The 144,179-nt window shown below is 44.1% G+C and overlaps 1 protein-coding gene across 5 annotated transcripts; it reads left to right on the forward strand.

Annotated features, from left to right (window-relative positions):
* Nucleotides 1-102,347: 102,347 nt before the first annotated feature.
* LOC127312432 (uncharacterized) lies at nucleotides 102,348-106,728 on the forward strand. Of its 5 annotated transcripts, none has more exons than XM_071819783.1 (8): nucleotides 102,348-102,839; nucleotides 102,986-103,037; nucleotides 103,179-103,205; nucleotides 103,436-103,543; nucleotides 103,666-103,844; nucleotides 104,446-104,489; nucleotides 104,842-104,903; nucleotides 106,151-106,728. In XM_071819783.1, the coding sequence occupies exons 1-4, from the start codon at nucleotides 102,509-102,511 to the stop codon at nucleotides 103,446-103,448; spliced, it is 423 nt and encodes a 140-aa protein (XP_071675884.1). In that variant the 5' UTR covers nucleotides 102,348-102,508; the 3' UTR covers nucleotides 103,449-103,543; nucleotides 103,666-103,844; nucleotides 104,446-104,489; nucleotides 104,842-104,903; nucleotides 106,151-106,728. The 5 variants fall into 5 exon arrangements, with proteins under 5 accessions (XP_071675884.1, XP_071675891.1, XP_071675886.1 ...); XM_071819790.1 differs by having other exon boundaries at nucleotides 106,154-106,728; XM_071819785.1 differs by having other exon boundaries at nucleotides 103,671-103,844.
* The last annotated feature ends 37,451 nt before the right edge of the window (nucleotides 106,729-144,179 follow it).

The following is a 144,179-nucleotide window of genomic DNA, read 5'->3' on the forward strand; positions in this document are numbered from 1 at the left end:
AACCTTTCTAACATTTGATCAATAAAAGGTAAAGGGTAATGATCTTTCTTAGTAACCTTATTAACTTTTCGATAATCAATGCACATTCTATACCCTACAACTACTCTTTGAGGGATGAGCTCATCATTATCATTAGGTACAACAGTCATTCCTCCTTTCTTAGGAACACAATGTACAGGACTAACCCATCTACTATCAGCAATAGGATATATAATACCAGCTTCAAGAAGTTTTAATACCTCATTTCTTACCACATCCTTCATCTTAGGAATTAGACGACGCTGATGTTCAACAACAGGCTTTGCATCATCCTCCATATTAATGGCATGTTGGCAAATAGAGGGAGAAATCCCCTTCAAGTCATCAAGAGTGTAGCCAATAGCTCCTCGGTGTTTCTTCAATATTTTCAATAACCTTTCTTCCTCGAACTCTGAAAGCTTAGAACTAATAATAACAGGATATATTTTCTTATCATCAATATGAGCATATTTAAGATTATCAGGCAATGGTTTTAAATCAAAAACAGGATCTTCCTTTGGTGGTGGTACTGTACCTAGATCTTCTATCGGTAAATCATGCTTAAGAATAGGTTGACGAAGGAAATTTCATCAAGATCATTTCTTTCTTTCCTAAAAACTTCACTCTCACTATTCTCCAAATGTTGCTGCAAAGGATTACTAGGAGCAAGAGCAATAGATGCACACTGTTCAACTTTAAAATCATTATTAGGCAAATCAGTTTTATAAGGAGTTTTGGCAAATTTAGAGAAATTAAACTCATAAGATTCACCAGCAAATTTAGTCAAAATTTTCTCTTTCTTGCAATCTATAACAGCTCCACAAGTATTTAGAAAAGGTCTACCAAAAATGATATGACAATACTTACTAGCAGCAGAACCAAGTACCAAAAAGTCAGCAGGATATTTAATCTTACCACATAGAACTTCCACATATCGAACAATACCAATTGGAGAGATAGTTTCTCTATTAGCTAGCCGAATAACCACATCAATATCTTCAAGTTCACAAGAACCAATTTCATGCATGATCTCTGATACGTCTCCGACGTATCGATAATTTCTTATGTTCCATGCCACATTATTGATGTTATCTACATGTTTTATGCACACTTTATGTCATATTCGTGCATTTTCTGGAACTAACCTATTAACAAGATGCCGAAGTGCCAGTTGCTGTTTTCTGCTGTTTTTGGTTTCAGAAATCCTAGTAACGAAATATTCTCGGAATTGGACGAAATCAACACCCAGGGGCCTATTTTTCCACGAAGCTTCCAGAAGTCCGAAGAGGAGACGAAGTGGGGCCACGAGGCGCCCAAACCCTAGGGCGGCGCGGCCTGCCCCTTGGCCGCGCCGACCTGTGGTGTGGGGCCCTCGTGTGGCCCCCTGACCTGCCCTTCCGCCTACTTAAAGCCTCCGTGACGAAACCCCCAGTACCGAGAGCCACGATACGGAAAACCATACTGAGACGCCGCCACCGCCGATCCCATCTCGGGGGATCCAGGAGATCGCCTCCGGCACCCTGCCGGAGAGGGGATTCATCTCCCGGAGGACTCTACACCGCCATGGTCGCCTCCGGAGTGATGAGTGAGTAGTCTACCCCTGGACTATGGGTCCATAGCAGTAGCTAGATGGTTGTCTTCTCCCCATTGTGCTATCATTGTTGGATCTTGTGAGCTGCCTAACATGATCAAGATCATCTATCTGTAATTCTATATGTTGCGTTTGTTGGGATCCGATGAATAGAGAATACTTGTTATGTTGATTATCAAAGTTATATCTACGTGTTGTTTATGATCTTGCATGCTTTCCGTTACTAGTAGATGCTCTGGCCAAGTAGATGCTTGTAACTCCAAGAGGGAGTATTTATGCTCGATAGTGGGTTCATGCCTGCATTGACACTGGGACAAGGACAGAAAGTTCTAAGGTTGTGTTGTGCTGTTGCCACTAGGGATAAAACATTGATGCTATGTCTAAGGATGTAGTTGTTGATTACATTACGCACCATACTTAATGCAATTGTCTGTTGCTTTGCAACTTAATACTGGAGGGGGATCGGATGATAACCTGAAGGTGGACTTTTTAGGCATAGATGCAGTTGGATGGCGGTCTATGTACTTTGTCGTAATGCCCAATTAAATCTCACTATACTCATCATGATATGTATGTGCATGGTCATGCTCTCTTTATTTGTCAATTGCCCAACTGTAATTTGTTCACCCAACATGCTGTTCGTCTTATGGGAGAGACACCTCTAGTGAACTGTGGACCCCGGTCCAATTCTCTTTATCGAAATACACCCATCTACTGCAATACTTGTTCTACTCGTTTTCTGCAAACAATCATCTTCCACACAATACGGTTAATCCTTTGTTACAGCAAGCCGGTGAGATTGACAACCTCACTGTTTCGTTGGGGCAAAGTACTTTGGTTGTGTTGTGCAGGTTCCACGTTGGCGCCGGAATCCCTGGTGTTGCGCCGCACTACATCCCGCCGCCATCAACCTTCAACGTGCTTCTTGACTCCTACTGGTCCGATTAAACCTTAGTTTCTTACTGAGGGAAACTTGCCGCTGTGCGCATCACACCTTCCTCTTGGGGTTCCCAACGGACGTGCCAACCACACGCATCAAGCAAATTTCTCGGCGCCGTTGTCGGGAGATCAAGACACGTTGCAAGGGGAGTCTCCACATCGCAATCTCTTTACTTTGTTTTTGTCTTGCTTTATTTTATTTACTACTTTGTTTGCTGCATTATATCAAAATACAAAAAAATTAGTTGCTAGTTTTACTTTATTTACTATCTTGTTCTCCATATTAAAAACACAAAAAAATTAGTTACTTGTTTTACTTTACTTAATATCATGCATGTTTTTATTTCACTAGTTAAGCATAATGGAAAACAACAAAAATATGAGAGATCTTTATGAACTTTATCTTGAATTAGGACATGATGTGTTTGAAGAGAGAATTAAAAAACCCATGGAACTTTATATGCATGTTAATGGGAATGTTATTACTATGAATGCTTTGAACACCATTGTTGCTAATGCTATGGAAAATTCTAAGCTTGGGGAAGCTGGCTCTGATGAGCATGATCTTTTTAGTCCCCCAAGCATTGAGGAGAAAATTTTCTTTTATGATTAAAATATGCCTCCTATATATGATGATAGCCACTTTGTTGAATTTGCTCCCACTACAACTAATAAAATTGATTATGCTTATGTGGAGAGTAATAATTTTATGCATGAGACTCATGATAAGAATGCTTTATGTGATAGTTATATTGTTGAGTTTGCTTATGATAATACTGAAAGTTATTATGAGAGAGGAAAATATGGTTGTAGAAATCTTCATGTTACTAAAATGCCTCTCTATATGCTGAAATTTTTGAAGCTACACTTGTTTTATCTTCCTATGCTTGTCACTTTGCTCTTCATGAACTTATTTATTTACAAGATTCCTATGCATAGGAAGCATATTAGACTTAAATGTGTTTTGAATTTGCCGCTTGATGCTCTCTTTTGCTTCAAATACTACTTCTTGCGAGTGCATCATTAAAACTGCTGAGCCCATCTTAATGGCTATAAAGAAAGCACTTCTTGGGAGATAACCCATGTGTTATTTTGCTACAGTACTTTGTTTTTATTTTGTGTCTTGGAAGTTGTTTACTACTGTAGCAACCTCTCCTTATCTTAGTTTTGTGTTTTGTTGTGCCAAGTTAAGCCGTTGATAGAAAAGTAAGTACTAGATTTGGATTACTGCGCAGTTCCAGATTTCTTTGCTGTCACGAATCTGGGCAAAATCCCTCTGTAGGTAACTCAGAAAATTATGCCAATTTACGTGAGTGATCCTCAGATATGTACGCAACTTTCATTCAATTTGAGCATTTTCATTTGAGCAAGTCTGGTGCCATTTTAAAATTCTTCAATACGAACTGTTCTGTTTTGACAGATTCTGCCTTTTATTTCGCATTGCCTCTTTTGCTATGTTGGATGAATTTCTTTGATCCACTAATGTCCAGTAGCATTATGCAATGTCCAGAAGTGTTAAGAATGATTGTGTCACCTCTGAATATGTCAATTTATATTGTGCACTAACCCTCTAATGAGTTGTTTCGAGTTTGGTGTGGAGGAAGTTTTCAAGGATCAAGAGAGGAGTATGATGCAACATGATCAAGGAGAGTGAAAGCTCTAAGCTTGGGGATGCCCCGGTGGTTCACCCCTGCATATATTAAGAAGACTCAAGCGTCTAAGCTTGGGGATGCCCAAGGCATCCCCTTCTTCATCGACAACATTATCAGGTTCCTCCTCTGAAACTATATTTTTATTCCATCACATCTTATGTGCTTTTTCTTGGAGCGTCGGTTTGTTTTTTTTTTGTTTTGTTTGAATAAAATGGATCCTAGCATTCACTTTATGGGAGAGAGACACGCTCCGCTGTAGAATATGGACAAGTATGTCCTTGGTTTCTACTCATAGTATTCATGGCGAAGTTTCTCCTTCGTTAAATTGTTATATGGTTGGAATTGAAAAATGATACATGTAGTAATTGCTATAAATGTCTTGGGTAATGTGATACTTGGCAATTGTTGTGCTCATGATTAAGCTCTTGCATCATATGCTTTGCACCCATTAATGAAGAAATACATAGAGCATGCTAAAATTTGGTTTGCATATTTGGTTTCTCTAAGGTCTAGATAATTTCTAGTATTGAGTTTGAACAACAAGGAAGACGATGTAGATTCTTATAATGTTTTCAATATGTCTTTTATGTGAGTTTTGCTGCACCGGTTCATCCTTGTGTTTGTTTCAAATAAACCTTGCTAGCCTAAACCTTGTATCGAGAGGGAATACTTCTCATGCATCCAAAATACTTGAGCCAACCACTATGCCATTTGTGTCCACCATACCTACCTACTACATGGTATTTTTTCCGCCATTCCAAAGTAAATTGCTTGAGTGCTACCTTTAAAATTCCATTCTTCACCTTTGCAATATATAGCTCATAGGACAAATAGCTTAAAAACTATTGTGGTATTGAATATGTAATTATGCACTTTATCTCTTATTAAGTTGCTTGTTGTGCGATAACCATGTTTACTGGGGACGCCATCAACTATTCATTGTTGAATTTCATGTGAGTTGCTATGCATGTTCGTCTTGTCTGAAGTAAGAGCGATCTACCACCTTATGGTTAAGCATGCATATGTTAGAGAAGAACATTGGGCCGCTAACTAAAGCCATGATCCATGGTGGAAGTTTCAGTTTTGGACATATATCCTCAATCTCAAATGAGAAAATTATTAATTGTTGTTACATGCTTATGCATAAAAGAGGAGTCCATTATCTGTTGTCTATGTTGTCCCGGTATGGATGTCTAAGTTGAAGAATAATCAATAGCGAGAAATCCAATGCGAGCTTTCTCCTTAGACCTTTGTACAGGCGGCATAGAGGTACCCCTTTGTGACACTTGGTAAAAACAGTGCATTGTGATGATCCGGTAGTCCAAGCTAATTAGGACAAGGTGCGGGCACTATTAGTATACTATGCATGAGGCTTGCAACTTGTAGGATATAATTTACATAACTCATATGCTTTATTACTACCGTTGACAAAATTGTTTCATGTTTTCAAAATCAAAGCTCTAGCACAAATATAGCAATCGATGCTTTTCCTCTATGGAGGACCATTCTTTTACTTTCAATGTTGAGTCAGTTCACCTATTTCTCTCCACCTCAAGAAGCAAACACTTGTGTGAACTATGCATTGATTCCTACATACTTGCTTATTGCACTTATTATATTACTCTATGTTGACAATATCCATGAGATATACGTGTTACAAGTTGAAAGCAACCGCTGAAACTTAATCTTCTTTTGTGTTGCTTCAATGCTTTTACTATGAATTGTTGCTTTATGAGTTAACTCGTATGCAAGACTTATTGATGCTTGTCTTGAAGTGCTATTCATGAAAAGTCTTTGCTTTATGATTCACTTGTTTACTCATGTCATATACATTGTTTTGATCGTTGCATTCACTACATATGCTTTACAAATAGTATGATCAAGATTATGATGGCATGTCACTTCAGAAATTATCTGTGTTATCGTTTTACCTGCTCGGGACGAGCAGAACTAAGCTTGGGGATGCTGATACGTCTCCGACGTATCGATAATTTCTTATGTTCCATGCCACATTATTGATGTTATCTACATGTTTTATGCACACTTTATGTCATATTCGTGCATTTTCTGGAACTAACCTATTAACAAGATGCCGAAGTGCCGCTTGCTTTGTTTCTGCTGTTTTTGGTTTCAGAAATCCTAGTAACGAAATATTCTCGGAATTGGACGAAATCAACGCCCAGGGGCCTATTTTTCCACGAAGCTTCCAGAAGTCCGAAGAGGAGACGAAGTGGGGCCACGAGGCGCCCAAACCCTAGGGCGGCGCGGCCTGCCCCTTGGCCGCGCCGACCTGTGGTGTGGGGCCCTCGTGTGGCCCCCTGACCTGCCCTTCCGCCTACTTAAAGCCTCCGTGACGAAACCCCCAGTACCGAGAGCCACGATACGGAAAACCATACTGAGACGCCGCCACCGCCGATCCCATCTCGGGGGATCCAGGAGATCGCCTCCCGCACCTCGCCGGGAGAGGGGATTCATCTCCTGAGGACTCTACACCGCCATGGTCGCCTCCGGAGTGATGAGTGAGTAGTCTACCCCTGGACTATGGGTCCATAGCAGTAGCTAGATGGTTGTCTTCTCCCCATTGTGCTATCATTGTTGGATCTTGTGAGCTGCCTAACATGATCAAGATCATCTATCTGTAATTCTATATGTTGCGTTTGTTGGGATCCGATGAATAGAGAATACTTGTTATGTTGATTATCAAAGTTATATCTATGTGTTGTTTATGATCTTGCATGCTTTCCGTTACTAGTAGATGCTCTGGCCAAGTAGATGCTTGTAACTCCAAGAGGGAGTATTTATGCTCGATAGTGGGTTCATGCTCGCATTGACACTGGGCAAAGGATGAAAAGTTCTAAGGTTCTGTTGTGCTGTTGCCACTAGGGATAAAACATTGATGCTATGTCTAAGGATGTAGTTATTGATTACATTACGCACCATACTTAATGCAATTGTCTGTTGCTTTGCAACTTAATACTGGAGGGGGTTCGGATGATAACCTGAAGGTGGACTTTTTAGGCATAGATGCAGTTGGATGGCGGTCTATGTACTTTGTCGTAATGCCCAATTAAATCTCACTATACTCATCATGATATGTATGTGCATGGTCATGCTCTCTTTATTTGTCAATTGCCCAACTGTAATTTGTTCACCCAACATGCTGTTCGTCTTATGGGAGAGACACCTCTAGTGAACTGTGGACCCCGGTCCAATTCTCTTTACTTGAAATACAATCATCGCAATACTTGTTCTATCGTTTTCTCGCAAACAATCATCTTCCACACAATACGGTTAATCCTTTGTTACAGCAAGCCGGTGAGATTGACAACCTCACTGTTTCGTTGGGGCAAAGTACTTTGGTTGTGTTGTGCAGGTTCCACGTTGGCGCCGGAATCCCTGGTGTTGCGCCGCACTACATCCCGCCGCCATCAACCTTCAACGTGCTTCTTGACTCCTACTGGTCCGATTAAACCTTGGTTTCTTACTGAGGGAAACTTGCCGCTGTGCGCATCACACCTTCCTCTTGGGGTTCCCAACGGACGTGCCAACCACACACATCAATCTCCGTGTAAAGCTCATAAGGAATAGCACTAATAGTTGCACCAATATCACATAAACCATAATAGCAATGATCACCAATTCTAACAGAAAGCATAGGAACACTGGTTTTCCTAGAATTATTAGGATGCGAAACAATATTAGAAGCATCTTCACAGAAAATAATATGACCATCTTCCACATTTTCAGTCACAAGATCTTTAACTATTGCAATAGCAGTTTCAACTTTTATTTGCTCTTCAGGTTCTATAGGTTTCTTTTCACTTTTATTAACCGCACTATTTATAACAGAATACTCCTTCATTTTAGCAGGGAAAGGAGTTTTTTCAATATAAGCTTCAGGAATAACATGATCCACAGTTTCAATTACAACACATTTATTTATAGATGAATCAATTTTATCTTTATACGGTTCATGAAACTTATCAAAATTCTTCTTAGGCAATTCATAATAAGAGGCAAAAGCTTTATAAAGATTTGCAGCGACTTGAGAATCAAGACCATAAGTAGCACTCATATTACGAAATTTATCAGTATCCATAAAAGCTTCAATGCATTTATAATCATAATTTATACCTGACTCTCTATCTTTGTCGTTCTCCCATCCTTCAGTATTCTCCTGAATCCGATCAAGAAGGTCCCTCTTAAACTCTTCTTTGTTGCGTGTAAATGATCCAGAACAAGAAGTATCCAGAAAGGTCTTGTCTTGAAAAGAAAGTCTTGCATAGAAATTATCAATAATAATATTACCAGGAAGCTCATGAATGGGGCATTTGAGCATTAAATACTTCAATCTCCCCCATGCTTGGGCAATACTCTCTCCATCATGAGGCCAGAAATTATATATGCGGTTCCGATCCTTGGGAATTTCACTTGGAGGATAGAATTCAGAATAAAATAGGGGCACAATATCATTCCATTCAAGAGAATCCCCATTATTCAGTAATTTATACCAATGCGCCGCTTTACCAGACAGCGATAAAGAGAATAGCTTCTTCCTCACTTCATCCATAGCAATACCTGCACACTTGAATAAACCGCATAATTCATGTAAGAACAGTAAATGATCTCCAGGATGGACAGTTCCATCCCCTTCATAATGGTTATCCACAACACGTTCAATAATTTTCATAGGTATTTTGTATGGAACCTCTTCCTCACCTGGCGCCTCATCCACTACCTTTGCAGTAGTAGTAGATTTTCCAAATAAAAATTCAAGAGAAGATCTCTCCATAATGAATTATAGCAGCAGGCAGAAATAAAATCAGCACAAACAGTAAAAGTTTCCCTTACCAATTCCACTTACCAATAGCGCTTCACTCCCCGGCAACGGCGCCAGAAAATAGTCTTGATGACCCACAAGTATAGGGGTTGTATCGTAGTATTTTCGATAAGTAAGAATGTCGATCCCAACGAGGAGAAGAAGGTGTTGACAAGCAGTTTCGATGAAGGATTGACTATAAATGCTCACAGACAAGTATTCAGGGGGTTTTAATGTAGCAGATGAATAAAGTACGAGTAAGTAAAGTGCGAGAGAAATAATTGCAGCGAGTGGCCCAATCCTTTTTAGCACAAAGGACAAGCCGGTTTGTTTACTTATAATGACCAAACGTTCTTGAGGACACACGGGAATTTAGTCTAGTGCTTTCGCTTCATATAGCTGATTAATCTTCATTGTTTTGATAAGTGTTGTGTTGGTGAACCTATGCTAATGCACCGCCCTTCCTAGGACTAATACATACTTGTGATTATACCCCTTGCAAGCATCCGCAACTACAAGAAAGTAATTAAGATAAATCTAACCACAGCCTTAAACTCTGAGATCCTGCTATCCCTCCTGCATCGATATACCAACGGGGGTTCAGGTTTCTGTCACTCCGGCAACCCCGCAATTAGAAAACGAGTACAAGATGTATTCCCCTAGGCCCATAAAGGTGAAGTATCATGTAGTCAACATTCACATGACACCACTAGAAGAATAACACCACAACTTAAATATCATAACATTGAATATTACCCAACATAATTCACTACTAACATTTAGACTTCACCCATGTCCTCAAGAACTAAACGAACTACTCACGAGACATCATATGGAACATGATCAGAGGTGGTATGATGATGAATAACAATCTGAACATAAACCTTGGTTCAATGGTTTCACTCAATAGCATCAATAAAAAGTAGAAATCAATACCGGGAGAGTTTCCCCTATCAAACAATCAAGACCCAACCCTAATTGTTACAACGGTGACGAGGTGCAGCGGTGGAGATGGTGGTGATGATGATGGAGATGATGACGATGATGGTGCAGATGATGTCCAGCTCGATGTCGGTGATGATGGCGTCGATTTCCCCCTCCGGGAGGGAATTTCCCCGGCAGATTTCAGCCTGCCGGAGAGCTCTTTTCTCTCTGGTGTTTTTCGCCCCGCAGAGGCGGCTGTGACTCTTTGCGACTATCCTCTGGAGCTTAGGTTTTCGGTACGAAGAAGTACGCGAAGGGAAGGAGGCCAGAGGGGGCTGTGGGCCCTCTCCCCACATGGCGGCGAGGCCAGGGCAGGGCCCGCGCCGGCCTGTGAGGGGGGCCCATGGCGGCCCTCCTCGGCTCCCCCTTTTGGCTCCCTTCGTCTTCTGGAAAAATAGGTTTTTTCATATAAATTCCGTCAATTGTTGATCTTCCGAAATATTGCATTCTGACGGCGCTTTTTCCAGCAGAATCCTGACTCCGGTGCGCGATCCTCCAATAATCATGAAACATGCAAAATAGATGAAATAACATAAGCATTACCTCTAAATATGAAATATATCAATGAATAACAGTAAATTATGATATAAAATAGTGATGCAAAATGGACGTATCAACCGCTTAAGAAGGTTGACAAGCGTGACCAAAAACCAATTTGGTTTCATGCCTGGGAGGTCTACCATGGAAGCCATCTTCTTGGTACGACAGCTGAGGGAGAGATACAGGGAGCAAAAGAAGGGCCTTCATATGGTGTTCATTGATTTGGAGAAGGCCTATGACAAGATACCTCGGAATATCATGTGGTGGGCCTTGGAGAAACACAAAGTCCCAATAAAGTACATTACCCTCATCAAGGATATGTATGATAATGTTGTGACAAGTGTTCGAACAAGTGATGGCGACACTGATGACTTTCCAATTAGAATAGGGCTACACCAAGGGTCAGCTTTGAGCCCTTATCTTTTTGATTTGGTGATGGATGATGTCACAAGGGATATACAAGGAGATATCCCATGGTGTATGCTCTTTGCGGATGATGTGGTGCTAGTCAGTGATAACCAAACGGGGGTTAATAGAAAGTTAGAGTTGTGGAGGCGAACTCTAGAATCGAAAGGTTTTAGGCTTAGTAGAACTAAAACTAAATACATGAGGTGCAGTTTCAGTTCTACTAGGCAAGAGGAGGGAGAGGTTAGCCTTGATGGGCAGGTGGTACCGGAGAGAGACACTTTTCGATATTTGGGGTCCATGCTGCAGAAAGATGGCGATATCGATGAAGATGTGGGCCACCGAATCAAGGCTGGTTGGATGAAGTGGCGCCAAGCTTCTGGCGTACTCTGTGACAAGAGAGTGCCACAAAAGCTAAAAGGCAGGTTTTATAGGACAGCTATCTGACCTGCGATGCTGTATGGCACGGAGTGTTGGCCAACGAAGAGACGACATATCCAACAGTTAAGTGTAGCAGAGATGCACATGTTGAGATGGATATGTGGCCACACAAGAAAGGATCGGGTACGGAACGACGATATACGGGAGAGAGTTGGGGTAGCACCGATTGAAGAGAAGCTGGTCCAACATCGTCTCAGATGGTTTGGACATATCCAACGGAGGCCTCCGGAAGCGCCAGTGCATAGCCGATAGATAATGCGTCTGGAGAATGTTAAGAAGGGTCGTGGTAGACCAAACTTGACATGGGAGGAGTCCGTTAAGAGAGACCTAAAGGTTTGGAATATCAACAAAGATTTAGCCATGGACAGGGGTGCGTGGAAGTTAGCTATCCACGTTCTGGAACCATGACTTGGCTTCGAGATCTTATGGGTTCAACTCTAGCCTACCCCAACTTGTTTGGGACTGAAAGGCTTGGTTGTTGTTGTTGTAGTGGGTTCATGCCTCTAGTTTTCTGGAAGAGTGACAATAACTTCTAAGATTGTAGATATGTTGTTTCTACTAGGGAGAAAACAACAATGTTTTGTCTAAGGATAATTCTATTGTTTACTTTACACACATTGCTTAATGCGATAGTCTGTTGGTTGCAACTTAATACTAGAAGGGGTTCGGATGATAACCTGAAGGTGGATTATTAGTCATAGACGCAGTTGGATTACGGTCTATGTATTATGTTGTAATGTCCAATTAAATACTATAGTAACCTTTATCTTATCATAGCATGCATTGTCATGCCCTCACAATTATCAATTGCCCAACTATAATTTGTTCACCCAACACATGTTATTTGGAGAGCTACCACTAGTGTAGATAGCTGGGAACCCCAGTCCTTCTGTCATCATCATTGCTCTACAGTCAACTCCGCACTGGAATATTTTCTGCTGCCATCTCCTCTGTGCTACTGCTGCTGTGTTACTATTGCCATTTCTCTCATATTACCGATACTTTCACATCACCCCTGTTACCAGTGCTTTTCCAGGTGCAGCTGAATTGACAACTCCGCCGTTAAGACTTATAAGTATTCATTACCTCCCATTGTGTCGAATCAATAAATTTGGGTTTTACTTCCCTCGAATACTGTTGCGATCCCCTATACTTGTGGGTCATCAAGACTATTTTCTAGCACCGTTGCCGGGGAGGCATAGCTCTACTCTTAAGTTCACCTAGGGAGTACACTTTACCCGTCTCTATGTTTTTATTTTATTTTATTTTTTCTTGTCTAGTTTATTTGTGCTTAGTTTATTTCTGTTTAGTTGTGTTTTGTTTAGTTTACTTTTGTCTAGTTTATTTTTGTCTTGTTTTATTTTTCTTATATACCCAAAAATGCATAAAAATTTGAAAAACCGAAAATCTAAAAAATTCTTGTTATGGAAGAACATGCTGGACCCTCTATGGAACATTTTATAAAATATAGAGAATCATATAAGGGTAAAGTCATGAGAGGCCCATTAAAAAGGTTGGATCAAATTGCTAAATTTTTTCTTAAACTCCATGATATAAACTGTTGCTCTGAACAGGATACTAAATGTTGTGGGTATATTTCATGGGTGTACCATCGACAGTGCCTAGATCCGGCAAGCCCGGGTGGCCCATAGACGGTGATGGTGGCATGAGGCCCATCGGGCGGCCCAGTTGTTGTAGATCAAGATGGATGAAGTCTAGCCCAGGAAGAAGGAGCCGGATCCACCGACTAACCCTGGAAGTCGGATCCGGCCTGGCCCATTAAGGGTAGCCAGATCCGGGACGACGTAGAAGGGAAGGCAGATCCTTGACGTACACGGCAAGATATTGTACCGAAGTTAGGCAACTTGTATTCCAGCTAGGACTGTTATGTAAACCCTAGATCCGTGCGCCTATATAAGCCGGATCCTGGGAGCCCTAAGGGGCAGAACAACAACTCATTGTAATCACGCGAAAGCGCCCAGATAATTCCAGACAAGCAGCAGTAGGCCTTGCCATTGTGCAGGGGTTCCGAAACTGGGTAAATCGGGTACCACCATCCCTAGGACTCTCCGCCCTATGGCCCCTACTTCTTCTCCCCCTCGTGAGGATCCCTCCTCCGAGGTATCGTCGAATAGGTAACGACAGTTGGCGCCCACCGTGGGGCCTGAGGCGTCTGGAGGCCGGAAAAGGGAGGGTTCCGCCATGGGAAGCTACGATGACACCATTGCTGTGGGGCGTGTCCTTTACACCGGAAATCTTCTGATCATCCCTCCGGATGAGTGCTGGATTCCGGCTAAGACCGACCCCGTCAAGCTCTCTATCGTCCTGATCGGCGGCATTCACATCTTCATCGGCGAAACCGTCGATTCTAATGGAAACTCCCTGGTAAGTCATGCTGGCGCGACCGCCGCTTAGCAGGACGCTGTCGCAAAGATCCGATCTGAGATGCTGGAGCTTCCTAAGGAAGATTCCGCCTTAGACCCGGAAAATTCAAAACCCACCCAATCCGCCCCTGAGCAGGAAATTACGGTGGAAGACCTATGAAGATCCGCCTGGGTCTCCCAGGTGTTAGAGAAGCAAAGGTGTCACTCCGTGCACTTCCTCGGTCATACTGCAGGAATCGCCCCTCCTCAGGAAGGAGCGGGACCCATGCAGGTTGAGGCTACCGGAGACAGCGACGCCCCGGATCAGCAGGAGGCTGCCGGAGACAGCGAAGCAACGGATCAGCAAGAGGATGCCGGAGAAGAATCAATCCTGGGCAACCTTAGCCCAACATCATATGATGTTTCAACCTTGAACTCAGACGAATTCAAAAAAGCTTTCAAGGATTTGGCAGAAGAGGAAGCTGCTGAAGCGGAATCCGCTCCGCCTAAGGAGGTCTTCGCGACCATAACTGGGCTGGAGCAGGACGCTGACGAAGATGAAACTCCAACTGACGTCGGACTCCTAGGCCCATCCACTTCGGAAACTCCACCTTTGCGTCCTCGATATCGCACGGTGCCGAATTCCGGAGAAGGATACGCTTCTGGGAGCCAGGAATTTCTGATCGCCGAAGAGCTTGTTGAACAAGCAGGCCAAGGCGCCATTGCGCACTCGGAAATCCTCAACAAACCAATAACCCCGGAAGAGGCCGCAGATCCCGAAGCTTTAGGAAAAAAGGAAGGAGTTGCTGGCTGCCGCCAAGGTGTTTGCTAACACTGCAGCGGCAATGCTGGAAGAAAGAAAGGAAGCCGGAGCCGTGATGGAAGGTTTCCTCAAGAGAGAACGCGAAGCCGCTAAATGTCTGGCAGAGGCTAAGAGGCTCCGAAATCAACGGGAAACCATGATGGAGAACGCTGATAAGGAAGCAGATAGAATCCACCGGGAAGCCATCCCCCCGGAAGATTAACTTTGCAACACCCTCAAACCAGCAGCCACTCGCCACTCCAAAGGACAACATGAAGAAGGCCGCGGAAATATTGGCAAAGAAAGACGACAAAATCGACATCGCACACCTCCGTACGCTAGTAGCTTCAGTAATGAAGCAGCAAAGCAAGGCAGACACTTCGCGCCGGTTAGAATCTAACTCGGAACACTGTGTGTCCACAACGCAGAAGGAAGCCTCCGGAAAACAGCATCGCGACGATGAATCGCGCACTGGATCATCGGAGCGCAGAAGGAAAATAGCCAGAGAACATCCAAATCCAATCCCGGTTCCCTCGAAAACACCTCCGACAGACCCAAAGAAGGGAAAGGATCTGATGTATCCTGGAAGAGACAAACACCGGAACCCGTCGCCTCCACCCAAAGGATACCCACGTCCTCCTCCGCCTCGCCGCCGTAGTCCTGCCAGAAACACTAGGCCCCATGGTCCTGGTGGAATCAACATCCCGACAACGCAGTGCCTCAGCGGAACAGGGATCGTACGCCGGAACATGAGCCCCGCAGAAGCCGGAAAAGCGGCGGCGATCACCATCATGGAGAAGGCAGCCACCGCAGCCGGAGTCAGCACAAGGAAGGACGCGGAGAATCTGAAGGCGGAAGCAAGAAGTCCCAGATGCCCCCTCACAGATCTCCTTCTCCACCACTGATGGCGTGTAACTCACACGTTCGTTGGGAACCCCAAGAGGAAGGTATGATGTCGTATAGCAGCAGGTTTTCCCTCAGTAAGAAACCAAGGTTTATCGAACCAGTAGGAGCCAAGAAGCACGTTGAAGGTTGATGGCGTCGAGATGTAGTGCGGCGCAACACCAGGGATTCCGGCGCCAACGTGGAACCTGCACAACACAACCAAAGTACTTTGCCCCAACGAAACAGTGAGGTTGTCAATCTCACCGGCTTGCTGTAACAAAGGATTAGATGTATAGTGTGGATGATGATTGTTTGCAGAAAACAGTAGAAACAGTATTGCAGTAGATTGTATTCGATGTAAAAGAATGGACCGGGGTCCACAGTTCACTAGAGGTGTCTCTCCCATAAGAAATAGCTTATTGGGTAAACAAATTACAGTTGGGCAATTGACAAATAGAGAGGGCATGACAATGCACATACATGACATGATGAGTATTGTGAGATTCAATTGGGCATTACGACAACGTACATAGACCGCTATCCAGCATGCATCTATGACTAAAAAGTCCACTTTCAGGTTATCATCCGAACCCCTTCCGGCATTAAGTTGCAAGCAACAGACAATTGCATTAAGTATGGTGCGTAATGTAATCAATAACTACATCCTCGGACATAGCATCAATGTTTTATCCCTAGTAGCAACAGCACATCCACAACCTTAGAACTTTCTATCACTGTCCCAGATTTAATGGAGGCATGAACCCACTATCGAGCATAAATACTCCCTCTTGGAGTTACTAGCAATAACTTGGCCAGAGCCTCTACTAACAACGGAGAGCATGCAAGATCATAAACAAAACATAGATTGATAATCAACATAACATAGTATTCTCTATTCATCGGATCCCAACAAACACACATGTAGCATTACAGATAAATGATCTTGATCATGATAGGCAGCTCACAAGATCAGACAATGATAGCACAATGGGGAGAAGACAACCATCTAGCTACTGCTATGGACCCGTAGTCCAGGGGTGAACTACTCACACATCAATCCGGAGGTGACCATGGCGGTGTAGAGTCCCCCGGGAGATGATTCCCCTCTCCGGCAGGGTGCCGGAGGTGATCTCCAGAATCCCCCGAGATGGGATTGGCGGCGACGGCGTCTCAGTATGTTTTCTCGTATCGTGGCTCTCGGTACTGGGGGTTTCTCGACGAAGGCTATTTGTAGGCGGAAGGGCAACGCGGGGGGCCACACGAGGGGCCCACACCATAGGTCGGCGCGGCCAGGGCCTGGGCCGCGCCGCCCTGGTGTGTGGCCACCTCGTGGCCCCACTTCCTTTCCCCCTCGGTCTTCTGGAAGCTTCGTCCAAAAATAGGACCCTGGGCGTTGATTTCGTCCAATTCCGAGAATATTTCCTTACTAGGATTTCTGAAACCAAAAATAGCAGAAAACAGCAACTGGCTCTTCGGCATCTCGTTAATAGGTTAGTGCCGGAAAATGCATAATAATGACATATAATGTGTATAAAACATGTGAGTATCATCATAAAAGTAGCATGGAACATAAGAAATTATAGATACGTTTGAGACGTATCAACCACCTAGTGGCGGAGGCGGAGGCGGAGGCCGGAGATCCAGCTCGCGCTCAAAATCTCCGCACAACGGTTCGCGTGATGCGAGGGAACGCCTTAATGAGTACAGATCTGAGTATATTGGCCCAAAATGCTTTGGAAGGATGATCCGAGAGGAGCCTTATCCAAAGGGCTTGAACCTTAAGCTACCTGGAAATCTGAAGCACTATGATGGCAGTGAAAGACCTGACACCTGGATCGAGGATTACTTCAATGCAGTAAGCTTTGCCGGAGGAAATCATAGAATCACCTGCCGCATGATTCAGTTGTACCTTATTGGTCTAGCTCGTACCTGGCTTAGCGACCTCCCGAAGAACTCCATCTTTTGTTGGTTTGACATGAAGATTGCCTTCGAAAAGCACTTCAGGGGCACCTACAAGAGACCTGCCACAACAAGTGACCTGCAAGCATGTATTCAGAAGAAAGGAGAAACATCACGCAACTTCCTCACTCGATGGTTAGCAACCAGGAACGAGTGTGAGAACGTTGACAAGCGCACAGCTATGCACGCCTTTATCGGTGGACTGCAAAGAGAAGGATTGCTCCGGCATAAGCTTACTTGCCTGATCAACGAAAACAAATTAACTTTGGACGACATGATCGGCATTGCAAGCACTCACTCTGCCGCTGATGACAACGCAGGAGGAGAGTTAGCCGCTATACCCCTACACCAGCAGAAGAAAAACCGCGATAACGGTGGTAATAGCAGCAACAAGCGGAAGAACCCCTCCGACGACCTGAGGCCCGTCGGATCCGACATGGTAGCCATGGCATTCCAATGCGGAGGTCAAGGAGGCGGAAGAGGCCGCGGTCATGGAGGCGGAGCCGGCAGGGGCCAGCAGCGCGCTGACGAGGTCATAGCTGCCGGAACCCGCGCTCCCCAAACTTACAAGGAATACAGAGACATGCCATGCTTAGCCCACATAGATCCGGCTACTGGCAAGTCCTCCCACACCAACCGCAACTGCAAGTGGGTCAATGATCTCAAGACTGACCCGGAAGCACCGCCCACACGGCAAAGGAGGCAAGGGCAAGAACAAGGAAAAAGACGAGGACAGTTCTGAGGCAATGGACAAGGATGACGCTTTGCCGGATCCCAAAGAGACTCCCGCAGCAAACAAATCCAACCCCTTCGTTAAATAGAGTGCTGGTGCCTACCACACTGATAGCGTGTAAACACACGTCCGTTGGGAACCCCAAGAGGAAGGTGTGATGCGCACAGCAGCAAGTTTTCCCTCAGAAAGAAACCAAGGTTTATCGAACCAGTACGAGCCAAGAAGCACGTTGAAGGTTGATGGCGGTGAGATGTAGTGCGGCGCAACACCAGGGATTCCGGCGCCAACGTGGAACCTGCACAACACAACCAAAGTACTTTGCCCCAACGAAACAGTGAGGTTGTCAATCTCACCGGCTTGCTGTAACAAAGGATTAGATGTATAGTGTGGATGATGATTGTTTGCAGAAAACAGTAGAACAAGTATTGCAGTAGATTGTATTCGATTAAAAGAATTGACCGGGGTCCACAGTTCACTAGAGGTGTCTCTCCCATAAGATAAATAGCATGTTGGGTGAACAAATTACAGTTGGGCAATTGACAAATAGAGAGGGCATGACAATGCACATACATGACATGATGAGTATTGTGAGATTTAATTGGGCATTACGACAAAGTACATAGACCGCTATCCAGCATGCATCTATGCCTAAAAAGTCCACTTTCAGGTTATCATCCGAACCCCTTCCAGTATTAAGTTGCAAACAACAGACAATTGCATTAAGTATGGTGCGTAATGTAATCAATAACTACATCCTCGGACATAGCATCAATGTTTTATCCCTAGTGGCAACAAGACATCCACAACCTTAGAACTTTCTCACATCGTCCCAGATTTAATGGAGGCATGAACCCACTATCGAGCATAAATACTCCCTCTTGGAGTTAAGAGTAAAAACTTGGCCAGAGCCTCTACTAATAACGGAGAGCATGCAAGATCATAAACAACACATAGGTAATAGATTGATAATCAACATAACATAGTATTCTCTATCCATTGGATCCCAACAAACACAACATATAGCATTACAGATAGATGATCTTGATCATGTTAGGCAGCTCACAAGATCCGACAATGAAGCACATGAGGAGAAGATGACCATCTAGCTACTGCTATGGACCCATAGTCCAGGGGTGAACTACTCACACATAAATCCGGAGGCGACCATGGCGGTGTAGAGTCCTCCGGGAGATGATTCCCCTCTCCGGCAGGGTGCCGGAGGCGATCTCCTGAATCCCCCGAGATGGGATTAGCGGCGGCGGCGTCTCTGGAAGGTTTTCCGTATCGTGGCTCTCGGTACTGGGGCTATTATCGACGGAGGCTTAAGTAGGCGGAAGGGTAGGTCAAGGGGCGTCACGAGGGGCCCAGACGCCAGGGCCGCGCGGCCAGGGTCCAGGCCGCGCCGCCCTGTTGTCTAGCCGCCTCGTGGCCCCACTTCGTTTCTCCCTCGGTCTTCTGGAAGCTTCGTGGAAAAATAGGACCCTGGGCGTTGATTTCGTCCAATTCTGAGAATATTTCCTTACTAGGATTTCTGAAACCAAAAACAGCAGAAAACAAAGAATCGGCTCTTCGGCATCTCGTTAATAGGTTAGTGCCGGAAAATTCATAATAATGACATATAATGTGTATAAAACATGTGAGTATCATCATAAAAGTAGCATGGAACATAAGAAATTATAGATACGTTTGAGACGTATCAAGCATCCCCAAGTGTCACAAAGGGGTACCTCTATGCCGCCTGTACAAAGGTCTAAGGAGAAAGCTCGCATTGGATTTCTCGCTTTTGGTTATTCTCAACTTAGACATCCATACCGGGACAACATAGACAACAGATAATGGACTCCTCTTTAATGCATAAGCATTCAACAACAGATAATATTCTCATAAGAGATTGAGGTTTGTTGTCCAAACTGAAACTTCCACCATGGATCATGGCTTTAGTTAGCGGTCCAATGTTCTTCTCTAACAATATGCATACTCAAACCATTTGATCATGATAAATCACTCTTACTTCAGACAAGACGAACATGCATAGCAACTCACATGATATTCAACAAAGAGTAGTTGATGGCGTCCCCAGGAACATGGTTATCGCTCAACAAGCAACTTAATAAGAGATAAAGTGCATAAGTACATATTCAATACCACAATAGTTTTTAAGGCTATTCGTCCCATGAGCTATATATTGCAAAGATAAAGAATAGAAATTTTTAAGGTAGCCCTCAAGCAATTTACTTTGGAATGGCGGAGAAATACCATGTAGTAGGTAGGTATGGTGGACACAAATGGCATAGTGGTTGGCTCAAGGATTTTGGATGCATGAGAAGTATTCCCTCTCGATACAAGGCTTAGGCTAGCAAGGTTGTTTGAAACAAACACAAGGATGAAGCGGTGCAGCAAAACTCACATAAAAGACATATTGTAAACATTATAAGACTCTATACCGTCTTCCTTGTTGTTCAAACTCAATACTATAAATTATCTAGACCTTAGAGAAACCAAACATGCAAATCAGATTTTAGCATGCTCTATGTATTTCTTCATTAATAGGTGCAAAGTATATGATGCAAGAGCTTAAATATGAGCACAACAATTGCCAAGTATCACATTATTCAAGATATTATACCAATTACCACATATATCATTTTCCAATTCCAACCATATAACAATTTAACGAAGAAGAAACTTTCGCCATGAATACTATGAGTAAAGCCTAAGGACATATTTGTCCATATGCAACAGCGGAGCGTGTCTCTCTCCCACACAATGAATGCTAGGATCCATTTTATTCAAACAAAACAAAAACAAAAACAAACAGACGCTCCAAGCAAAGTACATAAGATGTGACGGAATAAAAATATAGTTTCAGGGGAGGAACCTGATAATGTTGTCGATGAAGAAGGGGATGCCTTGGGCATCCCCAAGCTTAGACTCTTGAGTCTTCTTGATATATGCAGGGGTGAACCACCGGGGCATCCCCAAGCTTAGAGCTTTCACTCTCCTTGATCATGTTGTATCATCCTCCTCTCTTGATCCTTGAAAACTTCCTCCACACCAAACTCGAAACAAACTCATTAGAGGGTTAGTGCACATTTAAAATTCACATATTCAGAGGTGACACAACCATTATTTACACTTCTGGACATTGCACAAAGCTACTGAAAGACAATGGAATCGAAAAATCCATCAAGCATGACAAAACAGGCAATGCAAAATAAAAGGCAGAATCTGTCAAAACAGAACAGTTCGTAAAGACGTATTTTTAACAGGCACCAGACTTGCTCAGATGAGAAAACTTAAAACTAATGAAAGTTGCTTACATATCAGAGGATCACTCACGTAAATTGGCATAATTTTCTGAGTTACCTACAGAGAATTAGACCCAGATTCGTGACAGCAAAGAAAACTGTTTCTGCGCACTAATCCAAATCTAGTATCATCCTTCTATTAGAGACTTTACTTGGCACAACAATGCAATAAAACTAAGATAAGAAGAGGTTGCTACAGTAGTAAACAACTTCCAAGACTCAAATATAAAACAAAAGTACTGTAGTAAAAACATGGGTTGTCTCCCATAAGCGCTTTTCTTTAACGCCTTTCAGCTAGGCGCAGAAAGTGTGTATCAAGTATTATCAAGAGATGAAGCATCAACATCATAATTTGTTCTAATAATAGAATCAAAAGGTAACTTCATTCTATTTCTAGGGAAGTGTTCCATACCTTTCTTGAGAGGAAATTGATATTTAATATTACCTTCCTTCATATCAATGATAGCACCAACAGTTCGAAGAAAAGGTCTTCCCAATATAATGGGACAAGATGCATTGCATTCAATATCCAAGACAACAAAATTAACGGGGACAAGGTTATTGTTAACAGTAATGCAAATATTATCAACTCTCCCCAAAGGTTTCTTCGTAGAGTTATCAGCAAGATTAATATCCAAATAACAGTTTTTCAATGGTGGCAAGTCAAGCATATTATAGATTTTCTTAGGTATAACAGAAATACTTGCACCAAGATCACATAAAGCATTACAACCAAAGTCATTGACCTTCATCTTAATGATGGGCTCCCAACCATCCTCTAGCTTCCTAGGAATAGAAGTTTCGCGTTCTAGTTTCTCTTCTCTAGCTTTTATGAGAGCATTTGTAATATGTTTCGTGAAAGCCAAATTTATAGCACTAGAATTAGGACTTTTAGCAAGTTTTTGTAAGAACTTTAAAACTTCAGAGATGTGGCAATCATAAAAATCTAAACCATTATGATCTAAAGCAATGGGATCATTGTCCCCAATGTTGGAAAAAATTTCAGCAGTTTTATCGCAGGCAGTTTAATGATTTTAGTGATTTGTGCAGTTTTTCGCGCTTTGCATTAGAAGTGGAAATATTGCCTACACTAATTCTTTTACCATTATTAGTAGGAGGTGCAGCAACATGTGTAGCATTAGCATTGCTAGTGGTAGTAATAGTCCAAACTTTAGCTACATTATTCTCTTTAGCTAGTTTTTCATTTTCTTCTCTTTCCCACCTAGCATGCAGTTCAGCCATTAATCTTATATTCTCATTAATTCTAACTTGGATGGCATTTGCTGTAGTAACAATTTTATTTTCATTATCCCTATTAGGCATAACTTTCAATTTCAAAAGATCAACATCAGCAGCAAGACTATCAACTTTAGAAGCAAGTATATCAATTTTCCCAAGCTTTTCTTCAACAGATTTGTTAAAAGCAGTTTGTGTACTAATAAATTCTTTAAGCATGGCTTCAAGTCCAGGGGGTGTATTATTATTATTGTTGTAAGAATTCCCATAAGAATTACCATAACCGTTACCATTATTATAAGGATATGGCCTATAGTTGTTACTAGAATTGTTCCGATAAGCATTGTTGTTGAAATTATTATTTTTAATAAAGTTCACATCAACATGTTCTTCTTGAGAAACCAATGAAGCTAATGGAACATTATTAGGATCAACATTAGTCCTACCACTCACAAGCATAGACATAATAGCATCAATCTTATCACTCAAGGAAGAGGTTTCTTCGACAGAATTTACCTTCTTACCTTGTGGAGCTCTTTCCGTGTGCCATTCAGAGTAATTAATCATCATATTATCAAGAAGCTTTGTTGCTTCACCAAGAGTGATGGACATAAAGGTACCTCCAGCAGCTGAATCCAATAGGTTCCGCGAAGAAAAATTCAGTCCTGCATAAAAGGTTTGGATGATCATCCAAGTAGTCAGTCCATGGGTTGGGCAATTTTTAACCAAAGATTTCATTCTTTCCCATGCTTGTGCAACATGCTCAGTATCTAATTGTTTAAAATTCATTATGCTACTCCTCAAAGATATAATTTTAGCAGGGGGATAATATCTACCAATAAAAGCATCCTTGCATTTAGTCCATGAATCAATACTATTCTTAGGCAGAGATAGCAACCAATCTTTAGCTCTTCCTCTTAGTGAGAAAAGGAACAATTTTAATTTTATTATGTCACCATCTACATCTTTATACTTTTGCATTTCACAAAGTTCAACAAAATTATTGAGATGGGCAGCAGCATCATCAGAACTAACACCAGAAAATTGCTCTCGCATAACAAGATTTAGTAAAGCAGGTTTAATTTCAAAGAATTCCGCTGTAGTAGCGGGTGGAGCAATAGGTGTGCATAAGAAATCATTATTATTTGTGGTTGTGAAGTCACATAACTTAGTATTTTCAGGAGTACCCATTTTAGCAACAGTAAATAAAGTAAACTAGATAAAGTAAATGCAAGTAACTATTTTTTTTTGTGTTTTTGATATAGCAAACAAGATAGTAAATAAAGTAAAACTAGCAACTAATTTTTTTGTGTTTTGTTTTAGTGCAGCAAACAAAGTAGTAAATAAAATAAAGCAAGACAAAAACAAAGTAAAGAGATTGGATTGTGAAGACTCCCCTTGCAACGTGTCTTGATCTCCCCGGCAACGGCGCCAGAAAAAGAGCTTGATAGCGTGTAAACACACGTCCGTTGGGAACCCCAAGAGGAAGGTGTGATGCGCACAGCAGCAAGTTTTCCCTCAGAAAGAAACCAAGGTTTATCGAACCAGTAGGAGCCAAGAAGCACGTTGAAGGTTGATGTCGGCGAGATGTAGTGCGGCACAACACCAGGGATTCCGGCGCCAACGTGGAACCTGCACAACACAACCAAAGTACTTTGCCCCAACGAAACAGTGAGGTTGTCAATCTCACCGGCTTGCTGTAACAAAGGATTAGATGTATAGTGTGGATGATGATTGTTTGCAGAAAACAGTAGAACAAGTATTGCAGTAGATTGTATTCTATTAAAAGAATGGACCGGGGTCCACAGTTCACTAGAGGTGTCTCTCCCATAAGATAAATAGCATGTTGGGTGAACAAATTACAGTTGGGCAATTGACAAATAGAGAGGGCATGACAATGCACATACATGACATGATGAGTATTGTGAGATTTAATTGGGCATTACGACAAAGTACATAGACCGCTATCCAGCATGCATCTATGCCTAAAAAGTCCAGTTTCAGGTTATCATCCGAACCCCTTCCAGTATTAAGTTGCAAACAACAGACAATTGCATTAAGTATGGTGCGTAATGTAATCAATAACTACATCCTCGGACATAGCATCAATGTTTTATCCCTAGTGGTAACAGCACATCCACAACCTTAGAACTTTCTGTCACTGTCCCAGATTTAATGGAGGCATGAACCCACTATCGAGCATAAATACTCCCTCTTGGAGTTAAGAGTAAAAACTTGGCCAGAGCCTCTACTAATAACGGAGAACATGCAAGATCATAAACAACACATAGGTAATAGATTGATAATCAACATAACATAGTCTTCTCTATCCATCGGATCCCAACAAACACAACATATAGCATTACAGATAGATGATCTTGATCATGTTAGGCAGCTCACAAGATCCGACAATGAAGCACATGAGGAGAAGACGACCATCTAGCTACTGCTATGGACCCATAGTCCAGGGGTGAACTACTCACACATCAATCCGGAGGCGACCATGGCGGTGTAGAGTCCTCCGGGAGATGATTCCCCTCTCTGGCAGGGTGCCGGACGCGATCTCCTGAATCCCCCGAGATGGGATTGGCGGCGGCGGCGTCTCTGGAAGGTTTTCCGTATCGTGGCTCTCGGTACTGGGGCTATAATCGACGGAGGCTTAAGTAGGCGGAAGGGTAGGTCAAGGGGCGTCACGAGGGGCCCAGACGCCGGGGCCGCGCGGCCAGGGTCCAGGCCGCGCCGCCCTGTTGTCTGGCCGCCTCGTGGCCCCACTTCGTTTCTCCCTCGGTCTTCTGGAAGCTTCATGGAAAAATAGGACCCTGGGCGTTGATTTCGTCCAATTCCGAGAATATTTCCTTACTAGGATTTCTGAAACCAAAAACAGCAGAAAACAGCAACTGGCTCTTCGGCATCTCGTTAATAGGTTAGTGCCGGAAAATGCATAATAATGACATATAATGTGTATAAAACATGTGAGTATCATCATAAAAGTAGCATGGAACATAAGAAATTATAGATACGTTTGAGACGAATCACACACCTTCCTCGGAATACCAACAATCCGCCCGAGCAAGTCAGCTCTCCGGACCCTGAACGCCACAGTTCCGGCTGTGCTGCAGTATGTCAGGTGGTTGGAAACTTCATGTACGTTTGATAGGGCGAATCACCCCACCATCATTCCGAAGGAGTGCTACGCCTTGGTTGTAAGTCCCCGCATCGATGGGTATGACTTCTGCAAGTGCCTCATGGATGGCGGAGCCAGCTTGAACATCATGTACCTGGAGGCTCTGGAGAAAATGCAGCTAACCAAGGAACAGCTGAAACACAGCAACGTCGAATTCCACGGCATGGTTCCGGGTAAAAAAGCAAACTCCTTAGGCAGCATCAGACTTCCTGTGGCCTTCGGCGATGTCCATAATTTCCGCGAAGAGATGATCACGTTTGAGGTCGTGCCTTTTAAAAGCTCCTAGCACGTCATCTTCGGCAGGCCCACCTACCACAAGGTCCACGCAAGGGCGTGCTACATCTACAACAAGCTCAAGATTCCGGGTCCCAATGGTATGATCACCGTATCCGGAGATTATAATAAAGCTCATGAGTGCGAAATTGGCAAAACCGCCTTCGCAGAATCTGTGATATCCGAAAAAGGAGCTGCAAGGCTACAGAGCCGCAGTGGATCCCACAGAGATGCAAACCACCAAGAAGCAGATCTCCAAACAGAAAAACTCGTTCAGGGCCACGATAGACACCAAAAAAGTCGACCTCAAGGCAGGAGACAACTCCAAGCAGGTGTCGGTCGGAGCCAACATGGACCCCAAATAGGAAGACGCGCTCGTCGAGTTCCTCCGCGCTAACATGGATATCTTCGCATGGCAACCTTCTGACATGTCCGGAGTACCAAGGGAACTCGTCGAGCACTACCTCAACATAAATCTGGGTGCAAAACCGGTGAAGTAAGCTATGCGATGCTTTGGAGATAAGAAGCGCCGCGCCATTGGAATGGAATTAGCAAAGTTACTAGAGGCAGGTTTTGTAGTAGAAGTTATCCATACCGATTGGGTCGCAAACCCCATCCTTGTACCCAAAAAGAATTCTAAAATACTAAGAATGTGCATCGATTACTCCGGCTTGAATAAGCACTGTCCGAAGGATCCGTTCCCCTTGCCTCGCATTGACCAAGTCATTGATTCGACAGCAGGGGCAGAACTTCTGTGTTTTCTTGACACATATTTCGGGTATCACCAGATCCGGATGAAGAAGTCCGACCAAAAGGCGACCTCGTTCATCACACCTTTCGACACTTATTGCTATGTTACCATGCCTTTTGGTTTGAAAAATGTAGGTGCCACCTACCAGCGTACGATGCAGCGGTGCTTGAAGGACCAGATTGGCCGGAACGTACACGCTTACATCGACGACATTGCGGTCATGACCTGGAAAGGATCCGACTTGATTAGAGACCTCACAGAAACCTTTGAAAATATCCGACGGTACAAGATGATGTTAAATCCGTTGAAGTCCGTCTTTGGCGTGCCAGCCGGAAAACTCCTTGGCTTCATCGTCTCTCATAGGGGCATTGAAGTAAACCCGGAAAAAATCAAGGCAATCCTGTGCATCAAAAGGCCAACTTGTCTCAAATATGTGCAATGACTAACTGGTTGTGTCGTAGCAATCAATAGGTTTGTAAGCCGTCTTGGCGAGAAGGCACTACCTTTGTATAAGCTGCTGAAGAAAACAGACAAATTTGTCTGGGACGATGCAGCGGATACAACACTTCAGGGGCTGAAGGAAATACTCACCTCCCCACCTATTCTCGCAGCTCTGGAAGATTTAGAGCCCATGCTCCTCTATCTGGCAGCTTCCAACAAGGTCGTCAGCCTCGTCATCGTGGTGGAGCGCAAGGAAGAAGGCCATGAGTATGGAGTCCAAAGACCAGTCTACTATGTTAGCGAAGTTCTGATGGATTCCAAACAAAGATACCCTCACTTTCAGAAGCTAGCCTACGGTGTGTTCCTAGGAAGCCGAAAGTTGAGACACTACTTTCAAGAGCACCCCATGACGGTTGTGAGCAAAGCTCCACTGTTAATGATTCTTCACAACGCTGACGCAACAGGACGCATAGCAAAGTGGGGCATAGAATTGTCTGCCTTCGACATCAATTACAAAGCCAGAACTGCGGTTAAATCCCAAATTCTGGCGGATTTTGTCGCTGATTGGACAGAAGCTCCGGATACTGAACTTGAGCCAGAACCAGACACCTGGGTCATGCACTTTGACGGATCCAAGCAACATCAAGGCTCGGGAGCAGGAGTCACCTTGAAGTCCCCTACCGGAGAAGAACTGCAGTACGTCTTGCAGATTCACTTCGAAGCTACAAACAATATGGCGGAATATGAGGCTCTACTACACGGTCTGCGCATCGCTAAGGGGATTGGGATCAAGCACATGATATGCTGTGGAGATTCCGACCTGGTGGCAGAACAAGTAGCCAGAACCTGGAACGCCAGAAACTCCATCACGGCGACTTACAGAGACGGTCGACGAGATCGCCAAGTGCTTCCTCGGATTCAAAGTCAAGTACGTCAGGAGAGATGACAACACAGCGGCAGATATGCTATCCAAGCTTGGATCTGGCAGGAAACCCATTCCTCCCGGAATTTTCCTTGAGCATCTGCGAATACCCTCGGTGAAGGGCGCTAACCCGGAAAACCCATATGGGGCAGTTTCTCCGGCCAGAGAGGTGATGGTAATCACTCCGGCTTGGACCCAGCCTTTCCTGGATTACCTCATGGACCGGGATAAGTTGCCAGAAGACAAAACCCTCTCACGGCAAATCATCAGACGAGCAAGATCCTACACAATAGTTGATGGACAGCTCTATAAACGAAGCGCAAATGGGATATTTCTGAAATGCGTCTCAAATCAAGATGGCATTGAAATCCTCAGAGAGATCCACGCAGGTGATTGCGGGCATCACGCCGCTCCCAGATCCCTCATCGCAAAAGCTTTTCGGTTAGGTTTTTATTGGCTCACAGCTAAAGAAGACGCTGAGAAGACAGTCAAAACCTGCCGAGGTTGCCAGTACTACGCTACTCAACCAACCGCTCCAGCTCAGGAGCTGAAAACCATCCCTATTACCTGGCCGTTCGCGGTCTTGGGGCTCGATATGGTTGGAAAACTGAAAAAATCATCTCCTGGCGGTTTTGAGTACCTCTTGGTCGCTATTGACAAGTTCAGTAAATGGATCGAGGCCAAGCCAGTGAAGAAAGCCGATGGTGCTACGGCACTAAAATTCGTCTGCAACCTCGTAGTGAGATACAGCATCCCACACAGCATAATCACAGATAATGGCACAAACTTCACACAGGGAGAATTGAAGGATTATTGTCACAACCTGGGGATCCGGCTTGACCTAGCATCTGTTGGACATCCACAGTCCAATGGACAGGTTGAGCGAGCCAATGGCCTCATATTAGCCGGAGTCAAACCTCACCATGAAGAACCGCTGCGATGCGCAGCCGGAGCTTGGGCGGAGGAGTTGGATTCTGTTATGTGGAGTGTGCGAACTACCCCTAACAGGTCAATAGGGTTCGCCCCCTTCTTCCTGGTATATGGATATGAAGCCGTGCTTCCATCTGACATCATCCACGATTCACCGCGAGTTTCCGCCTACAACGAAGATACAGCAGACGAAGCCAGACATCTATTTGTGGACCTGATCGAAGAAGCTCGGAACTTAGCTGACTAGCGTTCCACCATCTACTAGCAGAAACTCCGGCGATACCACAGCCGTCAAGTTCAGAATCGCTCGTTTACGACAGGTGACCTGGTCCTCCGCCTTCGGCAGGTGAAAGAGCATAAGTTGCAATCTCCATGGGAAGGACCCTTCGTCATCAGCAAAGTGCTGCACAACGGATCTTATTACCTTGTCGATTTCCGAGAATTACGAGACATGCCTGATAATTGGCACCGGAAACGAAAGAGGGAGGATCCGGGTGACATATACGATGAAACAGATCCCCTTGGAATATAGCACAGTTACGTCCTTTCCACACTTAGCAATTTCCGCATTACATATTTTGTAATAGTTATACATGATCAATGAAATAAAGCATATGGTTCACTCTTTGAGTCTTTTACCTCCTTTAGTTTTTCATTTTTGGATCATGTATGTTTTTCGACTAAAACCGCAGAGCTGGATCTTTCCGCCTAGGCGTGTATAAAGGTTGTGATTTTCCAAAATCATCCTTTAGGACGTAAGCTTAAGTTTTCTGGTGGAAAAGTTTTCTCGTTGCAAATTCATGGATTCCTAGTAGCGACTTCCGGCACCTCGGCTGGGGGCTTGTTTCCGCGGTTATTGACGGACCGCCATGGACTTCTGTTGGCGTCAGAAACCCACCGGCGAGCAGCGACGGGCAACACAGTAGAGCCGGGAACAACCTAGGGCTGCGGCTGGCCCTGGTCCCTCCGAGCGACGGCCCGCAAGTCTTCTGGAACGCACGCGCCGATGCTGGTGCAAGGGCGTGCCACCTGACCGTATACCTAGCCAGGAAGGTGATGGATGATGCCTCGCTTAGTTCCTGCATGGCATACACGTAAACATTAAATACGAGCCTCGATCGGCTCTCAGGTTATCCTGCGAATCGGCTCAAAGAGCCGATACACACATGATTCGTACGAGGTGCACGAATATATGGTGGTCCTGCTTGATCGAAATAAAGCTAAAACGATCTACTACGATTTAGGGTTTTCACCGCATAATCGGAACATCCTACTCGTGATTGAGCCTCGCGGCCACGCACGGTGATCGTAAGCCGACCCTAGACAAGTCCTAAAAACCAACACAAGGTTGATCCTCGGAACATCCTGTCTAGGGCTAGCAAACTACACCCTACGCGCCACTGGATCCTTCAACCCGTTTGTAAGGCCTAACGATGCAGATATTAAACTAATCCTTGCAGAACAAGGAGCAATCATGACGGATCGGATCTACTGAATAACGATCAAGCGGGGTGCCGCCCCTACACCTAAGATAGGTGTAAGGGCGGCTAGACGTCTCAGGGTTGCACGATGATAGCATATGATATGAAGAACAATGCTAACCCTAACACGTCTAACATAACTACGTTGCTCGCCATCAAAAAGGCTTCAGCACGAGCAACACATGGATACGAATAAACTTGTACTGCCTATATCGCAAGAAGCGATCTAGGCAGCATGATGCTTACCCGGAAGAAACCCTCGAGTTGGGGGAGTTGGCGATGCGCCGAGATTGGTTTGTGGTGAACGTTGGTTGTTGTTTATTTCGTAAACCCTAGATACATATTTATAGTCCGTAGACTTTCTAATGTGGGAATAGTCCCAACCGGGCACGGGCCCAACTCTAACTAATCGACACGTATCCTACTATGTTACAGATACAGGGGCAAACTTGCCCAAACTTGCTATTCAAGGCCGATTCACGTATATTCTCCAATGTATAATCTTCAAGCCCATCTTGATCGCGGCCCACCTCTGACTTGGTCAAATTCTGGTGATAACACATGCCCCCCTGGTTTTGGAATTGATAATTCCAAAATCACTCTGTCCTTCCTTCGTCGGGTCATGTCGTAGCAGAGCAGAACCACCACAGCATCTTTCATCATGACGCCTTGCCTTCTCAGCTTCCCGCTTGATTTGACAATTCTGTGGTACTACTTCCTCGGAAATTGCTGTGGCATTAAACCTCCGCTATATCCCCTTTATTTAACCGTACCGAACAGTTCGTCTCTTCATCCCCTTGCTCTGTCCTGGCCATCGGCACCCAAAAATCCCCAATCCAGAGCAATGTCTTCCTCATCTTCTCCCTCCGGCTCGTCGGATCTCTCTTCCCAATCCTACTCTTCCTCTTCCAGCTCGTCGGTATTCTTCGACTCCTCCTCGTCTCGTGAGCCGACGCCGGAGTGGGACCCGGTGGCTGCTCAGATGAGGGCGCACAATAGGCGCGCCCCAAAAGAGTGGGACCAGGAGGACCACGCCTCCTCCGTTTGGTCCGAGGACGACAAGTCCTTGACCAGCGGAGATGAAGAGCTCCAATTCCTCGCCGACGGGGAACTGGAATCAGAGAGTGAGGATGACTCGTTCTCCTGGGACGAGTATACCTCCTCCGAAGAAGAGGAGGAGGAAGACGACGACCCCGACTCCCTCGAGGATTACCCGCCGGCGGAGCGGTTCCGTGCCGGGTCAGATGATGATGATGACGATGATGACGACGTTGACGACGAAGATGACGAGGCCCCCCCTGGGGGCCACTGGAGCAGTGACGAGGAGCCCGCCGGCAGCAGCGCCGACGAGAGCTCCGACGATAACGACGAGGGCAGCAACGGCCCGTAGACTAGGACCTAGTAGCATAGGCCTAGCAGCAGTAGTAAATCGACCAATAGGCCTTTCTTTTGTTCTTCCTTCCTTGAGCAATCGGCTCCGTCCTTGTAAGAAATCCCTTCATTAATGAAGAAATATTCCCCCGTTAACTTTGCTTTCTTGTTAATTTTGCCGATTGTCAAACGAAGCTGCTGCACAAAAGAGCCGATGGCAGGGCATTGGCTTGCGATAATCGCCCATCCACACGGTCAAACAGGCCTCATCCATGTCCACGTCATCTGTTCAATGAGCTGATGATAATGCATCGGTCCCTTACAATCCATCCTTCATCCTCCCAATGACGACTTTAAGGTCTGATGTACAAAGGGTCAATGATGATGGAACCCCTTTCAGATTCCTTCCAGCAGCTCTGATGGTCTTCTTCTGTAACAATCCACCGCCTTTGAAGAAGGTTATGATGCAGGGCCAGCCGATTACCCTCCAATCGGCTCCCAAAACAGAGTGTCTACCAGATTAGCTGCCCCCCGAGCCTCAGTCAAAGCGAGGATAAAGGTGGAAACGTTCAGATCAGCCCAAACTTGCCCCCATCGATCGTCTCTCCTTCCGTCAAAAACCGATATCACTGACGGCTTAATGAGCGACGACCAACATGTCTCTGACAGTACTGCTGAACTGGCGATCTTGAAAATAGGGGTTGGAAATCCTTGAACTGAAGACCAACTTAGTGAACACGCGGCCGGTGGACCCTGTGTAATCTGTGCTAGAGTCGATGCTTTGTTCCTTAGTTCTAGAGTCGATGTCCGTGCATCGGCTGTACATCTATGACAATTTTTTTTACGGGCCGATTTTCTATCGGCCCCCAATATCTCACTTCGCATGTATCACACATGTTCATCCAATCAGGTGCCCCCCGAGCCGAATCTGCCAGGTTACTGCGGATATCGGCTCTGTAGTTAGCCAAGGCACTGTTTTTGAACATCGGCTCCGGTAGAAACTAATGTTGACTCTCATCAGCCGACGTAAAACCGCTGCCCATTAGATCAACGTTGAACACAGGCAGCACGTATGTTGAGGATAATTTTGGCCGATTGCTAGAATCGGCCTCCACGTTGATTGCACCGCTCAATGAAGGCTTGCAATGTTCCTCCATAGATCCTTGGGGCCGATCCCAACGATCGGCCTCGCCATGTTTGTTCACAGGTTTGCTCTTGCTATATTGTCAGGCCGGTGGCTAAGACCAGCCTAACCCCGTCCTTCGTGACGTCAATGCGCTCACAGTCTTCCAGATTGATGCCTGAGAGCGGCTCTTGGCCTGCTGCCTCCCAAACGTTCATGTCAGCCGTTGAAATCTCGGCTGAGTCATCTGCATGGACGACCTCTACTTCATCTCCATCCCACTGTATTACGCATTGGTGCATTGTGGATGGAATGCAACAGTTAGCGTGGATCCAATCTCTTCCTAGCAGAACAGCATAGGTGCTCTTGCTGTCGACAATAAAGAATGTCGTAGGGATAGTTTTCCTTCCTACGGTCAGATCCACGTTTAGAACACCTTGTGCGTCAGATGCTTGGCCGTTGAAATCGCTCAATGTCACATTGGTCTTGATCAGATCCAGGCTAGAGCGTCCCAACCGACGTAGCATGGAGTATGGCATTATGTTGACTGCCGCTCCGGTGTCCACCAGCATCTTGTTGACAGGCTGGCCATCGATGTAACCTCGCAGGTATAGGGCCTTCAGATGCCTGTAGCTTCTTTCTCGTGGCTTCTCAAAGATAACCGGCCGTGGGCCGCAGTCAAGTTGTGCCACAGGTGCTTCGTCTAATCCTAGAGCGCTAAACTCTGTCGGAAGGATGAACACCATATTTGTGCCAGCCGATGTTTCATCATCGGCTTTCCTTTGTCTGGGACGCCACTCTTTCTTTTGTGGCCGACCTTCTTCGTCCAGGGTTCGATGAATTTTAGCGGCCAGGTCAGGCCGCGCCTTCCTCAATGTGTGCAGGTATAACCTTTCGGCTTCCTCCAGACCACGTAGTCGCTGAACCCTACGCTTTTGGGAACGGCTGAGTCCGTCAGGGCACCACCTTGGCCGGTGGCACTTATCTTCTTCTTCATCATTGTCTTCCCATTCCTCGAGATCTTCCTCTCGAGAGGACTCAGCGTTCTTGTTCCGAGGCGGGAGAGGCCCCAGACGCTTGAACACGGACACGTTAGCTGCATCCTTTTTCTTCTGTCTACATTCTGGGCAGTTGCCGATTGTAGGCAATCGGCTCATTCCTGAATCCCAGCAGTGCTTAAAGAAGGGACAGTCCCAGTGCCTGTCAACGTCGTCTTGCTCTCTCGCCTTTTCCTTGGCGTGGCGCTCATATCTCTCCTCGTCGCACTCCCGCCGACAGTGCCTCCTGGCGTCCCTAGCCAGGCGATCCCTTTCATCATCGTCGCTGTATCGTCGGCGTTGGTCGTATTGACTCACGTATTTGTTGAGGAGGTGATCAGAGAGAGGTCGTTGGTATAGTATATTCTTCACTTCTCCCTCTGTGACGTAGCGCTTGCCATCATGCCGGAGCCGATCGCGTGGAGCGGCTCCCTCTGTGTCCTTGCTACGAGAGCAGCTGCCCTCGTCTCCATCCTTACCAGATTGGTGTCCAGATCCTACCATGTTGATACTGAGCGAGAATCCTGGCTGGCACCCTCCTGGGTAAGTGTACTCCACCATGTTAATGGCGGGGAAGGGGTGTGTGTCGACTTTCATGGCGTACTGGCTGAAGATTAGACGCCCTTGTTCTATCGCCATTTGAATCTGCTGACGCCACACCCTGCAGTCGTTGGTGGGATGGGTGAACGTGTTATGCCATTTGCAGTATGGCTTCCCGTTCAGCTCCTGCGCCGTGGGGATCTTGTGGCCTTCGGGTACCTTTAGCTGCTTCTCCTTGAGTAAGAGGTCGAAAATCTGCTCAGCTTTGGTAACGTCGAAGTCAAATCCTCTGGGAGGCCCTTGTGGTTTAACCCACTTGCAGGGCACGGGGTTTGCCCCCCCGAGTCCATTCAGCCACTGCTACCTCCTAATCTCTTGCAGAGCCTTCGTCTTCATCTGCCCCAACCAGGACCACCGCGCGCTTGAATTTGTCCTGGTATACGTCTGGGTGGCGCTGTTCATATGCTGACAGCTTCTGCACCATGTGAGCCAGTGAAGGGTAGTCTGCTTGGGAGGCCACGTCCTTGATCGATGATGCGAGACCCACCACCGCCAATTCGACTGCTTCTTTTTCAGTCACACGAGCCGAATAGCATCGGTTCCTAACGGTCCTGAAGCGCTGGACGTATTCTGACACTGTTTCCCCGCGCTTCTGACGTACTTGTGCTAAATCGGCTATGCCGACCTCGGAAGCTTCTGAGTGATACTGTACGTGGAACTGCTCTTCCAACTGCTTCCAAGTCCGGATCGAGTCTGGCGGTAGTGACGTGTACCACCCGAAAGCCGATCCTGTGAGGGACTGTGCGAAAAATCTCACACGCAGCTCATCTGACGCTGAGATGATGCCCAGTTGTGCCAAATATCGGCTCACATGCTCGATGGGGCTAGAACCATCTGATCCATTAAACTTGGAGAAGTCCGGGAGCCGATACTTGGGTGGTAGCGGGATCAGTTCGTACGCGTTGGGGTACGGCTTGGAATAGCCGATTGTCCTCCTTTTCGGCACCATGCCGAACTGGTCTCTCAAGATGGTACTGATCTGATCCACAGTGCTGGCTGTCGGGTTCGAACTCTGAAGATTCGCCGGAGTGGCATACTTAGCCAGCCATGCTTGCTTTTCCAGCTCTGAGCGAACTGCAGGAGCTGCGCTCTGGAGGTTTGTCGGAGTGGCATACTTAGCTAGCCACGTCTGCTTCTCAAGATCTGTTCCCGAAGCCCCTCCTATTGTTCCAGAAGTCCCTGCTGTTGCAGTCTGGTTTGTGAGTGCCCGATTCTGCGGTGCACGGCACGTATGTGCACGTGTATCCGTGAGGGATCTCCTTAGGCGCCTCATGCAAGAATTGGTAGTCACTAGGGTCACCACCGATCTTGTAGACGACGTATGCCGGTGAATCCGGCACTTCCAGTGCTGCCAGCGCAAATGGCAGCGGTGGACGGGACTGCATTGGTATCTCTCCTTGGTGAGTCCCGAGAGCTGGTCCTGACGGAGAGTACTGATGCCTCATGATTTCCTGGATCACCCGAAGAGCGACACGCTCCAAAGTGTTCACCAGGCTCTCAGAATGGCGGTGTAGCGAGTGGGCTACCATGTAGTTAATCTCCTGACGCAGGGACCTGGTGCGTTCTTCTGACGGGGCGGACAGGTCCACTCCATCGAGCGCGCCTTCAGGGTTGAACCCTTTCCACCTGACGCCGTGCGAGCGGGTTCTATGAAAAGAGCCGATGAGGTCGGCTTCGAGGAGTGCTTTGACCTCGTCGTACTTCTTCTTGAGCTCCTCGGCCAGGTCGTCGTACGTGACTGGCGTGCCTTCCGCCATCTCAGATGTAGATGGCGATGGGGTTGATGTCGAAGATTGTCCCACCGGGCGTGCCAGAATGTGTTGGCGTCAGAAACCCACCGGCGAGCAGCGACGGGCAACACAGTAGAGCCGGGAACAACCTAGGGCTGCGGCTGGCCCTGGTCCCTCCGAGCGACGGCCCGCAAGTCTTCTGGAACGCACGCGCCGATGCTGGTGCAAGGGCATGCCACCTGACCGTATACCTGGCCAGGAAGGTGATGGATGATGCCTCGCTTAGTTCCTGCATGGCATACACGTAAACATTAAATACGAGCCTCGATCGGCTCTCAGGTTATCCTGCGAATCGGCTCAAAGAGCCGATACACCCATGATTCGTACGAGGTGCACGGATATATGGTGGTCCTGCTTGATCGAAATAAAGCTAAAACGATCTACTACGATTTAGGGTTTGCACCGCATAATCGGAACATCCTACTCGTGATTGAGCCTCGTGGCCACGCACGGTGATCGTAAGCCGACCCTAGACAAGGCCTAAAAACCAACACAAGGTTGATCCTCGGAACATCCTGTCTAGGGCTAGCAAACTACACCCTACGCGCCACTGGATCCTTCAACCCGTTTGTAAGGCCTAACGATGCAGATATTAAACTAATCCTTGCAGAACAAGGAGCAATCATGACGGATCGGATCTACTGAATAACGATCAAGCGGGGTGCCGCCCCTACACCTAAGATAGGTGTAAGGGCGGCTAGACGTCTCAGGGTTGCACGACGATAGCATATGATATGAAGAACAATGGTAACCCTAACACGTCTAAGATAACTACGTTGCTCGCCATCAAAAAGGCTTCAGCACGAGCAACGCATGGATACGAATAAACTTGTACTGCCTAGATCGCAAGAAGCGATCTAGGCAGCATGATGCTTACCCAGAAGAAACCCTCGAGTTGGGGAAGTTGGCGATGCGCCGAGATTGGTTTGTGGTGAACGTTGGTTGTTGTTTATTTCGTAAACCCTAGATACATATTTATAGTCCGTAGACTTTCTAATGTGGGAATAGTCCCAACCGGGCACGGGCCCAACTCTAACTAATCGACACGTATCCTACTATGTTACAGATACAAGGGCAAACTTGCCCAAACTTGCTATTCAAGGCCGATTCACGTATATTCTCCAATGTATAATCTTCAAGCCCATCTTGATCGCGGCCCACCTCTGACTTGGTCAAATTCTGGTGATAACAGCTTCGTCGCCGCTGGTGAGCATTTTCCGGCTAAAGATCTTCCGGCTCGTGGAAGGTCAAGTGAGCAAGCCGAAAACTTAGAAACTAGCACTTGCTTTTTCAGCGAACGAAACATGCATTCATAATCATAAGGATAGAAGGAACATAAGTTTTCCACCCACATGCATTCGTTTCATCCCTAGCTACTCAAGAATATTTAAGTTAGGGATTTCTATTTTCGTGCCCTCGGTTCCTTAGTTGTGCTCAGTTTTCCCCAGCTCCTTAGTTTTTCCTCAGTTTTCCCCAAGACCTTGTCTGAAACCATCACAGATGCTGTAACGGCCGGTTGCCCGATGGTTGACCGTTATCTTCTGACTAGTGGGGCCACGTAGAGCCCGCAAAGACACGTCAGACCATCCATCTTTGTTTGACCGTAAGCACCGCTGTATCCCTGACCAAAACACGCACGAGTGGGGCTTCGGTATATCGAATGACAAGTGGGCCATGGCGCTGATACAAGGGGCAATACACGGGTAGGAATAGATTTTTAAACGGAGCTCTACAGCGATGGCACGGAGGAGGTGGCCTGCGGGGTGCCGAGATGAGATCGACGTCCACAAAGAACTGCATGAGGCGAGACCATACGCATTAGATAGATATGAACTAGACGCGTTTAACCAAGCAAAGAAGAGAAGAAATGGTCGACGACATCGACGACTACCTCAAAACTTTGACTGACCGTGTCCGACACGAACGCGAGCAATGTAGAGAAAACTAGTGTCTCTCCTTTCTGGCGTGTATAGATGGGTGCTAGAAGAGTGTGGTGGCGAAGGGAAAGACCTCGCGGTGGTCTGTGGCGTCCAGCATAGCGGGGCGGCATGGCCGTGCCCACATCGGCGTGGATGCATGTTCGGCATTGGCATCAGCATGTACGTTCGTCATTGGCCTCGGCGGTATCTCTGGTGTGTCAGTGATCGAATGAGGGGACGGGATTGAGGGTGCATCCCGACGGTGACCTAGCAGTGGCATCGAGCATAGCCGTTCTGACCATGCCGATATCGGCATCAGCAAAGTTTGGAGGCTGTGGTGCTCGAATCAAGGAGGGATTTGTTTCTTGTACGCCAAAAGTGATTTGAAACAAGTTTCGTGTTGAAGGTTAGGTAACGAAAGTTTGTAACTAAGCCAAAAATTATACTAGCGCCATGGTGAGGTTCTTTTTGATAGAGCTATACGGTTGGGCAAACTTTTTTGACACTTTTTAGATAGGGTTCCTTGTTGTTACACGTATGGCATCATGTATGGCAAATTTGGGATCATTTGGAGATGTTCGAAAAAATCACTTTGCTTAAACGCATGCCGTTTCGTCTCACTGAAACCAGCTTTTCTAACAAGGTGATTTATTCTACCTCCTCTAAATGACCTAAAATTTCATACAGCTGATCTTCTATACATAGATAGATAGATTGTTTCGTTTTTATATTTTTCGAACTTTTTATTTCCCTTTATAATATCCAATTGATTTTCAGGTCAAAACCTCGAAAAACAGCATCATGTATGGCATCATTTTCGCCATAAATTTCAAATTTTGTGAAACTTTCCCTTTTAGATATTCCTTGTTGTTATAGATATGGCATAATGTATGCCAAATTTGGTTAGGTTTCACTAAACCAGCTTTTGTAACAAGTTAGGTTTTTTCGACCTTCTCAAAAGAGATTTTTTTCTACCTTCTCTAAATGACCTCAAAAATCATACAGACGATCTTCTATACAAAGATAGGTAGATTGTTTCGTTTTTACATTTTTTTGAACTTTTATTTCCCTTTATAATACCCATTTGTTTTCAGGTCAAAACCTCGAAAGTTAACATAACTAGATGGTGAACCCTTCCAAACTTCAAATACAGAGATAGATAGATTGGTTCGTTTATCATTTTTACCGTTAATAGTAATGGCTACAAGAAATCGGTGATGGTCTATCTTTTTTTGCATGAAAAGTAATGGATACAACAAATCGGTGATGGTTTATCATTTTTTGCGTGAAAATTAATGGCTACAACAAATCGGTGATGGTTTATCATTTGGGATTTTCGTGAAAATTAATGGCTACAACAAATCGGTGACGGTTTATCATTTTTTGCGTGAAAATTTATGGCTACAACAAATCGGTGATGGTTTATCATTTTTTGCGTGAAAAGTAATGCCTAAAAGAGTTTATAATTTTTAGCGCGTGAAAATAAATACAGAAAATCGCCCTTTAGCATACTTAGAGAGTGGAAGGTAACCGCCGATAGAGAGAGAGAGAGGGGTTATCCTGCCCGTTAGATCATACGATCAACGGTCGGCGGGCACGATCCGCGTGACATGGGCTAGACCAATCAGGGCAATGTTGCACGTGTGAGAGAATTTGTGGAGGGAGAGGGCAAAACTGAGTAGTATCAAGAAACCAAGGGCACCTATGTAATAAACAGACTAAGGGATTCAAATATGAGATTTAAAAAATGGAAAATGCGTGTTTTGTACAATAAAACCCATCTTGGCCTATCTCAAACTATTTGCAATACAAATATACATGAGTGTGAGAATTGTGGCCTCATTTAGACAAAGTATGTTTTGGGGAAAGCTGTTTTGGGAAGGGCTTATTGTGGAAAACCATGCACCTTCATAGCTACTAGGTGATTTGAGAAGGCCTTTGAGAAGTGGCAATTTGTGGTAAAACTTGATTTATCTATGACTTATCTATGTTTTGAGAACTGGCAATTTGTGGTAAAGACTCCATGAGTATGTGCCACTATTTTTCGGAATTTTTTGCACATTAAATGACTCATTTAACTAGTTAATCCCATTTGTTGACTGTCTGTTGACCAGCTACTTGAGGGTAAAACTGAGCATATTGCACTAGCCAGTATTAGCACTCAAGGGGAAAACTGAGCACACAAAAAATGCTAGTATAATGCTCGAGGTTATACCTGAGTATATCTAAATTTCCAGGGTTAGACTCGAGGACGCGTGTTGCGGTGCAGAAATGAAAGAGGTGCAATTGTTGACGCGTAGATGCCGGTCGCGGTGCAGAAGTCGAAGACGTGCAATCGTGGACGCGTGGCGCATTGCAGAAGTCCAAGACGTGCAGACGTGCAGCGGTGGACGCGTAGGACGCGGGTCGCATTAATCACCCCTTGCCTTTATAGACGCCTCCTCCCACTATCTCTGTCACTGTCACTCGCCTACGCAACGCCGCCTCTCTCACGTCCCATCATCTTCTCCGAAGCAAAAAACCCTCTCCCTCTCCCTCTCCTCTGCCGGCGAGATGGACAAGGAGAATGCCAATCCCATCGCCCACGGCGCCGTCGGCTCCAAGCGCGACGCCTCCCTCTTCGACGCCGTCCCCTCAACGGACGTCGCCGCCGTCCCCTCAACGGACGTCGCCGCCGCCTCCGCCGGTGCATCGGAGGCTGCTGCCGCCCGTCGCGGTCAGATCCCGCCGGGATGGGACCCCTACGAGCCGGTGCCGTACGTCCCGCCCCCGAACCGCTACGACACCTCCATAGAGGACCCATGGAACGAGGTAACTACGGTTTGCTTCCTTTTTTGTTCCCCATTCCTTTTTGAACCCTATTTGTGCTGGTGTAGATGGATCTGTGGATGGATGAGTATTGGGCTAATATTTGCGCCAATTTTATTCCATTTTGCTTTGATCCCTCCTTGATTTCTTTTAAGATTTGGGGTTCGGCCGTTCGGTTAATTTATGCAAGTAATAATGGGATCTCAATCAGTTAATTTATGCAAGTAATCATAGGATCTCAATCAGTTATTTTATGCACGAATCAAAAGATATCAACCGTTTAATTTTGCAAATAATCTGGAATGTGTTCAAGTTCAGATCTGGAATCTGTTTCTTTGCCTATGATGAATCGGTGGGCACAGATTTTTACAGGGAGGGTTCAGCGAACCATTTCTGTGTACTAATCTGTTGTGCATGAGCTTTGGTTCGCTTACACCGTACCTGTAGACATATAATCGTGTCCACTCTAACTGAGGCTGCCTCTGTTTTCCTAACTTTGTTATCATGCACGTTTGAAACTCATTCACTAATAAATTCCCGTTTGATATGGATCAGCTGTCTGGCAGCGACGTCGGCAGCGACGACGAGCACCATGACGTCAAGACTCGCCAGGTGCTGCGGAGGCTGCAGGTCGGCCAGTACGTCTCCTACCTCGACATCGCCAAGGGTGTCTACAGGTGCCCCTTTTGCACTAGGAGGCTCGGCGGCACTGACTTCAACTGCGTCCTCACGCATGCCGAGAACATCGGCCACACCAACCCCAAGGTCGGCGCGTCGGTGAACCCCAACTCCTTCCGCGCCAAGCACTTGGCGCTCGGCATGCACCTCCGCAGCATCCAGCGGGTGGAGATCTCCGGCGGGCGCATGCCTCCGCTCAAGCCCAAGGCTCCCAAGGGGAGCAACAAGTGGAGGTAGAGGCAGATGGGGTAGACGGAGTCCTGGACGTGTGCTGCTGCTGCCTCCTCCATTTTGTTGTTGGGATCCCTTTGTTGTTAGCTAGGGATCCCTCGTTGTTATGTTGTTAGTATGATGGTGCTGTACTGCTGTGAAGAACCTCGAACCCTACTATGTTTGGCTTCTGAATGCAGCTTATTATCTATATTATCTATCCCTATTCTACTATATGACCTTGTGAATTTATCGTACATTCCCTGTAGATTTGCTTCTAGATTTAACTACATACATATGGACCAGATGGAGTACTAGATTGGGCTCCCTACTAGATTTGCTGCCATATTGGGCAAACAACGAGGGCCAAAAGGCACAAAAAATAATTGAAGAAAGACAGAAATGCAAGCTTCTCTAGATTTGATACTAATTAGGTGAAAAAAGGCAGAGAGAAGGAGGCAGAAAAGGTACTCTTAAAAGGGAAATGCCAATGGCCGAGAGAGACAAAACCCAGCTCCTGCTCACGTGCAACCAAACGCTATCTCGTCCTGTCCCACGCGGTCCCTTTCTACCAGCCCCACGCGACGCGGGCCCACACGACATGGCCCCACACGTCAACTCCTGCTCACGTGCAACCAAACGCTATCTCGTCCTGTCCCACGCGGTCGCTTTCTACCAGCCCCACGCGACGCGGGCCCACACGACGCGGCCCCACACGTCAGCACGGAGCGGTCAACTTAACGGGAATCCTGCCGTCTGAGCTGCCTTCTGCGGGTTTCAGACAAGCACTTGGGGAAAACTGAGGAAAAACTAAAGAGCTGGGGAAAACTGAGCACAACTAAGGAACTGAGGGCACGAAAATAGAAATCCCTTTAAGTTATATATTACAAACCCTCGATGGGGCCAAAAGTGATGCATCTCATTGTTTTTTCCAGGATCTACTCGGAGGAATGTGCATCTTCCGAGGCTTGGTATGAATCATCCTTGCCGGAGTCTTCGCCAGATTCATCGTCAGACCGGTGCGCGCTGGACCTGGAACCCTCCTCATCACCTTCTTCATCTTCGTCTTCCTCGTCGTCGGAGAAGCCAGGGGTAGCGTTCTTCTTGTACCAGAACGAGTGATCCACTCGCCTAGCGAACATTGCATCAAACCCCTTGGTTTCCGTGAGGAGCGCCTTCATGTTGGTACCCTTGGGAACTCCGCGCACGATGGACTCGAAGCTCATGGTTGGGAAGTGCGCTTTGCACATCGCCAAGGCAATGGAGGCAGCTCCGCGCGCCGAAGAACCTTCCCAATCCCTGATCAGCTCCGGGACAAACCGCATGAGCTTGGTCGTCCTGTCGATGATAGAGGTGCGAGCTTTCTTCAGGCACAAGGATTCGGCAATTCCCCGACAAGCCTCAAAGAGGTCATCGATAGAATTCCGCGCTTCCTCATACGCTTCAGCCCTGGTAAGCGGAGATTCCGACGGCCATTCAAATCCAAGACATGCTGTTGAATGATTGGCATGGTCAGTTTTCGGATAACCGCGGGAATGAATGCAGTAAGGAAGGCAGAAGAAGAAGAAGAAATGAAGTTCTTACAAAAAATCATCTTGTCGATATTTTCCGCCTCTGTCTCATAAGCTTTGGATTTTGACACCAGAGTTTTGATCCTCTGGTTGCTTGTCTTAATCTTACCAGCAAGATCCGATATGTCCTTGGCGTGCTTCTCTTCGCGCTCTCTCTTCGCCTTGTTTTCCTTCTTGGAAGATTCCTTGATGAAGTTTTGGAGAGAGGAATGCTCGGGTTTTAGCACTTCGAGCTCCGCGGAGAGGGCGTCAATGGATGGACGTTTATCTACAAGGCGGAAAGAAAGAAAGAACAAGTTAGTAGACGAATAATGTTCGGAAAACGTGAGTGACAGCCAGAGGCAAGTCGGAATCTTAACCTTCATGCTCTTTCAGACGGGTCTCCAAGGTGAAGATCGCCTTTTGGCTCTCCGCGTCTCTTATGTGCAGTGCCTCAATCTCCGCCTTCTGTTCCAGCACTAGCACGCGCAGGTCATCGTGCAGCTTGCGAGTGTTCTGAGAAACAAAAGGTTAGCTGGAAAATTATAATCCGGGGGCTGGACACGGAGTTAAAGATTCTTGTGCTAGGAAAATTTAAGTTTTCCGCTAAGATATATGTTGAAGATGATACAGTTCAAGCATCAGTTCACACGCTACTCGGAGAAGTCTAAACTAATGCTTGGGGGCTGGTATCACCTGGCGCAGATGCTTGTGCTTAGAGAAGAAGACCCGGAGTTCTCCTTCGAGGTCAAAGAGGTCTTTGTGCTCAGTTTCCGGCTTCCCCCATACTTCGTTCATCAGCTTGGTCACATCCACGTGACGCTGGGCGAGGGGAACCTTGGTAAGAACCAGAAAATGATGCAGATGCAACAGAGGATTGACAGTCGCACCGCTTAGCTGTAACTTCGTTTTGACATCTTCAGCCGGAGCCTCGGCCGAAGTGATGTCCGGTTCTTCCGGCAGATGTTTAGACGAAGAAGCGCCTTTGCCGGATTCCATGAGTGGCTCCTCAGGAAGGTCATCGATGTTGATGATGTCCTTCGGGTCTACGGCAGGAGTGCTGGTGGCCTGTGTCGGAATCTCCACCTCCGGGGTAATAGGAATCAAAGCAGGGGAAGGCTTTGCTTTCTTCTTTGGATTCTTTGTGGGGTTGCTTCTGGAACTTTGTCTGTTCATTAGAAGGAATTGTTTAGCTAAGGCGGAACTCAAGCAAAATTAAGTTCATTTAAGTTGGAATGCAAGCACTTGCGCGGAAGGAGCAAAGAACCGTGAGATGCTTTGCTGGGATTGTTTGCTCGTCTCGATAAGCTGAAGGCGCTGTTTCTCCTTCTCCATCTTCCGGGTAGCCGCGGCACTTGGTGCCTCGCGGGCACGCTTAGGGGCTGGGCCGGAGGGCGTGGCTCTCTTGCGCTTGGCGGAGTCTGGAGCCTCGGGGGCTTCCGTGTCAGACACGGCCTCGGGATCTGTGGTTCCGGATTGAGGAACTCTGATCAAATTTCTGAGGTCCTTCTCCTCGAGGGCTTCGAGCTAAAGCAAACAACGGTTAAAGTCCTTAGAATTTTTTTAGGCAAGCAAGTAAAAAATCAGCTAGAAAGCAGTAGAGACTTACCGCTATTCCGGATCCATTCATAAGAATGTCCTTGTTGCACACATGAACTCGGAGTTCACGCGAAACCTTGATCAGCACCCGGATCCGTTTGTCCAAGGCGTCGGGGAAAGGTTGTCTTTGGAGGCATGCATCGGATCATCGCGACCCGTGTAGTGGAACATCAAGCGGTCCCTATGTTGCAGTGGTTGGATCCGCTTGGTGAACCAGGACATTGTCAGGTCCTTGCCTGTCGGGCCTTCCTCCCTGAGTTTACAGATCTGCCGAACCGCCCTTGATAGTTCAGGCGACTCGAAAACGTGAGGGCACTAGGTCCATGCAGGCATTTCGATGGCGGGGCCGCCCTTGAACTCCGGCAACACTCTTGAGTTCGCCGGGTCGGAGGTGTCCTTCAGGAAGAAGAAGCCTCCGGACCAGTACCGAACCGACTCATGGCGGTCAGTTGGCGGATACATGCAGCCAGGGCGGAGCTTAAACGTGATGCTTCCACAAGTTGCTAGAGTGGAGGTATGGGAAACCTTCTCCTTTTTGACGGAGAAGAAGTACAGAAATAACTGAAGTTCGGGGTTACCCGGAGGTGCCCTCGCATAGTGTAACGTGGTTGCTGATGGCTAGGATGCTGTTGGGCGAGATGTTGTGCGGTTGTAGCTGATATGCCTTGAGGATTTCCGTGAAGAAATCACTCGGTGGCAGTGAGAACCCGCGCTTGATTAGCGCCTTGGTCACCACCCGTTCTCCGACTTCAGGAGTGGGAGCCAATGCACCCGGAGTTGTTCGCCAGGAGCCCAGACGCAGGAATCCCTCCGCCTCGAGGTTGCGGAGTTCAGCTTCAGTGGTGGTGCATGGCCACCATTTTCCCTTAGACTCGCTGTCGCGAGCCCGGGTCTTGGATTTCTTGGCGGCAGCTTCTTCCGCCTTCTTTTCCATTTGATCCTTCTCGGAAGTTTCCTCCGAGTTGGTTGACGTTCCTTCAGTATCCTTAGCCGAATCCTTTGAGGGATTCAGCTGGACGGGGACGAAGGGCGGAGGTGCAGAAGAGATGGGAGTCACTGCGATGGGCTCGGATGTTGGCGGAAGCGGAGTTGAGGAAGAGATCCGCGAGATAATTAACTTTAGCCGGATCCAATTTCATACCCTACTCATCCCTACCAACTACGGCGAAAGAGCTGAAGCTCGAGATGCTTACCGGAATGGTTTCCGCGGTAGTCGGAGTCGTCGGTGGTGAGGTTTTGTTGCGGTGGCTCACCGAACTTAAGAACTCGATGAACACGAAGAACACAGTGCGGCGGCGCTGAGCTCCGCGAACTTCCGGTGAGATTCCGGCACGGTGGAGGAGAAGCTTTGAGGCGGCGCTGCGCTGAGATGTTGAAAGGGGGGTGAATGGGAGATTAGGGTGTGGACGGTTGGATATTTATAGGACGAGGGAGGAGATTCGTGCTCCGCACCCTGTGGTCGGAACGCGAGCATCGCGCCGTTGGATGGACGACACGTGTCGAAAACCCTAACAGTAAAAATGGCTAAGATAAGTTACCGCTCAAATCGCCCGAAAATGGCGCCAAGATTGGAGGAACCGTTTGAACCTTTCAAGGTTCCATGTAAAGAATCAAAAACGATTAACCGTCATTTCTGCAGGGGATAACCCGGAAACATGATGTCGATGGATGAAGTCCCGCAGTATGAAGGTTATTTCCGGCAAGAAAGCTGGAAAGGAAGAATCATAAAGTTGGAGTTCTTCAAGTTTCCCCATGTTACCGAGAGGATTGACGGAGGCAAAGATGATTCAGCAAGGCGGAAAAAAGAGGTGAATCTCGCAGAATTCTGGGGGCTACTGTTGTGGGTATACTTCATGGGTGTTCCATCGACAGTGCCTGGATCCGCCAAGCCCGGGTGGCCCATAGAAGGTGGTGGTGGCATGAGGCCTATCGGGCGGCCTAGTTGTTGTAGATCAAGACGGATGAAGTACAGCACAGGAACAAGGAGCCGGATCCCCCGACTGGAAGTCGGATCCGGCCTGGCCCATTAAGGGTAGCCGGATCCGGGACGACGTAGAAGGGAAGGCGGATCCTTGACGTACACGGCAAGATATTGTAACGTAGTTAGGCAACTTGTATTCCGGCTAGGACTCCCCTGTAAATCCTAGATCCGTGCGCCTATATAAGCCGGATCCTGGGAGCCCTAAGGGGCATAACAACAACTCATTGTAATCACGCGAAAGCGCCCAGATAATTCCAGACAAGCAGCAGTAGGCCTTGCCATCGTGCAGGGGTTCCGAAGCTGGGTAAATCGCGTACCACCGTCCCGAGGACTCTCCGCCCTATGGCCCCTACTTCTTCTCCCCCTCGTGAGGATCCCTCCTCCGAGGTACCATCGAATAGGCAACGACACTAAACATCTTAAATTCCAATTTGGCTTTAGTAAAGAAGTTCAAAATTATGAACTATCATTGGAATAACTATATTCATCTTGGATTTGAAGAAGTAGAACTATTTGTTTTGTTTATGGGAGCTTCTGAAGTGGAATCCTTCATGTCTAAAAATTATGAAACCTGTGTTGCTTGTAAATACCTTAAAGATTTGGTCTCTTCTATCCTTGATTATTGCATAGAAAATTTCAGTAATAATTGTTATATCATTGATTATAAAGAGAGACTCAGTCATGCACAAGAATGTATCCACAATTTGCAGTAACATGTGGAAGAAGAAATTGCTGAATCTCTAAGCTAATTAGATGAAAAAGAGGAGGAGAGTGATGAATAAAAGGAGGACGAATGGATTAGCTACCCATGCCTACCTTCTAATGAGAGTAACTATTTATCCCTTACATTATTTGATTGTCCCCCATGCTTACCAAAGGAGGATGAATGTTATGTTCCTGTGGATTCTCTTGAAATATCTACTATGAATAAAACTTGTGATAATAATTATGCTCCTGTTATCTATGATAATCCATACTATTTTGATAAATCTTATGATAATCCTTTATTTGTGCCTAATTTCGAAATGCATGGTACTAAAGAGTTTTCTTAGAAAATGTTTATGATAAAGCTCTAGATGATGGTTCTATATTGGTTGATTATATTAATTGTACTACTGTTCAAAATGAGGTTGGAGGGGTCTTGACTTTATCTTGGAGCCCCATACCTCTTGAGAATGATCAATCATTTTGTTATAAAACTGTTAAAAGTGGGTTTGAATGTTTTAATCCCACTATTTTTGAGCTTGATAAAAATTATGTGTTTGTAGATCATGAAAAGCATGCTTTATGTGATAGTTATATGAGTTCATTCATGATGCTACTGAAAATTATTATGAGAGAGGAAAATATGGTTGTATAAGTTTTCATCGTACTAAAACACCTCCCTATATGCTAAAAGTTTTGAAGTTACTCTTGTTTTATCTTCCTATGCTTGTCACTTTGTTCTTTGTGAAATTATTTGTGTACAAGATTCCTATGCATAGCAAGTGGGTTAGACTTAAATATGTTTTGAATTTTCTTCTTGATGCGCTTATGAGAGACAACTCGCTGTTTTATTTCTGTAATTTTTATTTTATGTTGAGTCTTGGAAGTTGTTACCTCTGTAATAACCTCTCTTTATCATTTTTATTTCGTTTTTTTGCCAAGAATAGCCTCTTATAGGAAGAAAGTAAGATTTGGGGAAGTTGCTGTCTTGAAAATAGATTCTGTGTTGTCACCATAAAAATTCGTATGAACAGCCAGAGCGGAATGTTGAGCTGCCATTTTTTTTGCATAATCCCCAGGTTATTATCTAACTTTCGTTAGTTCACCACTTTTCTATCTGAGCAACATAAGATTTTCGAAAAAATAGATCTTTACCTACTGTTCTGTTTTGACAGATTTCTATCACCATTTGCATTTGCCGCTTGATCTATTTCTTATTTTTTGAGTTCTTTTGAGAGAAGGAGCTTTTCAAAGAAATTTCTACAGTAGCTAAATGTTTTAATGGATGTTTTATTTATGTTATAACTGAGCCAAGTGGATTTGTTATTTTAATTGCACTAATGCTGCTAATGAGAATTGTGTGAAGTTTTGTATGGAGGAAGTTTTCAAGTGTAGGGAGAGAAGAATGATGTGATGAGATGAAATATGGACAAAAGCTCAAGCTGGGGGATGCCCATGTCACCCCAAGAAATATCCAAGAGATACAAGCGTCAAAGCTTGGGGATGCCCAAGGCATCCCCTTCTTCATCAACAAAAATATCAGGTCATTTTTCAAGACACTACATTTTTATTGCTTCATATGTTATGTGTTGTTCTTGGAGAGTCTTTGTTTGTGTTTTTAGTTTTATTTTGTTTTGTTTACTGTAGCATATGGTTGGACCCCAACATATTTGTTTTGGAGAGATATACACTCCGTTTTCATTGCAAAGAACACTTTAGTTTTCACTCTTATTGTTATGTGGGTGTTCTAGTTTGCTAGTACTACGTTTAGATCTTGTTATTTCACTCAAATTATGTTCATATCTCATTAGTATTATTTATTTATGTATGATTAGCTCGCTGGTTCATATTGATTTTCATCTCTGAGAGCTATTTCAAATAAGTTGATTGGTGTTGGAGACGAGTAAAATGTTTCATGTCTATAGTGATGCAAAAGGAAGCTTGTTTAGACTGTGGCATAGACTTTGGCATGTCATGTTGGATGTTATACTTATCATATGATTAGTAATTATTGTTGTAGCATGACTTGTCTCAAATATCTGAGAGTGCTTAATGCGCCATTGAAAAAATCATGTGTTGTTTACATCATACAAAAGCATAATATTGTGGTATTCTCCTTTGATGCTGTTATTTGGGTCGACTTGGCACATGCTTACACCATGTTATGACTACGAACCAGTCACCTAAAGCCTCTATGATCATTTAGTTTTTGACTTGTAATATCACTTTGTGCTTTGATTAATAATGTTTTGTCGCTATGCATGATTATGGCCATTATTGCTCTTTTAGTTGGTTGCTCCCAGTCTTTTGCTAGCCTTCGCCTCTACTGAGTATGAGCTCTACTCGTGCATCCAACTACCAAAAACCAAAGTTTTCCAATTGTGTCGACCATACCTGCCTATATGTGGTATTTCACCGCCACTCCAAAGTGAATTGCTTGTGTGCTACCTTTAAACCTTCAAAATTACTACATGTTTTGTGTTTTGTTTTAGCTCACGAGGAAGTATTGAATGGTTTATTGTCTTTTCATGACTTCACACCTTGACTAGCATGCATAATGTGCTAAAGTCCTTAATATTGCAAAAAGAGCAAGGCAACCGGGTGCCCATCCCAAATAAAATATAAAATAAACAAATAAACAAATAATGCTCCGCACATTATGTACTGAAGAGATCCTAAATAATGGTGTGCAATGGAGAAGTACATGGGAGCCGCTCTTGAGTCACTATATGAAAGGATGATAGATTTTTTGATGCCATTCGTTGACATAGATGTGCATACCTCTCAAAAAATATATTTTCAACATTCCTATTGCATTCAAAATAAAAAGCTCTAGCACATGTGTAATTTTGCTTCCCTCTGCGCAGGGCCTTTCTTTTAGTTTTATGTTGAGTCTTCATCTTCTTACTTTATGCACCACTAAGAGAGCATAGTTGTCATTCCGAGTATAATGTGCATAGTCCCCAAATTTATTATTGATTGATACATGATTATGACTTGTCGTTGCTTATTTGACGGTACCTCGGAGGAGGGATCCTCACGAGGGGGAGAAGAAGTGGGGGCATAGGGCGGAGAGTCCTCGGGACGGTGGTACGCGATTTACCCAGCTTCGGAACACCTGCTCGAAGACAGGGCCTACTGCTGCTTGTCTGGAATTATCTGGGCGCTTTCGCGTGGTTACAATGACTTGTGGTTGTGCCCCTTAGGGCTCCCAGGATTTGACTTATAAAGACACACGGATCTAGGGTTTACATTGGAGAGTCCTACCCGGATTACATGTTGTGTAACTACGGCACAATATCTTGCCGTGTATGTCAAGGATCCGCCTTCCATCTATGTCGTAATGGATCCAGGTTCCTCATGGGCCTCCATGGATCCGGCCTCCTTCGTAGGTCGGTTGGGATCCGGCTCCCTGATCCTGGGCTGGACTTCATCCTTCATGATCAACATCAATTGGGCTGCCTGATGGGCCATACGCCACATCACCGTCTGTGGGCCACCCAGGCTTGCCGGATCTAGGCACTGTCGATGGTACACCCATGAAGTATACCCACAACAGTAGCCCCCAGAGTTCTCCGAGATTCACCTCTGGATTCCACCTTGGTAAAACTTCATGTCTTCCAACATTCTTCTTGGCAACATGGGGAAACTTGAAGAACTCCAAATTCACTTTTTCTTCTTTCCAACTTTTAGTCGGAAAATTCCTTTACCCCGCGGGGATTCATCCATCGACAACATTGTTACAACGTGTCTCCGGGTTACTTCCCTGCTGAGATAATGGTTAAGAATTTTTAAACTTCTACCCGGAACCTCGAAAAGTTCAAACAGTTCCGCCAATCTTGGCGCCACTTTCGGGCGATTTGAGCGGTAACTTATCCTTAGCTATTTTCACTGCTTAGAGTTTACGACACGTGTCAGCCATCCAACGGCGCGACGCTTGCGTTCCGACTACAGGATGCGGAGCACGAATCTCCTCCTATCGGCCTATAAATATCCGCCGTTCACCCTAATCCTCATTCACCCCCCAATTCACCCTCTCCTCACAGCGCCACCCGAGAGCTCTCACCGAAATCTCTCCGGAGTCACACCGGAGTTTCGCCGGAGCACAGCGCCACCGCATGGAGTTCGTCCTGTTCTTAAGTCCGGCAAGCCACCGCGCCAAAACCTCACCACCGACGTCTCTGACCACCGTGACGGCCATTCCGGTAAGCCTCTCGAGCTTCAACTTTTCTTCGCCTCAGTTGGTAGGGATGACCTAGGTGTTAGTTAGGTTCCGGCTTAAACTGAAAAACTTCACATCTCATTCGTAGATGTCTTCCTCGACTCCACCTTCCTCGCAAGCCGATCCCATCGCAGCAGTTCCCATCTCTTCCGCCCCTCCGCCATTCCAAGCGGTCTAGCTGGAGCCTTCTAAGGACTCCGGCAAGAACATCGAAAGCTCCTCCGCCAACACGGAAGAAAACATCAGGGTGGAGCAAATGCAAAAGAAGGCGAAAGAAGCAGCCGCTAAAAAATCTAAGGCTCGCCCTCGCGACGACGACGCCAAAGGCAAGTAGTGGCCCTACACCACCACAGAGGCAGAACTCCGCAATCTCGAGGCGGAGGGATTCCTCCAACCTGGATCCTGGAGGGTGGCTCCAGGTGAGCTTACTCCAGCCCCCGAGGCGGGCGAATGGGTGATGACCAAGGCGCTGGTCGAGCGGGGACTGTCGCTTCCTCCAAGTGACTTTTTCTCGAAAATCCTCAGTGCCTACAAGCTTCAACCCCACAACATCTGCCCCTACAGCATTCTCGCCATCAGCAACCATGTCACGCTCTGTGAAGGCCTTCTCCGGGTGACCCCGGATCTTCCACTTTTTCAATATTACTTCTCCGTGAAGAAGGAGAAGACTGCCCAGACCTCCACTCTGGCGACCTGCGGTGGCATTACGTTCAAGCTCTGCCAAGGCCGCAGCTATCCTCCATGAGTCCGTCCGGTACTGGTCCGGCGGATTTTTCTACGTTAAGGACGTCTCCGCCCCGGCGAGCTCAAGGAAGGTGCCGGAGTTCAAAGATAGCCCGGCCAGCGAGATTTCGGCCTGGTCCCGGTGCCCTCAGGTCTCCGAGTGGCCCAAATTATCGAGGGCGGTTCGGCGGATCTGCAAGCTGACCGATGAGGGTCTAACAGGCAAGGACTTAACAATGTCCTGGTTCACCAAGCGGATCCAGCCCCTGCAACACAGGGACCGCTTGATGTTCCACTACGCGGGGCGCGACGACCCCATGCGCGCCTCGAAAGACAACCTCTCCGCCGACGCCCTGGACAAGCGGATTCGGTGCTAATCAAAGTTCCGCGTGAACTTCATGTTCACGTGTGCAACATCGACATCCACACCAACGGGTCCGGAACCGTAGTAAGTTTTCTTTCTGCACCAACTGAGAGTCCATCTTTTCATGTGAAATAGCCTAAGGACTTTCTGCCTCTCTCTTGTTTAGCTTGAAGCCCTCGAGGAGAAAGACCTCGGAACCCTACTCAAGGTCCCCCAAGCCGGAACCGCTGACCCTGAAGCCGCATTCGACGCGGAGGCACCCGAGGCTCCAGTCTCGGCGAAACGCAAACGAACCGCGCCTTCATCCTCCGCCCAGAAGTGCGCCCGCGAGGCAGCAAGTGCCGCGGCACCTTCCGCCCCCGCTTCCAAACGCACCCACGAAGCGCCGAGCGCTGCGGCGACCCGGAAGCTAGAAAAAGAGAAACAACGCTTGAAGCTTATCGACACCAGCAGAAGGGCTAAGCCTGACATCGCGCAGTTCTTCGCTCCCTCCGCGTAATTTCCTTTACTCCAAACTTTATTATACGTGCATTCCGGATTGGCTAACTTCTTCCTTGTAATACGCAGTCAAAGTTCCGGAAGCAAGCCTCCAAGGGCCAAGAAAACAAAACCTTCTCCGGCTACCATGCCAGTCACTCCAGAGGTGGAGATTCCTCCCAAGGCCACCACAGCTCCCGCTGAGGATCCCAAGGACATCATCAACGTTGATGACCTTCCTGAGGATCCCATCGCGGATTCCGGCAAGGGCGCATCTTCCTCTCAAACTCCCGCTGAGGAAACTGGTGCCACTTCGGCACAAGTTCCAACTTCAGACATGGAGAAGAAGCTACAAATGTATACCTCCGGCTTCGGCATGCCTCCGCCGCAGCCTCAACAGCCTCCGACCACCACCCAAGTTCCTCTAGCGGAGCGCTACATCAAGATATCCGAGATGATGGGCAAGGTGTGGGGCGATGCGACAACTGAGAAGAAGGATCTCTCCGTCCTCGAAGAAGACCTGAAGCAATTCTTTGCGTCCCACCTTCACTTGCGCCAGGTAACACTAGCCCCCAAGCATCAGTTTAGATTATTCCGAGTCGAAAGTGTGAACTGATGCTTTGAACCGTATCAGCACTCGAAGAACTTAAGCCTGGATTTCCAGCTAAGATTGTTATCTACCTTTTCAGCAAACTCGCAAACTACACGAGGACTTGCGCGTGCATATCCTGGAGCAAAAAACAGAGATCGAACTGCTGCGCAAGAGGGACGCGGAGAGCCAAAAAGCTATCGCTATGTTGGAGGCTCGGGCTAAGGAGAATGAAGGTGAGTGCTCCGACTTGCATCAGCTCTCCTGCTATTTTTCCGACTAGCTGGCCATTTGGTATATGACTAATTTACTTTGTTGTTCCGCCTTACAGACAACTTGCCAAGCGCCCCTCCATAGACAAACTCACAGCGGAGCTGGAGGTGCTAAAAGCGGAGCACACCTCCCTTAAGGAATTCCTCAAGGAAACTTCCGAGAAGGAAACCAAGGAGATGATGGAGCTTGAGGAGAAACATGCCCAGGAGATGGCGGAGCTGACCGAGGAGCTTAAAACAAACAAACACCGGGTCAAGACTCTGTTGGCCAAATCGAAAACCTACACCGTCGAGGTGGAGGCAATCGACAAAATTATATTTCGTAAGGACCTCTTTTTCCTCCGTCTTATTTTACTGAATTTGCCCTGATGCATACCCGGAATTGACAACTTCATTTCCTTCGCAGCGTGCTTAGGATTCGAATGGTCACCAGAGTCTCCGCCAAGCAGGGTCGAAGCGTACACGGAAGTGCGGGACTCCATCGACGACATCTTCGAGGCATGTCGAGGGATTTCCCAAAGCCTCTCCCTGAAGAAGGCCCGCACAACCGTCATTGACACGATGACCAAATTGATGCGAGTTGTGTCGGAGCTGATCCGTGACTGGCAAGCCTCCTCAGCGCGCGGAGCCGCTTCCATTGCTCTGGCAATGTGTAAAGTGCACTTCCCCAGCATGAACTTCTCCTCTATCGTGTGCGGAGCCCCCAAGGGCACCAACCTCAAGGCCATCCTCGCGGAAACCAAAGGGTTTGACCATATGTTTGCCAAGCGAGTTGACCACTCGTTCTGGTACAAGAAGAGCGCGCCTCCCCTTGGGTTCTCCGACGCCGAAGATGAGGACGAAGAAGAAGACGAAGAAGGCTCCGGGTCCAGCGCACCCCGTTCTGATGAAGAATCTGGCGATGGCTCCGAGAAGGATGACACCTACAACGCCTCTGAAGACGATGCTCAGTCCTCCGAGTAGATCCTAGGAGAAAACAGTGCAACATGTCATTTTGGCCCCTTTGAGGGTTGAAAGTGCATGGAGCCCCCATGTGTGGTTTTGGTAATTAATGACAATCCCTATGGACTAATGTTTGCATTGAGTTATATTTGTAGGTGTTGTCCATAGGCAATGCTTGAACCATTTGTTGACTTCAAGGTTGCTATAAGAAGAAATTGATGAAGGATATCAAGTGTCAAGTATGTCTTTAAGATGAAGATGAAGTGAGCCCTCAAGTTACTTCAAGACATCAACATGATGAAGAATGAAGAAATGGAGTGCAAGTTCAAGATGAGACAACTCGAAGAGATTATATGCTTGAAGCTTGCCATCCATATGGTGATCATGGATATGAGAATTGCGCCGAAGAAGATGCTCTCCCATGGTGGATTATGGGGGAGCAATCCTCAAGACTTCGTCAAGCAAGCTCAATCAAGAAAGGCGTTCCATCTTGTTGCGGTCAAGACCGTCATCATCAAGCTCAAGTGGATCGCGCAAGGTTAAGGTTTGCTCTTGATAGGGTTTCTTTCTCACCGGTCTCATAGTGTAGTTGGAGACCGGTTTATAGTTTAGTTGCCGTGCTATCAAGAGGGCTCTCAAGTGAGTAACTCGATCGTATCATTCGGAGAGAGCTCAAACCTTTGCATCCTTGCATCATCTTTCTTGGTTGTTATTTGGACCTTATCCATGTGATGTTTTAGAGCTTGTGCTTACTCTCACGACAAGCTCTAGTTCATCGAAAACGGATTTTGCATAGATCACTTGTTGCGTTTTCGGTTTTGGTGATTTTCTCAGTTTCTCATGTTGAGGTATTGCACCTCTAAAAATCATAGAAAATCACCCCACTGATTTCTCATGTTGGGTAGCTCTTGTCGTCCTCTTTCCAACAAAATTGGTTTCACCTAAATCCGAGTTTCCTAACTCAACTTATTGCATTTTCGAGGTTGAAGTTTTTGGTTGCTGGTCGGAAGTTCCGGCGAAGAAGGCCGGAAGTTCCGGTCAGCGGAACTTCCGCCCAAGTTCCGGGCAAGTTCTGGAAACATCGTTTTTACTCGCAGATGGTTCCAGTATGGTTTTCGCGCTTTTCCGGAAGTAGGCCGGAACTTGGCCGGAACTTCCGGTTACCTGAAATTCCGCCCTAGTTCCGCCCACAGTCAGTCCATCAGCTGCACAGGTGCGAAGGGATACAGCCGGAACTTCCGGCCCCTGTGGCCAGAACTTCCGGTGTTACACAAAAACGTGCATAATGGTCAGTTTTGGAGCGAAAGCTTCCAGCCGGAACTTCCGGCCCTTGTGGCCGGAACTTCCGGTGTTACACGAAAACTTGCTCAACGGTCAGTTTTGGAGACCTACTCATATAAATAGCTTTCTTCCCCATTGGAACTGTGTGCTTCTCTCACTCTCTCTCCTCCATTGTTGAACTAGAGAAGCTTGCTCTATCTCTCAATCCCTCCATGATTCTTGCCCCCATTTGAGGGAAAAGAGAGAGCAGATCTAGATCTACCTTTCTACCAATCAAATCCATCTCTTTGTGAGTGGAACTCTCTAGATCTTGATCTTGGTGTTCTTTGTGAATTCCTTTGTTCTTCCTCTCTTATTCCCCCAATAGCTTTTGTAGCTTTGTTGGAATTTGAGAGAGAAGGACTTGAGCATCTTTGTGGTGTTCTTGCCATTGCATTTGGTGCATCGGTTTGAGTTCTCCACGGTGATTCGTGGTGGTGAAAACAAGAAGGTTGTTACTCTTGGGTCTTTGGACCCTAGACAGCTTAGTGGCCTTTGTGGCATCTTTGTGGTGTTCTTGGGGACTCCAATTAAGTTGTGGAGAATCTTCAAGGGCAAGGCCTTTGTGGCATCTTAGTGGTGTTCTTGGGGACTCCAATTAAGTTGTGGAGATTCTTCAAGGGCAAGGCCTTTGTGGCAATTTGTTGGGAGCCTCCAATTAAGTTGTGGAGATAGCCCCAAGCTTTGTGCGGGTTCGGTAACCTCCCTAAGGTTACATAGTGGTTCGAGGACATTCCTCTTGGTGGGAATTCTCGAGGAGAATACGGTGGCCCTCGTGCATTTGGAGTGACTTGTCCTCCACACCGCTCCAACTGAGAGTAGCACTCGCAAGAGTGTGAACTTCGGGCTACATCGTCGTCTCCCGCGTGCCTCGGTTATCTCTATACCCGAGCTCTTTACTTATGCACTTTACCTTGTGATAGCCATCGTGCTTGAAGTTATATATATCTTGCTATCACATACTTGGTTGTATTGCTTAGCATAGGTTGTTGGTGCACATAGGTGAACCATAGTATATAGGCTTTGGGCTTGACAAAGTTAACGCTAGTTTTATTCCGCATTTGTTAAGCCCATCTCGTAAAAGTTTAAATCGCCTATTCACCCCCCCCCTCTAGGCGACATCCGTGTCCTTTCAAGGGTTTGTAAGATATAACTTAAGTATTCTTAAGTAGTTAGGGACGAAACAATGGCATATGAGCGGAAAAAACTTATCCTGCGATCCTTATGATTATTGATGCATGTTTCGTTCATTTTGAGAAAGCAAGTGCTAGTTTCAAAGTGTTCCGGCTTGCCCACTTGACCTTCCACAAGCCGGAAGACCTTTAGCCGGAAACGCTCGCCTGCGGCGACGAAGCCCAGTGGAAATCTGTCAATAACTGCGGAAACAAGCCCCCAGCCAAGGTGCCGGTCGCAACCAGGAATCCATGAGTTCGCAATAGAAAACTTATCCACCAGAAAACTTAAGCTTACGTCCTAAAGGACGATTTTTGAAAATCACAACTTTCATACACGCCTAGGCGGAAAGATCCAGCTCTGCGGTTTATTCGGAAAAAAACATACACGATCCAGAAATGAAAAATTAAAGGAGGTAAAAGACTCAAAGAGTGAACCATATACTTTATTTCATTGATCATGTAAAATGTTACAGAATATGTAATGCGGAAATTGCCAAGTGTGGAAAGGACGTAGCTGTGCTATATTCCAAGGGTGATCTGTTTCGTTGTATATGTCACCCGGATCCTCTCTCTTTCTCTTCCGGTGCCAATTATCAGTCCTGTCTCGTAACTCCCGGAAATCGACGAGGTAGTAAGATCCGTTGTGCAGCACTTTGCTGATGACGAAGGGTCCTTCCCAAGGAGATTGCAACTTATGCTCTCTCACATGTCGAAGGCGGAGGACCAGGTCACCAGTCGTAAACGAGCGATTCCGAACTCGACGGCTATGGTATCTCCGGAGTTTTTGCTGGTAGATGGTGGAGCGCTGGTCAGCTAAATTCCGAGCTTCTTCGATCAGGTCCATAGATAGCTGTCTGGCTTCGTCAGTTGTATCTTCGTCGTAGGCGGAAACTCGCGGTGAATCATGGATGATGTCGGAGGGAAGCACGGCTTCAGATCCGTAAACCAGGAAGAAAGGGGTGAACCCTGTTGATCTGTTAGGGCTAGTTCGTAAACTCCATAGAACAGAATCTAACTTCTCTGCCCAAGCTCCGGCTGCGCGTCGCAGCGGTTCTTCGAGACGAGGCTTGACTCCGGCTAGGATGAGGCCATTGGCTCGCTCAACCTGTCCATTGGACTGCGGGTGCACCAACGATGCTAGGTCGAGGCGGATCCCAAGGTTGTGACAGTAATCCTTCAGTTCTCCTTGTGCAAAGTTTGTGCCATTGTCCGTGATTATGCTGTGTGGGATGCCGTATCTCACTACGAGGCTGCAGACGAATTTTAGTGCCGTAGCACCATTGGCTTTTCTCACTGGCTTGGCCTCGATCCACTTACTGAACTTATCAATAGCGACCAGGAGGTAATCAAAACCACTAGGAGTCGATTTTTTCAGTTTTCCAACCATATCGAGCCCCCAGACCGCAAACGGCCAGGTGATAGGGATGGTTTTCAGCTCCTGAGCTGGAGCAGTTGGTTGAGTTGCGTAGTACTGGCAACCTCGGCAGGTTTTGACTATCTTATCAGCATCTTCTTTAGCTGTGAGCCAATAAAACCCTAACCGAAAAGCTTTTGCGACGAGAGATCTGGGAGCGGCGTGATGCCCGCAATCACCTGCGTGAATCTCTCTGAGGATTTCAATGCCATCTTGATTTGAGACGCATTTCAGAAATACCCCATTTGCGCTTCGTTTGTAGAGCTGTCCATCAACTATTGTGTAGGATCTTTCTCGTCTGATGATTTCCCGTGCGAGGGTTTCGTCTTCCGGCAGTTTATTCCGGTCCATAAGGTAACCCAGGAAAGGATGGGTCCAGGCTAGAGTGATTACCATCACTTCTCTGGCTGGAGAAAGTGCCACATCTGGGTTTTCCGGGTTAGCGCCCTTCACCGAGGGTATCCGGAGGTGCTCAAGGAAAATTCCGAGTGGAATGGGTTTCCTGCCGGATCCGAGTTTGGATAGCATATCTGCCGGTGTGTTTTCATCTCTCCTGATGTACTTGACTTCTTATCAGAGGAAGCATTTGGTGATCTTGTCGACTTCGTCTCTGTAAGCCGCCATAACGGAGTTTCTGGCGTTCCAGGTTCCGGCTACTTGTTGTGCCACCAGGTCGGAATGTCCGCATCATATGATGTGCTTGATCCCAATTTCCCTAGCGATGCGCAGACCGTGTAGTAGAGCCTCGTATTCCGCCATATTGTTTGTAGCTTCGAAGTGAATCTTCAGAACGTACTGCAATTCTTCTCCGGTGGGGGACTTCAGGGTGACTCCGGCTCCTAAACCTTGATGTTGCTTGGATCCGTCAAAGTGCATCACCCATGTATCTGGTTCCGGCTCGAGTGCTGTATCCGGAGCTTCTGTCCAATCAGCGACGAAATCTGCCAGAATTTGGGATTTGACCGCAGTTCTAGCTTTGTAGTTGATATCGAAGGCGGATAATTCAATGCCCCACTTTTCTATGCGTCCTGTTGCGTCAACGTTGTGAAGAATCATTGACATTGGAGCTTTGCTCACAACCGTCACGGGGTGCTGTTGAAAGTAGTGTCTCAGTTTCCTGCTTCCTAGGAACACACCATAGGCTAACTTCTGGAAGTGAGGGTATCTTTGCTTGGAATCCATCAAAACTTCGCTAACGTAGTAGACTGGTCTTTGGACTCCATACTCATGGCCTTCTTCCTTGCGTTCCACCACGATGATGAGGCTGACAACCTTGTTGGAAGCTGCCAGGTAGAGGAGCATAGGCTCTGACTCTTCTGGAGCTGCGAGAATAGGAGGGGAGGTAAGTATTTCCTTCAACCCTCGAAGCGCTGTATCGGCTGCGTCGTCCCAGACAAATTGGTCTATTTTCTTCAACAGCTTGTACAGAGGTAGTGCCTTCTCGCCAAGACGGCTTACAAACCTACTGATTGTTGCAACACAACCAATTAGTCGTTGCACATCTTTGAGACAAGTTAGCCTTTTGATGCACAGGATTGCCTTGATTTTTTCCAGGTTTACTTCAATGCCTCTATGAGAGACGATGAAGCCAAGGAATTTTCCGGCTGGCACGCCAAAGACGCACTTCAATGGATTCAACATCATCTTGTATCGTCGGAGATTCTCAAAGGTTTCTCTGAGGTCGCTGATCAAGTCGGATCCTTTCCGGGTCATGACCGCGATGTCGTCGACGTAAGCGTGTACATTTCGGCCAATCTGGTCCTTCAAGCACCGCTGCATCGTACGCTGGTAAGTTGCACCTGCATTTTTCAAACCAAAAGGCATGGTAACAAAGCAGTAGGTACCGAAAGGTGTGATGAACGAGGTCGCCTTTTGGTCAGACTTCTTCATCCGGATCTGATGGTACCCGGAATATGCGTCAAGAAAACACAGAAGTTCCGCCCCCGCCGTCGAATCAATGACTTGGTCAATGCGCGGCAAGGGGAACGGATCCTTCGGATAGTGCTTGTTCAAGCCGGAGTAATCGATGCACATTCTTAGTATTTCAGAATTCGTTTTGGGTACAAGGACGGGATTTGCAACCCAATCAGTATGGATAACTTCTACTACAAAACCTGCCTCTAGTAACTTTGCTAGTTCCATTCCAATGGCGCGGCGCTTCTTGTCTCCAAAGCGTCGGATAGCTTGCTTCACCGGTCTTGCTCCCGGATTTATGTTGAGGTAGTGTGATACGTCCAAAACGTATCTACTTTCCCGAACACTTTTGCTATTGTTTTGCGTCTAATTTGTGTATTTTGGATACAACTAACACGGACTAACGATGTTTTCAGCAGAATTGCTCTGGTGTCTCGTTTTTGTGCAGAAATTCAACTTTCAGGAAAATCACCAGAATTTATGTCGAAGGTCTTATTTTTCCGGAAGAATTACGGAGCCAGAAGGGCAAGCCAGGTGGAGGCCCGAGGCCCCCACACACTAGGCCGGCGCGACCCAGGAGGGGGGCGCGCCGCCCTACTGTGTGGCCGCCTCGGCAGGCCTCCGACGCCCTACTCTGGACTACTTAAGGGGTTTCGACCTAAAAAACAGGGGAGAGAAGTCGAAGTCGCCAGAAACCATCCAGAACGCCGCCACCATCGCGAAACTCCGTCTCGGGACCAGAAACTCCGTTCTGGCACTCCGCCGGGACGGGGAATTGGAGGAGATCATCGCCATCATCACCACCGACGCCTCTCCATCGACCAGCCATGTTTCCCCCATCCATGTGTGAGTAATTCCCCCGCTGTAGGCTGAAGGGGATGGTAGGGATTGGATGACATTGGTCATGTAATAGCATAAGATTGTTAGGGCATAGTGCCTAGTGTCCGTAATTGGTACTTTGATGATATTGTTGCAACTTGTTATGCTTAATGCTTGTCACTAGGGCCCGAGTGCCATGATCTCAGATCTGAACATGTTATTGTTTCATGATGATATTCATTGTTTTATGATCTTACCTGCAAGTTGTATACACATGTCGCTGTCCGGAACCCGAGGCCCCGAAGTGAAAGAAATCGGGACAACCGAAGGGGAAGGCAGTGATGATCACATGTGTTCACGGAGTGTTAATGCTTTGCTCCGGTGCTCTATTAAAAGGAGTACCTTAATTTCCAGTAGATTCCCTAAAGGCCCAACTGCCACCAGCTGGTAGGACAAAAGATGTTGTGCAAGTTTCTCATTGCGAGCACGTACGACTAAATATGGAACACATGCCTATGGATTGTTTAGTACTTGGATACCGTTTTATTATTATCTGCAAATGCCCTGCTTTGATTGTTACATGAGTTTCTCTCATCCATACTACGCCCGTTCATCCATCCCTGTGCCTACAGTATTTTAATCCTGTTGTTTACTATAATCACTACTGCTGTCTTTGTTACACTGCTGCTGATATTTCACTACTGCTACTGCTATAAAACAGTTACTACTGATAAACTCTTGCGAGCAAGTCTGCTTCCAGGTGCAGCTGAATTGACAACTCCGCTGTTAAGGCTTTCAAGTATTCTTTGTCTCCCCTTGTGTCGAATCAATAAATTGGGTTTTACTTCCCGCGAAGACTGTTGTGATCCCCTATACTTGTGGGTCATCAAGACTATTTTCTGGCGCCGTTGCCGGGGAGCATAGCTTTATTTGGAAGTTCACTTGGATTGATATTGTTCGCTGCAATTTCTCCATCATGGGTAAATCTCGCGATCCTAAAGTCGCCATATTACCATCCACTACAAGAAAAGGTACAACTCTGAGTACCTCTGCTGCTCTTGATTCACCATCTGTGATAAGTCAACTTGTTTCTCCACCACAAGCTGCACATGCTGGTACTTCTGCTGAATCTGAAAACTCTTATAATTTTGATAATGCTTCTGTTGTGCTTGATGATAGTGGTTCATTGGGATCTTTTCTAGATGCTACAATTGCTAGGTCTAGACAAATTGAAAATGCTGAAACTCCTAATGAAAATACTGTTACACCTGTTAATTCACCTTGAGTCTGTTGAATACTCTAGTGATGATCCTGATGAGGATTATGTGGAACTTGATGATGATTTTATTGATAAATGCAATGCTACTACTGATGTAAGAAAAATTAAAAAGGTGCTTGCACAACATACTGTTAGATATAAGCTGTCTCCTAATCCTAAATTTGCCACATCTCCTATAAACATTAAGGATAAAGATTATGATTTTTCTCTTGATCTATCTCATATAGCTATTGTTGAGAAAACACCGTTTTGTGGTACTGAAAAAGAAAGTGCTGTAGAACACATGATTGAGTTGTCTACTCTGAGTAGCTTGTTTTCTGATGATATCAAGATGCGTACTTATTTTGTCGCTAAATTTTTTCCTTTCTCATTAAAGGATGATGCTAAAACTTGGTATAATAATTTGCCTCCTAATTCTATTGGAAGTCCAACTGGTTTGCGTGATGTTTTCTTTCGAAAATATTTTCCTGCTAGTGCTCAACATATTGCTTTGCAGAGAATTTATGATTTTGACCAGGAAGATGGAGAGAAATTGCCTGAAGCTTGGGCAAGATTTTGCTCTCTTATCAGAGCTCGACCTGGACATGATCTGGAAAAGAATGATCTACTTGATATATTTTATAGTGGACTAACCATTGAGTCTAGGGCATATTTGGATAGTTGTGCTGGTTGTGTTTTCAGGAAAAGAACTCCAGACGAAGCTGAAGAATTATTGGCTAAAATAGGCTGGAATCATGATGATTGGTCTACACCTGAACCAGCCCCGACACCGATATTGAAGAAGAGGGGTTTGATTAAATTAAATGATGAAGATATGAGGGAAGCCAAGAAATCTCTTAAGGAGAAAGGTATTAAATCTGAAGATGTGAAGAACTTGCCTCCCATAGAAGATCTATGTAAGATAACTTCCCCTTCATCCATGATTGAGGTAAATTCTCTTCAACGCTTTACTAGGGAAGATATTCCGTATTAAAAACTTCCTTCTCAATGCTTAGATGAGTTTGATAATTATATTGTTAAGCAAGAAAATTTTAATATGAGAGTAGAGAATCATTTAATGGAAAATTCTCAAGCTATTAGTGAATTGCATGGTATTATGGAGAGAACCTCCACTGATGTTAAGATGATTGTTAAACATTTTCATATGATTCAAACTCAAATTGATCAACTCACTAAAGTGCAAAATGACTTGTTAAAAAATAATTCTAAAGAAAAACATACTTATGAAGTAACAACTAGAGGCGGTGTTTCTACTCAGGATCCTCTATATCCTGAAGGGCATTCCAAAAGAGTAGAACAAGATTCTCAACGAACTAAAGAAATTAGTGCACCTTCAAAGAAAAAGAAGAAGAAACATAAAAATGTTGTAGAATCCTCTGAACCTATTAATGATCCTAATAGTATTTCTATTTCTGATGCTGAAACTGAAAGTGGTAATGAACATGATAAAGATAATGATAAGAATGATGCTTCTGATAAAGAAGAGGTTGAAGATGAACCTGAAAAGCATGCTAAAATAAAAAATATACTAAAGAAGATTTTATTGCTAAGAAACATGGTAATGAAAGAGAACCATGGGTTCAAAAGCAAATGTCTTTTCCTGCTAAGAAACTAAAATCAAAGGAAGAAGAACACTATAATAAATTTTGCGATTGGATGAAACCTTTATTCTTGCAAATCCCTTTGACTGATGCTATTAAATTGCCTCCTTATTCAAAGTATATGAAAGATATTGTCACTAACAAAAGGAAAATTCCTAATGAGGAGATTTCCACCATGCTTGCTAATTACTCTTTCAATGGAAAAGTTCCAAAGAAGTTAGGCGACCCAGGTATACCTACTATTCCTTGTTCTATTAAGAATAATTATGTTAGAACTGCTCTATGTGATTTGGGAGCAGGTGTTAGTGTTATGCCTTTTTCTCTTTACAAGAGACTTTACTTAGACAAGTTGATACCTACTGATATATCTTTGCAAATGGCTGATAAATCTAGTGCTATTCCTGTTGGTATATGTGAGGATGTTCCTGTTCAAGTTACTAATAACTGCTTGATATTAACTGATTTTGTTGTGTTGGAAATGCCTGAAGATGATAATATGTCTATTATTCTTGGGAGACCTTTTCTTAACACCGCAGGGGCTGATATTGATTGCAATAAAGGAAAGGTTACTTTCAATGTTGATGACAAGGAACATACCGTTTATTTCCCCAAGAGGATTGATAAAGTATGTGGAGTTAATACAATTTCTAATGTGAGAACTATCAAAGTGGGAGCTATTGATTGTCCTATATATGAGCCTAAAGAAGGATATCAAAATATTATGTTTGGATCCATATCAATTCAATACAAGGTAACATGACTGATTTGAGGTTTATTTCTTCATATGTTATGTAAAATTTATTTGGTGGCAAGACTTGATCAACCTTGTTAACAAATTCATTTTATATGCATAGAGGAGCTAAACAATATTTCTTTCTTCTTTCACTTGTTTTACTTACTGTAGCAATACCTTTGTATATTTACTTTATTGCGTTATTGTGCCAAGTAAAGTCTCTAATAGAAAGTTGATGCTAGATTTGGATTTCTGCGCAGAAACAGATTTTTAGCTGTCATGAATTTGAGTTTTTCTCTCTATAGGAGAATCTAAAAATTCTGTAAAAATTCACGTGTGATCCTCAGATATGTACGCAACTTTCATTAGTTTTAAGTTTTCTGATTTGAGCAACGGAAGTACCTCTTAAAAATTCGTCTTTACTGGCTATTCTGTTTTGGCAGATTCTGTCTCTGTTTTTTTGCATTGTCTCTTGTGGACTTTAAGCAAGGCTCTCTAGACTTGGAGAGCTATAGCTAATGTTTTATTGAGTTCTTGCAATGTGTCACTACAGGACTAAAGTGGATAATTTTTTTTTTGAGTACTAACCCCTCTAATGAAGTTTATGAGAAGTTTGGTGTGGCAGAAGTTTTCAAGGGTCAAGAGAGAAGGGTGATATAATGTGATAAAGAAGAGCCAAAAGCCTAAGCTTGGGGGGAGGTATACCGGCATCACTCATTCTTTGCATATTATGATTTCTGGATACTTGTATATACTTGTTTAGCTTCTTCAAGTGGTTTTCTAATAAGAGGGAGATGATATTTGGGGAAGTGCTGATTGAAAACAGATTCTGGACTGATACCATAAAAATTCTCAAAAACAGCCAGAACGTTATTTTGCGAAGCCAATTTTTGAGCATGTTCCCCAGGTTGTTATCTAACTTTCATTAGTTGAACACTTTTCGAGCTGGGCAGCGGAAGAATTTCGAAAAAATCGATTACTGTACTGCTGTCAAGTTTGACGAATTCCTGCTGCTTTGTGTTTATGTGACTCTTCTAGTTTTCATTTTCTTGTTTTTGCTTTGTTTCTTTCCTAAAAATACAAAAAGACCAAAAATATTTCTTTTGTTTCTTTTCACCATTTTCTTATTTTGGTTTCTTGCTTTTATTTTGCTTTATTTGCTATCGTTGGTTTGCTATAAGAAAATCCAAAAAGATTTTAGTTTGTTTGCTTGTTTCCTTTTGTTCTTGTTTCCAATTCGAAAACACCAAAAATATTTGCTGTTTTTCTTTGGTTTTGTAAAGTTCATTATGGATTTCAATGGTATTCGGTGGCTGGAGCGTGGTTTTCATTCCATATTATTCAAGCTACACAAGTGAAAGGCAATAATGACGATCTACGACAATTCGACTGTGGTGAGAGGCTGGTATGAACTCTATTTGTTTTCATTTTTGTACATATACTCATCCATGTGAGCATGCTTAGTTGGTTCATGTGAGGTATATGTCATTTAAGAAAGTCTAGTAGTTCATGATCTCTCATGTTTAGCTCCAATTTATTAATATGAGTAGCATGTCATAAATATTTGCTTACATTGTTTTATTCATAAATAGGTATGACATTGTGGTATCCTCCTCTGAATAATTCATTCGAATCGACTTGGCACATGCTCACGCATGCATATGACTGAACAAAGGTCAACTAAGCCTTGATGATTTAATTTGCTTCAGAGTTCTTGTATCACTTTTATGCCCCCGTTAATTTATTTTGCCGCAAGCATGATTATGACAGTTACTGCTCTCTTGATTGTCGCTTCCCAGTCTATTGCTAGCCTTCACTTGTACTGAGCGGGAACGCTGCTCGTGCTTCCAAACCCCTGAAAACCAAGTTATTCCAAAGTGTCCACCATAAATACCTATGCATGGCATTTCAAACCATTCCAAGTAAATTCTCATGCGCTACCTTTAAAACCTTCGAAATGCTTCTCAATTTGTGTCAATGTTTTATAGCTCATGAGGAAGTATGTGGTGTTTATCTTTCAACCTTGTCATTTACTTTTGACATACTTTCATAATAAGAGCTGGCAACGGGGTGCCCAGCCCCAAATTAATCAAACTAAATTCTCTTCACATGTTTTGCCCTGATTCATCAGTAAGCAACTTAATTTTGCAAATAGACACTCCTCCATGGTATGAGATTGATTGGAAGGCACCCGAGGATTCGGTTAGCCATGGCTTGTGTAAGCAAAGGTTTGGGGGAGTGTCACCCATAATAGAACTAAAATACGTGTGTAAACAAAAGAGAAGACGGATGATCTACCTTGCTGGTAGAAATAACGTCCTTCATGGGAGCCGCTCTTGAAAGTCTGGTTGATGAGGTAGTTGGTGTACCCATTACCATTCGTTGACAACAACAAACACCTCTCAAAATAATTTTTACTCTTGTTTAAAAAAATGAAAAGCTCTAGCGCATGTTAATCCCTGCTTCCCTCTGCGAAGGGTAAATCTTTTACTTTTATGTTGAGTCACCATCCTTTCTTTGAGCACTTTCTTGAGAGCACTACTGTCATTCTTAGTATAATATGCTTGTCCCAAAATGTGATTAATTGTGGTATAACTTTGATGCTTTTATCTTTGACAATCTCTACTTCTAGTCTTTCCATGAACTTCAGAGGTTCCTGAGCATTTATGTTTTGCTATTCAAATACGGGCAAGCGAGATACCACTCTATCATATCCTTTTATGAACATTGCAATCCTGCTGATAGACATGATTCATGATGCTTATTATTAATTTGTTGGTACCTTTCCATGATTGACATAGCTATTGGATGATCTTATTTGCATGTATCTTATTATGAATTGCCTAAGTACTTGTCCATATCATGAGAATATTTACATCATATGAACAAATGTGTTCATGAAAGTTCTTTTATCGCACTCAGTTGTTAACTAAATTGCTTGAGGACAAGCAATAAGCTAAGCTTGGGGGGAATTGATACGTCCAAAACGTATCTACTTTCCCGAACACTTTTGCTATTGTTTTGCCTCTAATTTGTGTATTTTGGATACAACTAACACGGACTAACGCTGTTTTCAGCAGAATTGCTCTGGTGTCTCGTTTTTGTGCAGAAATTCAACTTTCAGGAAAATCCCCGGAATTTATGTCGAAGGTCTTATTTTTCCGGAAGAATTACGGAGCCAGAAGGGCAAGCCAGGTGGAGGCCCGAGGCCCCCACACACTAGGTCGGCGCGGCCCAGGAGGGGGGCGCGCCGCCCTACTGTGTGGCCGCCTCGGTAGGCCTCCGACGCCCTACTCTGGACTACTTAAGGGGTTTCGACCTAAAAAACAGGGGAGAGAAGTCGAAGTCGCCAGAAACCATCCAGAACGCCGCCACCATCGCGAAACTCCGTCTCGAGACCAGAAACTCCGTTCTGGCACTCCGGCGGGACGGGGAATTGGAGGAGATCATCACCATCATCACCACCGGCGCCTCTCCATCGACCAGCCATGTTTCCCCCATCCATGTGTGAGTAATTGCCCCGCTGTAGGCTGAAGGGGATGGTAGGGATTGGATGAGATTGGTCATGTAATAGCATAAGACTGTTAGGGCATAGTGCCTAGTGTCCGTAATTGGTACTTTGATGATATTGTTGCAACTTGTTATGCTTAATGCTTGTCACTAGGGCCCGAGTGCCATGATCTCAGATCTGAACATGTTATTGTTTCATCATGATATTCATTGTTTTATGATCTTACCTGCAAGTTGTATACACATGTCGCTGTCCGGAACCCGAGGCCCCGAAGTGACAGAAATCGGGACAACCGAAGGGGAAGGCAGTGATGTGAGGATCACATGTGTTCACGGAGTGTTAATGCTTTGCTCCGGTGCTCTATTAAAAGGAGTACCTTAATTTCCAGTAGATTCCCTAGAGGCCCGGCTGCCACCGGCTGGTAGGACAAAAGATGTTGTGCATAGTGCTCGTCGAGTTCCCTTGGTACTCCGGACATGTCAGAAGGTTGCCATGCAAAGACATCCATGTTAGCACGCAGGAACTCGACGAGCGCGCTTTCCTATTTGGGGTCCATGTTGGCTCCGACTGGCACCTGCTTGGAGGTGTCTCCTGCCTTGAGATCGACTTTCTTGGTGTCTATCGCGGCCCTGAACGAGTCTTTCTGCTCTGAGATTTGCCTCTTGGTGGTTTGCATCTCTGACGGATCCACCGCGGCTCTGTAGTCTTTGAGCTCTTTTGCGGAGATCACAGATTCTGCTAAAGCTGCTTCACCGAGCTCGCACTCGTGAGCTTTGTTGTAGTCTCCGGACACGGTGATCATACCGTTGGGACCTTGAATCTTGAGCTTCTTGTAGATGTAACACGCCCTTGCGTGAAACTTGTGGTAGGTGGGCCTGCCGAAGATGACATGGTAGGAGCTTTTGAAAGGCACGACCTCAAACGTGATCATCTCTTCACGGAAATTGTGAACATCGCCGAAGGCCACGGGAAGTCTGATGCTGCCTAGGGAGTTTGCTTTTTTACCCGGAACCACGCCGTGGAATTCCACATTGTTGTGTTTCAGCTGTTCCTTGGTTAACTGCATTTTCTCCAGAGTCTCCAGGTACATGATGTTCAAGCTGGCTCCGCCATCCATGAGGCACTTGGAGAAGTCATACCCATCAATGCGGGGACTCACAACCAAGGCGTAGCACTCCTTCGGAATGATGGTGGGGTGATCCGACCTATCAAACGTACACGAAGTTTCCGACCACCTGACATACTGCAGCACAGCTGGAACTGCGGCGTTCAGGATCCGGAGAGCTGACTTGCTGGTGCGGACTGTTGGTGTTCCGAGGAAAGTGTGGTAGGCACTAGCACTCTTTTTCCGAAGGGATTGGATTTATTAGCTGCGGGGGCCTCTTTGGCATCCGGCGAAGCGTCATCCTCGTCCATCGCCTCGGAACTGTCCTCGGCCTTTTCCTTGTTCTTGCCCTTGCCTCCTTTGCCACGAGGGCGGTGCTTCCGGGCTTGCTTGTATCCTGCTTCCGGGTCGGTCTTGAGATCGTTGACCCACTTGCAGTTGCGGTTGGTGTGGGAGGACTTGCTTGTAGCCGGATCTATGTGGGCTAGGCATGGCATGTCTCTGTACACCTCAAAAGTTTTGGGAGCGCGGGTTCCGGCAGCTGTGACCTCGTCAGCATGCTGCTGGCCCCTACCGGCTCTGCCTCCATGATAGCGGAATTTTCCGCCTCCTTGACCGTCGCACTAGAACGCCATGGCCACCATGTTGGATCCGCCAGGCTTCTGGTCGTCAGAGGGATTTTTCCGCTTATTGCTGCTATTGCCACCATTGTCGCAGTTTTTCTTCTGCTGGTGTAGGGGTATAGCTGTAGCGGCCAGTTATCCTCCTGCGTCATCATCAACGGCAGAGTGAGTACTTGCAATGATGATCATGTCGTCCAAAGTTAGTTTGTTTTCGTTGATCAGGCAAGTGAGCTTGTGCTGAAGCAATCCTCCTCTCTGCAGTCTACCGATAAAAGCGAGCATAGCAGTGCGATCGTCGACGTTCTCACACTCGTTTCTGGTTGACAGCCATCGAGTGAGGAAACTGCGCGATGTTTCTCCTTTCTTCTGAATGCATGCCTGCAGGTCACTTGTTGTGGCAGGTCTCTTGTAGGTGCCTCTGAAGTGCTTTTCGAAGGCAATCTTCATATCAAACCAACAAAAGATAGAGTTCGACGGGAGGTCTCTAAGCCAAATACGAGTTGGACCAATGAGGTACAGCTGGAGCATGCGGCAGGCAATCCTCTGATTTCCTCCGGCGAAGCTTACTGCATTGAAGTAATCCTCGATCCAGGTGTCAGGTCTCTCAGTGCCATCATAATGCTTCAGATTTATGGGTAGCTTAAGGTTCAAGCCCTTTGGAAAAGCTTCCTCCCGGATCATCCTGCCAAAACATTTTGGACCGATGTACTCGGATTTGTACTCGTTGAGGCGATCCCTGATGGCGTGTAACTCACACGTTCGTTGGGAACCCCAAGAGGAAGGTATGATGTCGTATAGCAGCAGGTTTTCCCTCAGTAAGAAACCAAGGTTTATCGAACCAGTAGGAGCCAAGAAGCACGTTGAAGGTCGATGGCGACGGGATGTAGTGCGGCGCAACACCAGAGATTCCGGCGCCAACGTGGAACCTGCACAACACAACCAAAGTACTTTGCCCCAACGAAACAGTGAGGTTGTCAATCTCACCGGCTTGCTGTAACAAAGGATTAACCGTATTGTGTGGAAGATGATTGTTTGCAGAAAACAGTAGAACAAGTATTGCAGTAGATTGTATTTCAGTAAAGAGAATTGGACCGGGGTCCACAGTTCACTAGAGGTGTCTCTCCCATAAGACGAACAGCATGTTGGGTGAACAAATTACAGTTGGGCAATTGACAAATAAAGAGAGCATGACCATGCACATACATATCATGATGAGTATAGTGAGATTTAATTGGGCATTACGACAAAGTACATAGACCGCCATCCAACTGCATCTATGCCTAAAAAGTCCACCTTCAGGTTATCATCCGAACCCCTTCCAGTATTAAGTTGCAAAGCAACAGACAATTGCATTAAGTATGGTGCGTAATGTAATCAACAACTACATCCTTAGACATAGCATCAATGTTTTATCCCTAGTGGCAACAGCACAACACAACCTTAGAACTTTCTGTCACATCGTCCTGTGTGTCAATGCAGGCATGAACCCACTATCGAGCATAAGTACTCCCTCTTGGAGTTACAAGCATCTACTTGGCTGAGCATCTACTAGTAACGGAAAGCATGCAAGATCATAAACAACACGTAGATATAACTTTGATAATCAACATAACAAGTATTCTCTATTCATCGGATCCCAACAAACGCAACATATAGAATTACGGATAGATGATCTTGATCATGTTAGGCAGCTCACAAGATCCAACAATGAAAGCACAATGGGGAGAAGACAACCATCTAGCTACCGCTATGGACCCATAGTCCAGGGGGTAGACTACTCACTCATCACTCCGGAGGCGACCATGGCGGTGTAGAGTCCTCCGGGAGATGATTCCCCTCTCCGGCAGGGTGCCGGAGGCGATCTCTGGATCCCCCGAGATGGGATCGGCGGCGGCGGCGTCTCGCATGTTTTCTCGTATCGTGGCTCTCAGATGCGGGGGTTTCGTCACGGAGGCTTTAAGTAGGCGAAAGGGCAAGTCAGAGGGGAGCACAGGGCCCCACACCATAGGTCGGCGCGGCCAGGGGGGCCGCGCCGCCCTAGGGTTTGGCCTCCCTGTTGCCCCACTTCGTCTCCTCTTCGGACTTCGGGAAGCTTCGTGGAAAAATAGGCCCCGGGGCTTTGATTTCGTCCAATTCCGAGAATATTTCGTTACTAGGATTTCTGAAACCAAAAACAGCAGAAAACAGAATCGGCACTTCGGCATCTTGTTAATAGGTTAGTTCCGTAAAATGCACGAATATGACATAAAGTGTGCATAAAACATGTAGATAACATCAATAATGTGGCATGGATCATAAGAAATTATCGATACGTCTGAGACGTATCAGCATCCCCAAGCTTAGTTCTGCTCGTCAGAGCAGGTAAAACGATAACACGAGATAATTTCTGGAGTGACATGCCATCATAATCTTGATCATACTATTTGTAAAGCATATGTAGTGAATGCAGCGATCAAAACAATGTATATGACATGAGTAAACAAGTGAATCATAAAGCAAAGACTTTTCATGAATAGCACTTCAAGACAAGCATCAATAAGTCTTTCATAAGAGTTAACTCATAAAGCAACAATTCATAGTAAAAGCATTGAAGCAACACAAAAGAAGATTAAGTTTCAGCGGTTGCTTTCAACTTGTAACATGTATATCTCATGGATATTGTCAACATAGAGTAATATAATAAGTGCAATAAGCAAGTATGTAGGAATCAATGCATAGTTCACACAAGTGTTTGCTTCTTGAGGTGGAGAGAAATAGGTGAACTGACTCAACATTGAAAGTAAAAGAATGGTCCTCCATAGAGGAAAAGCATCGATTGCTATATTTGTGCTAGAGCTTTGATTTTGAAAACATGAAACAATTTTGTCAACGGTAGTAATAAAGCATATGAGTTATGTAAATTATATCCTACAAGTTGCAAGCCTCATGCATAGTATACTAATAGTGCCCGCACCTTGTCCTAATTAGCTTGGACTACCGGATCATCACAATGCACTGTTTTTACCAAGTGTCACAAAGGGGTACCTCTATGCCGCCTGTACAAAGGTCTAAGGAGAAAGCTCGCATTGGATTTCTCGCTATTGATTATTCTTCAACTTAGACATCCATACGGGACAACATAGACAACGAGATAATGGACTCCTCTTTTATGCATAAGCATGTAACAACAATTAATAATTTTCTCATTTGAGATTGAGGATATATGTCCAAAACTGAAACTTCCACCATGGATCATGGCTTTAGTTAGCGGCCCAATGTTCTTCTCTAACATATGCATGCTTAACCATAAGGTGGTAGATCTCTCTTACTTCCGACAAGACGGACATGCATAGCAACTCACATGAATTTCAACAATGAATAGTTGATGGCGTCCCCAGTGAACATGGTTATCGCACAACAAGCAACTTAATAAGAGATAAAGTGCATAATTACATATTCAATACCACAATAGTTTTTAAGCTATTTGTCCCATGAGCTATATATTGCAAAGGTGAAGAATGGAATTTAAAGGTAGCACTCAAGCAATTTACTTTGGAATGGCGGAAAATACCATGTAGTAGGTAGGTATGGTGGACACAAATGGCATAGTGGTTGGCTCAAGTATTTTGGATGCATGAGAAGTATTCCCTCTCGATACAAGGTTTAGGCTAGCAAGGTTTATTTGAAACAAACACAAGGATGAACCGGTGCAGCAAAACTCACATAAAAGACATATTGAAAACATTATAAGAATCTACATCGTCTTCCTTGTTGTTCAAACTCAATACTAGAAATTATCTAGACCTTAGAGAAACCAAATATGCAAACCAAATTTAAGCATGCTCTATGTATTTCTTCATTAATGGGTGCAAAGCATATGATGCAAGAGCTTAATCATGAGCACAACAATTGCCAAGTATCACATTACCCAAGACATTTATAGCAATTACTACATGTATCATTTTCCAATTCCAACCATATAACAATTTAACGAAGGAGAAACTTCGCCATGAATACTATGAGTAGAAACCAAGGACATACTTGTCCATATGCTACAGCGGAGCGTGTCTCTCTCCCATAAAGTGAATGCTAGGATCCATTTTATTCAAACAAAACAAAAAACAAAAACAAACCGACGCTCCAAGAAAAAGCACATAAGATGTGATGGAATAAAAATATAGTTTCAGGGGAGGAACCTGATAATGTTGTCGATGAAGAAGGGGATGCCTTGGGCATCCCCAAGCTTAGACGCTTGAGTCTTCTTGATATATGCAGGGGTGAACCACCGGGGCATCCCCAAGCTTAGAGCTTTCACTCTCCTTGATCATGTTGCATCATACTCCTCTCTTGATCCTTGAAAACTTCCTCCACACCAAACTCGAAACAACTCATTAGAGGGTTAGTGCACAATATAAATTGACATATTCAGAGGTGACACAATCATTCTTAACACTTCTGGACATTGCATAATGCTACTGGACATTAGTGGATCAAAGAAATTCATCCAACATAGCAAAAGAGGCAATGCGAAATAAAAGGCAGAATCTGTCAAAACAGAACAGTTCGTATTGACGAATTTTAAAATGGCACCAGACTTGCTCAAATGAAAATGCTCAAATTGAATGAAAGTTGCGTACATATCTGAGGATCACTCACGTAAATTGGCATAATTTTCTGAGTTACCTACAGAGAGGTGGACCCAAATTCGTGACAGCAAAGAAATCTGGAACTGCGCAGTAATCCAAATCTAGTACTTACTTTTCTATCAACGGCTTAACTTGGCACAACAAAACACAAAACTAAGATAGGGAGAGGTTGCTACAGTAGTAAACAACTTCCAAGACACAAAATAAAAACAAAGTACTGTAGGTAAAAACATGGGTTGTCTCCCATAAGCGCTTTTCTTTAACGCCTTTCAGCTAGGCGCAGAAAGTGTGTATCAAGTATTATCAAGAGACGAAGTGTCAACATCATAATTTGTTCTCATAATGGAATCAAAAGGTAACTTCATTCTCTTTCTAGGGAAGTGTTCCATACCTTTCTTGAGAGGAAATTGATATTTTATATTACCTTCCTTCATATCAATGATAGCACCAACGATTCAAGAAAAGGTCTTCCCAATATAATGGGACAAGATGCATTGCATTCAATATCCAAGACAACAAAATCAATGGGAACAAGGTTATTGTTAACGGTAATGCGAACATTATCAACTTTACCCAAAGGTTTCTTTGTAGAATGATCAGCAAGATTAACATCCAAATAACAATTTTTCAGCGGTGGCAAGTCAAGCATATCATAAATTTTCTTAGGCATACCGTAAATACTTGCACCAAGATCACATAAAGCATTACAATCAAAATCTTTAACCTTCATCTTAATGATGGGTTCCCAACCATCCTCTAGCTTTTTAGGAATAGAGGCTTCACGCTCTAGTTTCTCTTCTCTAGCTTTTATGAGAGCATTTGTAATATGATGTGTAAAAGCCAAATTTATAGCACTAGCATTAGGACTTTTAGCTAGTTTTTGCAAGAACTTTATAACTTCAGAGATGTGGCAATCATCAAAATTCAAACCATTATAATCTAAAGCAATGGGATCATCATCCCTAATGTTGGAAAAAATTTCAGCAGCTTTATCACAGGCAGTTTCAGCAGTTTTAGCAGTTTCAGGCAGTTTCTCGCGCTTTGCATTAGAAGTGGAAACATTGCTATCACCAATTCTTTTATTAGTATTAGTAGGAGGTGCAGCAACATGTGTAGCATTAACATTACTAGTGGTGGTAATAGTCCAGACTTTAGCTATATTCTTCTCTTTAGCTAGTTTTTCATTTTCTTCTCTATCCCACCTAGCACGCAGTTCAGCCATTAATCTTATATTCTCATTAATTCTAACTTGAATGGCATTTGCTGTAGTAACAATCTTATTATGATGATTCTCATTAGGCAAAACTTTTGATTTCAAAAGATCAACATCAGCGGCAAGACTATCGACTTTAGAAGCAAGTATATCAATTTTCCCAAGCTTTTCTTCAACAGATTTGTTAAAAGCAGTTTGTGTACTAATAAATTCTTTAAGCATGGCTTCAAGTCCAGGGGGTGAACTCCTATTATTGTTGTAAGAATTCCCATAAGAATTACCATAGCCGTTGCCATTATTATAAGGATATGGTCTATAGTTGTTACTAGAATTGTTCCGGTAAGCATTGTTGTTGAAATTATTGTTTTTAATGAAGTTCACATCAACATGTTCTTCTTGTGCAACCAATGAAGCTAATGGAACATTATTAGGATCAATATTAGTCCTACCATTCACAAGCATAGACATAATAGCATCAATCTTATCACTCAAGGAAGAGGTTTCTTCGACAGAATTTACCTTCTTACCTTGGGGAGCTCTTTCCGTGTGCCATTCAGAGTAGTTGATCATCATATTATCAAGAAGCTTTGTTGCTTCACCAAGAGTGATGGACATAAAGGTACCTCCAGCAGCTGAATCCAATAGGTTCCGCGAAGAAAAATTTAGTCCTGCATAGAAGGTTTGGATGATCATCCAAGTAGTCGACCATGAGTTGGGCAATTTTTAACCAGAGATTTCATTCTTTCCCAAGCTTGAGCAACATGTTCAGTATCTAATTGTTTAAAATTCATTATGCTACTCCTCAAAGATATAATTTTAGCAGGGGGATAATATCTACCAATAAAAGCATCCTTGCATTTAGTCCATGAATCAATACTATTCTTAGGCAGAGATAGCAACCAATCTTTAGCTCTTCCTCTTAATGAGAAAGGGAACAATTTTAGTTTAATAATATCACCATCTACATCTTTATATTTTTGCATTTCACATAGTTCAACAAAATTATTAAGATGGGCAGCAGCATCATCGTAACTAACACTTAAAAATTGCTCTCGCATAACAAGATTCAGTAAAGCAGGTTTAATTTCAAAGAATTCTGCTGTAGTAGCAGGTGGAGCAATAGGTGTGCATAAGAAATCATTATTATTTGTGGTTGTGAAGTCACACAACTTAGTATTTTCAGCGTTGGCCATTTTAGCAACAGTAAATAAAGCAAACTAGATAAAGTAAATGCAAGTAAACTAATTTTTTTTTGTGTTTTTGATATAGAGTGCAAGACAGTAAATAAAGTAAAAACTAGCAACTAATTTTTTTGTATTTTGATATAGTGCAGCAAACAAAGTAGTAAATAAAATAAAGCAAGACAAAAACAAAGTAAAGAGATTGAGAAGTGGAGACTCCCCTTGTAGCGTGTCTTGATCTCCCCGGCAACGGCGCCAGAAAAACTGCTTGATGGCGTGTAACTCACACGTTCGTTGGGAACCCCAAGAGGAAGGTATGATGTCGTATAGCAGCAGGTTTTCCCTCAGTAAGAAACCAAGGTTTATCGAACCAGTAGGAGCCAAGAAGCACGTTGAAGGTCGATGGCGACGGGATGTAGTGCGGCGCAACACCAGAGATTCCGGCGCCAACGTGGAACCTGCACAACACAACCAAAGTACTTTGCCCCAACGAAACAGTGAGGTTGTCAATCTCACCGGCTTGCTGTAACAAAGGATTAACCGTATTGTGTGGAAGATGATTGTTTGCAGAAAACAGTAGAACAAGTATTGCAGTAGATTGTATTTCAGTAAAGAGAATTGGACCGGGGTCCACAGTTCACTAGAGGTGTCTCTCCCATAAGACGAACAGCATGTTGGGTGAACAAATTACAGTTGGGCAATTGACAAATAAAGAGAGCATGACCATGCACATACATATCATGATGAGTAAAGTGAGATTTAATTGGGCATTACGACAAAGTACATAGACCGCCATCCAACTGCATCTATGCCTAAAAAGTCCACCTTCAGGTTATCATCCGAACCCCTTCCAGTATTAAGTTGCAAAGCAACAGACAATTGCATTAAGTATGGTGCGTAATGTAATCAACAACTACATCCTTAGACATAGCATCAATGTTTTATCCCTAGTGGCAACAGCACAACACAACCTTAGAACTTTCTCACATCGTCCTGTGTCAATGCGGGCATGAACCCACTATCGAGCATAAGTACTCCCTCATGGAGTTACAAGCATCTACTTGGCCAGAGCATCTACTAGTAACGGAAAGCATGCAAGATCATAAACAACACGTAGATATAACTTTGATAATCAACATAACAAGTATTCTCTATTCATCGGATCCCAACAAACGCAACATATAGAATTACAGATAGATGATCTTGATCATGTTAGGCAGCTCACAAGATCCAACAATGAAAGCACAATGGGGAGAAGACAACCATCTAGCTACTGCTATGGACCCATAGTCCAGGGGTAGACTACTCACTCATCACTCCGGAGGCGACCATGGCGGTGTAGAGTCCTCCGGGAGATGATTCCCCTCTCCGGCAGGGTGCCGGAGGCGATCTCCTGGATCCCCCGAGATGGGATCGGCGGCGGCGGCGTCTCAGTATGTTTTCTCGTATCGTGGCTCTCGGTACTGGGGGTTTCGTCACGGAGGCTTTAAGTAGGCGAAAGGGCAAGTCAGGAGGGGGCACAGGGGCCCCACACCATAGGTCGGCGCGGCCAGGGGGGGGGCCACGCCGCCCTAGGGTTTGGCCTCCCTGTGGCCCCACTTCATCTCCTCTTCGGACTTCTGGAAGCTTCGTGGAAAAATAGGCCCCTGGGCTTTGATTTCGTCCAATTCCGAGAATATTTCGTTACTAGGATTTCTGAAACCAAAAACAGCAGAAAACAAAGAATCGGCACTTCGGCATCTTGTTAATAGGTTAGTTCCAGAAAATGCACGAATATGACATAAAGTGTGCATAAAACATGTAGATAACATCAATAATGTGGCATGGATCATAAGAAATTATCGATACGTCGGAGACGTATCAATCCCTCGCGTCGCGTGGACCGTTTTGCGGAGATTTTGAGCGCGAGCGAGATCTCCGGCCTCCGCCTCCGCCACTAGGTGGTGGGGAAGGATATCTGTGAGGGGGCCTGTGAGATTTCTTGCTTCCGCCTTCAGATTCTCCGCGCCCTTCCTTATGCTGACTCCGGTGATGACCCACAAGTATAGGGGATCGCAGCAGTCTTCGAGGGTAGTATAACCCAATTTATTGATTCGACACAAGGGGGGACAAAGAATACTTGGAAGCCTTAACAGCGGAGTTGTCAATTCAGCTGCACCTGGAAACAGACTTGCTCGCAAGAGTTTATCAGTAGTAACAGTTTTATAGCAGTAGCAGTAGTAAAATAACAGCAGCAGAGTAACAAAGACAGCAGTAGTAATTATAGCAAACAGCAGGATTAAAATACTGTAGGCACAGGGATGGATGACGGGCGTTGCATGGATGAGAGAAACTCATGTAACAATCATAGCAGGGCATTTGCAGATAATAATAAAACGGTGTCGAAGTACAAAGCAATCAATAGGCATGTGTTCCAATTATAGTCGTACGTGCTCGCAATGAGAAACTTGCACAACATCTTTTGTCCTACCAGCCGGTGGCAGCCGGGCCTCAAGGGAATCTACTGGATATTAAGGTACTCCTTTTAATAGAGTACCGGAGCAAAGCATTAACACTCCGTGAACACATGTGATCCTCACATCACTACCATCCCCTCCGGTTGTCCCGATTTCTGTCACTTCGGGGCCATTGGTTCCGGACAGCGACATGTGTATACAACTTGCAGGTAAGATCATAAACAATGAATATCATGATGAAACAATAACATGTTCAGATCTGAGATCATGGCACTCGGGCCCTAGTGACAAGCATTAAGCATAACAAGTTGCAACAATATCATCAAAGTACCAATTACGGACACTAGGCACTATGCCCTAACAATCTAACACTATTACATGACCAATCTCATCCAATCCCTACCATCCCCTTCAGCCTACAGCGGGGGAATTACTCACACATGGATGGGGGAAACATTGCTGGTTGATGGAGAGGCGTCGGTGGTGATGGCGATGATGATCTCCTCCAATTCCCCGTCCCGGCGGAGTGCCAGAACGGAGACTTCTGGCTCCTGTGGCGGAGTTTCGCGATGTGGCGGCGTTCTGGAGGGTTTCTGGCGACTTCGACTTCTCTCTGTGCGTTTTTAGGTCGAGGCCGATAAATAGTCCGAAGGAGGGCATCGGAGGCCAACCGAGGGGGCCACACCACCAGGCCGTGCGGGCCCCCCTTGGCCGCGCCGCCAGGTGGTGTGGGGCCCTCGGGCCTCCACCTTACTTCTCCTTCTGGCTCCGTCAGTATTCTGGGAAAATAGGGCCTTCTGCATAAATTCCGAGGATTTTCCCGAAAGTTGGATTTCTGCACAAAAACGAGACACCAGAACAGTTCTGCTAAAAACAGCGTTAGTCCGCGTTAGTTGCATCCAAAATACACAAATTAGAGGCAAAACAATAACAAAAGTGTTCGGGAAAGTAGATACGTTTTGGACGTATCAACTCCCCCCAAGCTTAGCTTATTGCTTGTCCTCAAGCAATTCAGTTAACAACTGAGCGATAAAAGAACTTTCACGAACACATTTGCTCATATGATGTATATATTCTCATGCTATGGCTAATACTTAAGCAGTTCATGATAAGATACATGCAAATAAGATCATCTAACAGCTATGTCAATCATGAAGAGGTACCAATAATTAATAATAAGCATCATGAATCATGTATATAAGCAGGATTGCAATGTTCATAAGAGAATATGATAGAGTGGTATCTCGCTTGCCCATGTTTGAACAGCAAAACATAAATGCTCAGGCACCTCTGAAGTTCATAGAAGGACTAGAAATAGAGATTGTCAAAGATAAAAGCATCAAAGTTATACCACAATTAACAATATTTTGAGACAAGCATATTATACTAAGAATGACAGTTGTGCTCTCAAGATAGTGCTCAAAGAAAGGATGGAGACACAACATAAAAGATTGACCCTTCGCAGACGGAAGCAGGGATTAACATGCGCTAGAACTTTTCATTTTTAAAGCAGGAGTAAAATTATTTTGAGAGGTGTTTGTTGTTGTCAACGAATGGTAATGGGTACACTAACTACCTCTCCAACCAGACTTTCAAGAGCGGCTCCCATGAATTATTTGCATATTTATGTGGCACTCCTTCCAGCCTTTCTTACACAAACCATGGCTAACCGAATCCTCGGGTGCCTGCCAACAATCACATACCATGAAGGAGTGCCTTTTTATTTTAGTTTTATTATGATGATGACACTCCCCCCAACCTTTGCTTACACAAGCCATGGCTAACCGAATCCTTCGGATGCCGTCCATCAATCACAAACCATGGAGGAGTGTCTATTTAAGTTAATTAATTCGGGATTGGGAACCCCATTGCCAGCTCTTTTTGCAAAATTATTGGATAAGCGGATGTGCCACTAGTCCATATGAGAGTCCGTCAAAAGTAAATGACAAGGTTGAAAGCTAAACACCACATACTTCCTCATGAGCTATGAAACATAAACACAAATTGAGAAGCATTTTGAAGGTTTTAAAGGTAGCGCATGAGAATTTACTTGGAATGGTTTGAAATGCCATGCATAGGTATTTATGGTGGACAATTTGGAACAACTTAGTTTTCAGGTGTTTGGAAGCACGAGCAGCGTTCCCGCTCAGTACAAGTGAAGGCTAGCAATAGACTGGGGAGCGACAAATCAAGAGAGCAGTAACTGTCATAATCATGCTTGCGGCAAAATAAATTAACAGAGGCATAAAAGTGATACAAGAACTCTGAAGCAATATAATTCATCGAGGCTTAATTGACTTTGGTTCAGTCATATGCATGCGTGAGCATGTGCCAAGTCGATATAAATGAATTATTCAGAGGAGGATACCACAATGCCATACTTACTTATGAATAAAACAATGCAAGCAAACATCCATGACATGCTACTCATATTAATAAATTGAAGCTAAACATGAGAGATCATGAACTACTAGACTTTCTCAAATGACATATACCTCGCATGAACCAACTAAGCATGCTCACATGGATGAGTATATGTACAAAAATGAAAACAAATAGAGTTCATACCAGCCTCTCACCACAATCCAATTGTCGTAGATCGTCATTATTGCTTTTCACTTATGTAGCTTGGATAATATAAAATGAAAACCACGCTCCAGCCACCGAAGACCAGTGAACTCAAAATGAACTTTACAAACCAAAGAAGAACAGCAAATATTTTTGATGTTTTCGAATTGGAAACGAGAACAAAGAAAACAAACAAACAAAGTAAAATCTTTTTGGGTTTTCTTGTAGCAAACTAGTAATAGCAAATAAAGCAAAATAAATGCAAGAAACTGAAGCAAACAAATGATGAAGAGAAACAAAAGAAATATTTTTGGTCTTTTTGTGTTTTGGGAAAGAAACAAAGCAAAAACAAGTAGAAACACAGAAAAGCAAGATGACAGGAATCTGCCAAAACTTGACAGCAGTACAGAAATCGATTTTTACAAAAATCTTCTGTTGCTCAGCTCGAAAAGTGTTCAACTAATGAAAGTTAGATAATAACCTGGGGAACATGCACAAAAATTGGCTTCGCAAAATAATGTCCTATCTGTTTTTGAGAATTTTTATGGTGACAGCCCAGAATCTGTTTTCAATCAGCACTTCCCCAAATATCATCTTCCTCTCATTCGAAAACCACTCAAACGAACAAAACAAGTATATACAAGTATCCAGCAATCATAATATGCAAAGAATGAGTGATGCCGGTATACCTCCCCCCAAGCTTAGGCTTTTGGCCTAAGTGGAGTTCAACCCCAGCGAGGGTCAGGGTTCCACGCCGGTGGATCGTACATGGCGTAGTCATAGTAGGGCCACTGTGCAGAAGAAGAACATGGAGGCTCCACATTTCCAAAATGTTGATGTGAGGAACTTGCTGCATCGGATGAGTCGAGGGGTTCCTCGGCCTCCTCCGTGTTGTCTCTTGCATGATGGCCTCCTCCCTCTATGTGTGCATTCAGTGCACCTTCTGTGACTGACCAATCATTCCTGGAATCAAGGTTAAATAGAACAGGCGCAGGAAATTTTACTAGTTTTTCAGTTTTCTTAGTTAACCTCCAAGTTTTCTTATAAAAAGTCATCTTGTACAACAGGTTACCCAACTTATATGAATTAGAAACAAATTCATGTTTAATCATGGAAGCTATGTCAAGTTTCTCTACGGTGAATGGAATATCAAGATGGTGAGGTTCTACTCCATGCATAGCTAATAAACGAGAGGCGATGAGACCTCCACAAATTCCTCCCTTCTCACGGTTAGTAGCAAGTCTATAGGCTATCAAAGCACCCAAGTTATAAGTCCTATCACCCTGTAATGCAGCAGCTAAGAAGGCTAAATCCGGGATAGATAACTTACTTCCATTCCTTCTGGCAAGAACGCACTTGGTGATGAAATAAGCAAAGTAACGAATGGCTGGGAGTTGAATACTACTAATTTTACCACTATCCTCTGAGAAGCTCCTTCCATGACAAATCATCTTGTAGAGATTCGAGAGCTCTTGCGGCGATCCCCTCATCTTCTCGCACGATCCCCATTGCGGCACTTTAATGGCTGCACAAAAATCACTGAATGGCAAGTCGATAGATTTATTATAAATCTTATACTGAACTGTGGGGTTAGACCGCGACCAATTGAACTTAAAGTCCTGCACAACAGACATAGTTAATTTTGCATATTGGCTTGGCTCTCCATCAACAAAATTGCTCAACCCTGCACGAAGAATTAGACTTTGAACATCTTCCAATATTCCTGCGCTTCCCATGAAATCTGCGCACGGGTAGTAAGAAGGGTATACCCCCTCTTCGCGATTCACTCTCATGACTTGTTGTACCTCCAATTCTTGTTGATTCAATTGATATCTATTCCACTCCATTTTCTGAAATTTTTCAACAATCATTATAAAATTTGATTTGGTGACATATAATCAAGGGAAACTACTATAGGAACTTGCTAGAGTACTAATCATGCATCAAAACTAGTTTATTCATCTTAGAACAAGCATGCAAGCTCACCATACATGTTACCTACAGCAGCAAAATAATCAAGATATACTCAACCAAACGAAATTCTACTTGGATCATTTGAGGAGTCACATACCAAGGAGCAAATGTGCCAAATTTCAGCAAGAAATCTGGGCTGAGCAAAGAGATCGAAAAATCCTGAGCTCTTGAGCAAAAACGCGAGTGAGAGGAAGCTGGTGCGAGTTTTTTCGGGAGAGAGAAGATGCTGGGAGAAAGAGATGACAAAGTGGGGCAAGGAGGGGCCCACACCACAGGGTGGCGCGCCCCCCTCCTTGGCCGCGCCGGCTGGTGGGGTGGCCCCCTGTGGTGCCCCACTGGTCATCCTCTGGTGCTCCCAGGTGCCTCGTCGAAAAATAGGACCAACGGTATAATTTTTGTGAATTTTTGAAAACTTTGAAAAATGCACTTTTCTGGGTATTAAGTTTATTATTACTGGCCAGGAATTTTTTTGAAATCTCTAATTAACTAAGGAACTTTGCAAATCAAAAGTGCTACAGCAAAATAAAACAAGTGGAGGAAGAAAGAGATGATGTTTACCCCTCTATGCATATAAAAAGTATTTGTTAACAAGGTTGATCAAGTCTTGCCACCAAATAAATTTTACATAACATATGAAGAAATAAACCTCAAATCAATCATGTTACCTTGTATTGGATTGATATGGATCCAATTATGAGAGTTTGATATTCTTCTTTAGGCTCATATATAGGACAATCAATAGTTCCAATTTTGATAGTTCTCACATTGGAGATAGTATTAACTCCACATGCTTTCTCAATCCTCTTGGGAAAATAAACGGTATGTTCCTTATCATCAACATTGAAAGTAACCTTCCCTTTGTTGCAATCAATAACAGCCCCTGCGGTGTTAAGAAAAGGTCTCCCAAGAATAATAGACATATTATCATCTTCAGGCATTTCTAACACAACAAAATCAGTTAATATCAAGCAGTTGGTACTAACTTGAACAAGAACATCCTCACATATACCAACAGGAATAGCAGTAGATTTATCAGCCATTTGCAAAGATATATCAGTAGGTATCAACTTATCTAAATAAAGTCTCTTATAAAGAGAAAAAGGCATAACACTAACACCGGCTCCCAAGTCACATAGAGCAGTTTTAACATAATTATTCTTAATAGAACAAGGAATAGTAGGTATACCTGGGTCGCCCAACTTCTTTGGAACTTTGCCATTGAAAGAGTAATTAGCAAGCATGGTGGAAATTTCCTCATTGGGGATTTTCCTTTTGTTAGTAACAATATCTTTCATATACTTTGAATAAGGAGGCAATTTAATAGCATCAGTCAAAGGTATTTGCAAGAATAAAGGTTTCATCCAATCACAGAATTTATTATAGTGTTCTTCTTCCTTTGATTTTAGTTTCTTAGCAGGAAAAGGCATTGGCTTTTGCACCCAAGGTTCTCTTTCATTACCATGATTCTTAGCAATAAAATCTTCTTTAGTATACTTTTTATTTTTAGCATGCTTTTCATGTTCATCTTCAACCTCTTCTTTATCAGAAGCATCATTCTTATCATTATCTTTGTCATTATCATGTTCATTACCACTTTCAGTTTCAGCATCAGAAATAGAAATACTATTAGGATCATCAACAGGTTCAGAGGATTCTACAACATTTTTATGTTTCTTCTTCTTTTTCTTAGAAAGAGCATTAGGTTCAATTCGTTGAGAATCTTGTTCAATTCTTTTGGGATGCCCTTCAGGATATAGAGGATCCTGGGTAGAGACACCGCCTCTAGTTGTTACTTCATAAGCATGTTTCTCTTTAGAATTATTTTTCAACAAGTCATTTTGCACTTTAGTGAGTTGATCAATTTGAGTTTGAACCATTTGAAAATGTTTAACAAGCATCTTAACATCATTGGAGGTTCTCTCCACAATATCATGCAAATTGCTAATAGCTTGAGAATTTTCCATTAGATGATTCTCTACTCTCATATTAAAATTTTCTTGCTTAACAATATAATTATCAAACTCATCTAAGCATTGAGCAGGAGGTTTTGAATACGGAATATCTTCCCTAGTAAAGCGTTGAAGGGAGTTTACCTCAATCATGGTTGAAGGGGGGATTGTCTCACATATATCTTCTATGGGAGGTAGATTCTTCACATCTTCGGATTTAATACCTTTCTCCTTGAGAGACTTCTTAGCTTCCCTCATATCTTCATCATTCAATTTAATTAAACCCCTCTTCTTCAATATTGGCGTTGGAGTTGGTTCAGGTGTAGTCCAATCATCATAATTCCGGCTTATTCTAGCCAATAATTCTTCAGCTTCGTCTGGAGTTCTTTTCCTGAAAACACAACCAGCACAACTATCCAAATATGCTCTAGATGCAATGATTAGTCCACTATAAAATATATCAAGTAGATCATTCTTTTCTAAATCATGTCCAGGTCGAGCTCTGATAAGAGAACAAAATCTTGTCCAAGCCTCGGGCAATTTCTCTTCATCTCCCTGGTCAAACCTATAAATTTTCTGTAAAGCAATATGTTGAGCACTAGCAGGAAAGTATTTTCGAAAGAAAACATCACGCAAATCAGTTGGATTTTTAATAGAACCAGGAGGCAAATTATTATACCAAGTTTTAGCATCATCCATTAATGAGAAAGGAAAAATTTTAACGACAAAGTAAGTACGCATCTTGACATCATCAGAAAATAAGCTACTCATAGAAGAAAGTTCAATCATGTGTTCTACAGCACTTTCTTTTTCAGTACCACAAAAGGGTGTTTTCTCTACAATAGCTATATGAGATAGATCAAGAGAAAAATCATAATCTTTATCCTTAATGCATATAGGAGATGTGGCAAATTCAGGATCAGGAGATAACTTATGTCTAACAGTATATTGTGCGAGAAACTTTTTAATTTTTCTTGCATCAGTAGTAGAATTGCATCTATTAATAAAATCATCATTAAGCTCCACATAATCCTCATCAGGATGATCACTAGAATAATCAAGTTCAGGTGAACTAACAGGTGTAGTAGCATTAGGAGTTTCAGCATTTTCAATTTGTCTAGACCTAGCAATTGTAGCATCTAGAAAGGATCCCAATGAACCACTATCATCAAGCACAGCAGAAATATTATCAGTATTATAAGAGTTTTCAGATTCAGCAGAAGTACCAGCAAGTGAAGCTTGCGGCGGTGAAACAAGTTGACTTATCACAGATGGTGAATCAAGAGCAGCAGAGGTACTCAGAGTTGTACCTTTTCTTGTAGTGGATGGTAATATGGCGACTTTAGGATCGCGAGTTTTACCCATGATGGAGAATTTGCAGCAAACAATATCAGTCCAAGTGAACTTCCAAATAAAGCTATGCTCCCCGGCAACGGCGCCAGAAAACAGTCTTGATGACCCACAAGTATAGGGGATCGCAGCAGTCTTCGAGGGTAGTATAACCCAATTTATTGATTCGACACAAGGGGAGACAAAGAATACTTGGAAGCCTTAACAGCGGAGTTGTCAATTCAGCTGCACCTGGAAACAGACTTGCTCGCAAGAGTTTATCAGTAGTAACAGTTTTATAGCAGTAGCAGTAGTAAAATAACAGCAGCAGAGTAACAAAGACAGCAATAGTAATTATAGTAAACAGCAGGATTAAAATACTGTAGGCACAGGGATGGATGACGGGCGTTGCATGGATGAGAGAAACTCATGTAACAATCATAGCAGGGCATTTGCAGATAATAATAAAACGGTGTCGAAGTACAAAGCAATCAATAGGCATGTGTTCCAATTATAGTCGTACGTGCTCGCAATAAGAAACTTGCACAACATCTTTTGTCCTACCAGCCGGTGGCAGCCGGGCCTCAAGGGAATCTACTGGATATTAAGGTACTCCTTTTAACAGAGTACCGGAGCAAAGCATTAACACTCCGTGAACACATGTGATCCTCACATCACTACCATCCCCTCCGGTTGTCCCGATTTCTGTCACTTCGGGGCCATTGGTTCCGGACAGCGACATGTGTATACAACTTGCAGGTAAGATCATAAACAATGAATATCATGATGAAACAATAACATGTTCAGATCTGAGATCATGACACTCGGGCCCTAGTGACAAGCATTAAGCATAACAAGTTGCAACAATATCATCAAAGTACCAATTACGGACACTAGGCACTATGCCCTAACAATCTAACACTATTACATGACCAATCTCATCCAATCCCTACCATCCCCTTCAGCCTACAGCGGGGGAATTACTCACACATGGATGGGGGAAACATTGCTGGTTGATGGAGAGGCGTCGGTGGTGATGGCGATGATGATCTCCTCCAATTCCCCGTCCCGGTGGAGTGCCAGAACGGAGACTTCTGGCTCCTGTGGCGGAGTTTCGCGATGTGGCGGCGTTCTGGAGGGTTTCTGGCGACTTCGACTTCTCTCTGTGCGTTTTTAGGTCGAGGCCGATAAATAGTCCGAAGGAGGGCGTCGGAGGCCAACCGAGGGGGCCACACCACCAGGCCGCGCGGGCCCCCCCTTGGCCGCGCCGCCAGGTGGTGTGGGGCCCTCGGGCCTCCACCTTACTTCTCCTTCTGGCTCCGTCAGTATTCTGGGAAAATAGGGCCTTCTGCATAAATTCCGAGGATTTTCCCGAAAGTTGGATTTCTGCACAAAAACGAGACACCAGAACAGTTCTGCTGAAAACAGCGTTAGTCCGCGTTAGTTGCATCCAAAATACACAAATTAGAGGCAAAACAATAGCAAAAGTGTTCGGGAAAGTAGATACGTTTTGGACGTATCATCCGGCTACGGTGACTACCTTCTCCATGATGGCGATCGCCGCCGCTGTTCCGGCTTCTGCGGGGCTCTTGTTCACGCTCCTCATTCCGGCTCCGGCGAGGTTCCGGCGTGCGCTCCCTGTTCCTCTGAGGTGTTGCGTTGTCGCGGATGTTGATTCCACCAGGACCATGGGGCCTACTATTTCTGGCAGGACTACGACGGCGAGGCGGGGGACGCGGGTACCCTTTGGGCGGAGGCGATGGGTTCCGGTACTTCTCCTTTCCAGGATACATTGGATCCTTTCCCTTCTTTGGGTCCGTCGGAGGTGTTTTCGAGGGAACCGGGATCGGATTTGGATGCTCTCTGACTGTCTTCCTTCTGCGCTCCGAGGATCCGGTGCGCGACTCACCGTCACAATTGGGCCTTCCGGAGGCGTCCTTCTACGTTGTGGATACACAGTGTTCCGGGTTAGATTCTAACCGGCGCGAAGTGTCTGCCTTGTTTTGTTGCTTCATTGCTGAGGCCACAAGCGTACGGAGGTGTGCGATGTCGATTTCTTTGCCTTTCTTTGCCAAGATTTCCGCGGCCTTCTTCATGTTGTCTTTTGGAGTGGCAAGTGGCGGCTGATTTGAAGGTGTTGCAAAGTTAATCTTCCGGGGAGGAATAGCTTCCCGGCGGATTCTATCTACTTCCTTATTAGCACTTTTCATCATGGTTTCCCATTGATTCCGGAGCCTTTTTGCCTCTGTCAGACTTCCAACGGCCTCGCGTTCTCTTTTGAGGAAACTTTCCATCACGGCTTCAGCTTCCTTCCTTTCATCCAGCATTGCCACTGCGGTGGTAGCAAGCACTTTAGCGGTGGCCAGCATCTCCTTCCTTTTTTGTTCTAAGGCTTCGGGATTTGCGGCCTCATCCGGAGTGATTGGCTTGTTGAGGATTTCTGAGTGCACAATAGCGCCTTGGCCTGCTTGTTGAACGAGCTCTTCGTCGGTCAGAAACTCCTGGTTGGCCGAAGCATATCCTTCTCCAGAATCCGACACCATGCGGCATCGAGGGCGCAAGGGCTGAGTTTCCGAAGTGGAAGGGCCTAGGAGTCCGACGTCAGTCGGAGTTTCGTCTTCGTCAGCGTCCTGCTCCAGCCCAGTTATGGTCGCGAAGACCTCCTTAGGCGGGGCGGATTCCGCTTCAGCAGCTTCCTCAGCTTCCAGATCCTTGAAAGCTTTGTTGAATTCGTCCGAGTTGAAGGTTGAAACATCGTCCGATGTTGGGCTTAGATTGCCTAGGAGGGATTCTTCTCCGGCATCCTCTTGCTGATCCGGTGCTTCGCTGTCTCCGGCAGCCTCCTGCTGATCCGGGGCGTCGCTGTTTGCATGGGTCCTGCTCCTTCATGTGGAAGGGCGGATCCGTCAGTGTGTCCGAGGAAGTGCACGAAGTGACACCTTTGCTTCTCTAACACCTGGGAGACCCAGGCGGATCTGCATTGGTCTTCCACCGTACTTTCCTGCTCAGGGGCAGATTGGGTGGGCTTTGAATTTTCCAGATCCAAGGCGGAATCTTCCTTAGGAAGCTCCAGCATCTCAGATCGGATCTTTGCGACAGCGTCCTGCTCAGCGGCGGTCGCGTCAGCATGACTTACCAGGGCGTTCCCGTTGGAATCGACGGTTTCGCCGATGAAGATGTGGATGCCACCGATTGGGACGATGGAGAGCTTGACGGGGTCGGTTTTAGCCGGAATCCACCACTCATCCGGAGGGACGAACGGAAGAATTCCGGTGTAAAGAACACACCCCACGGTGATGGAGTCGTCGTAGCTTCCCATGGCGGAACCCTCCCGGTTCCGGCTTATTTGGCGGTACCTCGCATGAGGGATCCTCACGAGGGGGAGAAGAAGTGGGGGCCATAGAGCGAAGATTCCTCGGGACGGTGGTACGCAATTTACCCAGCTTCGGAACACCTTCTCAAAGACAGGGCCTACTGCTGCTTGTCTGGAATTATCTGGGCGCTTTCGCGTGGTTACAATGAATTGTGGTTGTGCCCCTTAGGGCTCCCAGGATCCGGCTTATAAAGGCGCACGGATCTAGGGTTTACATTGGAGAGTCCTAGCCGGATTACAGGTTGCCTAACTACGGTACAATATCTTGCCGTGTACGTCAAGGATCCCCCTTCCATCTATGTCGTACTGGATCCGGGTTCCTCATGGGCCTCCACAGATCCGGCCTCCTTCGTAGGTCGGTTGGGATCCGGCTCTCTGATCCTGGGCTGGACTTCATCCTTTATGATCAACAGCAACTGGGCCGCCCGATGGGCCATACGCCACATCACCGTCTGTGGGCCACCCGGGCTTGCCGGATCCAGGCACTATCGATGGTACACCCATGAGAACATGACTATTGCTTGTTCTCAAATTATTTTTATCTAGTCACCCTCTAAACTTTAAAGGTGTCTTGGCATTTATGTTTTGCTACTTCATAAAGGACAAGCTAAATACCACTTTGCTATGTTTTCGCTATGCCCATTAAACAAACAGTTTCCTTCAGTGCATTATTATTCATGATCCTTTGTTTGAGTTACTTCTCATGTTATAACATAGTTGCTAAGTTCTATTGAATTATATCTATATATCATGCCTATGTTTAGAGTACTTTGATCCCAGCTCACAATTATTTTACAATAACTTGATCAAGATTGTGTTGGTTGCATGTCACCTCAAAAATTAATTTGTTATCACTTACCTACTCGATGACGAGCAGGAGTTAATCTTGGGGATGCTGATACGTTGCAAATGTATCTATAATTTTTGATGCTCCATGCTTGTTTTACACCAATTTATATATGTTTTGCTTATGCTTCGTTGCACTTTTATACATTTTCCGGCACTAACCTATTAACAAGATACCACAATGTCAGTTCCCTGTTTTCTGCTGTTTTGTATTTCAGAAAAGTTGTACGGCAAATATTTTTGGAATTGGACGAAACAAAAGCCGAAGTCAATATTTTACCGTAACGAATACGAGGTCCGAAGGGGAGTCGAAGAAGTGGCGCAGGGCGGCCAGACCAGCCCTAGGCGCGGCCTAGCCTTGGGCCGCGCCTAGGGGTGGTGTCGGCCCACCTGGCGCCCACCGACCTCCCCTTTCGCCTATAAATTACCTCCGACACAAAAACCCTGAAACATCCAGCCTCCATCTATGAAAAGTTCCATCACCGTCGTCATCGTCCGGAGCCATCTCCATCGACTCCCCTTCGGACCTCGTATTCGTTACGGTAATCGACATGATGTAATCGGTGTTATGTTTGTTGGGATCCGATAAATTGTGGAATTATGATCAGATTGTTCATCATATTATCATACTACTGTTATTTAAGATTTTGCAAGCTCTTAGGTACTTGTAGTTACCCTAATTAAGTAGTTGCATGTATCTCCAAGAGGGAGTATTTATGCTCAATTACCCTAATTAAGTAGTTGCATGTATCTCCAAGAGGGAGTATTTATGCTCAATAGTGGGTTCATGCCTCTAGTTTTTTTGGAAGAGTGGCAATAACTTCTAAGATTGTAGATGTGCTATTGCTACTAGGGAGAAAACACCAATGTTTTGTCTAAGGATAATTCTATTGTTTACTTTATACACATTGCTTAATGAGATAGTATATTGCTTGCAGCTTAATACTGGAAGGGATTCGGATGATAACCTGAAGGTGGATTAATAGTCATAGACGCAGTTGGGATTACGGTCTATGTATTATGTTGTAATGCCCAATTAAATACTACAATAACCTTTATCTTATCATAGCATGCATTGTCATGCCCTCAAAATTATTAATTGCCCGACTATAATTTGTTCACCCAACACATGTTATTTGGAGAGTTACCACTAGTGTAGATAGCTAGGAACCCCGGTCCTTCTGTCATCATCATTGCTCTACAGTCAACTCCGCACTGGAATATTTTCTAGTGCCATCTCCTCTGAGCTACTGCTGTGTTACTATTGCCATTGCTCTCATATTACTGCTGCTTTCACATCACCATGTTACCAGTGCTTTTCCAAGCGCAGCTAAATTGCCAACTCCGCTGTTAAGGCTTATAAGTATTCTTTAACAAAGTAATTTTGATAACAAGACTTGATCAACCTTGTTAACAAAGTAATTTTGTCATGAATGAAACTATGTTTTCACCTACGTGCCATTGATTGACTTTATATTAGAACTAGCGAGGTAGCCCGTGCATACTGCACGGCTAGACTTGTTCCAATTTTACTACTACTAGCAAATAAAGGCGCGGCGGCACGCCGCGCCCGTGTAGCTACATTTTTTTAATTGCTAGGTTATTTGATTATTTACAGAGTGCCAGGTTGAAAGTGTGGTGTACTAAAAAGGGAACGGGGACATTTTCGCAATTCACCGGGCTATACGGTTGTCTGATTTGGTGGGCTGCACTACAATACATGGCCCATATGTGACGAATCAGTACTGATTACTTCTTCTCATCCTCTAAAACACGATTGCCTCGTCTCATTTTTTTTGCTAGCTTCTTTCTATATTTTTAGTATAGTATATATGTCTGACTGACGCAAAAAGTGTCTTTGACACATGGGCACCAGGGCTCCCTTCAATTTCAAATTTTTAAAATTTCTAAAATCTCAACTTCTATGTCTTTAAAAATTATGGTGTTAAATATATAGATAGATATGTATAATATGGATGTATGCAAAAAAAAGTCCCGTTAAATGTTACGTTGTATTTTGGGAAATATAAAAAAGATAAATTTGTGACAGTAAATGTTAGTACAATAGTATTAAAATAGTATGTCTTTTTATCAAAAATTTGTTTATTTTGTATTTATCAAAATTTAAAGTATTTTTTATTGGGACTTTTTGCGTAAACTCCTCCTATACATATCTATCTACATATTTAATGCCAAATTTTTTGGGAAAATAAAAGTGTGAGATTTAAAAAAAAATCTGAAAGTGGAGGGAGCACTGGTGCCCATGTGCACCAAATCCCCATCCCGACTGACGGGACTCAGGCGATAAGAAGAAAAGAAAAGAAATAGTGTCCAGTTGCTAACGCCTATCGATGAGCAGAACCATTCGAGATTTGTGAGTAAGTGTCCGATAGAGAAGAGAAGCGAGAGTTTTACTCCGTCACCGTCCCCACCGATATGGCCTAGTTGCAGGCCAAGATCCAACAGCTCGGCGTCGCTAAGTTCATTAGCGAGCTTGGAGAGGGAGGACCACCGGTCGCTAGTACGAAGCAGCGGCAGGAAGAGCAGCAGAGCGGGAAGAAATGGTGGTAGCAGCCATCGGCAGATGGAGAGCAACATAAGGCGAATTGGCGGGGAAATGATTGAAGTGACCGGTCTGAGTAACGCATGCAGATCCATCAGCTGGCTGGTATGTTATTATTTCTTGACTACTTTATACTGAAAACGGGTATTTGTTACACTGCAACGCTAGAAGCATCAAAATCTGAAAAGTGAACAACTTGACTGTATCATACTATTTCGCTGTGAACAATTGAACTATTGTGTTTGCATATTAATTGGTACCATCAAGTTAAAGGAAACAAAGGAGAAAAGTGACAGCAGTCTCCTGAATTTTATTCTCAAAATGAATAATTGACGGATTCTTGTGTTGGACGGTACATATAAACTAACTAAATCTAGAAAAGCAAGGCAAAAGCCAAATCTATATAGTATAAAAGATAGCCCATTACCAAAGGACCCAAGCAGAACAGGAAGATATGATATGGAAACAAATACTGATTATGTTACAACCATACAAATAGTCACTAATTACAGCAGAGGGGCCGCTGAACATGGAATACACCACCTGGTAATTTTGTACTCGAAAGTTCAGTAGTTCTTGTGGGTAGCTTAAACACTGAATGTAACAGTCATCTACAGATAGTTCAAGTTTGGTACCTGACTACTTGAGAAATATCCTAGTCCTGCAATCAGTTGTACCGATATATCTGTGTTAAAAATCCCAGTTTTGCCTATCACCCTAACACACTACTTCATTATGAAGCTGACATAGAAGAACTACTAATTCAGTAATAAATGTCATCTTACTGAGCCAAGCTGATATGATAAAACCGAAACGTTGCAATTAAAACAGCTTCATAGCATTTATGCAGAAAGAATACATGATCACAAAAGGTCCCAGTACAAACTTACAGGCTGCACTTGTATTCAAGGGGCAGCGGGAATGAGCAGGAAACTTGATGGCGTCAGTAAAGAGTTAATTCTGTAAAAAGAACAGTGAAAACAACTTTAATGAACTGATTGTGCAAAATACATATACTAATAGTCTAACAGTATGCGCCCGACGTTTGCATTTTAAACTACGCCGAGGACATGGAGGTGTGGTAGGATTCACAGGATAAACAACCTGAAAAAATATCCAAAATTAGGTAGTGGTTTGCAGAACATCCAACCTTTACTGCTCCAGGAAAAACAATACAAAGCATCAGCCACTTTAAAAATCAGAATCTAAATCTACTTGTAAATGGCAATGTGATGCAAAACTGCCAATGGGGAAAACAATGTCATTCCATCATCTAGATGTTACAACCGGAAACAAACTGGAAAGTTGCGAAGCTAGCTCTATTCAGAAGTGGATGACGAAGCAACTTCCCATTACATAGTGCAATAGATAAGCGTGCAAAGAAAACATACTACACAAACAAATGGCCTAGTACAGTGAATGAACAATTTGTGCCTCCTGTGAGATGATGTGGACGTCCGCAAAGGACTTGTGCCAGTGGTGTTCACGGCGGCACGTTGCGGCGGCGATATGATTATTGGGTGGATGCAATTCCCAGTAGGGTCAGTAGAACTATGTTGGAACTGCACATTCCTTTGATTCATGTCTACCATCCATTTGATTCAACTGAACACTGCACATCCATAACAATGAATTGTTCCAACCAAGTACTGCTTCGACCATAACTCATCTGAGAAAAATTGCATGACCATAAACTCAAGTGATTATGAGAAATGGCAGTAGATATGGCCACGAAGTACTTTGTTCTGGCTAAAAGAGGAAGGAACGATCCAGTGGATCTGTTGACTTTTAATTGCAGCAAAAGAGAAAGTATATTGCTTATTTGCAGGTGTATGGATTTAGATAATGATGTGGTGTAGTTGGAAGTACACTTTTTAATTCCTTGTGAGAGCAGGTGTAGTATCAATATATAATAGGCTAAGTAATTATTCTAAAAAAAATTAATGGTCATTATGATCTATCTTTTAGTTAGCACAGATATGATATAGATGTCCTAGAGTGACCAAATTGTAGAATCATCAATGTACTGCTTTTGATTTATGTTTGCTGCAAATTGCTGCCCTATTAGATATAAGACATGCAGGGGAGGCACACAAATGGAAGTATTAATCTAATCAAAATCAATCAGATCACCAACACAAAATCTAATAATATAGAGCTAGAATTTTTAGCATGTTTCATCAATATCACATCGAACTACATGGATTTCCGCAACCACCAATTGCAGTGCATCAAGACCCATGGATTCACCAAACAGAAACTGACTGAAAGAGGATATTCATCCGAGGAAGGAAATATCACCCAGGAATGAATCTAAGTCAGAGGCAGTGCATGTTTTGTGAGCATAAAATAAGTGGAATACATCCATGCTTAGAAAAACTGCTGTAAACTAATAATAAAGCGTTAAAAAGGAAAAATATATAATTACCTCAGGACAGAATTGTATTTTCTATCCATGATTCCTCATTGGCCAAGACATATGAATCAGTGTCCACATTCTTGTGTGCTTCACTCTTATATACATGCAAGTAGAGCAAGATACCATGTATGAATATTACTATATTATATTACACATCTATTTGTAGACTTACAATGTTGAAGAACATTTTCTAACATGCCATAAAGCAAAAATGGCAGCAACCAAGAGGCAAGAAAATATACATGCATATAATTTTAGTAAGAAAACATTGATCAATGTATATAGTGCATGATCGTAAAAGTACTACAGAGATAATGATATTGATACACTAAAAATCAAGTGGTTTAGGATTTTATATCTAGTCACACAAAAGAATGTTCAAATGTCTAGAATCGTAAAAAAGTGATACAAATATGGACAACATTCCCAACAAGATTCAAGAAGGCCTATCAAGTCTTGAAATCAAAGTTATCATAACCAAAACCTCGGTCATAAATTATGTGGTTGTGTAGAGCAATATTCATGAATTAACTACCAAAAAAAAAGAAACAGACTTTGGATTGCAACATCAAAACTAATAATGTAAGTAATTAAAATATTACTTTGGATAGACTAAAAACTGAGAAAATAAACAAGTACTCAAAATTAAACCGAATGTCAGATTTAGCTTTTGTAGCATTTCCCTTTTAGCTCTTGATGAAGGTCGTCGCAAGATATTTTACATTTTATGACCGACATAAGCATGAATAACACATGAGAACTATGCACGTTGGCGAAGTTTCATGGTTCCATGGTTTTAAAGGCGCCAAGGCGTCCCAAGGCGATGGGGGGCGCCTCAACGCCTAGGCGCTCAAGGCGCATTGCAAGGCGACGCCTTTGAGGCTGCCTTGCTTGAAGCAAAGCATCAGCTAGGTAGGATGAGCAGAGGCAAGAAGAGGCAAAGCGGGCAAGAAGAAGTGCATCACATACACACACCAGACACCACCAAGGCACCAAGAGAAACTGTCATGGAAGTTGTACATTGTTTTCTCTCTGGGAGAGGGATGCACCAGTGGGAGGAGTCGCCAGAAGCTTGGCTAGAAGCTTGGCAGGAGCTGGGGAGGCCGACAGATGAAGGAGCAGCATCAGATCTGGCCAGAGCTGGGGAGGTCGCGTGAGAGGAGCTCCCCCTCTCTATCTTCCCTCTCTTTCCCCTATAGATGGCCCTCAATTTCCCTCCCAGCCTGCCATTTCTGTTTTCCCCTCCTGCCAGCCCAAAGTTTCCCGCGCACAGAACAGAGGCGTCCAAATTCTTGCAAGGCGGCGATTTCGCGCCTAGGCGACGCCTTTGGACGCCTTGGGCAGAAAAGAAAGGCGACGCCGATGCCTTGCCCTCCTAGAACGCTCGGACGCTTAAGCGTAGCTTAGGCGACGCCTAGGCGACGCCTTTAAAACCATGCATGGTTCAATCCCAGTCTCTAAATAAGCAAATAGTATCCACCATCACATCTCACTTATTTGTTTCTATGTTCGAGATGGGAGGGGAAGACAGCGCGGCAAAAGGATATGGAAATATACTAAGAAGCTGCGATCTCCGTTCCACAACGAGGTATACAATTTTGGAAGTGAAATATCTAAATAATATAATCCATGTAGAAGCTAACCTGAAGTAATTGAGTTTCTATTAGTGTCAAATGCAGTACTTTGATTAAACGGTGATGTGCACAACACCTTCATCAAGGACCAATCATCAGAGAAAATAGGAGCTATATTGCACATAGAAATCCAAGTTCATTGCCATCCTATAAAATTTGTCAACTGTAAAAATAGCCCTGTAACTTCCAAGGAGAACTATGGTATGAAGAGCCCAGCAACTCCAGAATACTTCATGTCAGTATATTAATTTAAACTGGAAAAACATAGCCTCTTAATAGACTGTACCACATCAGTCACTTTCTTTAACAAATATAAATGCATTGCTGCTCCGAAAAAACATAGCCTCTTAATAGACTGTACCACATTAGTCACTTTCTTTATTCAGAGTTCTCTATAACTATCAAATTTCCGTCGGCACCGGGAAAACTTGAATGTTTTTATTCTATAGTACACTCCTAAATGTGAATCACATTAAACAAAAGGTTCATTGACCTGAATTTTGAATTAGGATTTTTTTTCCTGAAGAAATAGCAAGTATGCATATAGAATGCTATGGGTAGCCTCTTAAAAAAGGATGTTATCAGTAGTTGAAACCGACAAATTCTTTGAATCTATTGCATGCACCTAAGCTTTAATCATACAGGGAAAATATTGTAGTGATTTTAACTTGTAACCCAAACCTTTCCTTGTAAAGAATCAAGAAATAACAAAATAAATAAAAGAAGCTAGCTACAGGCCAACAAAGAGAGGGCAAGAGTGAAAATCAATCCATAATGCATACAAAGCAACTCGAAAAAATGCCTGGAAAAAGTATTGCTGAAGTGTGGGTTGTCTACTGCCATTCGATTCAGATACAAAGAGAAGCGAAATACTTTGAAAATACGTTTACTGACAGATCTCTAGAACCATCAAACCGTCAGCAGCACCAGAACACATGAATTCTTGAATTCAATGGCATGCTCCTAAATACTCATTGTAGTAAGAAAGCACTACGACATTCTGAATTTAGTTTAATTGTGTAGAAACAGGAAATCTGCATCGTAGAATGCTATCACATTTCAGCACCAGACATACATGAATTGTTTGATTCTATCACACGCTTATTAAGCCAACGTTGTAGTACTCTATTTTTTAACACCAAATTTTACCATCAGGAAACATAAAGTATAATCATTGCTAGCCATTACATGTAAAATTGGGAAAAAACATCACCTCTTTTTACGGCATCGTGATGCTTGTCCATGAGCTTCCGCATCGGACAGTTGCTAGCAGCCTTCTCAGGAGAAACAAAAGAAGTAACAGCATAATTTGTATTCCTGTGGAACAATTGATTAAATTGGGCTGGCTTCATATTTGTTTTCACGTAGGAGTAAGCAAATAAAATATTGGATAGTAGTGTGTGTGTGTGTTGAGGGAGGTACCTAGCAATCAACAATGATAGAATCCAGTTCATACTTCATATAATCCCTCCGTGCCGAAAAGGATGTCGCATATTTGTCTAAATTTTGATGTATTTCCTTTTCGGGACAATTCTCCACTGATGGCCTTGATGCAACACATATCTCGGCTGACTGACTGCAGTTGTGCCTTTAACCTACATACACACAAATAGTTATTATGGGGATAGAGATTCAGATGAAGTTGTCACTACGGAGACCCAGATGAAAATCAAAACAACCAGATACGGCTAGAGCTGATCCTATTACAGATCGAAATAGAGCAGGGGTAACATGATTTGACAAACAAACAGAAAAGAAAGAGAGAGCGGAGGGACAGACAAAGTAATAAATCAATTAGAAGCAAACCTGGTCTGTTGAGCTAGTGATCCTTGGCAGTTACGACGGGGCATTGGCTCGCTTCTGACGGCAGCCTGCCTCCTGCCGCTTCAGCCTAAGTCGACGCCGAGCTGACGACCTATGGAGGTGGCTCGAAGGGCGAGGCACACGGTGGCCGTCCGCCACACCGCTGCTCCTAGCGACGCCGACTCCCCCAACAGGGCCGCACAAGAATGGCCGACTCCCAGCGACATGGGCACCTCCTGCCCCTGGCACAGCTCCTCCCGGTAGGGCCTCATGATGCATCTGCCCGTGGCTATGGCTGCCAACGTCCGGCCAGGCGGAGCCCTCGGACGCGCAGGCGTACAACCTCGCGGCATGATCCACGAGGAAGAGCAGTCGGAGGAGCGCCGTCGTCGGAGCAGCCGGCGACCAAGCCTAGGGCGGGGCTAGGGTTTCCCGGGCGAGCGAGTAGGGGCGTCGCCGAGCACCATAGCGGCGGGGAAACGGGAGAGGAGGAGGAGGCGGAAGCATGGTGCGACGGTGCTGGCTGTGGCCATAGAAGGGAGCAGGGCACCATCCCTGGAGCAAGGATGCCACCGGCGGCAATGGAAAAAGAGGGCAGATGAGAGAGAAGAGATAGAGAGGTGGGGGGCAAATTGGCTGATCGGGTGGGAAATCGATGCAGCCTTAAGCGGCGTGGGCAGTGTGCACTTTGACCATCCACATGAATGCTACAGCTACGCGAGGATGGAAAGAAAGAATTTGCTTCTGTGTTTTCCAGCTTCCCTAAAAATTATAGAGAGCACCAAAAGTGCACACATAAAGTTCTTGTGGAAATCAAACTATCTAAACTCATACGTGTCAGCCCATCATTAATCCCAAAAAAAAATCAAAATTAGGAGAAAAAAGGAAGCTGTTAAGGTTTAGTATAGTAGTTATGTATATACTAAATCTTACTATGTTCTTTTGTAACTTTTGGTGTCTTAGGTGTCCTGGAGTAGAAAATATAAATCAGTTGAGAGTAACAAAAATTAATGTCAATGGCGTACTCCGATATACTTACCTATATACTTATTGATCAGATTCAGGCTCTATGCTTGCTTATGGTACTGTTCATGAGCAATTTTCTCTCCCTTTCCTCCAATCAAGTCCCTACACGTATGTATCTAAGATAGACTGATCAATTTTTGTCAAAAAAAAATTCCGAGCGGGGCAACCGGCTACCGGTTATGAGCCTTCGTGCAGTTAAAGCGGTGGACGGTGCCCAGTCTTCACCGATCAGCTTCCACGTGCCCACCTCTTTTAGGCCCAACCGCTCAAGAGTATCCCGTATAGGTTTCTGGTTTTCTTTTTTCTCTCCCCACCCACAAACCAACCAGTGCGCCGCCTTTTCCTGCGATGGAGCAATGGACGGCCCAGGCGACGTGCGTCCCGGTGGCGGCGAACTCGGCGCGGAGCAGGAGCGTGTAGGGGACGGCGACCTTGGGGATGGGGCAGGCGCGTGCCCGCGGCGGCAACAGCGGGGCAAACGCGGGCCGGCAGCAGCGACCACGGGTCGGGACAGGAGCGTGCCCGGGACTGCGCCCTTGGGGCGGAGAAGGCGCGGGCCTTGGACGGCCACCTTGGGGCGGTGGCGGCGCGGTCCTGGGGCGGAGCACGCATGGGCCAGCGGCGGGAACGCTGACGGAGCAGGCAGGGGCCAGCGGCCACCACATCGGGGTGGAGCATGCAGGGGCCGGCGGCGTCCATGTCTGGCGGAGTAGGCAGGGCCCGACGACGGAGGAAAACGGCAGTGGCCGGATCAGGAAGAAGGCACGAGGTTAAAGCTCTTGCTCACACACATGTCGAATGTTGGGAACCAGGAAACTCTGCTGTGTAGTGTATTACTGCCCTTCACATGTTTGTTGTTCTGTTTCTTAGACTTCAAACTATTTTTCTACGGTTCTCTAATGGTCTCTCCTCTAGGTTGCAATATCGTTGCTTTCATCGGTTCATTCAGCTGCATACTTCTGTGTGAGTAAGTACAAATGCAAGGATAACATCAGTTGACCTTCCTTTTTGTTGGCTTAGGTGTAAACACATACATTAATATGTTTAGTGGAGGTGATTTTTGGCTTGAGGATTTGATTGATATTTTTTTGTTTCTCTCTTGATGTAGGCCTGAACCTGGCTCAAGAAGATTGAGGTAACTAATTGAGATGAACAGAAAACTTCTCTGTTTTGTTCTCATTTTTTTCAGTTCGTTTTTTGCTGAAAATAATCACTGAGTAGTGCTACTTGATTTGAAACATACTAATGGTATGCCAGAAAACATAATAAGCCGGATAGTTATTCTGCTGAGATGGTAGTGTATCCTACCTTATAAATGTTAACGCAAGCATACCATTAGCTGAGCCTTCCTTTCTGTTGGACTAGGTGCATGACATGAATTTGGAGATTTAGCAGGGTCGATGCTGGTATTCAGGATTTAAATGACATTTTGGTTCATTTTTAGAGATGCACGCCTGAACTTGGCAGAGCGAGGTAATTAATTGAGATGAACAGAAATTCTGTATTTTTTGTTTCCATTTTTTTTGTTCACTTTCTGTTGAAAATTATCACTAGGTAGTAATACTTAAACTGAGCGGTTTATATTGTCACGCTAGACTAGGTAAGATCTTCCGTGAAGGTGCTCATGCATTCATTTGATCCCATCTGGATAGTATGCATGTTACCGTGGAGCAACTCTGTGTAAACCAAAGCATGATTAGAAGAGCAGTTGTGCAAGCACGGAGAGCTTTTCGACAAGATTGTCGCTAGAGGCAACTACAAGATTGCGATCATGGTATGCTACAAAATTAGGACACATCTCTTTAAGTTATTTATGTGTTCAAAGACCAGTAAAATTATTTGGTGACCCTTCTCCGGAAAAAATCAGTTATCTATAGTCCCTTGAAGTGCTACTGCAATATCAGTGTTCACCATGTACTATTTCCATGCCCCACCAAGCTCCTTCTTGAATAATTGCTCACATGCCTGCCTTTTGTCACCGCAATGAAAATTATTATTGTCAGATCGGCACGAAAAGACAATTTTTCCAACATCAAATTTTCTCCCTCCCAACAGTGTTTAGAACTAGGTAGTTGAATGTACTTATGCTCCCTCTGATGATCTTCGTATTTTAGGTTATCCTTAAATGGAAATAACATCAAGAGAAGCATTAGTGTATACTGCCTTTAGCTTAAAAAAATTAGGTTCTCTTAATAGATCACTGTGTGCAATACACAGCCGGGTGGATTTAGGGAAATAAGGCCAATTATGTAGTTCGCTATATTATTGTGATTAACTACATCAATCTATATATTCATGTCATTTTCTATCCGAAACTGTTTCGACAACGCTATTTAATTTCATGGCTTGATGTTACTATTTAATCTCGCATGTAGGTAGACCAGGGGTTTCGTGCTACCTTTTATGGGTTTGCTGCAAGGTACAAGTCTAATACTACCTCTGTCCAAAAAAAGATGTCTCAACCTTTTCAAAATTTGGATGTATCTATATACTAAATCGGGTCTAGATACATCTAAATTTTAACTAAGTTGAGACATCCTTTTATGGACGGAAGGAGTACTTATCTTAATGATGTTTTACCTCGGTTTTCTTGATTTTCGTATGTGTATATGCTTTCCTATTTATTGTAAGATGTTTAATTGTAACAATGTACAACTTCTCTGCCAAGGCCTTTATTCGTCTCGCCTTCGCGTTTCGGTGATTCTACACTAGCTGATATTATTGGCTTTGATGTTCACCCTTTTTTCCGTTCCATTTGTTGATCATGCCAGGGAGTCTTCTGCTACTCATTCTTCTATGGATACGGATGCTTGGAAGAGCACAATTCTTTTTGGTAAGTGGCCAGTTGAGCCTCCTCATGATTTATGTCACTGTTGTACCCAGTTTATTGCTTCAGTGTGATATAGCCTCATAGGTTTAATTTCAGGCTTGATATTACTCATCTTTAATCTCAAATAAGAAACCTCAAATCCTTTTAAGAGTACAGCAGACAGCTTCACAGTTTACATGGATCTTAACAGACATATTTGGTGGGCTGGGATAGAACTGTAGAACCAGGGTCCTTGTGGATGTTAGACATGTATATGCATGCATGTCCTCCTACATCTACTTACCGCATTATATTTATCTTAGTCAGTATACTGAAAGGGAGTATACAAAATATTACTGTCGGCTGAAGCAGCCAGCAATTATCAAATTTCTGGTTCAAGAGAATAGAAAACCCAATTGCCAACATTATATTTCATGCCTACGTATAAATAGACTTTTTTGACAATACTAGATTTAACAGGTCCGGATGAAGGGTTGCTTAAGTACCATGTATATCTATCCTGTCCGAGTGTGGCAACAGTAGATTCATCATCTATACAACATTTAGGCTCAATTCTAGATGATGTAAATTCGAACTTTTTAGCTGTAATTTCGTTAGTGCCTTTTCTGAATAAGTGCAGCCTCACAATTATTTTCTTCGAAAATAAATCATAGATTTTTGTTTCCATGAGTATACAAAATCAATTTTCTCAAGTTAGCTTCGCTCCCTTGCAACTTCAAATCTCTTTTATGTTTGTGTGGAACTATATAGTAGCAACATCAGTTACCTTGATGGTTTTTTTTTTCTCATTGACGCTTAATTGAGTTTATAAATTAAGTCATTTCTGCTCCTCTGGTTCTTGAACATTGATGCATCCTCCATCAATGCATAGTGTTTTAATATTTGCTCAATACAACAGTAAGATTATGCTTCCCACATTAAATTTCTACTTCACAAGTACTTTATAACCAGACAAATTGAAAATAAGTAACATGTGGTCCCTACCTACCAGATGTGTATTTGCTTTTACTGTTATTTTCTCCTTTTCCCAGCTAAGTTTTGTTGTATACCTAGCAAAACACAATTAGTGGCGCTCCTCTATTCCTAATACCAATTTTTTCTCTGATCCTTTTTTCATTAAAAAAATTACCCCATAAACGTTCGTTCCCAAAGAATATGTTGCAGTTCTGGTTATTTGAGTTTGATTATACTTTTCGCTCATATTGAATAGGTAATCATTCACTTTTAAACTAATTTTTTTTCCTTACCAGAAGTAAGCACATGTTATCGGTCTTTTTGGATCAACAATCACCGGAGTGAATTAATTTTTCCAACAACAATTGACAACTTATGTACAAATGTTGCTTGGTTGGTTCATGCTGAATGTGATGCTGCCTCTACATACAAGCGTGAGGGTGTCGATGCAAGCAACATGGATGCTGATGTGGGCTAACACGGTGGAGATTAGGCACAAGAGCTTTCTAGTGAATCTAAGATCACGAGCAGGTAGTGCATCACGGTGGAGGCTATTCGAAGAATACCGGCACAGGAACACTGCTCTTGCTGCTGGCGTCACCACTGCGTCCATCTCTACATAGGATCGTAGTAGGTTCCAGGGGCCAGAGCACCTTTGCACCAATTAGGTTCAAATTCATTTTGACTAAAGAACTTTTCTCTTGGTCTCAAATATCACTTACATTTTATAAATTTCTTGCTCATACTGTTGTAAGAGGTGAAGAAGCACTATTCTGAATTGTGGCTTCAGAAGATGTCTATGCCAGCAAGGTTGACAGAGGTCGTGTGTGTGGCTGCAGCAACCACATCTCCGTTATATGCTATTCCTTTTGCATGCCTCCTTTTCTGTCTGCTACTGGTGTGATTTCTTCCTTGTGAAGTTGTTTCATACTATGCAACCATAATCTGAAAATAATTAGGCATATGGTGATTTGGATCATATTTGTTTCACTTGCAGGAATCACGTGCAATCGGTAGTCTGTACTGGAGTCTTTTGTCATGAAACGCTTTGTTTGTACAAATGTCGTTCTCTAATTATCGTGTGCCCCTTATCTAGAAACCTAAACTTCATTCAAGTAAGGATTCTTCACAAGTTAAAGAAAATGGTAGTGACTTGCAAGGCTGTTTAACAGATTATGCACTTTAATTAGATGGGGCATGATGGTAGGAAAATCACTCACCTTCAATTCTTTTAGTTTGAAGTCTCTAATTATCCTAGAACAATGTTGGACTACAACTAAAAAATTAAACTCCAAAACATATTTTGACCATTGAACCTTTAATAGTTGTTAACTACGGAGGGGCATTCCTAGGAGAGAAAATTTGAAGTGATGTTTGCCTCGGCACTAACTGAAAAATTCAGTTGTTCAGCCTGGAGATTAACCTGAACTACATGCAAGTGCATTCATGGTATCCATCTTCAGTTTAAGGCACTCACCAAAAATATGGGTCAACGAAGTTGTTCATCCTGGAGATTAACCTGAACTACATGCAAGTGCATTCATGGTATCCATCTTCAGTTTGAGGCACTCACCAAAAACATGGGTCAACGAAGTTGCTTGATGCATTGAGATCACCAGAGAGGAAGACAGCAAGCAGCAGTGCCTAGGGGAGCAAGGCTTGGGCACGCCAAGATGCTAGATCTTCAGCTTGGTCTGAAGGCAACAAGGACGGCGGCCTGGTCCCGCTTCGTCGCCAACGGCGGTTCTGCACGATCAGTAAGCAGCCTCAACAGAGTTGGGAAAGAAGAGCCCCGATCTCCCTTAAGAGCTGCGTGAAAATCGAATCGATCGCATAGGGGGGATCAGGAGCAGAAGGTCAAATGGTACACCACTGTCTGGAAAGGATGAACTCACTAGATGGATGTCGACGACGTAGAAGACGACGTTGATCCCATAAGCAGCAGAGCGACCCAAAGGTTGTGCATGTTAAAATTTCTTGGATGGAATGAGTGCACATGAGACAGTGAAATCAGTGGTATAACATGCAGAGCTTTATGATTTGTTCTTGGATTGGATTTGGAGGTAGAAGACAATGGGGTTTGCTCTCGCCCGGGAGGGGAATGAAAAAAAGCCCTCCAGAGTGGGTCGCCTCTGACTGGTAATGGAAAACAAGAGGATGAGTTTGCCGAAAGGTAGTCAGTAGGTACAGACCTAAGGCTTAAGCTACAGAGAAGCAAGAAAAATCCGTTGCATAATTAGATCAACCGAACATGCTTCCAAAAGCGATATTTTAGATAGGCAAAAGTTCACAGAAGTCACCAAGTGAAGTTACAAACTGTTAATTTTTTTTAGATCAGTACATTTTACAAGTTTACTATTTGCGTACATACTGGGCGCCGTCCGCGAGTTAAAGAAAACTTTACGAGCCACACTCATCAAATTTTTTGATGGAAAGTAAGAGTGTCTTCAGTTTAGAATGTTGGCTTAACACGGGCGTTGCCAGTGACCCAATATTGATGCCGTTCAGCACGCCTATGTATAATTGAGGTCAGCACAAACAAAAAGAGCGGAAATCTAATTCCATTTGCTACTATCCACGATCATCACCATGACCTGCAGCCACTACTATGTCATTATCACCATTTTAGCCTCCTATGCAAAAAGCAACCGATATAATCTATGTGTCTCCATCGATTGTGCGTGCTTTTCTCTATCTCTGCCTAATAAAAAATGAATCCGCCACACACAATCTCTCATTTTTCTGATTTATCTATCAGTACATTTTCGATCTACCGTTGTAGATGAATAAAATTTGTCAGCCCACCTAAAAAATATCACCAGAGAGGAAGCAAAAATTACAAATCTAAGCCCAAAAGACCATTTACCAGCAGCAGAGTCACAAAGCATTCTAATTTGTGACTCCTCTAAAACATCTATAAGAGCCAGCTAACTGCATACCTACCTATGGAAGCTGGGCCAGAGAGTCTATCTTGGTAGCCACACAGATACGTCACTCTATTTTCCTCTTCAGGTGATACTTTTTCTCCACTTCTTCTGCATAGACGATGCATGTATGTTTTCATGTTCTTCACCGGTTCAAACCTGCCACCTTCTATTTTTCCCTCCTTTTCTGATTGCCAACTAATTCACGCGCTATATGACAACACATTTTGTCGCTCCCACCTAGGATGCAGGTTACTCTTAACCTTGGATCAGGTCCTTCATACTTGAGTGTGCTTATCCAGAACAGCTTTACCTAGCTCCACGACAAATACAAGAGTGTATTTTCTGTTTTCAGAAGGGCCATCACCAAAAAAAAGCTGAACTAAAGGGCACGTACGCAGACAATCTGCTCTATAACAAGCCCACCCATACAGAGACCTACAAATTTTCATGACTGTAAAAAAGGTTTCCAGCCAGCTGTTCAAGCCAGAAATTTCAGCCGTTTATTCAACAATTTTTCAGATAAATCTACAGCTTACTCTGCAAGATACGGCATGAGAATCTACAGAAACAGGACCAATTACTCACTTTTGGCACTCAGATATTTTTTTTTTGACCGGGCTCAGATATTTCTTATGAGCTCTCTTAATAATGCTACCGTGTACACTGTACGTTTGAGTTTGCAAAGCATCTACAACAAGCGGTGCCACTGAATTCAGAGATAAGCCCGTATGTCCTTTCTTACCTGTTCTCCACTGCCCCAAGTCAGCAGACCATCTAGCAGATCAAACGCTTCCAAACATACTAGGCTGCTGCACACCACAGCTAGCTTGCTCTATCAATCAAGCCAAAATAGACGCAACAGTGGTTTGCCACAAAAGTGAGGCTGGCCAGAAAACAGATGCTCACCGACTACCTCTAATCCAAGCTTAATAAGATTTTCTAGAAACAAACGCCCACAGGCGCGGCGTGCCGCCGCGCCAGCGCCTCCTAGTATGAAATAAAGTATGGCACACGGCACAATTTAACCTTGATGATTTTAGATCCAATTAGCATAAGAAAGTGACTAATTTGGTGTCATCATATTTTTGGTAAATATATTATAAGCAGCATTATTTCAATTGCAATTGTTAATCCTATTTTTATTGTACTTCAAATGGCAACGCCACCATGCACATCTTAGGTTAGTATGAAATATATAGAATTATTGTAGTGCATAAATACCTTACCTCAAGTGATGAAGATCCAATAAATAGGATAGAAGATTTACGCAACTCTGAAAGTTCCCATTTTCGTGCACCTTTTTTTATCTATCAGGTATATATGGCATAGGGAATGGGTACAGTATTAGGACCCGATTCAGAACATTCTTTGAATATATTTTCTTCTACCACTACCATCAGTGCATATTTTCTTCCTACCAAATCTTTACATTGTGCTTCAAAACTACAATTTGCCCATCGTGAACAACACATACTTGCCTGCTAAATTAGTCTGTCATCTATAATTTCACCTCTGATAATAGACTCGGATACTATCTTCCATTGCTCTGTATAATATTTGAACTGCATTTCACATATAGAGAGTCGCAATATTGTAGAATTAACATACAGAATATTTTCTCTGTGGGATTCATAACTGATGATAGAAAATCCAGAATGGCTTACATAGCTTTTATATACCGGTATGTTCCACCACGAATTACTCAAGATTGATTGAGATGATCCAACACTAAATATATCCAACAACACCATAGCCTAAAAACACAAATCTATCTATTATATTATTAAAACAACAAACAACGAATGGCTTGGATTAATCAAAGATTGTGCAATAGAAACGAATGCCTCAGATTAAACATATGTATGCCCCATGTTAGCTATGCAAATACAACCGGTTAACCGGTTTAGAAGAACAAGGACTCCTATTTCTTTGGGGCACCACTAGGAATCGGCTCCCGATGGATAGCTTCCCATCGGACCTGCCTGTGGCCACACGATGGAACTCATGATTGCCGTACGATGTTGAACTAGTCCTGTTTTATACCAGTCTCGCTCAATTGCCTCCGTGAAACTTGGGCCAGATTGCATGCTTCCGAAAATAGAGCCGTGTAGGGTGGATCTCAACTAATTAATCCGGTACGGTGTGTGTCCAACTATAGAAGCAGTTCATTTTTGTTCCTTGTGGTTTTTAATATAATTTGATGTTTCAAACTAAATACAAATTTGCTTCCATTGCAAGTTTGCAACTGGACCGTACTAATAATTCGTTTTAACAAATAAATGTTGGAAACTAATTATGACTGCATTTCTAATATGCATTTTTCTTTATGATAGAAGCGTTCGCCTTGATGATGGAAGCAATATTTCTTCAAAGTGCATTCCTTAGCGACAGCAGAACATTCGGACCAAGGAAGCATTCGTCTTGCTAAATAGAGGAATCATTTTTGTGGTTTTGTAGAGCATATTGTTATCATCATTGAACATTCTTTCTGCAACAAGCATAAATATATATAATATGCTTCACTAGTATTTTGTGCTATGGAAACAACTTTTTGATGCAACAAAAACAAATTCTAATATGATGACAATATTTGAATCACAAAATAAATCCGTGGAAGCACAACATGAAGCACGATGAATGAACAAATTAATTTGATTTATAAATAATAAAAATTACAAACACTATTACAACAACACTTTTTGCACTTCTGCCTAACCAACATCTAGGCTGTTGTGCGGGCTGCTCATGCACGCTCGCACATGCGCTGTAAGCTCCTCGTCAACAAAGCATCTGCGTCCTCGCCATGGCGCGCTCTGACAATATTGCATCAACAATGGCTATAGAAGTGAAATCAGGTTAAGCAGAATTATGTCTATACATTAGAAGCATCAGTCAGTAATACTGAAGCACAACCTACCAGTAACAGAGGTTGAAGAATTAGTTAGAAACCGTGCATCAACAAAGCACACATGGTTGAAGCACATGGTCATAGCTTCTGAAGCAAAATTAATATACGATAAGAGCATCACACAATGGCACTAGCTGGTTCAAAAAGAACTCTAGTAGGAATGCTTGGCTGATGCAAAACAATAGTTTGATGCCATCTGATCATATATATAACATGCACTGAACTGGAGAAATTTTGATTTTCCAACTTGGCATGTGTCGGGGAAAAATGGGTTCATCAGTTTGTCAAGTCAGTGATGTCACATAGCATCTCTATATTGGAAGCATTAGTTAGAAATCAAGGAAGCGTACTTGACAAGAAGTGAAAGCATACCTCTTTGAATTGACAAAATTATTTGCGAGCAACATGTGTACAGAAGAACATGCATGAACCAAATGAGGCATTAGTAATTATATACTTGGGAATCATTTTGAAATCGAAGCATAAAATTCCAAGGACTTTAACGACCATTTCTTTGTTTAAAAGTATGCTTGTGTTGCTGCGATTGTTACTAAATTCGCCGAGCTCAGGATCAATCTTCGTATCCATTCAAGCAAGTCCTTGGGAGGTGAGAAAACACAAATATCTAGAAGAACACCCCAATTCGAGCAATGTTGAGATTTCTCCAATCATCCTTAAGTCTGCCACAATATGACTCTTCACCATACAATCTAGATTGGTATCCTTCACCATGTTGGATTTGTGCTGCAATAGAGATCGGAAGAATGCGAGATTGTTAGATTGTTGAAACTTATGCAGACACAAAAATTTAGTAGAAGCACAAAATATATTTATGCAGCTTGTAGAAGCAAAAGTTCAGTAGTTATGAAATATATGAACAACAACTAGGAAGCATGTAAAAAACAGAAGCATCAATGCATGTTGTCCGCAGCATGCTACTCCCTCCCGTCAACTTTAATCAACGTGAGAGGTAGACGCGAGCACGCGAGAGCTAGACACGAGCATGCGTCAATTAAATCCGACCTGAGGTAGTACAAGCTATGTAGAAGCAGACACATTTGAAAAGTACAATCAATGATGTTGCCACCAATTTGTCTGAATATGTCCCCAAGTCCATCAATATGATATACTGTAAGCATGAATAGATACTCCACGGAGAAAAACAAGCATCTCATGGAAGCATATACAAATATACAGGAACCGGCTGGTAAAATTGATGTCTTAATGTAGCCTAGTAGATCATGGAAAGCAGCTAAACTTGAAGCACATGGAAGCCCACGGTATGAACATTGCTACTGTGTCTCTACAAAAAGAATTAAAACCTAGCAGATGCAATATATGGCCACATATGCATATGTAAAGTAACCCATGGATTTAATGTCCGAGAAATGCAGCCAAAGGAACACATTGGGGTCGATCTAGATCTGCTGCTATTACCTATTCCTGAATCGCGTTACCATCGGAGGGGTGGACAGGGCTCCTGAGTCCTGACAGGGGTTGAAGCAGCCAACAACCCGCTGCTTCGGACGGAACGAAGCCCAGACGGCTCGGCTGAGACGCCTCAGACTACTTCGGCCGGCCGCCTGTCAGTATTGCCCCGGCGACTTCTCTCCGCGGCGCAGCGCCTGCCTGTTAGCGCGAGATGGCGATGCAGATGTGGCGATGAGGACGTGGGGCTCTGTTGGGAGGGAAGCAGCCATCCGCGACAAGCTCTGGCGCGGGGCAGCGGCGGAAGCGGCCGGAGGTGCGGCGGGAGAGAGAAGCAAAGCTGTGCGCGGGTGCGAGGCGATGCGGGGGAGGAGAGGTGAGCGGCGGTTTTTTCTCGCTAATTTTGAGCTGACGTTTCCAGGTGCAATTATGAGACAAATATGATGCAAATCGGTGCAGTTGTGGGACAAATCGAATCGTTGATTTGAAACGAGATGAACGGCATCCGGGTAGTCCGATAGGTTGCTTCCAATCGGACCCCGACAGATAGTATTTACCATTTCTTTGCCCACAAGCTGTCTGCCGTTCAGATTGAGAGTTGTTTGTGCCGTGCGTAATATAAACTCTACATTTATCTCAACAACATTTATTTATTTGGTCAGGTAAGGCACGACTCCGTTCGGCTTTGCCGGATCAACTACCCATGTGTTGACGTCTGAGAGTTGTGCATGGCGGCGGAACAAGATCGAGATCTAAAGGGTGATGGCCGTGGCTTGCCAACACCGGAGACGCACGCAACGAAGAGTGGATCTGGCGATGGCAGCGTCCCTCGGCAACAGTCCCGCAAGAAATCTCATAAATTCGAGACGATGACGGCGAGGGCTATTGGCGATCTGGCTCCGACGAAGCAACAATTCCTCTAAGTCTACGGTATGCATCGGCGAGAATTTAGGTTCGATGGTGATATAGAAGCACGCCACGAAGATTGAATCTGAAGATAGCAGCATCCCCTGGCAACAGCCCCGCATAAAGTTTTTCATAAATCCGAGGCGACGACGGCGAGACTACTGATGGCTTCGTGTTGGTCGTGGTCATCCAGATGATTTCATGAAGATACATAAGAAAACATGTACAGGTAAGATTCCGGGGGCATATGCTGTGAACTAGCCTCAACAGGTGTACCAATAGACTAAGCAACGTGAGCCGTCAGATGTAAAGTAGGATCTCCGGATGGAAGCTGGTAACCGGACACTCACTTACATGCAAAATCTACACAAAGACCCTTCTCGATCTCAATCCCTCAGCAGTCTCCTCTCTCCCTTTCAAAAAAAAAAAGCAGTCTCCTCTCTCTTGCCCCTGCAGCTATAGGAGACGGCAGCGCTACTCCTAACAAGCTCTGACCCTGCCCCAACGGCAGCCGCGGGCCAGCATGGAAAAATTGGATATATTCCAATATGCGTAGAGCATTTTCCCCTGGATTTGTTTTGGGTTTCACGAAATATTCATTGTTGCGAGAGGAGACGAGTCCAACGCCATGGAGCAGATCCGCCTCCATCGGGATTTCAGAATCGAGATGAGAAGGGAATTGGGGACAACTTCGTCACTTGGCAGCGTCGTCTAGGTCGCCGCCACTGCCAGGCGCCAGCCTTCCGGTAGTGAGGAGAACAGGTGTAGGGTTCCTCTATGAGCCTGTGAGGGATTGGGGCCTTGGGGATTGTCCGTCTGGGGAAGAAGGTCTTTTTTTTCTTTTTCACAAAGTGATATGTTTTGTTGAGAAGCGGAGGGCGTTTTCCCAATATTACCAGGGCCCATACTCCCACATCAATCAGGATGCTTGATACAGAATCGGACGAGCAGCAAGCTGCTTAGTCCATTAGTACACCTGTAGAGGCTAGTACACAGCATACGTTCCCTAAGATTCCGCAGATACATCATACGTATGGAAGTAGGACTCTAATTAAGTGGGCGCTATATCCGTGTGGTGCCGCATGGATGCAAAATTGCAGCTCATTGGAGTGTGCAGAGGCATGACGGGGTGACGGTAGAGGCTGGCTGCGCGTACTCTTGCTCGCGCTCCGCCGTCGCTGGACGAGGTCCGTAATCCCTAGAAGCAATGTCATTCACAAAGTTCATGGCTTCACGCCACGGTCTCCGTCGAGCGGCTGCTCGCGCCGTGTGCCACCGGACATTAACCTCCTAAAAACGGAAGTAGTAGATTGATCAACAGAACTACAACGTCAACGTCATTCTTACGTCACAATGATGTGTCAGGTACATGCATACGTACATGCCTACATGCGCATGTGAACTCTTCGGGTGATCCGGCGCTGCCGCCGCCGAGCGACTAGCTCGACACGATGACAAAGATGTTGCTTCTAAGGGTCAGGTTGCCGCGAGTGGTACCCATGGTTTCTACTCTTTGGAGGCTGGAGCACATCCGCTCTGTTTAGATCCTGTTATATATGATCGTCAGTAGAAGGGAAAAAGCTTGCTTAGACACCAAAAGAAGATTGTCCTGGACCATGGGCAGCAGTTCGATTTGCGAGATAGAAAGATGAGATTCCAGGTGATGAAGATGAGGCCGATGCAGCGGGCGACCTTATAGCGGGCAGAGCTATCGCGGCGACTCGGCAACGTTTGTGTAGAAGTGGGAGATACGGACTGTATATGGCGCAGATTGAGATCCACACAGGCCGAGCGTGAGATAGTTAATCTAGGCCGGTTGTTTTTCTTTCACTATTTCTGGCTTATCTACACCGTTGGTTGTTTGTTGTTTTAATTATATAATAGATAGATGTCTTAGAGTTGCTGTAGATTTGGTTTTGAAATTTGTTTTTCATCATTCCCTAATTGTCTTCCTGCGTTAGAATCATTATTCAAATTCTGAAAATTTCCCAAAATAAATTTTCTCGAAAAATTCCAGAAAATACCTACAAATTTTGTATGCATGAAAAGGGGCAGAGAGGCACCTGGGGCAGCCCAGGGGGACGCACTGGCCGGCCACACCATGTGGTGGCGCGGGGCACACCCTGGCCGCACCAAGGCCAGGTGTGGGCCCCCTGGCCCTCCACTTGCTCCCTCCTCTGTCATTCTCTTCTCTCACCCGAAAAACACATCCCCATTGCTCAAACCCGCGTTCTTGTTGTTCTTCCTCGTGAATTTTTGATCTCCTTGCACAGCCCATATTTCCTGCTGAAATTTGAAGCATTTGCTCTCCGGTATGTGACTCCTCCGATTATCCAAGTAGAATTTTGTTTGGTGGAGTATTTCTTGAGTATTTTGCTATTGTAGATGACATGTTAAGTGAGCTTTCATACTTGTATTATGCTTAGATAAGTTGTTTGACTCATGTTTAGCCCTGATACAAGTCTCCATAGTGTTCTCCTTTATTTGTTTGTCTTAAAATTATTTTTTATGAGGTTTGTTAAAAATTTGAGAGATGGAAGGCAATGCATACCAACTCAATCAACATGAATTGGAGGTGAATGAGGTCATGAGGGTCCACTGGGGAGAAGGAGTTTTCCCTTTTCTTTATCCATGTGCGGAGTTCATGAGTGCAGTAGGGATTCTGCAGGATTTTCATACTTTGGTCTCAAATGCAGGGTTGGAAAATTTTGTTGATGGTGAACCATACCAATATGCTATGTCTGTGGTGCAGGATTTCAGATGTAGTTGGAATTTGCCTAACCCCATGGTTCACTACAAAATTTATAATAAAGCTGTCAACTTGCCTTTTGATGATTTCTGTGCAGCCATTAGAGTGCCACAATGGAGGTCGTGCGGAAGGATCAAGGAGCGGTCGTGCGGAAGGATCAATGAGCGGCCCAAGCTATTGTTGGACCTCTACAAGGAAATCTGCCAGGGGAGAAGTTTCTCAGAAGAGGATGAGCAGGAGCTTGACACATACATAGAGGGGCAGGGCCAACATGTAGAGGATGATGGAGGGGAGGCCGAAGATAACTTCACCCAGCCCTCTAACACTTCTAGATTCCCATATCAGCAACCTGACTATGATTATGGGCCTTCTGCTTCTTCTTCCTCACGAGGGCCAGGGTACGATCACACTGGGGATGACCCACCATCCTGGAGCAATTACTCACGCTGCGGTTGATCTCCACTTAGGCCAAAAGCCTAAACTTGGGGGGAGGTATACCGACATCTCACTCACCGATACATCATATTCTGTCGAAACTTTGTATATCCATATTTCACTTTCTTTTGGTTCTTGTTTTGTTTATTTTTGTATTTTCTCTTTTATTGAATCTTGGAAGTTGTTACTACTCTAATAGCCTGTCCTTAGCCTATTTATTTTGTTTTTATACCAAGGATAGCCTCTAATAGGAAGGAGGTAAGTATTGGGGAAGTTGCTGTCCAAAAACACATTCTGTGCTGTCACCGAAAAAATTCGTATGCCCAGCCAGAATGGAATTTTGAGCTTCCAATTTTTTATCATATGTCCCAGGTTGTTATATAACATTCGTTAGTTGAGCACTTTCCGAGTGGAGCAAGAAAACATTTTCAAAAAAAATCGATCTTTGCCTGCTGTTCTGTGTTGGCAGATTTCTGCCACTAGTTGCATTTGTGTGTCTATGTTAGTTTTCTTTCTTTTTGTTGTTATTGCTTTTGTTTCTACTTTTTTAAACACAAAAAGATCAAAAAAATATTTATGTTGTTTATCTTCATTTGCTTCTTTAGTTTGCTTCATTTTCTCTTTATGGTTTGCTATTCGAAAATCCAAAAAGATTTTGCTTTGTGTATTGATTAAAAATCGAAAACCCAAAAATATTTGTTGTTCTTCTTTAGTTTTGTAAAGTTGCTGCAGGGTTCAACGGTCTTTCATTATTTCATTTTAGTTTGGTTATCATTTGATATTATTCAAGCCACACAAGTGAAGAGCAATAATGACGGTGACGACAATTCGAGTTGTGGTGAGAGGCTGGTATGAACTCTATTTGTTTTCATTTTTGTACATATACTCATTTATGTGGACATGCTTAGTTTGTTCGTGTAAGGTGTATGCTACTTAATGATGCTCAGTAGTTTATGCTCTCTCATGATTAGTTCCAATTTACTAATATTAGGTAACATGTCATATAGATGTTTGCTTGCATTGCTCTAATCATATAACGGTATGACATTGTGGTATCCTCCTCTGAATGCTTCATTTGAATTGACTTGGCACATGCTTAAGCATGCATAAGACTAAACAAAAGTCATTTAAGCCTCGATGATTTATCTTGCCTCGGAGTTCTTGTATTACTTTTAGGCTTACGTTAATTTTATCTGTCGCAAGCATGATTATGATAACTACTGCTTTCTTGATTGTCGCTTCCCAGTCTATTGCTAGCCTTCACTTGTACTGAGGATGAGCTCTGCTCGTGCATCCAACAACTAAAAACCAAAGTGCCAACTGTGTCCACCATACATACCTATATGTGGTATTTCACTGCCACTCCAAAGTGAATTGCTTGTGTGCTACCTTTAAACCTTCAAAATTACCACCTGTTTTGTGTTTTGTTTTAGCTCATGAGGAAGTATTGAGTGCTTTATTGTCCTTTCATGACTTCATACCGCGACTAGCATGCATAATGTGCTGGTCCATAATATTGCAAAAAGAACAAGGCAATCGGGTGCCCATCCCAAATAAAATATAAAATGAACAAATAAACAAACACTGCTCCACACATTATATACTGGAGAGATCCTAAATTATGGTGTGCATTGGAGAACTACATGGGAGCCGCTCTTGAGGTCACTATATGAAGGGATGATAAATCATTTAATGCCAGTCGTTGACATAGACATGCATACTACTCAAAATATATATTCTCAACACTCCTATTGCATTTGAAATGAAAAGTTCTAGCACATGAGTAATCTTGCTTCCCTCTGCGTAGGGCCAATCTTTTATTTTTATGTTGAGTCACCATCCTTTCTTCGATCACCTTCTCGAAAGTATAGATGTCATTCTTAGTGTAATATGCTTGTCCCGGAATAATATTAATTGTGGTATAATTGTGATGCTTGCATCTTTCGATATTTTTACTTCTGGTCTTCTCTTGAACTTCAGAGATGCCTTGGCATTTATGTTTTGCTCCACAAATAAGGGCAAGCGAGATACCACTTTATCATATCATGTTATGAACATTGCAATCCTACAGATACTTATGTTTCATGTTGCTTACTATCGTGTTGGTATCTTTTCATAGCTTGCATAACTATTGAGTAGCCTTAGTTGCATGCTTCTTATTATGAATTGCCTAAGTATTTGATCATGTAATGAGAATATATACATCATATGAAGCAAATAGGTTCGTGAAAGTTTCTTTTATCGCACTCAGTTGTCACTAAATTGCTTGAGGACAAGCAATAAGCTAAGCTTGGGGGGGAGTTGATACGTCCAAAACGTATCTACTTTCCCGAACACTTTTGTTGTTGTTTGCCCTCTATGTTGTGTGTTTTGAATGCAACTAACACGGACTGACGCTGTTTACAGTAGAATTGCTCTAGTGTCTCGTTTTTGTGCAGAAATCCAACTTTCAGGAAAATTCCCGGAAAATATCGCAAAATCCATATTTCACCCGAAGACTCACGGAGCCAGAAGACGAGACGGAGGGGGTCCACGAGGGGCCCACACCTGCCCTAGGCGCGGGCCAGGCTTGGCCGCGCCTAGGGGTGGTCTGGCTGCCTCGGCCACCCCCTCGACCTCTCCTTCGCACTATATAAAGCCCCTGACCTGAAAATATTGGGGGGTTCGATGTTTTTCCAGAAAGAGTTCCGCTGCTCCGCCGCCACCAGAAACCCCAATCCGGGACCAGAAACTCCGTTCTGGCACCCTGCCGGGACGGGGAATTGGAGGAGATCATCGCCATCGCCATCACCGACGCCTCTCCATCAACCATCCATGATTCTCCCATCCATGTGTGAGTAATTCCCCGCTGTAGGCTGTAGGGGATGGTAGGGATTGGATGAGATTGGTCATGTAATAGCTATAAGATTGTTATGGGCATAGTGCCTAGTATCCGTTGTTAGTATTTTTGACATTGTTGCAACTTGCTATGCGTAATGCTTGTCACTTTGGGCCCGAGTGCCATGATCTCAGATCTGAACATGTTATTGATTCATGATGATAATTATTGTTTTTGATCATACTGCAAGTTGTATACACTTATTGTTGTCCAGAACCCGAGGCCCCAAAGTGACAGAAATTGGGATAACCGGAGGGGATGGTTATGATGTGAGGATCATGTGTGTTCATGGAGTGTTAATGCTTTGCTCTGGTACTCTATTAAAAGGAGTACCTTAATTACCAGTAGTTTCCCTTGAGGCCCCGCTGCAACGGGCTGGTAGGAAAAAAGATGTCGTGCAAGTTTCTCATTGCGAGCACGCACGGCTAAATAGGAACACACACCTATGGTTATCTTATGCTAGGATGCTTATATCATTATTACTTGCAATGCCTATGTCTTGCTATTATATGGATTCTCTCATTCACGCAGCGGCCGTTCATCCATCCATGTTACTATAATCATTGCTACTGCTGTTTTTATTTTATTACTGCTGCTACTTCACTACTACAACTGCTAAAAAAACTGTTACTATTGATAAATTGTTGCGAGCAAGTCTATTCCCAGGTGCAGGTGAATTGACAACTCATCTGTTAAAGCTGAAAATATTCTTTGGCTCCCCTTGTGTGAAATAAACAAATTTGGGTTTTACTTCCCTCGAAGACTGTTGCGATCCCCTATACTTGTGGGTCATCAACAGGCAAAGGCTAGCAAAAGATTGGGAGCGAAAACTAGAAAACAAGAATAGTCGGAGAACAATAAGAGCGAAAACTAGAGCGTTCTATGCAGTTAAAACGGAGCGTGTCTTTCTCCAAAAAAAATATTCCGGGATCCAACCATATGCTACAGCAAACAAAACTAAACTAAACTAAAAACAAAAATAAAGACTTTCCAAGAACAACACATAGCGTATGAAGCAATAAAAATATAGCACATAGAAAGATGACATGTTGCTTTGTTGATGAAGAGGGGATGCCCAAGGCATCCCCAAACTTTGACGCTTTTACCTCTTGGATATTTCTTGGGGTGACATGGGCATCCCCAAGATTGAGCCTTTGTCCATTCTTCATCTCATCACATCATTCTTCTCTCCCTACATTTGAAAACTTCCTTCATACAAAATTTCACACAATTCTTATTAGCAGCATTAGTACAATCAAAATAATAAATCCACTCATATATCAAACATCTATTAAAGCATTAGATATTGTAGCAACCTCTTCAAAAAGCTCTTTGATCAAAAGAACTAATAAAGAAAGAGATTAAGAGGCAAATGCAAATAGTGGCAGAAATATGTCAAAACAGAACAGTAGGTAAAGATCGATTTTTTTAGAAAATCTTCTATTGCTCAAATCGAAAAGTGATCAACTAACGAAAGTTATATAATAACCTAGGGCATATGTAAAAAAATTTGCAGCACAAAATTCCCCTCTTTCTGTGAATAAGAATTTTTATGGTGACAGCACATAATCTGTTTCAGGACAACAACTTCCCCAAATCTTACTTTCTTCCTATTAGAGGATATTCTTGGCACAAAACCGAAATAATAATGATAAGGAGAGGTTATTACAGCGGTAATAACTTTCAAGACTCAACAAAAGAAAAATTACATAAATAAATATGGGTTATCTCCTAGACTTCGGAGGATCATGGGAGGAGCATTTACCACTAGCAGAGTTTTCATACAACAATAGTTATCAAAGCAGTATCAAGATGGCACCATTTGAAGCTCTGTATGGAAGAAAATGCAGATCACCTATCTGTTGGTACGAGGCGGGTTCAAGCAAGGAGTTCAATCCAGATTATGTCAAGGAAAAGCAGCAGATCATCGACATTATAAGAGATAGACTCAAAACAGCCCAAAGTCGACAGAAGAGCTACGCAGATCAAAAGAGAAGGACATGGGAGCCAAATGTTGGAGACATGGTTTACCTTAAGGTAAGTACAATGAAAGGTCTTTAGAGATTCGGAGTAAAGGGGAAGCTTAGCCCTAGATACATCCGACATTTCAAGATACTGAGTCAGAACCGAGGATTAGCCTTTGAATTGGATCTACCGGGAAGGTTAGCTCAAGTTCACAATGTATTTCATGTGTCTCAACTCAGAAAATGTTTGAAGACCCCAGACGAGCCAGTATCACATGATGAGCTAGAGCTACAACCAGACTTGACCTATATCGAGAAGCCAACCAAGATTCTTGAGGAAAATTGGAAACAACTCAGGAATAGAGCCATTAAGTACTGCAAGATCCAGTGGAAACATCATCCGGAAAGGAAAGCCACCTGGGAGAAGGAGGAAGACCTAAGAAAGTCTTACCTAGAACTGTTCAGGTATTACAACCACAACTTCGGAAAGAAGTTTTCTTTAAGGGGGAAAGGCTGTAATGTCCCAGGTTTAGAGACAATCGAGGGGTAGATTTGAGAAAGGGATGTGCATTGCATCGTAAATTCTGGGGAAATTTCGCGCTTTTTAAAGAAAACTGCATTGAAGGGGGACAAGTTTCTCTCTCGACACCTTACAGGGTTAGGGTTTCGAGAGTGCGATAAACTTGCACCTCACTTAACTCAAATAGGTTTTTGAGAAGAGAGAAGGGGTTAGTGCATCACAAACATTAAGTTGCATGATTGAATTCAACTTAGTATGTTTGAATTTCAAATTCAAACATCACATGAATATTTCATAATTCAAATTGAGGTAAATCATTAAACAAATATAAATAATCAAGAATATAAATAGTACATCTTATATAAAGCTCATTAAGGAAAATTGGAGCTTTATTGATATTCACACAAGATACAATGTCAATTACAATATTCAGAATTGAATTATGAATTTACAACACATTACAAGAATTGAAGAAATAGAAAAAATAAAAATAAAAATTACAAATAAATGAAATGGCCTAAACTACACAAGAAAATCTTCATAAAATGCTTGTGCTGGATGATCTTGATCATCTCATTGATCCCTGCAATCACACACAAAGCAAACATTGGATTATGCCAAGTGGCATTGCCACTTGGCAGGTTAGCAAAAAAATGGAAAATGAAGAGGATATGACCCTGGATCAGCCGAGCTGATCCACTCACAGGACCAAGTTCCAACAAGGAACCACACAGGCAGCACACACTGCATGTGTGCATGCCTCACAGCACACAAACCAGGGGAGTCACCAAAATGGTGCCAGGCTCAGCTGTCGACCAAGAGAGCCAAGTAAGGACCATATAAAACCTTTTCCACCGCCAGAACTAAAGCAGCTCATCAGCAGCAACTCACAAGAGGTAAGAACATCAAGAACTAGAAGTACATAGAACCACCAGAAACCATCTAGTTCCAGTTCCACCAAGAACTAGAGGCTGTTGAGCAGAAATTGATGGAGTGAAACATCACCAGCAAGTCAGGAGGAGCAGGGCAAGCACATAATCCAACCAGAAGAAAATCCACTACATCAACACTCATTCTAGGAGCTGGAGTGAGGTATACACAAAAATCATGGGCAAACATCTGATTTGCTCATAAATAAGCATGTGCATCAAACACACACAAGCCATAGGGTGTGAGTACCCTGTTTGTGTCATCATCTGGCTACCAAGTCAGTTGGTGCAAGCAAATTTGGGTGAAGCCAATAGGAAATCACCAAGGGAACACTGGTTAGACCAAAACAGTGACATAACCAAGGCAATCCATCAAGGAATTGATCCTATCTATTCAACCAGAGTCACTTAGCACTTAAAACCTAGCATACCATCAGACAGATAGACAATATGTGTCTATTCTTGTTGGTCAACATCAAAGATCACTGGTAATTCAACAAGGAAATTAACCAGTAATGCATTCACTAAGCCACAGCAAGCCAACAAAGGTGGGAGCTACCTAAACAGCAATGAATTGCTGTCAAGGTCACCTCAACCACTTAACCAGTCCAATCAAATAAGCCATGCATAGTTATCATCACCCAGAAGGGTTCAAAGGAGGGCTAGGGTACCCAACCAAGGGTTGGCATCCATCTAGCCCTGCCAAAGTTAATAAAATGATCATTACTGCAAGCAGTTCACATCACTTATCCATTTAGTAAAGCCAGGTAATACAGATAAATGAATCATACAAGTAATCAAAGCACCAGAAACTTGCAGATGATCCAATGGATCATTACAAGCATCAGCAGCTGCTTGAGCAAGCACCATCACACACCAACACAAGCCTGTGTGACACACACACATCACAGAATGAGCAGCAGTGAGACACAGACACCAAACAACAGCTTTTATAAGCCACTGATGATCATCTGATCATCAGGAGCTTGCTAAAGCATGACAGAGCATGTTACAGCTCAGCCCAGCAAAAATACATTAACAATATGAATTACTCAGCCACAGGACATTAACAAATATATCACAGATAATTAAATCAGTCATATATAGGAGCAAACCATCCAAGGATGGTGAGATCTTGTAGCAAGCATGCTCAACAGAGCATTAATATGAACAACAACACAAGGGGTTAGCCAATTAGAGGCACTGGCACTTGCATAATGCAAGGCTTATGCATAATAATCAAGCCAGGGGCAAGGAAATGCACACACAGGAGAGGCATGATACACATAGCAACAGCAGGAACAACTTAATTGAGCATAAGCATCACAGTATGCTCATGAGCAAGAGCTCATGAGTTACAACAGCAAGACATAGAGAAGAGCAAAGACACACGTAAGCGGCATATGCACAAGAAGAAAGATACGCATAGCAGCAGCACAAGCACAGCAGCTAGAATCCATTGCGCATATGGTAGTAGCAACTAGCACATCATAGTAGCACCAGAGCTAGCCTGGCGCAGAGCACATAGGCGCAGGAGTAGCAGCACAACCAGATGGATGCCAAGGCATCCAAAGGAAGGGAAGAGGTAGAACAGGTAGCAGAGGAAGGAGGAGGAAGGGGAGAACTTACAGGTGAAGCGGAGAGAAGCTCGGCCATGGAGGCACGGCGGCACACGCCGGGCGAACGGCGGCGCCAGGCCAAGCCGAGCTAGGCACCACCTCGCCGCAACGCTAGCTACACCACGGCGGCGCCACGGCGCCAGGATCGTCAGCGGGCGATGAATCACTGCGGATCACCACGGCCTGGCGAGCAGATGAATTGGGGGCGAGAAGAGGAGGCGACGAGGATCAGACCGACGCGGTGGATCTGATGCGCCGTCGAGTGGCGGTTCAGATGCACCCGATCTCACCGCCGGCGATGGCCGGAGGTGGCCGGAGAAAATCGGCGAGGGCGACGGCGATGCGAGTCGCAAGAGCTCGGGAGGAGCTAGGGTTAGCGTGAGCGAGCGAGGAAGGGGACGGGTGCATCCGACCGAGCTGGACAGGCGGCTCGGGTTAGACTTAACCGCTGGGCCACCCTGACAGGTGGGCCTAGGGGCATTTCGGTCTTTTCACAAATCCATTTAAACCAGAAACTTTGAAATTAAATAGAAAATGGATAAAAGCTCTTAAAAAATAATTAAAAATATGAAAACTGCTCAGCATAAAATACTCCATCAGACTAAAATACCAAAAGGAATTTTTGAATACAACTTAAATTAATTCCTAATTTTATGATTATTATAATCATTTAAATCACACTTTATATTTTCAATAATAAAAATAAGTCCATAGATTCTTTTGGACTTTAAAAACACCTTAACAACATTTCAAGGTAGTATTTTACCCTAAACAGAGTATCCCTAAATTGTTCTTATTATTTAACTCTCACATAAAATGATAAGACACCGGAAGGGGGGGAACAAACCCTAAAAATGGAAAGCATGCATAATTGCTTCTTTAACCATTGCCCTTATCGGACAATGATGCTATTTTTCAGCAACAGAGGACAAGGGTCAGTCCACACCATCCAACTACAACACTTTGCAGTGTTCAGGCAAGTTCATCGCTTGCTCATGTCATTCGAGTATTTTTTATCAAATTACTTGCAAAGTACTATGTTTATCACTTATGCATAAAAAGGCAAAACCACTATTTTCATACCTATGAATATGACTATGTGGTTGGAAATGGAACCATGGATTGTGTTGACATGGTGGAGGTTCCATTGCAATGGGTTTATATCCATCTAGGATTAAACAACAAATGCCGTCCAGTGATTCTTGTGCCGTAATAATCGTGTTAACCATAAGATCTGGAGTGGGACGGAGTAGTCAAAAGTGTTTCCACCTCTCGTACATCAACGAATGCGCTTACCATAGCAGTTGTATCTTGCGAGAACAACCGGAGGGTGGGGATCCCATTCTAATTCCCTACGGTAATGCGGTCTATGATGGGTTGCATCTACTGGCGAAGGAGTTCATGGTAGAGCCCAGAACTGTTGTCGCGGTCGGGGTCCAACCTTAATTGGTATAAGAGGACCGGCGAGGACCCAGGGTCAGAGTTTGCAACAAAGGGTGGGTGTGCGAGGTAGCGGAGGAACATGATTGGCTAGACCTTATACCGGGCCCCACACCAAAGGAAGTGTGGACGGGAAAGCTGCCCGGTTGGCACAAAGGTTAAGATCTCTTATGGGAAAGCAACACACCTCTGCAGAGTGTAATGAATCGTGACCTGTCACTCCCTGTTCCGGGTTTGGAACTGCGAACGCTGCCGGAAGGAACTCCATGAAGTTCTAGTAAACCGGTGAAGGCTGACGGACATAGTTCTTCTGAATAAAAGCAACCTCTTGAAGAAATGATTATCAAAACCTGCATTGGTATTAGACTTTCTGGTCTGATATCGTAGCTAGTGCATTAAACACCTCTTTTCTATAATGAACTTGTTGAGTACGCTCGTACTCATACCACTCTTAAATCCCCTGCTTAGATTGTATGAATCGACTGGAGGAGGACAACGACGACCCTGAAGGAGCAGAAGTCATCGGCTATGAAGAACCAGACCTCTCCGGAGGTATAGAAGGAGTAGACTACCTCATCGTCTACAGAACCGGCGAGGGTTCCGGAGGAGAACAAGCATAGACATACCGAGTAGTAGTAGTACCTGAGCAGTACGAACTCTTAGTACTTAACTGCTCGAGGAGAATAAATGTATAACTTAGTAAGACTCTTATATTGTAAGCTGAGTCGGGTTCGCCTCGAACCCAGGAGTATTCCCCTTAGGACCCAAGGGAAACTCCGAGATGATATGTATATGTTGCTTGTAATAATAAATGAATGAGTTTTGGACCTGCTGTGTTCTGTTGTACTACTCTGAGGGATCTAATATTTGCGGATTGGTACTTCGTGAATGTTATATCAATGACTGGCATACTACAACATGCAGTGGTATGCAGGGTCACCACAGTTGGTATCAGAGCAAAAGCTTTGACCTTAGGTTGGAACCTAGTAAATGGGACGGAACGTTAGGAGTCAAATAGGATTAGTAAAGAATTCTCTAAAAATATGGTATATATTCACTTGAGAATAAAACAATCATATCTTTTAGTGCGATAATTCTTTATTATCACTATTATGATGCATCATTACTAATATTATATTCTTTCTTATCTACAGCCAACTATGGCAAGTTCACGTTCAGGACGTAACGTGAAAGTGATGGAATCAACCCTGAGTGAATATGATGGATGACTCGCGGATATTCTTCGTGCGATGTTACTCGAGTTTGGGTGCGATCCCCAAATCCGAGTAAAGAAATACATGTACTACGATGGTACAGTATTGGCAAAGTGTAGGGTAGGGTTACAACTCCCAGAATCCCTAGGAATGAGTGTAGTGATGCCAGCAGGTGAGGCTAGAACTATCCAAACAGCCTACCACATAGCAATCATGAAAGCCATCACTGATATTCGGGAACATAAGACGAAGGAGCTTATCGGTTCCGAATTCGCCCACATTCCACATATGGAGGAGGAAGATGACCCTATGCTAAACCACTTCATGTTTGCAAAACGCAAACCAGCAGAAGCCGCTAAGTACATGGACAACTGCCGCAACCTACTGACATTGTATTTTCAATTGAACCGACATTTGTTGGGGGCAATTGACACAATGTTGGAAGAATTCACTGAGCCCAAGGAGGCGACAAAGGGAAAGGAACCAATGGAGGATGAGGTTCACACACACCAGTTTATTCAGCTGGTGACTTCATTAGTAATGACCATCCAGAACATCAAACCACACCTATTACACCTAGGTACTTTCCTAGTAGCTCCCAAGGAGGATATGAGGGCGGAGAGGAATCCGGAAACCATCAGCGTTCCGTGACTCCTATTGAGAACTCTACAGGTTGGCGTTGGGGATCCTATATGGGAACCTATAGTGATCCAGTTAGATGTAATCCTGAGATGGATGAGGACGCCACAACCCAGTTCCAGAACCACCAGTATAGTAGAGGAGACTATGAGGAGTATCCGATATTGATCGAGTCGGATACAGATGGTGGGAATGCCTATGGCGGAGTCACAGGGGAGTACACACCAGGGATGGATTATGCTGCATTGAATAACCAGTTCATGAACACAGATTTCTCCCTGGGATCATCCTCTCATTTTGATTACCAGCCGACTGGAAGACCATATGTTCCAGATTCTGTCAGGAGGACTACACGTTCGACCGGATGGAAGCCTGGGATGTATCGGGAGTAAAGAACGACTAGAGACCACCATGGGAGGCGAGACTACAATACGGTTGTACCACATGTATTGTAGTATGTAATATTTGTAGAAATTTGTACATATACTTCAATAAGTGAGTTTGCATACTCACATCGCTACCAACTATTGTAATAAACCACTTAAGTATGTATATACATGGTATATGTTTTGTATGATTTGAATTTGCTTCTTGATTTCCATTGCGTGACTAGTTCTGTGAACAAAGTTGAGCTCAGAAAACTTGCGCATGGAGTAACTATGAGTACCACTTTGTGTTGCAGAACTAGGGGAAAATGTTGGGAGCGACAGGTGAGGAGAGTGAAGCACAGTGCCTCGAGCGCGAGGCCAAGCAGAAGGAAGAGGCAGATGAAGCAGCCAGAAATCAGTTTCCACCACCACCACCACCCATGACGCAGCAGAACTTCCTCCAATACATGCAAATGTTGGAGGAAAGGCAACGCATGACTATGGAGCAGCAGAACAAGTTCTTTCAAGAGCTTCTACAGCAGAACAGGGTGGAGAGGCTACCGAGTTCCAAGAGTTGGTGGATGCAGCCATCACTCTTGAAGATGACTTCAAACAGCTGCAAGAAGAGAAGAGAAAGAAGGCCAAATTTGAGCCTAAGAGGTTTGTCGGCAACAAGCCCAATACCAGCTTGAGTTTCAAGCCAAGGTACAACTACTAAAACAACAACAACAATAACAGGAAGGCTCCAAGTAATCCTAATATTGCACAAATAGTTTGCCGAAGCTGTGGATTCGCAAGACACTTCTCGAAGGATTGCAAGAAGCCCAAAATTATATGCTTTGGGTGTCGTCAGGAGAGGCACATGCTTCGGGATTGCCCTAAGAAGAAGAATGGGGAGGACAGTCATGAGGAGGAGGAAATGGAGGCGGGAATACCGGAGGGAATTGGAAGAACAAGAAACCCTTCGGCAAGTTAAACTGCACCAGCTTGGAGGAGGTGGTGAACTCCGATCAAGCAGTGATAGGTACGCTTCAGATACTCACTCATCATGGCGAAGTAATTTTTGATACCGGTGCAACTACATCATTCATTTCTCAGCAATTCATCATCAAACATGGGATTTGTTGCACTAAGTTAGATAAACCTATCACCATACTTTCTGCGGGGTGAACGATAGTAGTAACCCACACCAAACTAGGATAGGTCATTATGATCAATAAGTGCGCGTTCGACGCAGACCTATTCATTCTACCTATGAAGGACATAGATGTCATTCTTGGTATGAATTGGTTGGAGGCAAATGGAGCATTGATAGATTGTGCCAACAAGACAGTGTCTTTGAAAAGCCCCGATGGAGGCAGAATGATTTATCAAGGAGATAAACATACCCAGATAGAAGTGGAGTTACAGTTGAATAGTATGAAGGAAGCAAAACTGGAGGATATACCCGTAGTTAATGAATTCCAGGATGTTTTTCCTAAGGAATTACCTGGAATGCCACCAGATAGGGAGATAGAATTCACTATCGACCTAATTCCAGGGACAGCTCCGATTGCTAAGGCACCGTACAAGATGGGGCCTAAGGAGTTAAAGGAACTCAAGGAACAATTGGATGACTTGGAACAGAAAGGATTCATTCAGGAGAGTATCTCACCATGGGGATCACCTGTAATATTCGTGGATAAAAGAGATGGAGGTCGAAGGATGTGCGGAGACTACAAGAACCTGAATAATGTTACTATCAAGAATAAATATCCACTTCCTAGAATACAAGATCTGTTTGATCAAGTTAGAGGCGCGGGAGTCTTTTCCAAGATTGATCTGAGATCAGGATACCATCAGATAAAGATCAAGAAGGAAGACGTTCCGAAAACAGCCTTTGTCCCAAGGTACGTACATCATGAATACCTAGTAGTACCTTTTGGATTAACCAATGCCCCAGCAATCTTCATGAATCTTATGAATAAGATCTTCATGCCATGTCTAGACAAGTTTGTCATCGTATTCATCGATGATATCTTGATATATTCCAAGCATAAAGCTGAACATGCTGAACATCTTAGGATAGTGTTGCAAACACTAAGAGAACATCAGCTCTATGCCAAATTCAGCAAGTGTGAGTTTTGGCTAGATCAAGTAGAATTTCTTGGTCATGTTATCAGCAAGGATGGGATAGCAGTTAACCCAAGCAAGGTAGCAGCAGTTTTAGAATGGGAAGCACCAAAGTCTGTCAAAGAAATCCGAGGATTCTTAGGAATGGCAGGATACTGTAACACCCCAAATTTTCAAATAAGAAAGAAAATGAATTTCCTTTTTTCTAAAAATTGGAGCCAACAAAAACTTTAACTCAATTGAGTTTGGTGCATAGAGCTCCTACACAATGGTTGTGAATTTTGCTAAGATGCTTGTGTGAAGTATTTTGAAATGTTCTCTAAACCCTAACCCTACCCTTCTTAAACACCAAAGAGGAACTTTTAAAAAGAAAATAAAACAAATTGTGAGGCATATGTGGGCTAATGGCAAATTCTCCAATAATTGGCCTATGCCCTATTTACCTTACCCAAATGGTTGGAAACCATGAGTAAACCCAACCAACCTCAATTGAACCCAAAACCATGATCCTTTGGATCAAAGAAAAAGAAAGAAAAAGGTTTGAGAAATTGCAAAAACCCTCACATATGGCTTATGGCCATTTTTGAAAATCTTTAACCTAGGCCATATAAAATTGTGCCAATGGTTGGGAAACTCTTTTAGACTCAAAAGGATCCTTTTTGAATCAAAGAAACCAAAATCAAATCAAAGAAAAATCAAAAACCTAGTTGTATTTTATAATGGTCACATGTGACATTTTAAATATCTTACACACTTTGAGCCCTTTTATTAAGAGATTTTCAAACCAAACCCTGCCAACTCTTTGCTCCTCATCCAAGACCTCATCAAGGTGAACAACTTTGGTGTTGACCACTTTGACCAGATCTTTGACCATTGCTTAGTACAAGGGTGCCAAGTGGCAACATTGAAATAGATTCTAGATTCCCACCACTTTTCGAAATTTCACAAACCCACTCCAAATTTCAAACCAAGACCACCAATGAGTGCCAAAACTTATTTAGAACCCATCGATGCAGAAAGTTGGCCAAAAGTCAAACCCAAGTGAGACCATTGCATGTGATCTTTTTGTTACCTAGAGTAAAAACTAGAGTACAAACACTATTCCAACCACTATTGCCTACCTCACTCTCTCTCTATTTGAGCTCATCTATAGTGTCTTGTACTCCTAACAACTCCCTCTTGACCTCACCTAGTGTGCATGGTCACCTCACATCAGCACCATGCCCCAAAACTATGTCATGTGTCACATACACTTTGACAAATAATATTGGTGCACCCTCTACCCCTCTCCAACTATGCTAACCATGTCAAACCCTCTTGCCTCACCTCACACCAGCATGCCATGACCTAAGAGACCAATAAAAAGTACCCCATCAACTCTATGCCAGGCCATGCCACTCCAAATGACATCACCATGCCAACCCTTGTCCTTCTCCCTCTTTGGTCACCCTCCCCTTGTAAGTTGACTCATCACACTCCCATGAGCATCACTCTGCAGGAATTGACCCAAGAATAACTTTGCAAGGACCCTTGCCAACCCATGCCATTCACATGATCACCACCATGTACTCACTTGCCATGGCCTTTTTCCCTCTCTCTCACCTTGTCACACACCTCACCCTGGACCCTAGACACCTGCCATACATGGTCCTTGGTGGAGGAGAGCAAGGAATCGACCACCACACTCATGCCATGCCACTTGATCACCCACCCGTAGCCACCCTTGTCTCCCTGCGTGCACGCTGCAACCCAACTGCTCCCACTGCGCCACCACACTCCTCTCACCTCAGAACACCTCCTAGACATGATCGTTGACCTGCCCACGCACCAAGTGGACGCCACGACGCGACGCCCTCAAAGGACACCGACGTCGGCCTCGTCCTCGTGTGCACTGCACACGACGTCTGCAGGCCAGCCACTGTGCACGCGTCCTCCTCTACCCCCTACCTCTCCGCTGACGCCATCGCCTTGACCTAAAAGCTCTGCACATGACGCGCCCGACGACATGGCCACCATGCCGGCCATGCCGCGCCTCCCTCCCCTAGAACCTATAAAAGCAGCGCCCCTCGCCCTGGTTAGCACCACACCACCTAGCAGCCTTCTCCTCTCACCCCTAGAACCTCCCTCTTGCCCTCCTCGCAGCTCACCGACGCCAACAAGCTCGCCGGCGGCTACACCAAAAACCGCCCAGATTTTCATCACCATAGCCCCCGAGCCCTACACCAAAGTTGAAGCCCTCAAAAATCCATTTCCAACGCACCTAACCCCGCCGCAATCCGAGCTCCGAGGTGAGAGCTATGGCCCCCGCAATCTCACTGCGTCGTGAGGAACACGACGGCCCAGCGCCGTCGGATCCCGATCTGACGCGCCGCGTGCTCCGCCTGCACCTGACGTGCATGCGCCATGCATGCGTGGCCCAGGCCGCAGCTGGGCCGGCCCAACTCCGTTCCCGCCCACCGTTTGAATTCAAATTCGTTTTATTTTTTTCCTGTGATTTTTGCTCTCAGATGCATTGCTAGAAATCAAATAGCTTCAAATATGCTTGGCCATTTTTAGTGAATTTCATATGGTTGGAAAGCCTGTGAAATTATCTATCCAACCCCACTAGTTTCAACCCTAGATCTCGTGTAGAATTAAAGTAGCAAAAATAACAAGGCAGGGACTTTTCAGATTTCAAACAATTGTTAAAAATCAACCCTAAGTGATATTGAGTTGATTCCAACTCTCATAAATCACTTTTCACATTGTTTAGTTGATTATGCAAAAACATGACTTAGTTGTGTGCATGATCATGGGCTAGATTCAAAAATTGGCTATGTAGTCAATACTAGCCCATTTAAATCATTTCGAAATTTAGGTTTTGAAATCTATGAGGTGTAGCACCTCATTTAAATCATCTTCCCAAGTAGTATGAAGCAATGTGATGACCCTTGTTGCTTGGTCTCATACTTGCTCACTTGAGGATCTTAAATCAAATAGGATTTAAATTACATGAGGTATAGAACCTCATTTAAATCATTTTTCTCAAATGGTAAATGTGAAGTATTGACCTTGGTCAACATGATCTCACCTTTATGAATTGAGGAAATTAAATCTTATCCGTGTTCAATGAGAGGAAATTATTTCTCCCAAACTAAAGACAAACCCTAATCCACATTTCAATAAGGGGAGTTGTTTTCCAAAACCTAAGAAGAAACCCTAGTCTAAGATTGAGTAATGTGTGTGATGATAATAGATCACCTTGAGTGATCCAATAAGTCTAAGTAGCCCATTAATAATTGTTTGGTGATTGTTACCCTTGTATTCGTTTATAGACGCTAGCACCGGAGACTATCAAGAGGAGGAGGTATTCTACCAAGAGGAAGGAGAAGAGAACCTTGACCACCACCTCAATCAAGGCAAGCTAATATTCTTGCAAGTTGACCTTGTGCAAAGCTCTACAAGAACAAGGCACCATTACATCTTACTTTATGCTTAATGATCCTATCCCAAGTTTTTACCTTACAAGTTTTGGGCTTTGTTTTATCAAAGTTTATTTTTGATTCATGTTTCACTTGGTCTAGATGTGGAGTAGTACAAGAGCATCACACTTATCCTAGAAAGAGATAAAATAGTTAGTACCCCTAATGACTAGTTGCTAGTGCTAAACTAAATTGGTCTACTCTAGATGGGAGCTTGTGAAAACCAATGACTTTGAAAACCTTGGGATGATGAGTCATTCCATTGAAAGATTTTTGAAGGTGAATGTGACTTGTGAATGACTTGGTGAAACTTACCAAAAACTGATGGTTGGGTTCGGGTGCGATACCATTCCAATTCTTGAGTATCCCCACAATACCTGAATCTGGGTAAGGCTTAGCTGGAAACTTATGTATTTTAGTATGGGTTCCATCTGAACAAGCGTCATCGGGGTTATGCCGAGGCTGCCTCCATTGAAAGTGAAATGACGTGAAATGAGGTGAATGTCCTACCCAAGCCCTGTGTAGTTCCCGTGTTGACGGTTTGTTTTCACCGGGAGTCCAAGCTCATGGGGAGAGGTGCCTATACTAGAGTATGTAAATGAAAGGTTAGGATTGGTAGTTCGCGTACTGCGTACGATAAATCAGGGCCAGTTACCCCTGACGAACTATTGCAATTGTTGTGGCACAAGTGTACAACCTTGCAGAGTGTAAACCTATTCGAATAGCCGCGTCCGCGGTCATGGACAGTTGGAAAGGCCATATTGTTCCATCATCAGAACTTTTCCAAAATATGAATGGTGACTTGTGACTTGAGTTTGAAAGGTGACTTTGATTTTGAATCACAACAGAGTTGTGGGAATGACACTAATGTTCCCACTTGAGTTAAGTTAGGCAAATGAAGAGTCTGTTTACTAAAGTGCTTTTGAAATAAAACTGGCTTTATGCAAATGAACCTAGAGTTAGAACCTCCTTACTATAGTTGATAGTATTTCCATTAGTATTAGTTTGCGAGTACTTTAAAAGTACTCATGGCTGTGTCACTGGCTATTCAAATGGCCAGACTATGAAGAGGAGTATCAGAACCCGGAAGAAGGACAGCAGGACGTCTACGACAACTAGGACCACTCCTGATGTCGACAGTTGCCTGTGGAATAAATGGACTACTACTACGCTACTTCGCTTCCGCCATGTGTTTTGTAATTGATCGATAGATCATCTATTATTGTAATGAGACTGGATCATGTGATCCTTTGTTGTAAGACAATTATGTGTTGTAATGAATGATGTTCTGTGATATCAATCTATTATGTCTCGCAAAAACAATATTCCTGGGATTGCGATGAATGGCATAATAGGCATCTGGACTTAAAAATCTGGGTGTTGACAAGTTGGTATCAGAGCCATTGTTTGACCTTAGGAGACCCTAGTTAGAATGGACGTCTGAAAAACTTAGTTTCAAAACCAATGAAGTGAATAATTATGAAAACTTATTCTCACTCTTATCCTTGAGATCTTTTTCAAAATGAGAAATTCATGCTCTACTTTTCCTTGAAAATTCTACATAAAAGTTGGCACACTTGCTCACTTCTCTAACTTACTCATCCAAATTGCTCACAGATGGAGTACACCTGCAAGTCCTATCAACTTGGCCACGGAGGAAACCTCATGTTCGAGAAGGATCTGGAGAAGTTAGCTGAATATTTAGGACGCCCGTATCCCGAGTTCTTCGGAGTACCCCTCAATAATCCGTCGGGAGGACAACCTCGGTGGGAAGTTACTGCAGATCTGCGAAGAAAGCTAGGAGCCCCAATATGGGAAACCATTTGGTTTTCTGTAACGGGAAACACTTAGAAGGAAGGACTAGTCAGAGCTATGCAAGAAGCAATTTCCCGTCTGTGTGGACAGAATATGAACAAGCTCAACAGTACCCGCTTCATTTACTACCCAAGACATGACCCCATGGGAAGACCAATAACCATGCCCCCGCACCCGGAGATGAACCACTATGTTGCCTACCTCGACTTCATGTTGTACAAGACCCGCAAGGAGTTGGACAACGCCCTCGCCTTTCGCCAAGCACATTACCCATGAAGACGAAGAATTCCCCCCTGAAGAGTAGTATCGTTAAAGCACTTTCGTAGGTGTGAGTTGTGTATCAGGATCCCCTTGTATCGTAGAACGAATGAATGGTTCTTCAAACCAACGGTGTGTTAGATTTGTAATATGTGATGCTTGGTATGAATGAAAAAGTGTTGTTGGTTTTTACCCCCGCAACACTACTCAAGTTTTCAAGTTCTGAACTTTTTGAACTTTAAACCAAACAAACCCTAGAAATTTCCCTCTTATCTTATCATCTGCCTCAATGTTCAGATGGCCCCACCAACCCGCAGCACCAACCAAGACGCAATGATGCAGATGCTCCAGATGATGATGGCAGACCGAGAAGCCGAGAGGGCTGAACGCCAAGCCAATATTGCCGCACTGCAACAGATCGCTCAGAACAATCACGGCCATGGAAACCACGACCACCCGGGGTCAAAGCTGAAGAACTTTCAGAACACCAATCCACCCATGTTCAGCAAGACCGAAGAGCCATTGGACGCAGATGACTGGCTCCAGACAATGGAGAACAACCTAGAAGTAGCGGGAGTTGAAGCCGCAGAGAAAGTACTGTTCGCCACCCACTATCTATCAGGACCTGCAAGAGCCTGGTGGACAAGCGCCCGCGCAATGAATGCGGGGCAAATGATGACTTGGGAAGACTTCAAGACCAAGTTTAGCAAATACCATGTGCCCCAAGGACTGATCAAGAAAATGAGAGACGAGTTCCGAGAACTCAAACAAGGAAGGATGTCCGTGGTGGAATACCGCGACAGGTTTCTTACTCTGTCAAGGTACGCCCCGGATGAGACCGACACCAACGAGAAGAGAAAGGAAAGATTTCTGAACGGACTGCATGATGAGATGCAAACGGTGTTAGTGAACATTCTGTTCGCTGACTTGGAAGCCCTAGTGGACTCAGCCATCCAGATGGAAGGGAAGCTGCATCAAGCCAACGAGAACCGCAAGAGAAGAATGATGAACCAGAACTGGCCCAACAATGCCCAGAAGTACCGCAACAACTCCTCTGGAGGGTTTACCCCAAGATACAACAAGCCCACTGCTCAGACATATCGCCCCAACTACACCAACAACAACGGAGGACCCCCGAAGCCCGGAGGCAACAACAACAACACCCACCCCAACAGCAACAACAACAATGGGAACAACAACAACACCAACACTGGCCCAAGAACCGGAAGCAATGCCATCCCCGTCACCCCGAAGGATAAGTCAACCATAACCTGCTATGAATGTGGAACTATGGGTCATTACTCCAATGAATGCCCCAAGAAGCTTGCAAAGACTGCCCCCAATACCACTGCACCAGCTCAACAACAGCGCCGCTTCGCAGCCAGAAGGAACCAGAACAACCCCAACGGCCGTCTCTACCACATGAGTGCCGCCGAAGCTCAGGAAGCACCTCAGGCCATGCCAAGTATGTTTTCCTGATAATCCAATTGCTCAATCTCTCTTAGGACCCTAACTTTTCTTAAAATCTCGGGACGAGATTTTTTTAAGGGGGAAGGGTTTGTAACACCCCAAATTTTCAAATAAGAAAGAAAATGAATTTCCTTTTTTCCAAAAATTGGAGCCAACAAAAACTTTAACTCAATTGAGTTTGGTGCATAGAGCTCCTACACAATGGTTGTGAATTTTGCCAAGATGCTTGTGTGAAGTATTTTGAAATGTTCTCTAAACCCTAACCCTACCCTTCTTAAACACCAAAGAGGAACTTTTAAAAAGAAAATAAAACAAATTGTGAGGCATATGTGGGCTAATGGAAAATTCTCCAATAATTGGACTATGCCCTATTTACCTTACCCAAATGGTTGGAAACCATGAATAAACCCAACCAACCTCAATTGAACCCAAAACCATGATCCTTTGGATCAAAGAAAAAGAAAGAAAAAGGTTTGAGAAATTGCAAAAACCCTCACATATGGCTTATGGCCATTTTTGAAAATCTTTAACCTAGGCCATATAAAATTGTGCCAATGGTTGGGAAACTCTTTTAGACTCAAAAGGATCCTTTTTGAATCAAAGAAACCAAAATCAAATCAAAGAAAAATCAAAAACCTAGTTGTATGTGATAATGGTCACATGTGACATTTTTAATATCTTACCCACTTTGAGCCCTTTTATTAAGAGATTTTCAAAGCAAACCCTACCAACTCTTTGCTCCTCATCCAAGACCTCATCAAGGTGAACAACTTTGGTGTTTACTACTTTGACCAGATCTTTGACCATTGCTTAGTACAAGGGTGCCAAGTGGCAACATTGAAACAGATTCTAGATTCCCTCCACTTTTCGAAATTTCACAAACCCACTCCAAATTTCAAACCAAGACCACCAATGAGTGCCAAAACTTATTTAGAACCCATCGATGCAGAAAGTTGGCCAAAAGTCAAACCCAAGTGAGACCATTGCATGTGATCTTTTTGTTACCCAGAGTAAAAACTAGAGTACAAACACTATTCCAACCACTATTGCCTACCTCACTCTCTCTCTCTTTGAGCTCATCTATAGTGTCTTGTACTCCTAACAACTCCCTCTTGACCTCACCTAGTGTGCATGGTCACCTCACATCAACACCATGCCCCAAAACTATGTCATGTGTCACATACACTTTGACAAATAATATTGGTGCACCCTCTACCCCTCTCCAACTATGCTAACCATGTCAAACCCTCTTGCCTCACCTCACACCAGCATGCCATGACCTAAGAGACCAATAAAAAGTACCCCATCAACTCTATGCCATGCCATGCCACTTCAAATGACATCACCATGCCAACCCTTGTCCTTCTCCCTCTTTGGTCAACCTCCCCTTGTCAAGTTGACTCATCACACTCCCATGAGCACCACTCTGCAGGAATTGACCCAAGAATAACTCTGCAAGGACCCTTGCCAACCCATGCCATTCACATGATCACCACCATGCACCCACTTGCCCTGGCCTTTTTCCCTCTCTCTCACCTTGTCACACACCTCATCCTGGACCCTAGACACCTGCTAGACATGGTTCTTGGTGGAGGAGAGCAAGGAATCGACCACCACACTCATGCCATGCCACTTGATCACCCACCCGTGGCCACCCTTGTCTCCCTGCATGCACACAGCAACCCGACTGCTCCCACTGCGCCACCACACTCCTCTCACCTCAGAACACCTCCTAGACACGATCGTTGACCTGCCCACGCACCAAGTGGACGCCACGACGCGACACCCTCAAAGGACACCGACGTCGGCCTCGTCCTCGTGTGCACATCACACGACGTCTGCAGGCCAGCCACTGTGCACGCGTCCTCCTCTAGCCTCTACCTCTCCGACGACGCCATCGCCCTGATCGGAAAGCTCTGCACATGACGCGCCCGGCGACATGGCCACCATGCCGGCCATGCCACGCCTCCCTCCCCTGGAGCCTATAAAAGCAGCGCCCCTCGCCCTGGTTAGCACCACACCACCTAGCAGCCTTCTCCTCTCACCCCTAGCACCTCCCTCTCGCCCTCCTCGCAGCTCACCGATGCCAACAAGCTCGCCGGCGGCTACACCAAAAACCGCCCAGATTTTCATCACCATAGCCCCCGAGCCCTACACCAAAGTTGAATCCCTCGAAAATCCCTTTCCAACGCACCTAACCCCGCTGCAATCCGAGCTTCGAGGTAAGAGCTATGGCCCCCGCAAGCTCACTGCGTCGGGAGGAACACGACGGCCCAGCGCCGTCGGATCCCGATCCGACGCGCCGCGTGCTCCGCCTGCACCCGACGTGCATGCACCATGCATGCGTGGCCCATGCCGCAGCTGGGCCGGCCCAACTCCGTTCCCGCCCACCGTTTAAATTCAAATTCGTTTTATTTGTTCCTGTGATTTTTGCTCTCGGATGCTTTGCTAGAAATCAAATAGATTCAAATATACTTGGCCATTTTTAGTGAATTTCATATGGTTGGAAAGCCTATGAAATTATCTATCCAACCCCACTGGTTTCAACCCTAGATCGCGTGTAGAATTAAAGTAGCAAAAATAACAAGGCAGGGACTTTTCAGATTTCAAACAATTGTTAAAAATCAACCCTAAGTGATATTGAGTTGATTCCAACTCTCATAAATCACTTTTCACATTGTTTAATTGATTATGCAAAAACATGACTTAGTTGCATGCATGATCATGGGCTAGATTCAAAAAATTGCTATGTAGTCAATACTAGCCCATTTAAATCATTTCCAAATTTAGGTTTTTAAATCTATGAGGTGTAGCACCTCATTTAAATCATCTTCCCAAGTAGTATGAAGCAATGTGACGACCCTTGTTGCTTGGTCTCATACTTGCTCACTTGAGGATCTTAAATCAAATAGGATTTAAATTACATGAGGTATAGAACCTCATTTAAATCATTTTTCTCAAATGGTAAATGTGAAGTATTGACCTTGGTCAACATGATCTCACCTTTATGAATTGAGGAAATCAAATCTTATCCATGTTCAATGAGTTTAAATTATTTCTCCCAAACTAAAGAGAAACCCTAATCCACATTTCAATAAGGGGAGTTGTTTTCCAAAACCTAAGAAGAAACCCTAGTCCACTACAAGAAAAGTTGCCATGGCCGACGAAGTTGAAGTCACGCCGTGGTTGCTGGTGTACCATGGCCGACTATTTTGGGTCTGTCCGTTGTGCATGTCAAAACGTTTTTTTTCTCGTTTTTGAGGCCACCTAGCCCGACGAAAACGGCCAAAACGTTGCGTATGGTGGCCCGGGACGTGGTGCATCTCGAATTCTCGGGTTCGCCGGCCGAGTCAACGCAAATCTGCACCGCCGAGGGATGTAGGGCCCAGATGGCAGCCTCTCTGGCATTGTTTTTTTTTCTCGATCGCTCCATCTCGTTCAACGCTCTCCGATCGAGCTGTTTACGATGCACGATCATGGGTCCCGCATGTCATCCTCTATGAACCAAAATTCTTTCTATTCTTGGATTTTTTTTGACCCCCTGATTTCTGGCTACTTCCTTTTTCTTTTGATCCCTTGCCGCCTTGGAAACGTTGAGACCGCTGCTGCTAATTGGGACCCGCATGTCATCCTCTATGTACTATAAAACTTTCTTTTCTTGGATTTTTTTTGGCACCTCATATTTGGTCACTTACCTTTTTCTTTCGATCCCCTGCCGCCTCTCAAACGGTGATACCGCTGCTGCTAAATGGGACCCGCATGTCATCCTCTATGTACTATAAAACTTTCTTTTCTTGAATTATTTTTGGCACCTCATATTTGGTCACTTACCTTTTTCTTTCGATCCCCTGCCGCCTCTCAAACGGTGATACCGCTGCTGCTAAATGGGCCCGCATGTCATCCTCTACGTACTATAAAACTTTCTTTTCTTGGATTTTTTGGCACCTCATATTTGGTCAGTTACCTTTTTCTTTCGATCCCCTGCCGCCTCTCAAACGGTGATACCGCTGCTGCTAAATGGGACCCGCATGTCATCCTCTATGTACTATAAAACTTTCGTTTCTTTGATTTTTTTGGCACCTCATATTTGGTCACTTACCTTTTTCTTTCGATCCCATGCCGCCTCTCAAACGGTGAGACCGCAGCTGCTAAATGGGAACCGCATGTCATCCTCTTTGTACTATAAAAGTACATTTTCTTGGTTTTTTTTCACCCTCTGATTTTTGGCTATTTCCTTTTTCTTTTGATCCCCTGCCGCCTCTGAAACATTGAGGACTCTGCTGGCTCATAGGTCCCACATGTCAGCCTGTATGAACGATAAAACTTTCCTTTCTTGGAGTTTTTTTTACCCCCTAATTTCTAGCTACTTTCTTTTTTCTTTTGATCTTGATGTCTACGCACACTCCTTTTCCTGTAGACAGTGTTGGGCCTCCAAGAGCAGAGGTTTGTAGAACAGCAGCAAGTTTCCCTTAAGTGGATCACCCAAGGTTTATCGAACTCAGGGAGGAAGAGGTCAAAGATAGCCCTCTCATACAACCCTGCAACCACAACACAAGAAGTCTCTTGTGTCCCCAACACACCTAATACACTTGTCAGATGTATAGGTGCACTAGTTCGGCGAAGAGATAGTGAAATACAGGTGGTATGAATGTATATGAGCAGTAGTAACGGCGCCAGAAAAGTGCTTGTTGGTGTGTAGTAAGTAAACATGCAGCAGAACAGTAAATAAACGGAGATTGCAGTATTTGGAAACAAGGCCTAGGGATCATACTTTCACTAGTGGACACTCTCAACATTGATCACATAAATAAAACCACTCTACACTCTCTTGTTGGATGATGAATACTATTAATTGTGTAGGGCTACAAGAGCACCTCAATGCCGGAGTTAACAAGCTCCACAACATTCGATGTTCATATTTAAGTAACCTTAGAGTGCATGATAGACCATTGCAATTATACCGATTACTAACATAGCATGCACACTGTCACCTTCACACTATGAAAGGGGGAATAGATCGCATCAATACTAGCATAGTAATAATTAACTCCATAATCTACAAGAGATTACGATCATAACCTATGCCAAGTACTACATGATGCACACACTGTCACCGTTACATCATGGAGGAGGAATAGAGTACTTTAATAACATTACTAGAGTAGCACATAGATTGATAGTGATACAAAACTCATCATATGAATCTCAATCATGTAAGGCAGCTCATGCGATCATTGTATTGAAGTACATGGGATAGAGATTAACCACATAGCTACCGGTACAGCCCTTAGCCTCGATGGAGAACTACTCCCTCCTCATGGGAGACAGCAGCGTTGATGAAGATGGCGGTGGTGTCGATGGAGATGCCTTCCGGGGGTGATGTCTACGCCCCCGCCTTTTCCTGTAGACAGTGTTGGGCCTCCAAGAGCAGAGGTTTGTAGAACAGCAGCAAGTTTCCCTTAAGTGGATCACCCAAGGTTTATCGAACTCAGGGAGGAAGAGGTCAAAGATATCCCTCTCATGCAACCCTGCAACCACAAAGCAAGAAGTCTCTTGTGTCCCCAACACACCTAATAGGTGCACTAGTTCGGCGAAGAGATTGTGAAATACAGGTGGTGTAAATAAGCAGCAGCAACGGCACCAGAAAAGTGCTTTGCCCAGGACAGTAAACAAGCAGTAGTAACGCAGTAAAACAGTAAACAAGCAGCGATAGCAGTATTTAGGAACAAGGCCTAGGGATCATACTTTCACTAGTGGACACTCTCAACATTGATCACATAACAGAATAAATAGATAGATGCTAGACTCTACACCCTCTCGTTGGATGAGGAACACCACTAACTGTGTAGGATTACACGAACCCTCAATGCCGGAGTTAACAAGCTCCACAATATTCGATGTTCATATTTAAATAACCTTAGAGTGCATGACAGATCAACATAACCAAACCAAGTAATAACATAGCATGCACACTGTCACCATCACACTACGAAAGGAGGCATAGATCACATCAATACCATCATAGAAATAGTTAACTTCATAATCTACAAGAGATCACAATCATAGCCTACGCCAAGTACTAACACGATGCACACACTGTCACCATTACACCGTGCAGGAGGAATAAACTACTTTAATAACATCACTAGAGTAGCACACATATATATTGTGATACAAAACACATTGCAATCATAAAGAGATATAAATAAGCACTTCACTATGCCATTCATAACAGTGAATAAGTATTCTGTGAAATATAGCCTAAGAGACCCACACGGTGCACAC

Source organism: Lolium perenne, chromosome 1 (assembly GCF_019359855.2).
Source record: "Lolium perenne isolate Kyuss_39 chromosome 1, Kyuss_2.0, whole genome shotgun sequence".
Taxonomy (NCBI): domain Eukaryota; kingdom Viridiplantae; phylum Streptophyta; class Magnoliopsida; order Poales; family Poaceae; genus Lolium; species Lolium perenne.

Coding starts and splice junctions, on each gene's coding strand:
- LOC127312432 (XM_071819783.1), top strand. CDS start 102,509: ATGGGGCAGGCGCGTGCCCGCGGCGGCAACAGCGGGGCAAACGCGGGC. Junction 102,840..102,985: donor GATCAGGAAGAAGGCACGAG/GTTAAAGCTCTT, acceptor TCTCTCCTCTAG/GTTGCAATATCGTTGCTTTC. Junction 103,038..103,178: donor AGCTGCATACTTCTGTGTGA/GTAAGTACAAAT, acceptor CTCTTGATGTAG/GCCTGAACCTGGCTCAAGAA.